The following is a 136,321-nucleotide window of genomic DNA, read 5'->3' on the forward strand; positions in this document are numbered from 1 at the left end:
GGGAATTTTTTGGTGTTCATTTTACAATTAAGTGCAGCAGAGAGTTTTATATAGTCACTCAAATGTCACAAAAGGGAAATGAGACCTGAGGTTTCCTTCTAATATATGTGGAACTTAGAGTTTTAAAGTCCCTGGAGAACCTCATCTTCTGTTTGAGATTTCATCTTTTTTTAATGTTTTAATGATTATGAGAGTTTTAAAGGTGGCCATGTGAGCATCCTTATTTTGATCCTAAATATGGCTGTGAATATGTGGGTAAAAGAGGCTGAGCTGAACATCATCCTTTTAATGACAACACTATTCAACAATAACACCCTTTCAATCTGTAGAATTAGTCGCTGCTCACGATATGGCCAACCTTTGACCCATAAATAGAGATGGGATGCAGAAATAACAAATGGTAATAAGGTCAAAGTTCTCCAAACCACAGTGAGTTTCAGACTATTGTCTCAAGATAGCATTTCATCTAAATGTTTATAGGGCATATAACTTACTCACTCCTCAGCCCTGCAAACTACCCTCTGCTCTCACCATGCCACTGAAACAACTCTCCCCAAAGTCCTCGTGACCTCAGTACTACTGCATACAATGGTCCCTCTTCAGCCCTCAACCCTCCTGACCTCTCAGCAGATTCATCGCCACTGACTGCTCCCTCCTCAAAACGCTCTCCTTGGTTCCTGCAGCGCTTCACCCTCCTGTTGTTCCTGCTCCCTCTCCATTTGCTTTTGGTTTTTTGTTACTGCAGATTCCCAATTCTCTGCCCAGTCCTTCAATGTTGATGTTCTAAAGACTCTATCCTGGACCTCATTGGTTTTCATTCTACAAACATTCCCTATGTGATATTATCCACTAGTAAACAGTTATAAGCATTTTGAGAACAAGGCCTATGCAAACCTTCCCTCAGTCCTAGATAAACCTGGGGAAAAACCTAAAAATATTTGACAGGTTGAATTGATTTTTTTCCATCTCTGATCAAATCCCATCTCTAGCTAATCCCCAGATCCACTCCATCAGCTCGTATATTTTCCCCCAAAGAGAGTAATGTTCACTACAATGTGCTTCCAAGAGAGAAACAGAGGTCATTTTTGCCCTTATCCTGCTGTCTCTGGTGTAAAATTTCTCAGTTAAGCCTTGGAGTAGAGTTTTCTAATTTGCAGTTAATGGCTTATTAAGGGATCATAAAATTAATTTACTAGGTCATAACCACCATTTTAATTAAGCTTAAGAGAATACAATAACAGAAAATATCAGTATGTTTTATACATAATAAGGAAAGAGATTTTCTTCTCAGATGTCTGCATGTGTGTGCATGTTGCCCACATGTATACTGAGAAAATGTGACATGTAGATCTTACAGTGGATTATGGTTAAAAAAAAATTAAAAAGTTTGAGAGACACTGCTTGGAAGTATCCATGTCCTATCCAGGTCAAATAAAAGACTGGCTTAGTTTGTTTCATAAAAACATAGGTTGATAATGGTCTCCTTAGCCCTAATGAGCATCTTGAATTCAAATCCATTTAAGAGTAAGTTTCAGAATAAATATTTTTTCATTTTAATGAAACTTCATAAAAAGATGGGTTACTCAAAATGGGGGACTCCTGTTGTAGCTCAAGTTTTTCTATTTTTATCAGGTCATCATCAAAATAAAAATTAAGTAGATCACCATACAGTTTGGCAGAATATATTTTCATGGCATCAAATAATCTATTTCAGGAAATGCATGGCTCTCTGTGGAATGGGTCACAGATACCAAACTATGAAATTCTAAGAACATGTCACCAGGGGGTCTACAGCAGGCTGCTCTACTCAGGCTCTGAACACACTCCGTGGTCTTTTCACTCCACCCCCCCAGAGTATGGTGAGAGGGACAGTCAGGCACCTGTTCCAGATCCTAGAATTAAGTGTATGCATGGTGGTATAATCTCCTTCCCAACGGTTGTGACTTTTTGAAACCATGGGACAACCTATCTGGCTGAGAGTTACTTGGGAGAGTATCACCTCGTACAGTTTGAGAACCGCACAGGGAAAGGCCATAATGACATCTCACAGTCTCTTTCAGTGGTTTGCCTCTTCAAGATGCTCATTTTCAGTGAAGAAAAGAAGGTTATAAAAAATGAATTGACCTAGCACAAAACATGCTGTGGTCTCCCAGTTTCCCCTTCTTCCTCACCCCACACTATACCTGTCTGGGCCACTATACCATGTCCAGAGGAATGGGGACAACCTCACTGGAGAGCTAAGATCATCAAGTTGTCACACAGTCCTCTGCCCTGAGAAGCATTTGATCTTCTCAGTTATCTCAGGATTTGGGGACTCCAAGCATGCAGTTGAACCAGGCTTCATTACTTGTCTTGGGTACATCTTCCCTCGTCCAGTTCAACCAGGTACTGCTTTTCTGAGAAATGCATCATTGGCAATTTCATTGTTGAGTGAATATCACAGCAAGTACTTACACAAATGTAGATGGTGTATGTCTATCACTCAACATGGTCGGGAATCATGAGGTGTGACAGCACAAGACAGCACATTGTTTTACAGTCAACTTTCTTCTAATAAGTAGGAGTACATTTTAAAGTAATAAAAAATATAGTAAATACATAAGCCAGTAAAATAGTTGTTTATTATCATTACCAAGTTTTATGTGCTGTATATAACTGTATCACTATACTTTTTTTTATATAGCAGGCAGTACAGTATGTTTGTTTACACTAGCATCACCACAGACACCTGAGCAATACAATGTTACACTATATAACATCACCAGGAAACAAGAATTTTTCAGTTCTTTTATAGTCATATGGGGCCATTATCATATATCCTGTCAGTCACTGAGCAAAACATTGTTATGCAGCACATGACCGTACTCAGAGGTACAATTATGTAGTTGCTCCATGTAAATTTTATAGTTGCTCTGTGTTAACCAGGAGAAAGGGGAAACTTCTTCTAAGGTAAAATAAGGAAGCTCTCCATAATAAGGCCAGGTTGACACCTATAATACTGCTCAATGCATCAATGCAAGCTGGCAGAAAAAAAGATTGGACAGCAGGAGAGTCAAAGGTGCGTCTTCTTTTTTGTTCTTCTATACTAGAATACCGGAGACTGGGTAATTTACAATGAACAGAAGTTTATTTGACTCAGTTCTGGAGGCTGGGAAGTTCAAGATTGGAGAGTCACATCTGGTGGGGCCCTCTTGTTCCATTAAAACATGGCAGAAGGCATCATATGGTGAGAGGCAGCAAGAGAGAGCCAAACTCACTTTTATAACAAACCCACCCTCACGATAAAGAACCCACAGTAATGGCCTTAGCTCATTTGGTGTAAGGCCCAAGGCATAGGTGTTGACAGGCAGGCATGAGGTGGGTAGGCAGAGCCCTTGTGACCCACCCACTTCTTCAAGGTCCTGCCTCTCAACTCTTTGTACTGGGGACTAAATTTCCAACACGTGAACTTTGGGAGATGCATTTAAGCTGTAGGAGTTGGCAAACAGGACCACCCTGCAGAGGAGAGTGATGCTGAATCAAAAGAGCTATGGATTTAAGGTTCAAGAATACAACCAAGTGAGGTCCAATCCTAGCTCCATCACTTACTAGTAGCTATGCAGCCTTGGGCAGTTTCCACATTGAAAACAGGGACAGAAACCAGGCTTGACCCTTAGAATTATTGTGAGAGCTGAAGGGCACAAACCACATGAAGTGCTTGACCAGGCCCAGCAGAGTCAACTGAGGATTGTTTTCTGCTAATGTTACTTCTGCTATTATAACCACTTAGCAAGCTCATCCTGGATAGGTGTTGACTTACTCACTTATTCATGCAATTACTATTTACAGTGAGCACCGGTATGTGACAGTTCAGTCTCAGACAGGACTGACATGGCCCCAATTTAGGCCAAGCTGGTGACATCATTCATCAAGTCGTTCCTCATGGATAGAGTTACTATCATTCATATATTTCTGATAGATTCTAAACTGATTCGGGAACCTTTGATTACAGTTTGCTTTCACTACCGATTATTCACCCATGGGAAGATAACCAGCCCAGCTCCATCTGTACAGACTAGTTTCTGCTCATAAATTAATGTAATGGGACAAATTTACACATCAGTCTCTGAGAGCTTGAGTAGTCTTCCAGAGCCAATCAACTGCAGAGCCCTGATACAGGTAGGTTTCTGCTGGGTTAAGGAATAAACTCAGGCTATAACGAACATCAGTTTCTCTTTCCTTGTGAAAACTCCAAGGCCTGCACAGCCTGCCCAGGGTGGCTCTTAGAAACAGGCAACTGAGGCACAGGGGCCAGAGCCCAACTCTACCACCTCTGATCACCTAATCCTGGACAGGACACTCAGAGTGCAGGGACCTCAGTCACCATGGTCATTGATAGAAGTCAGTAGTCTAATGCACTGGAAGGGTGCTGGCAGCAGTAGGCAGAAAGTAGGTACAGTCGTGTGCTGCTTTAGACAATGACAAACCACATATACAATGGTGGACCCATCAGATGACATCACTTAGAGATCCTGTTGCTCTCTTAGTTTGTTTAGGCGCAGAATGAGGGAATCGCCTTGAGACGCCTTTCTCCATGTGTTCCCCCACAGTTAAGCAACACGTGACTATATACGAAAACCACAGCCATGGCTTCCCTCTCACCTGTCTCCGTCACTCTGGCCTGTGGAGAACAGGGTATGGACTGTGCCTCCAACCTCAGAGGAGTCCAGCTGCTGTGGAGGGCAGGGCTGCAGGACCTGACTGAACCAGTATAGGTGCGGTTGTGAGCCACTGATAATGTCAACAAAGTTCCTTGACGCTTCCTTGGGCCAAAAGAACTCCACCAACTCCTGCGCATTGCCAGCGTTAGTCACCATCTGAGGGATTTCTTAAGCAAACTATGTTAAGGCAACAGATTAGCTTTGGAGTGCACGAGTAGGAAGAAGTTACACAATTTACAGTAAGAGCCCTTGGCTGGTTTCTCACGAGCTAATGATGCCACACACAGTTCTCAATGTGGCTTCCAAAGCCACTCTGCTGACCTTTCCCAGGGCTCTTGGTGCCATGATTCCTGTACTCAGGCCACATGGCCTTCCTCAGTTCCTGCATGGGCCCAGCCTTTCTCTTCCATGAAGACTTTGCCCACGTCACCTGCATCTGTCAGAGTTCTCCAGAGAAACAGAACCAATGGGATCTGTCTGGGCACGTATGTGTACAAGTTACATATATGTTACACACGTGGGTACATATGCATGGTACATACAAATGTGTGTATACATACTATATATATGCATACGTGTGTGTGTGTGTTACACACAGAGAAAGATTTATTTGCTTTCAATTGTGGAGGTGAGAAGTTCAAAAGCTGTGGGGCAGACCAGCAGGCTGGAAACTCAGGTACATTTCTGGGTTAACACCTTGAGGCAGAATAATTCCTTCTTCACAGGGAAACCTCGGGTTGTGCTCTTAAGCTTCACTCACATGTTCATGGGTAAATTTCCTCAAAGTCAGCTGATGGTCGATGTTCATCACGTCTCCAGAATATCTTCCCAGCAGCACCTACACTGCTGTTTAACCTACCAACAGGCGCCATAGCCTCACCAAGCAGACACACAAGCCTAACCACCACACGGCCCCTCTGCCTGGGATTAACCCTCACCTGGCCAGCAGCTCTCGCCCCTGAGATGTAAACGCCATGTCCTCTATCCCCCCAGCTCACGTAGGTGCCCACTCTTTCCTGTCTCGGAGCGCCTTTCATTTTCCCTCTGTGCCTCTGCTCATTTCCTGGTGGCGGCCCCTCCTGCTCCACCTCACTTCCATCAGAACAAGACCACATAAGTTCTGGTCACCACTTCAGGGCTGCTCTGGCCTAGAGAGCATCCTAGGGCACATTGGAGAAAGACTGCCAGGTGGATGAGCCCCTCCCAGATCAGGGCGGGTGAGTGGCAGGTGGTCTGACAGCTCCTGTGCAGGAGTCAGCCTGTACAACCCATCAGAAGGGCGCCAGACAGTGTGTGACATGACTCTTCATGCAGCACAGGATGTACTACCGGGTCCAGCCCTAGCAGGGGTTAGGGGTCCTCAGTGGATGGGAGGTGTCAGCACGGTAGAGAAACAGCACACGGAGACACCAAGTGTTCTGAGGCTGAATCTGTCTTTATTTTTTCTGCCAGCCTTTTTATAGATATTTTTCTTTAGTAATGATTATATCATTTTATGGTTAGTTTAAAATTTAAAAACCTTCAAAAGTACAATCTATGCTTCTTCTCAAAGTATACATTCTCTCTGAATGACAGCCTAGACCAAAACAACCTTATTTCCCAGTTAGATTAAAACAACCTCGTCTCAGCTAAACTGAAACAACCCTGTCTCCCAGCTAAACTGAGGGCACCATGATCTGCCAGTGTTCAACCTTCAGAACAAACACATCACTAGATTTTCTGAGAAGCCACCCCCCACCTTGAACTCCAGTGTTTATCAGTGAAAAGTTTTTACTATTATTAAAGGGCAAAGAAATCAACTTATAGTTAATATTTAGTCTATTCTGTCTCATATAATGGTGGACTACAATCTTATTTTGATTCTCAAAGAATTAGACTAAACATAGGAAAAACAAATTATATTTATGACTAACCTAAATATTTTTATTATGTAAAGTATCTCTAGAATCAACTATTAAAACTAGGAAACCAACAAAGGCTGAACGCCATATCCAAGCTCAGAGGAATGCCTCTTTATCCATCTATATTTAGAAATCATTATACTAAAGCAATCACAGCCTCCTTTTAAATCGAGCACAGCTACAATTGTTTATTTTCATATATTTTATCTATGTATTACTGCTAAATTTTTATTGTGTACTATTTTGTGTCCCAATACAGTAAAACCTTCCCAATGTTTTTCCAATAAGTTTCTAATGATATATTGATTATTAACATTAAAAAGCAACTGCACATGGAGACATGCCATGCCTATGGTCCCCAAGAGAGAGGATAATCCACAGAACAGTGTCAAGCGTTGAGTCCTCTACTCCAACAGAACCATGTCAAATGTCAAAGTGGCAGGAAATAGATGCGGCATTGTATGAGTGTTTCCTTGACAAAGTGGTGTAGGACTGGGGTGGTGGGAAACTTAGATTTTGCCCCAGAGGGCATCTAACCCAGAGACCCTCAATGGCAGGCACTGCCCACCAAGAGGCCATATCAGAATCTCCTAAAGGAACACATGTGTCTTTAAAAAGCTTTGATATATTATAGCACTCTCAGTTTATAACTTGGGAAAGTCTTATAAGACCCGTAATTTTTTTTAATTCAAAGTGGGAAAGATAAACTCTTGGCAAAGACCCAGTTAGGAGTGTCAGCCAAAAAGCAAGACATTTCTTTGTCCTCTTCATCCTTTAAAAGCTCCAGGTGGAGAGCTGGGGTTGTGGTTCAGTGGTAGAGCACTTTCCTAGCATGTGTGGGGCACTGGATTTGATTATTAGCACCATATATAAATAAATGAATAGAAAAAAGGTCCATCAACAACTATATTTTTTTAAAAAAGGAACTGTGGGTACTACCTGAAGCTGTGGCCAGCCTCCCCGGCTGCACCCATATGACTCCCTCAAGCATGAGCACACCAGGCCTCTGCCAGTCTCTCACCATTTGGCAAGCTTTGTCAGCTTTGGGGTAACCACCTGGTCTACCTGCCTCCAAAACAGAGTCCTTCAGGGACCAACTAGTTGCCTATACAAACCGAAACCAAGTTCTGTAGCAGAGCTCAGAGCTGTCCTGGAACTGTCCCTGAGCGACAGTTGGAAAGGCCATGATCTTGAAAAGAGAATGAGCCCAGGTAGGCACTGATTTGGAAGAGACAGGGACTGTCAGGCAGAGAGAAAACATGCTCAACAGTGGTCGGTTTTTCAACATCTGCCACCCCCTGCATGGCCCAGGCTGTGGGCAGACCCAAGGTCACAACTGTGAGCAGGTCAGAGATCCCACTCTGCTTCCGCAGTGACCCACAGCTGGATGCTGCAGGGATGGAAGAGGAGCAGACCCCTCTGGATGCTCTTCTAAATCAGTTCAGTCCATTGGTCAGTGTCCCCACCCACGCCCAACACCACGTAGGCCAGATGTCCTAGGCTGGGCTTACTAAAAATCCTCTTTTAATTTTGTCTCCTTCTCCCCCAGGGCCAAGGGGAGTCCATAATGTTCCTGGGGTCTTCGGTGTTCTTTGCCACAACTGACGCTGTGGCTTCAGCTGACAGGGAGACAGGCCTAACCCCAGTTTTGGCAATGAACAGCCCAGCCACACCAGAGTTGATTTGAATGGCCTATGTGGATCAGTTTACGGACATAGTATGGGACCCTCCACCTTGTCTGCAAATCTCTATGACCCATCAGTGCTTCTTGGTGCATGTAGAGGACAGATGTCAACTTGAAAGTAATTCACAGTCCCAATAAATATAATGTTTTCATTTGGGAAATGAAACTTACCTATTTTGAATTTGCAAATTAGAAGCTATAGGATTTTTATTATATCAAAGGGAATATGGATTTGAAGGGTTGAATATTGTTCCTTCCCATCTGGGGCCTGAAAGGGTTGTAGTAGACCAACTGCTGATCGTTGCCAATGCTAGCAACTTTCAGTCACAACCAACCTTCTCCACTACCCCAGGTGTGCTACACGATACTGTTATTTCCTGCATGTGACATGACCTGGAGAAGGTTGGGCAGCCCTGCCTGTGGCTCCACAAATGTGCTGTTCAGTACCATAGCCATGAGCCACATGTGGCACATGTGGAAATGAGTCTAATTCACATTGGGATGTGTCATAGTGCTAAATACACACTATACTTGGAAGATGCATTACCAAAGAGAAAGAATATAATATTCTTCCTTAATAATTTTACATTGATAAGATTGTGAAATATTTTGATATATTGAGTTGAGGTTAACACTTTATAAATTAATTTTACATGTGTATTAGTCAGTTTTCCATCACTATAATGATATACCTGAGACAGGCTAATTTTATAGAGAAAAGACATTTATTCAAATCACAGTTCTGGAGGCTAAACATTCAAGCAGCATAGTATCAGCTCAGGCTGGGGCCCTATGACAAATAGTAAGAGAGCTTGCAGAAGAAAAGATCACAGCTGGAAACAGGAAGCCAGAGAGAAGCCCTGGGTTCAGACTCAGGTTTTTCTAACATCTGGCTCTTATGAGAACTAACTCCAGGAAGCCAGTATTTCCTTCAGAAACTAGTGCCTCTAACGACCTAAGGAATCCCAACTAAGCCCCTCCTTTTAAATGTTCTACACAAGCTACCACGTTCACACTGGATGCCAAACTTCCAACACAAGAAACATTGGGGGACAAACCACATCAAACCATGGCAACATATTTTACTTTTTTAATGCAGCTACCAGAAAATTCTAAAACTTAGGTGTGACTTCCACCTGTGGCTCACATTGCAGTTCTATTAGATTACTGCTAACTGTGGACAATCCCTTCTGTATCTTGTCCTGAGGAAAAAAATGACTAGACTTAGAGGCATTGTCAGTTGGAAGTGATTTAGAGGCTATGGGGAGCCAGGGTAGGAGATCGATTCTCTCATTTCTTAAAAATAAACTTTCACAAGTTTGAGAATTAAAAAGTACACAAAGGGAGAGAAGAAGGAGAAAGAGAGAGGAGAGGAAAAGAGGAGAGATGAAGGAAGGGGAGGGAAAAGAAGAGAAAGTACTCCTGAACCTGATTCATCCCTCAAGTCACCCTGCCTCCCGGAACCCTTTTAATGACTGCAATCCAACTGAGAAGCCCACATCTGCCCTGCTATTGTTATATTTGTCTTCTGGACACCCCCTTCTATTCATCTGTTTGGGTTACTTTAAGTAAGTTCTGTGTACCTGGTATATGCAAGACATTATACTGGCTGAGGCAGAAAACATGTTCCTGCCCCAAGGAGTTCAGAGTCCAGTGGAGAGGCAGACAATGGAAACAGGTGGTTACTATACAAGCCATCCAGCACTGGGACCAGCACACTGAGGCAGCATGAAGAACTGAGAGCTGTTTACACATCCAAAGTGTTTCCCCAGCTGGGTGGCTAACTTCTTTAGACCAGGTAACCTGTTCTATTTCTGCTTCCATCTTTGAACTTGAACACTCACAAAATGCTGACCAATTAGAACACGTCAGAGTGATGTGCTGGCTTTGAAATCCAATGGTTAGATTTGAATCCCAGCACTGCCACTTAACTAGCTCTACGTGTGACCTTGGGCAAATTTTGACCTGTTATTTTAGATCTTTAAAATAGAGAAAATACCTGTCCAGTTGTGTCTTCAGGAGTGCTAAATAAGCTTAGCTCCAAAACTGTTTAACAGTGAGGGCACATGGGAACAGCAGAATAAATGCTAGTGTTCACTATTAACGAAACCAACACAAGTGGACAGTATTGCAGCGGACACAGCACAAATGCAGGCCTACAGAAGGTGAGGAAGAGAAGGATATCGACCTGATGGTTGAGATCTAGACAAGTGGACATGAGGGAGAAAGAATGTCAGGGAAAGGAAAAAGCTAATGCAAATGAGGGTGTCAAAGAAGGAAGCACTGGATATGTCTTGGAGCACAAATAATTTGGTTTGGTTACAAAGTAGATTTCAAACAGGGAAATCTGGAGATTAAACTGGAAAACTAGCCTGGACTAGAACACAAATAGACTCAAATATAAATTAAAGTCTTCAGGTTTTATTCTACAAACTGGGCAGTTCTTTGAAGGTAATTTGATCAAGGAAATGACATAATCAGGAAGCTTAATCAGGCAGTTGCATAACATGAATCCGCTTGGGAGAGAACAGTTGAGAAGCTTCTGTAATAGTCAAGAGGTAGCAAAGGCTTGAGCAAGACCATGCTAGTGACAATAAAGAGGAAAGACTGATTTAAGCCACACCACACCTGCTTTCTGATTTGGATGGGGTGGAGAAGATGAGATAAGGAGAAAGGTTGTGCTCAGGCAGAGTAGGAGGATCAGAGTAGGTTCAGGCCCTGAACCCCACCTCACCCCATCCCCTGCACACCTACTTAAATCCTGCACACCTACTTAAACTGGCCTGAAAATCACTCCACTGTCACCCTGATGGGCATGAAGGCACAGCAAACAAGAGGCCCCCGGTGCCATGGCCCCAAATTCAGCAGCACTCAGGGGCCTCCTGGAACCCAGAAAACCCCTCTCCCGGCTCCCGCCCCTTGCTGGCTTCCACACCTACGACAGTATGTCAAGGATAGGAGGTGGAGCCCTTCGCTAAACACGAAGAAAGGGAGGTCACAAGAAATGGGTGAGTGGGCAGCGGATACATCTTGGTGACCTTGAAGTAAAAATGTGCACAGATTCAAACTTTGCCTGCCTGAGGGGCCACTGAGCCCGAACCTGTAGAATAACAGCTCTGGTCTGAAGCAAATGGCCTTTTCCACCCAGGCACTCCCCTGCTCAGATGCGCCCCCAGCTCCAAACCTGCCGGAGCGTCGCACACCCAGCATCTCGCGGCCAACGCAGTACCGAGTTTGCCCTGAACTTTAGTTGAGGCTCCAGCAAGCCACGCGCCGCTCCCAGGCCAGGACTTGGAAATTTCGCTTTCTCAAAGTCAAGGCGTGGCCATCCCCTGCCCCCACCATTGGCCCCGAACCGAGCTTGGGGAAAACCGCGGGTAGGGAGGGATCCTGCTCCCGAGTAGGGGCTCTCGCAGAGGTCGGCTCAGCCTCAAGGGACTCGCGGGGATCCTACGGCTATTGAGCGCATCGCGGGTCCGCAAGCGCAGCCACCTCGCAACCCAGGGACGCAGGTGACAGTGACCGACAAAGTCCAGCAGAAGGATTTTTCAGTTCTCCCTGTATGGGAGACTTGCAAGACGAAAGTGATGGCGTTTATCTTTGTGCTCTGGAGATAAACAGAAGAATTTAAACAAAATATGTTCCGACCCCAGTAGCTCCAGTGTGGAAAGCACCCTAGTGGCAAAGAAAGATGGAAAGTTTTAAGGAATCTATTCTGTAAAGTGTCCTTTATATAAATGGCTTCAAATAACTTAATGGTTTTCACCTACCTGTCAAACTTTTTCAAAAAGCCTCAGTAAATCCAATTATACAATTCATCTGTCTTAACGTAATGTAAATACAAAGGGATGTATATGATGCTTTCAAGAAACGGATGCATCCTCCCCTAGTGTCTGCTCTATACAGGTGAAGAGTTTCACTGAAACTGACGCCTGGTTTCCCACATGTGGAACAATAGGATGTTTTCGCCCTTGAAATTGAAACAGAGACAAAAATGTGCCAGGGTTCATTTGAGGACTGGATCATCGGCAGCCTCCCTGAATCTTGGATGCAGTATTTCATGACTGCACAGGGTGTCCAGAGTTTTAAAGTGCTGGTTTGCTGTGCTCTAGCAGAACTAGGCAGTAGGGCTAGACCTAGGAAATCGGTAAAGAACTTAAAGAATATATGGCGTGAGGAGCCGAGCTGCTCAGGGTGGTGGTGAGTGTTTCTGTGAACTGAGTTAGTTTGACGCATTATTAAATGCTTTTTCTAGCTCAAGAAACTGAATGAGCCCTGTGACTCATCTGTCTGCTTGCTACCTAGAATAGTCCGTGTACAGTTTATAGGCATCTTCTTTTCCTAGCAGCCGAAAATGAATTTAGAAAACTAGAAATCAAATCCTCACTCTTGAAAAGTATCAAAATCAAGCAGTATTGAACTTGGACAGCAAAATTGTGATCTTTCTGTGTCTGCTGTAACTGCTTGTATGTATCACCAGAAAGGAAAACTGCCAATGATTCTCAGCCATAAAATACAGAAGACAGAGAATTTCATTACTGGAATTTTGCAAACTTGTTACACCTGCTTTAAATTAAATAACCCACCCAACCAAATCAATATGATTAATAATGCAAAAGGCCCTCTGAATGACTCTTCACCATGACTCTTCACATGTATAAGAAAAACATTTAAAGAAAAAAATGTCTTTTAAACCAATTATACTATGAACTTGTCATCTTGTGCTTTTTGGTTTGTCAGAACAGACACATACTGAAAAAATTTGGGAAATTCTATTTTATGCAATAAATATGAATTTACTTCTTAGATAAATTTTGACCCTCCTGAATATTAGTGAAATCAAATTATCCATCTTTAAATTTTCTCTAATTTAAAAGAAAGATTGTTTTTTTTATAAGATAAGAATATTTAATATATTTCCTTTTTTTTTTTATTGTAAACAAATGGGATACATGTTGTTTCTCTGTTTGTACATGGCGTAAAGGCATACCATTTGTGTAATCATCAATTTACATAGAGTAATGTTGTTTGATTCACTCCGTTATTTCTTCCCTTCCCCCCACCCCTCCCACCCCTCTTTACCCTCTATACAGCAGTTCCTTCCTCCATACTTGTCCCCCTCCCTAACCCTAACTCTAACCCTAACACTAACCCTTCCCTCCCCCCCATTATGTGTCATCCTCCACTTATTAGTGATATCATTCGTCCTTTGGCTTTTTGAGATTGGCTTATCTCACTTAGCATGATATTCTCCAATTTCATCCATTTGCCTGCAAATGCCATAATTTTATCATTCTTTATGGCTGAGTAATATTCCATTGTATATATATACCACAGCTTCTTTATCCACTCATCAATTGAAGGGCATCTAGGTTGGTTCCACAGTCTAGCTATTGTGAATTGAGCAGCTATGAACATTGATGTGGCTGTATCTCTGTAGTATGCAGATTTTAAGTCCTTTGGGTATAGGCCAAGGAGTGGGATAGCTGGGTCAAATGGAGGGTCCATTCCAAGTTTTCTAAGGAATCTCCACACTGCTTTCCAGAGTGGCTGAACTAATTTGCAGCCCCACCAGCAGTGTATGAGTGTACCTTTCTCCCCACATCCTCGCCAACACCTGTTGTTGCTTGTATTCTTGATAATCGCCATTCTAATTGGGGTGAGATGATATCTTAGGGTGGTTTTGATTTGCATTTCTCTTATTACTAGAGATGTTGAACATTTTTCCATATGTTTGTTGATTGCTTGTAGATCTTCTTCTGTGAAGTGTCTATTCATTTCCTTAGCCCATTTGTTGACTGGATTATTTGAATTCTTGGAGTAGAGTTTTTTGAGTTCTTTATAGATTCTGGAGATTAGTGCTCTATCTGAAGTATGATTGGCAAAGATATTCCCCCACTCTGTAGGCTCTTTCTTCGCATTACTGATAGTTTCCTTTGCTGAGAGAAAGCTTTTTAGTTTGAATCTATCCCAGTGGTTGATTCTAGCTTTTATTTCTTGTGCTATTGGAGTCCTGTTAAGGAAGTCTGGTCCTAGACCAACAAGGTGAAGATTTGGACCTACTTTCTCTTCTATAATCTGCAGGGTCTCTGGTCTGATTCCAAGGTCCTTAATCCATTTTGAGTTTAGTTTCGTGCATGGTGAGAGATATGGGTTTAGTTTCATTCTGTTGCATATGGATTTCCAATTCTCCCAGCACCATTTGTTGAAGAGGCTATCTTTTCTCCATTGCATATTTTTGGCCCCTTTGTCTAGTATGAGAAAATTGTATTTATTTGGGTTTGTGTCCGTGTCCTCTATTCTATACCATTGATCTACCTTTCTATTTTGGTACCAATACCATGCCGTTTTTTGTTACTATTGCTTTGTAGTAGAGTTGAAGATCTGGTATTGCAATACCCCCTGTTTCACTCTTCCTGCTAAGGATTGCTTTAGGTATTCTGGGTTTCTTATTCTTCCAGATGAATTTCATAATTGCTTGCTCTATTTCTGTAAGGTACGTCATTGGGATTTTAATTGGAATTGCATTGAATTTGTATAGCACTTTAGGTAGTATGGCCATTTTGACAATATTAATTCTTCCTATCCATGAACATGGAAGATCTTTCCATCTTCTAAGGTGTTCTTTAATTTCTTTCTTTAGTGTTGTATAGTTCTCATTGTAGAGGTCTTTCACCTCTTTTGTGAGATTGATTCCCAAGTATTTTATTTTTTTCGAGGCTATTGTGAATGGGGTAGTTTTCCTAATTTCTCTTTCTGAAGATTCATCACTTATGTATAAAAATGCGTTGGATTTATGGGCATTGATCTTGTAACCTGCTACTTTACTGAAATCACTTATGAGTTCTAAGAGTTTTCTGGTGGAATTTCCAGGTTCCTCTAAATATATAATCATGTCATCAGCGAACAGGGATAGTTTGAGTTCTTCTTTCCCAATTCGTATCCCTTTAATCTCTTTGGTTTGTCTAATTGCTCTGGCCAGAGTCTCAAGAACGATGTTGAATAGAAGTGGTGAAAGAGGGCATCCCTGCCTTGTTCCAGTTTTTAGGGGGAATGCTTTCAGTTTTTCACCATTTAGAATGATATTAGCCATGGGCTTAGCATAAATGGCCTTTACAATGTTAAGGAATGTTCCCACTATCCCTATTTTTTCTAGTGTTTTGAGCATGAAGGGGTGCTGTATTTTATCAAATGCTTTTTCTGCATCTATTGAAATAATCATGTGATTCTTGACTTTAAGTCTATTAATATGGTGAATTACGTTTATTGATTTCCTGATGTTGAACCAACCTTGCATCCCTGGGATGAAACCCACTTGATCATGGTGCACTATCTTTTTAATATGTTTTTGTATGCGATTTGCTAAAATTTTGTTGAGAATTTTTGCATCGATGTTCATTAAGGATATTGGTCTGAAATTTTCTTTCCTTGATGAGTCTCTGTCTGGTTTAGGTATCAGTGTGATATTGGCTTCATAGAATGAGTTTGGGAGGGTTCCCTCCTCTTCTATTTTATGGAATACTTTGAGAAGTATTGGAATGAGCTCTTCTTTAAAGGTTTTGTAGAACTCGGCTGAGAACCCATCTGGTCCCGGACTTTTCTTTGTTGGTAGGCTTTTGATGACTTCTTCTATTTCAGTACTTGAAATTGGTCTATTTAAATTGTTTATGTCCTCCTCGTTCAGTTTAGGCAATTCATATGTCTCTAGAAACCTGTTGATGTCTTCGAAATTTTCTATTTTGTTGGAGTATAGATTTTCAAAATAGCATCTAATTATGTTTTGTATTTCAATCCTGTCTGTTGTGATATTTCCTTGTTCATTCCGAATTTTAGTGATTTGGGTTTTCTCTCGTCTTCTCTTTGTTAGTGTGGCTAAAGGTTTATCAATTTTGTTTATTTTTTCGAAGAACCAACTATTTATTTTGTCAATTTTTTGTATTGTTTCTTTTGTTTCAATTTCATTGATTTCTGCTCTGAGTTTAACTATTTCCTGTCTTCTACTACTTTTGGTGCTGTTCTGTTCTTCTTTTTCTAGGGCTTTGAGCTGTAGTGTTAGGTTGTTTATTTGTTGAGTTTTACTTCTTTTATTAAATGCGCTCCATGAAATAAATTTCCCTCTAAGTACTGCTTTTATAGTGTCCCAGAGATTTTGATATGATGTTTCTTTGTTCTCATTTACCTCTAAGAATTTTTTAATTTCCTTCCTAATATCTTCTGTTATCCATTCATCATATAATAGCATATTGTTTAATCTCCAGATGTTGGAATAGTTTCTGTGTTTTACTCTTTCATTTATTTCTAACTTCAATCCATTATGATCTGATAGAATACATGCTAGTGTCTCTATCTTCTTGTATTTGCTAACATTAGCTTTGTGGCATAATATATGGTCTATTTTAGAGAAGGATCCATGTGCTGCTGAGAAGAAAAGAAAGATTGTTAAAAGAAAATTTTGATAGTCTAAACATAAATTCAATTTTACTTGGTGTGTTTAGTCTTTCTTTTCTTATTACATATTTAATCCTTTTCTAGTTCCATATGCCAGTGGGTGCTTATTTTCAAAGATTTATATACCTTTTGGTTCTTTGAAACTAAAAAAGATTCATTTTAAACTTAAGATGACTTTATGCTAATTTAATTTTATTTTAGTTTTCCTTAGCAGCAAAAACTTAATTTTGAACTTCAAAAAAAAAAAAAGCTCACATGGATTTTTATGAGTTATTTCTTTGTTTTGTTGTATATACCATTTTTTAAAAAACTGGCTTTACAAGTTTTCAAATAATTATTATGCATAAATATGATGCGTCTGAAGATTATTCTCTGTCCCTCATTATTTCTTTGTTCCAATTTTGATTAAAATTTACTTCCCACTTAAGCTCAAAACTTTTGCTTCTGAGCTGGTTGCAGTTTATGCATGCTAATAAGGCCACATAGAAAACATTACCAATGTTGGAAGATCTAAAATGGGAGATTAAACATCAAGAAAGATTTTCAAATCAGTATATTTTTCATGATTTGAACATATTGGTCCCCAATGTTTAGTGCTGTATTAAAAACAAACAAAACAAATCCTCTTGTTTCTTTTTGGCTAGACTGTTGTGTAAATTTAATCTGTTTTGGTTTGTCAAAGAATTAGAAATTCTTTTTTGTTTATCTAAAAATAATGAATTCCTGTTTAGAAAGAGAAATCATTTATACAAGTGAAATAATCCTTAAAGAATAAATAGATTAAATGTCTTTTTTAAAAAGAAACTATTTTGTTGCTAATTATGTGAGTAGTTTTAAGTATTTTTAAACCTTCTCTCATAATCTTTTTCTGAATTTTTCTTTTAGATTCTACAAACTGATTCTAAGCAAACCTTGATCCATCCCATTCCTTAATGTTTGGGGTTCAAGAACAGAAATTAATTTTCTTATGGATTTTAAAGGGTCAGGAAGTCCCAATAGGAACATCTTATCTAAAATAGATAGCAAATTAGAGGTAATTCTTGAACTCGCATATTTACAAAATGTGTTATAATTCCAGATTATACACGTTTGGTGATGCTTCTGGAGTATCAACAAAATATGGTATTTAATTCAATTAATCAATATAGCATTTTTCAATTTGTGTGCAGTACTTCTTTGCTGATTTTATCCATAAGATGAATACCTAAACCATAACGTTCCTATTCTGAGGAAACTGAGGAAACAGAAAGGATTTCATGGTTCTTTGCAGTTTGTGAAGCGACATATTTAAGGTGCTATGTATCTTCAGTTGCTATTGTTAGTTCAGTATGGAAAGATTTGCCACCAAAATGCCGATAAAGCAGTGTTTAGCCTCTTTCTTTTCATTGAATTTTTTTGACTGTATTCAAATGAGGATGGATTGTATTTAATGATCCAAATAAATCTGATCAGGTAAAAATGGCCAAGTACCTGCACTCAATGGTTAGGTTCAAAAGATATAAAAACTCAATATTTTCAGTGTTCAATGGGCTAAGGAAATTAGCAGACACTTCACAGAAGAAGATCTACAAGCAATCAACAGATATATGAAAAAATGTTCAACATCTCTAGTAATAAGAGAAATGCAAATCAAAACTACCCTAAGATTCCATCTCACCCCAATTAGAATGGCGATTATCAAGAACACAAGCAACAATAGGTGTTGGCGAGGATGTGGGGAAAAAGGTACACTCATACATTGCTGGTGGGGTTGCAAATTAATGCAGTCACTCTGGAAAGCAGTGTGGAGATTCCTCAGAAAACTTGGAATGGAACCACCATTTGACCCAGCTATCCCACTCCTTAGCCTATACCCAAAGGACTTAAAATCAGCATACTACAGAGATACAGCCACATCAATGTTCATAGCTGCTCAATTCACAATAGCTAGATTGTGGAACCAACCTAGATGCCCTTCAATAGATGAATGAATAAAGAAACTGTGGTGTGTGTGTATATATATATATATATATATATATATACACACACACACACACATATATATATATTCCATTGTATATATACAATGGAATATATTCCATTCCGCCATGAAGAATGATAAAATTATGGCATTTGCAGGCAAATGGATGAAATTGGAGACTATCATGCTAAGTGAGATAAGCCAATCTCAAAACACCAAAGGACGAATGATCTCGCTGATAAGTGGATGATGACACATAATGGGGGGTGGGAGGGAGGAAGAATGGAGGAAGGAGGGACTGTATAGAGGGAAAAGAGGGATGGGAGGGGTGGGGGGAAGGAAAAAATAACAGAAGGAATCAAACACCATTACCCTATGTAAATGTATGATTACACAAATGGTATGCCTCTACTTCATGTACAGAGAAACAAGATGTATCCCATTTGTTTGCAATAAAAATAAATTTAAAAAATATTTTCAGGGTTCAAAGCATATTTAAAGGTAATGTAATCTAGAGTATTCTAATGTAAGTGTTTAAATACTGAACAATTGCACAATAGCAGACTTCTTTTTGTCTAATTTTTTATGTATACAAACTTTTTTCTTTTTTCTTTTATTTGTATTCATGCATTATAACGATACATCATAGTGGTGTCCATTGCCATTGTTCATATATGCACATAACATAATTTTCCCTTTCCCTCCCCTCCTCCCTTCCCCTTGCCCTCTTCCTCTCCTCTTTTGGTCTCCCTTCTATTTATTTTATTTGTTTTATTTATTTTTTTTATTTGTTCTAATTAGTTGGACATGAAAGTAGAATGCATTTATACATTTTGATAGATCATACATAAATGGAGTGTAATCTCTCATTTTTCTGATTATACATCTTGTAGGATCACACCAGTCACACAGTCATACATGTACATGAGGTAATAATGTCTGTTTCACTCAACTGTCATTCCTTCCCCCGTACCCCTTCCCCTCCCTTCACTCCCCTCTTGTCAACAAGCTGATTTTGCACATGGCATCACAAGTTCACTCACTTCAATAAATCCTTTTGGATTCCCACTCATTCCCTCTGACCCTTCCCTTTTGGGTGTTCCTCCCTCTCCTACCTGACCTTTCCAGCGTAGGAGCAGCTTGTGTGACACATGAAGAGAACAAAGGTGGCAGGCTAAGCAGGAATAGGAAACTAGGGAGGCAATGTATACACCATCCAGATCCAGGCTTTCAGCACATTTTGTTGGAAACTATAGCAATGAAAATAACACACAATAATGGCCAATATCTGCATGTCACCTTCCAGTCTACATTTCCACATCCTCCACTCCCCTCGAGCCTCGCAGCGTCTCTGCAGCTTTGTGTCCGTGCATTTAATCTTGCTTTGTAACTTTTATTGAATCACCAAATGCACTTGTCAATTTCTTGAAGGCAGGAATTGTGTCTAATATTTCATGAACATATGCACATATATAAACCACACGGAAATTAACCTTCTTAAACTGACTGACAAATGGTTAAGAGCTTCCAGTAGAAGAATCCCTGGATTTGATGAAGGAAAAATATTAAGGCTGAAAGGAGACCAATGACACCATTGGAGAGGACTGGGAAAAAGGCCAAGGTGGATGGGTCAAAGGAAGATATCTGGATATGGAAATCAGGGAAAGAACACTGAAGGATCCCCCTAGGAAGGATGCCTCCTGGGTCAGAGTCCTCTGCGACACACTACATGGAAGTCATTACTTTTGGGGAAAACTTGCTTCCCATGGTACCTATATATAATATTCAATTATTTTTTCCATTAAAGTGCATTTGTCCCTATTACAAATTTGATAGTATGTGAAATGATTTTTATAGGCATAAAGTAGAACATTATGGTTATATCTCAGTTCTTATTCTAATTTTATTTGAATTTTACTTTTTTAGTCACATTTATTAGATATTTTTATTATTAGACAAAGAAATTTTTGATCTTGTTTTTCAATACTACTCTTTTCCCATTCTCTTAAATTTTTTTTCTACTTTTGCTTTGGTTTTGTATCTATTCTAATTTTTCTTGATTTGTTTTTCTTCTACCTTTTTCAGGCAGAAAGTTCAGTTCTTCTATTTTAAATTAATCTAGCTTAATGAAAACATTTAAGGGGATGCTGATCCATAGTGGGAGGTGGGTAGGGAAGAATGAAGGAACTTTGGATTATGCAGAGGGGAGTGAGAGGAGGGGAGGAATGGTGGGGATGGGAAAAATAAATAAATATCTTCAATTAAAAAAAAAGAATCCAGCAAATATAATTGACAATAGAAACAAACATTTAGAGCTATGAAATTTCACTCTGAATATAGTTTTAGTTGCATCTCATAGATTTTTTTCATATATATACGTAGTATTTCATTGTCTTTTATTTTTCTAAACTTTATATTTTCTCTTTTTATTCCTTCTTTGAGCCTAAAGAATTGGAAATCTTAATTTTAAAACTTACTCCATGGTGATATATCCTTTGTGTATCTTTTTATCATTAATTTCCAGTGCAAGTTTATTGTGATCACACATGTTTGTTTAAAGGGAAAAGCAAGGAGAAGATGATATAAGGAACAAACTGGAAATATATATATGCATGTGACATGACGTTAAATGGTAAAATAAAATAATGAAAACAAAGCACAAATTAAAAGAGGAAGTAAAAATACCCTGTGGCTGGACAGAGCGGAGGCTCACTGCCTGGCAGCAGGTTGGATTGTTGATAGGGCACCACGTGCCAGGCAGTGTCAGGAGACCAGAAAGATGCAGGGCAGGGAGAGAGGACGTAGTAGTAGCAGAAGAAATGAGCACCAGAGAGAATCCTCAGAGAAAATTCCGGCTACTCCTTGGTTGTGATGGCCTAATTTAATCTGCTCTGGTGGTGTAAGTATTGAACTTGAGACTGAATCATCTTTATTGATGTCATGCCTAGATCTTTTCAATTATTTTTTTATCTTCTGTTAAATTGAAAGAATGGATTTCAATGTAGAAATGTGTGAGGAGCCCAAACTGAGCTACCCATCATTGCTTTATTTTCTTCATTCAACATTTGTCTTTGAACTACTATCATGACCAGGACTGTGTCACATGATAAATACACAGTCATCAACTTCAAAACGTCTAACATTTCCAGCCTTGTGTGTCTGCCACTTCCCTCCTTGCCAAACAGAAAGCCACTGGTCCATCTGAGAAACCAAGTGTGGCCCAAGGTAGCTTCTACTTCATAGTCAAAGAAAATTCTATACACCCACCATTTAACTCCCTATAATACTGCACTCGGTATTGGAACAGGGGAAGAGATGGGTACTCAATAGTTTTGTCTTCCGGTGGAGGTTTTAATAAATGAAACTGCCCAGAAATTTCATGGCATTAACAAATCCACAGGGAGACACTGATATATAGTAGTTAACAGCCAGGATACTGGAGCCACACTACCAGAAGTTGAATCCTGGCTCCATCACTACAGTACAACCCTGGGCAAGTTACTAAATTCTCTAAGCCTCAGTTTTGATATATACAGGATCAATGAGGATTCTAATAGTACCTTTACCATTAATTTGCTTCAAAGATTAAATGAGTTAAGGCTTTGAGAATGCCCGGCGTAGTAAGAACTTGGTGAAAATTAACACTATAGTTATTGTAGAATGCAGGTGTACTCACCGGTGCACAGTCACAGAGCATGCTGGCTCTGCAGAGAAATGCAGCTACCTGAGAAAGCACAGGTACAGGATGCTCAGGTGAGATAGAGTTGTAACATGACACAGTCCCTTCATTAAAAAGTAAAATAGTCATGAGAAATTTGCAGAGCAAATTGGAGAGACACCGAAACTTCATTAGAAGTCAATGGAGAAGCAGCCTGGCTCCCTCCGGCAGGAGGCACCTTTCAAGGCTAGCTTCTCGGAGCAGACCATCCAGTGAGAGCCTTTCTACACAGAGCCAGCCACAAGTCCCTGAGCCAGTGGAGAGCTTGACCCGCAAGCAGCCTCAGGGACCAGGGCCGGGCAGCCTGAGACTTCTCCAGGCAGCCCTGCCCACTCCGGCTGCAGGCTCTTTCCACGGGGCGATCCAGGATGGCAGACTAGAGGGTGACTGCATCTCCAGTTGCTCCAGAACCCAGGATTCAAGAAGAGGAGGCATTGAGAGACTCAGACTAAAATAGAGCAACGGGGTGACTGTCCCCCACGGGTGAAGCTCGGCCTGGGCGGCAGGCCCGGATAGGGACGGCCTTATCAGAGTAGGCCAGGGCAGCTAGAAGTCTTCTCCAGGCAGCCCCGTGCACTCCAGAGGTGGGCTCCTCCCACACACGACCAGCTTCTCGGAGCAGGCCCCCCAGTGAGAGCCTTTCCACACAGAGCCAGCTCCAAGCCCTAGAACCGTAGTGGGCTAGGGGCAGCTTTCTTCAGAAGCACTGCATTATCAAGTTCCTCCAAGACTTCAGGTACTGAAGGTGGGAGGTGATACAGGAAATCTACAGGGACACTATAAGCCAATAGAGGAAATCTGAATATCTCAGAGTCCCACTGACATCTGACCAATATGAGAAACACAAGGGAAGAAAATGTCCCAAACAAACCTAGACACTGTATCAATAAAACCCAATGACACAGCAGAAGAAATGTCACAAGGGGTTCGAATGTACATAATTAAAACAATCAGGGAAGCAAACAAGGAGATGAAAGAGCAAATGCAGGCATTGAAGGAGGAGATGAAAGAACAAATGCAGGCATTAAATGATCACACCAATCAACAGTTAAAAGAGCAAATACAGGAAGCAAGAGATCATTTCAATAAAGAGTTAGAGATACTGAAAAAAAAAAACAAACAGATATCCTTGAAATGAAGGAAACAATAAACCAAGTTAAAAACTCCATAGAAAGCATAACCAATAGGATAGAACACCTGGAAGATAGAACCTCAGACACTGAAGACAAAATATTTAATCTTGAAAACAAAGTTGACCAAAAAGAGAAGATGGAAAGAAATCATGAACAGAATCTACAAGAATTATGGGATATCATGAAAAGGCCAAATTTAAGAATTATTGGGATTGAGGAAGGCTTAGAGAAACAAACCAAAGGAATGAACAATCTATTCAATGAAATAATATCAGAAAATTTCCCAAATCTGAAGAATGAAATGGAAAACCAAGTACAAGAGGCTTATAGGACTCCAAATATACAAAATTACAACAACCCACACCAAGGCACATTATTATGAAAATACCTAACATACAAAATAAACACAGAATTTTAAAGGCCGTGAGAGACAAGAATCAAATTACATTCAGGGGGAAACCAATAAGAATATCAGCAGATTTTTCAATCCAGACCCTAAAAGCTAGAAGGGCCTGGAACAACATTTTTCAAGCCCTGAAAGAAAACGGATGCCAACCAAGAATCTTATACCCAGCAAAACTTACTTTCAGATTTGACGACAAAATAAGATCCTTCCATGATAAACAAAAGCTAAAGGAATTTACAAAAGGAAAGCCAGCATTACAGAACATTCTCCCCAAAATATTCCATGAGGAAGAGATGAAAAACACTTCAATGTTGATGTTCTAAAGACTCTATCCTGGACCTCATTGGTTTTCATTCTACAAACATTCCCTATGTGATATTATCCACTAGTAAACAGTTATAAGCATTTTGAGAACAAGGCCTATGCAAACCTTCCCTCAGTCCTAGATAAACCTGGGGAAAAACCTAAAAATATTTGACAGGTTGAATTGATTTTTTTCCATCTCTGATCAAATCCCATCTCTAGCTAATCCCCAGATCCACTCCATCAGCTCGTATATTTTCCCCCAAAGAGAGTAATGTTCACTACAATGTGCTTCCAAGAGAGAAACAGAGGTCATTTTTGCCCTTATCCTGCTGTCTCTGGTGTAAAATTTCTCAGTTAAGCCTTGGAGTAGAGTTTTCTAATTTGCAGTTAATGGCTTATTAAGGGATCATAAAATTAATTTACTAGGTCATAACCACCATTTTAATTAAGCTTAAGAGAATACAATAACAGAAATATCAGTATGTTTTATACATAATAAGGAAAGAGATTTTCTTCTCAGATGTCTGCATGTGTGTGCATGTTGCCCACATGTATACTGAGAAAATGTGACATGTAGATCTTACAGTGGATTATGGTTAAAAAAAAATTAAAAAGTTTGAGAGACACTGCTTGGAAGTATCCATGTCCTATCCAGGTCAAATAAAAGACTGGCTTAGTTTGTTTCATAAAAACATAGGTTGATAATGGTCTCCTTAGCCCTAATGAGCATCTTGAATTCAAATCCATTTAAGAGTAAGTTTCAGAATAAATATTTTTTCATTTTAATGAAACTTCATAAAAAGATGGGTTACTCAAAATGGGGGACTCCTGTTGTAGCTCAAGTTTTTCTATTTTTATCAGGTCATCATCAAAATAAAAATTAAGTAGATCACCATACAGTTTGGCAGAATATATTTTCATGGCATCAAATAATCTATTTCAGGAAATGCATGGCTCTCTGTGGAATGGGTCACAGATACCAAACTATGAAATTCTAAGAACATGTCACCAGGGGGTCTACAGCAGGCTGCTCTACTCAGGCTCTGAACACACTCCGTGGTCTTTTCACTCCACCCCCCCAGAGTATGGTGAGAGGGACAGTCAGGCACCTGTTCCAGATCCTAGAATTAAGTGTATGCATGGTGGTATAATCTCCTTCCCAACGGTTGTGACTTTTTGAAACCATGGGACAACCTATCTGGCTGAGAGTTACTTGGGAGAGTATCACCTCGTACAGTTTGAGAACCGCACAGGGAAAGGCCATAATGACATCTCACAGTCTCTTTCAGTGGTTTGCCTCTTCAAGATGCTCATTTTCAGTGAAGAAAAGAAGGTTATAAAAAATGAATTGACCTAGCACAAAACATGCTGTGGTCTCCCAGTTTCCCCTTCTTCCTCACCCCACACTATACCTGTCTGGGCCACTATACCATGTCCAGAGGAATGGGGACAACCTCACTGGAGAGCTAAGATCATCAAGTTGTCACACAGTCCTCTGCCCTGAGAAGCATTTGATCTTCTCAGTTATCTCAGGATTTGGGGACTCCAAGCATGCAGTTGAACCAGGCTTCATTACTTGTCTTGGGTACATCTTCCCTCGTCCAGTTCAACCAGGTACTGCTTTTCTGAGAAATGCATCATTGGCAATTTCATTGTTGAGTGAATATCACAGCAAGTACTTACACAAATGTAGATGGTGTATGTCTATCACTCAACATGGTCGGGAATCATGAGGTGTGACAGCACAAGACAGCACATTGTTTTACAGTCAACTTTCTTCTAATAAGTAGGAGTACATTTTAAAGTAATAAAAAATATAGTAAATACATAAGCCAGTAAAATAGTTGTTTATTATCATTACCAAGTTTTATGTGCTGTATATAACTGTATCACTATACTTTTTTTTATATAGCAGGCAGTACAGTATGTTTGTTTACACTAGCATCACCACAGACACCTGAGCAATACAATGTTACACTATATAACATCACCAGGAAACAAGAATTTTTCAGTTCTTTTATAGTCATATGGGGCCATTATCATATATCCTGTCAGTCACTGAGCAAAACATTGTTATGCAGCACATGACCGTACTCAGAGGTACAATTATGTAGTTGCTCCATGTAAATTTTATAGTTGCTCTGTGTTAACCAGGAGAAAGGGGAAACTTCTTCTAAGGTAAAATAAGGAAGCTCTCCATAATAAGGCCAGGTTGACACCTATAATACTGCTCAATGCATCAATGCAAGCTGGCAGAAAAAAAGATTGGACAGCAGGAGAGTCAAAGGTGCGTCTTCTTTTTTGTTCTTCTATACTAGAATACCGGAGACTGGGTAATTTACAATGAACAGAAGTTTATTTGACTCAGTTCTGGAGGCTGGGAAGTTCAAGATTGGAGAGTCACATCTGGTGGGGCCCTCTTGTTCCATTAAAACATGGCAGAAGGCATCATATGGTGAGAGGCAGCAAGAGAGAGCCAAACTCACTTTTATAAAAACCCACCCTCACGATAAAGAACCCACAGTAATGGCCTTAGCTCATTTGGTGTAAGGCCCAAGGCATAGGTGTTGACAGGCAGGCATGAGGTGGGTAGGCAGAGCCCTTGTGACCCACCCACTTCTTCAAGGTCCTGCCTCTCAACTCTTTGTACTGGGGACTAAATTTCCAACACGTGAACTTTGGGAGATGCATTTAAGCTGTAGGAGTTGGCAAACAGGACCACCCTGCAGAGGAGAGTGATGCTGAATCAAAAGAGCTATGGATTTAAGGTTCAAGAATACAACCAAGTGAGGTCCAATCCTAGCTCCATCACTTACTAGTAGCTATGCAGCCTTGGGCAGTTTCCACATTGAAAACAGGGACAGAAACCAGGCTTGACCCTTAGAATTATTGTGAGAGCTGAAGGGCACAAACCACATGAAGTGCTTGACCAGGCCCAGCAGAGTCAACTGAGGATTGTTTTCTGCTAATGTTACTTCTGCTATTATAACCACTTAGCAAGCTCATCCTGGATAGGTGTTGACTTACTCACTTATTCATGCAATTACTATTTACAGTGAGCACCGGTATGTGACAGTTCAGTCTCAGACAGGACTGACATGGCCCCAATTTAGGCCAAGCTGGTGACATCATTCATCAAGTCGTTCCTCATGGATAGAGTTACTATCATTCATATATTTCTGATAGATTCTAAACTGATTCGGGAACCTTTGATTACAGTTTGCTTTCACTACCGATTATTCACCCATGGGAAGATAACCAGCCCAGCTCCATCTGTACAGACTAGTTTCTGCTCATAAATTAATGTAATGGGACAAATTTACACATCAGTCTCTGAGAGCTTGAGTAGTCTTCCAGAGCCAATCAACTGCAGAGCCCTGATACAGGTAGGTTTCTGCTGGGTTAAGGAATAAACTCAGGCTATAACGAACATCAGTTTCTCTTTCCTTGTGAAAACTCCAAGGCCTGCACAGCCTGCCCAGGGTGGCTCTTAGAAACAGGCAACTGAGGCACAGGGGCCAGAGCCCAACTCTACCACCTCTGATCACCTAATCCTGGACAGGACACTCAGAGTGCAGGGACCTCAGTCACCATGGTCATTGATAGAAGTCAGTAGTCTAATGCACTGGAAGGGTGCTGGCAGCAGTAGGCAGAAAGTAGGTACAGTCGTGTGCTGCTTTAGACAATGACAAACCACATATACAATGGTGGACCCATCAGATGACATCACTTAGAGATCCTGTTGCTCTCTTAGTTTGTTTAGGCGCAGAATGAGGGAATCGCCTTGAGACGCCTTTCTCCATGTGTTCCCCCACAGTTAAGCAACACGTGACTATATACGAAAACCACAGCCATGGCTTCCCTCTCACCTGTCTCCGTCACTCTGGCCTGTGGAGAACAGGGTATGGACTGTGCCTCCAACCTCAGAGGAGTCCAGCTGCTGTGGAGGGCAGGGCTGCAGGACCTGACTGAACCAGTATAGGTGCGGTTGTGAGCCACTGATAATGTCAACAAAGTTCCTTGACGCTTCCTTGGGCCAAAAGAACTCCACCAACTCCTGCGCATTGCCAGCGTTAGTCACCATCTGAGGGATTTCTTAAGCAAACTATGTTAAGGCAACAGATTAGCTTTGGAGTGCACGAGTAGGAAGAAGTTACACAATTTACAGTAAGAGCCCTTGGCTGGTTTCTCACGAGCTAATGATGCCACACACAGTTCTCAATGTGGCTTCCAAAGCCACTCTGCTGACCTTTCCCCAGGGCTCTTGGTGGCCATGATTCCTGTACTCAGGCCCATGGCCTTCCTCAGTTCCTGCATGGGCCCAGCCTTTCTCCTTCCATGAAGACTTTGCCCACGTCACCTGCATCGGTCAAGAGTTCCTCCAGAGAACAGAACCAATGGGATCTGTCTGAGGCACGTATGTGTAGCTAAGTTACATATATGTTACACACGTGGGTACATATGCATGGTACATACAAATGTGTGTATACATACTATATATATGCATACGTGTGTGTGTGTGTTACACACAGAGAAAGATTTATTTGCTTTCAATTGTGGAGGTGAGAAGTTCAAAAGCTGTGGGGCAGACCAGCAGGCTGGAAACTCAGGTACATTTCTGGGTTAACACCTTGAGGCAGAATAATTCCTTCTTCACAGGGAAACCTCGGGTTGTGCTCTTAAGCTTCACTCACATGTTCATGGGTAATTTCCTCAAAGTCAGCTGATGGTCGATGTTCATCACGTCTCCAGAATATCTTCCCAGCAGCACCTACACTGCTGTTTAACCTACCAACAGGCGCCATAGCCTCACCAAGCAGACACACAAGCCTAACCACCACACGGCCCCTCTGCCTGGGATTAACCCTCACCTGGCCAGCAGCTCTCGCCCCTGAGATGTAAACGCCATGTCCTCTATCCCCCCAGCTCACGTAGGTGCCCACTCTTTCCTGTCTCGGAGCGCCTTTCATTTTCCCTCTGTGCCTCTGCTCATTTCCTGGTGGCGGCCCCTCCTGCTCCACCTCACTTCCATCAGAACAAGACCACATAAGTTCTGGTCACCACTTCAGGGCTGCTCTGGCCTAGAGAGCATCCTAGGGCACATTGGAGAAAGACTGCCAGGTGGATGAGCCCCTCCCAGATCAGGGCGGGTGAGTGGCAGGTGGTCTGACAGCTCCTGTGCAGGAGTCAGCCTGTACAACCCATCAGAAGGGCGCCAGACAGTGTGTGACATGACTCTTCATGCAGCACAGGATGTACTACCGGGTCCAGCCCTAGCAGGGGTTAGGGGTCCTCAGTGGATGGGAGGTGTCAGCACGGTAGAGAAACAGCACACGGAGACACCAAGTGTTCTGAGGCTGAATCTGTCTTTATTTTTTCTGCCAGCCTTTTTATAGATATTTTTCTTTAGTAATGATTATATCATTTTATGGTTAGTTTAAAATTTAAAAACCTTCAAAAGTACAATCTATGCTTCTTCTCAAAGTATACATTCTCTCTGAATGACAGCCTAGACCAAAACAACCTTATTTCCCAGTTAGATTAAAACAACCTCGTCTCAGCTAAACTGAAACAACCCTGTCCCCAGCTAAACTGAGGGCACCATGATCTGCCAGTTCAACCTTCAGAACAAACACATCACTAGATTTTCTGAGAAGCCACCCCCACCTTGAACTCCAGTGTTTATCAGTGAAAAGTTTTTACTATTATTAAAGGGCAAAGAAATCAACTTATAGTTAATATTTAGTCTATTCTTCATATAATGGTGGACTACAATCTTATTTGATTCTCAAAGAATTAGACTAAACATAGGAAAAACAAATTATATTTATGACTAACCTAAATATTTTATTATGTAAAGTATCTCTAGAATCAACTATTAAAATTAGGAAAGCAACAAAGGCTAAACAATACACCCAAGCTCAGAGAAATGCCTCTTTATTCATCTATATTTAGAAACAATATTAAAGCAATAAGAGGCTCCTTTTAACTTGAGCATAGCTACAATTGTTTATTTCATATATTTTATCAATGTATTACTGCTAAATTTTTATTGTGTACTATTTTGTGTTCCAATACAGTAAAACCTTCCCAATGTTTTCCCAATAATGTTCTAATGATATATTGATTATTAACATTAAAAAGCAACTGCACATGGAGACATGCCATGCCTATGGTCCCCAAGAGAGAGGATAATCCACAGAACAGTGTCAAGCGTTGAGTCCTCTACTCCAACAGAACCATGTCAAATGTCAAAGTGGCAGGAAATAGATGCGGCATTGTATGAGTGTTTCCTTGACAAAGTGGTGTAGGACTGGGGTGGTGGGAAACTTAGATTTTGCCCCAGAGGGCATCTAACCCAGAGACCCTCAATGGCAGGCACTGCCCACCAAGAGGCCATATCAGAATCTCCTAAAGGAACACATGTGTCTTTAAAAAGCTTTGATATATTATAGCACTCTCAGTTTATAACTTGGGAAAGTCTTATAAGACCCGTAATTTTTTTAATTCAAAGTGGGAAAGATAAACTCTTGGCAAAGACCCAGTTAGGAGTGTCAGCCAAAAAGCAAGACATTTCTTTGTCCTCTTCATCCTTTAAAAGCTCCAGGTGGAGAGCTGGGGTTGTGGTTCAGTGGTAGAGCACTTTCCTAGCATGTGTGGGGCACTGGATTTGATTATTAGCACCATATATAAATAAATGAATAGAAAAAAGGTCCATCAACAACTATATTTTTTAAAAAAGGAACTGTGGGTACTACCTGAAGCTGTGGCCAGCCTCCCCGCTGCACCCATATGACTCCCTCAAGCATGAGCACACCAGGCCTCTGCCAGTCTCTCACCATTTGGCAAGCTTTGTCAGCTTTGGGGTAACCACCTGGTCTACCTGCCTCCAAAACAGAGTCCTTCAGGGACCAACTAGTTGCCTATACAAACCGAAACCAAGTTCTGTAGCAGAGCTCAGAGCTGTCCTGGAACTGTCCCTGAGCGACAGTTGGAAAGGCCATGATCTTGAAAAGAGAATGAGCCCAGGTAGGCACTGATTTGGAAGAGACAGGGACTGTCAGGCAGAGAGAAAACATGCTCAACAGTGGTCGGTTTTTCAACATCTGCCACCCCCTGCATGGCCCAGGCTGTGGGCAGACCCAAGGTCACAACTGTGAGCAGGTCAGAGATCCCACTCGCTTCCGCAGTGACCCACAGCTGGATGCTGCAGGGATGGAAGAGGAGCAGACCCCTCTGGATGCTCTTCTAAATCAGTTCAGTCCATTGGTCAGTGTCCCCACCCACGCCCAACACCACGTAGGCCAGATGTCCTAGGCTGGGCTTACTAAAAATCCTCTTTTAATTTTGTCTCCTTCTCCCCCAGGGCCAAGGGGAGTCCATAATGTTCCTGGGGTCTTCGGTGTTCTTTGCCACAACTGACGCTGTGGCTTCAGCTGACAGGGAGACAGGCCTAACCCCAGTTTTGGCAATGAACAGCCCAGCCACACCAGAGTTGATTTGAATGGCCTATGTGGATCAGTTTACGGACATAGTATGGGACCCTCCACCTTGTCTGCAAATCTCTATGACCCATCAGTGCTTCTTGGTGCATGTAGAGGACAGATGTCAACTTGAAAGTAATTCACAGTCCCAATAAAATAATGTTTTCATTTGGGAAATGAAACTTACCTATTTTGAATTTGCAAATTAGAAGCTATAGGATTTTTATTATATCAAAGGGAATATGGATTTGAAGGGTTGAATATTGTTCCTTCCCATCTGGGGCCTGAAAGGGTTGTAGTAGACCAACTGCTGATCGTTGCCAATGCTAGCAACTTTCAGTCACAACCAACCTTCTCCACTACCCCAGGTGTGCTACACGATACTGTTATTTCCTGCATGTGACATGACCTGGAGAAGGTTGGGCAGCCCTGCCTGTGGCTCCACAAATGTGCTGTTCAGTACCATAGCCATGAGCCACATGTGGCACATGTGGAAATGAGTCTAATTCACATTGGGATGTGTCATAGTGCTAAATACACACTATACTTGGAAGATGCATTACCAAAGAGAAAGAATATAATATTCTTCCTTAATAATTTTACATTGATAAGATTGTGAAATATTTTGATATATTGAGTTGAGGTTAACACTTTATAAATTAATTTTACATGTGTATTAGTCAGTTTTCCATCACTATAATGATATACCTGAGACAGGCTAATTTTATAGAGAAAAGACATTTATTCAAATCACAGTTCTGGAGGCTAAACATTCAAGCAGCATAGTATCAGCTCAGGCTGGGGCCCTATGACAAATAGTAAGAGAGCTTGCAGAAGAAAAGATCACAGCTGGAAACAGGAAGCCAGAGAGAAGCCCTGGGTTCAGACTCAGGTTTTTCTAACATCTGGCTCTTATGAGAACTAACTCCAGGAAGCCAGTATTTCCTTCAGAAACTAGTGCCTCTAACGACCTAAGGAATCCAACTAAGCCCCTCCTTTTAAATGTTCTACAACAAGCTAACCCACGTTCACACTGTGATGCCAAACTTCCAACACAAGAAACATTGGGGGACAAACCACATCAAACCATGGCAACATATTTTACGTTTTTAATGCAGCTACCAGAAAATTCTAAAACTTAGGTGTGACTTCCACCTGTGGCTCACATTGCAGTTCTATTAGATTACTGCTAACTGTGGACAATCCCTTCTGTATCTTGTCCTGAGGAAAAAAAATGACTAGACTTAGAGGCATTGTCAGTTGGAAGTGATTTAGAGGCTATGGGGAGCCAGGGTAGGAGATCGATTCTCTCATTTCTTAAAAATAAACTTTCCACAAGTTTGAGAATTAAAAAGTACACAAAGGGAGAGAAGAAGGAGAAAAGAGAGAGGAGAGGAAAAGAGGAGAGATAAGGAAGGGGAGGGAAAAGAAGAGAAAGTACTCCTGAACCTGATTCATTCCCTCAAGTCACCCTGCCTCCCGGAACCCTTTTAATGACTGCAATCCAACTGAGAAGCCCACATCTGCCCTGCTATTGTTATATTTGTCTTCTGGACACCCCCTTCTATTCATCTGTTTGGGTTACTTTAAGTAAGTTCTGTGTACCTGGTATATGCAAGACATTATACTGGCTGAGGCAGAAAACATGTTCCTGCCCCAAGGAGTTCAGAGTCCAGTGGAGAGGCAGACAATGGAAACAGGTGGTTACTATACAAGCCATCCAGCACTGGGACCAGCACACTGAGGCAGCATGAAGAACTGAGAGCTGTTTACACATCCAAAGTGTTTCCCCCAGCTGGGTGGCTAACTTCTTTAGACCAGGTAACCTGTTCTATTTCTGCTTCCATCTTTGAACTTGAACACTCACCAAAATGCTGACCAATTAGAACACGTCAGAGTGATGTGCTGGCTTTGAAATCCAATGGTTAGATTTGAATCCCAGCACTGCCACTTAACTAGCTCTACGTGTGACCTTGGGCAAATTTTGACCTGTTATTTTAGATCTTTAAAATAGAGAAATACCTGTCCAGTTGTGTCTTCAGGAGTGCTAAATAAGCTTAGCTCCAAAACTGTTTAACAGTGAGGGCACATGGAACAGCAGAATAAATGCTAGTGTTCACTATTAACGAAACCAACACAAGTGGACAGTATTTGCCAGCGGACACAGCACAAATGCAGGCCTACAGAAGGTGAGGAAGAGAGGATATCGACCTGATGGTTGAGATCTAGACAAGTGGACATGAGGGAGAAAGAATGTCAGGGAAAGGAAAAAGCTAATGCAAATGAGGGTGTCAAAGAAGGAAGCACTGGATATGTCTTGGAGCACAAATAATTGGTTTGGTTACAAAGTAGATTTCAAACAGGGAAATCTGGAGATTAAACTGGAAAACTAGCCTGGACTAGAACACAAATAGACTCAAATATAAATTAAAGTCTTCCAGGTTTTATTCTACAAACTGGGCAGTTCTTTGAAGGTAATTTGATCAAGGAATGACATAATCAGGAAGCTTAATCAGGCAGTTGCATAACATGAATCCGCTTGGGAGAGACAGTTGAGAAGCTCTGTAATAGTCAAGAGGTAGCAAAGGCTTGAGCAAGACCATGCTAGTGACAATAAAGAGGAAAGACTGATTTAAGCCACACCACACCTGCTTTCTGATTTGGATGGGGTGGAGAAGATGAGATAAGGAGAAAGGTTGTGCTCAGGCAGAGTAGGAGGAATCAGAGTAGGTTCAGGCCCTGAACCCCACCTCACCCCATCCCCTGCACACCTACTTAAAATCCTGCACACTCTACTTACAACTGGCCTGAAAATCACTCCACTGTCACCCTGATGGGCAGGAAGGCACAGCAAACAAGAGGCCCCCGTGCCATGGCCCCAAATTCAGCAGCACTCAGGGGCCTCCTGGAACCCAGAAAACCCCTCTCCCGGCTCCCGCCCCCCTTGCTGGCTTCCACACCTACACAGTATGTCAAGGATAGGAGGTGGACCCTTCGCTAAACAGCGAAGAAAGGGAGGTCACAAGAAATGGGTGAGTGGGGCAGCGGATACATCTTGGTGACCTTGAAGTAAAATGTTGCACAGATTCAACTTTGCCTGCCTGAGGGGCCACTGAGCCCCGAACCTGTAGAATAACAGCTCTGGTCTGAAGCAAATGGCCTTTTCCACCCAGGCACTCCCCTGCTCAGATGCGCCCCAGCTCCAAACCTGCCGGAGCGTCGCACACCCAGCATCTCGCGGCCAACGCAGTACCGGAGTTTGCCCTGAACTTAGTTGAGGCTCCAAGCAAGCCACGCGCCGCTCCAGGCCAGGACTTGGAAATTTCGCTTTCTCAAAGTCAGGCGTGGCCATCCCCTGCCCCCACCATTGGCCCCGAACCGAGCTTGGGGAAAACCGCGGGTAGGGAGGGATCCTGCTCCCGAGTAGGGGCTCTCGCAGAGGTCGGCTCAGCCTCAAGGGACTCGCGGGATCCTACGGCTATTGAGCGCAATCGCGGGTCCGCAAGCGCAGCCACCTCGCAACCCAGGGACGCAGGTGACAGTGACCGACAAAGTCCAGCAGAAGGATTTTTCAGTTCTCCCTGTATGGGAGACTTGCAAGACGAAAGTGATGGCGTTTATCTTTGTGCTCTGGAGATAAACAGAAGAATTTAAACAAAATATGTTCCGACCCCAGTAGCTCCAGTGTGGAAAGCACCCTAGTGGCAAAGAAAGATGGAAAGTTTTAAGGAATCTATTCTGTAAAGTGTCCTTTATATAAATGGCTTCAAATAACTTAATGGTTTTCACCCACCTGTTAAACTTTTTCAAAAAACCTCAGTAAATCCAATTATACAATTCATCTGTCTTAACGTAATGTAAATACAAAGGGATGTATATGATGCTTTCAAGAAACGGATGCATCCTCCCCTAGTGTCTGCTCTATACAGGTGAAGATTTCACTGAAACTCTGACGCCTGGTTTCCCACATGTGGAACAATAGGATGTTTTTCGCCCTTGAAATGAAACAGAGACAAAAATGTGCCAGGGTTCTTTGAGGACTGGATCATCGGCAGCCTCCCTGAATCTTGGATGCAGTATTTCAGGACTGCACAGGGTGTCCAAGTTTAAAGTGCTGGTTTGCTGTGCTCTAGCAGAACTAGGCAGTAGGCTAGACCTAGGAACTCGTTAAATGTAACTTAAAGAATATATGGCGTGAGGAGCCGAGCTGCTCAGGGTTGTGGTGAGTGTTTCATGTGAACTGAGTTAGTTGACGCATTTTAAATTGCTTTTTCTAGCTCAAAGAACTGAATGAGCCTGTGACTCATCTGTCGCTGCTTGCTACCTAGAATAGTCCGTGTACAGTTTATAGGCATCTTCTTTTCCTAGCAGCCGAAAATGAATTTAGAAAACTAGAAATCAAATCCTCACTCTTGAAAAGTATCAAAATCAGCAGTAATTGAACTTGGACGCAAAATTGTGATCTTTCTGTGTCTGCTGTAACTGCTTGTATGGTATCACCAGAAAGGAAAACTGCCAATGATTCTCTAGCCATAAATACAGAAGACAGAGAATTTCATTACTGGAATTTTGCAAACTTGTTACACCTGCTTTAAAATTAAATAACCCACCCAACCAAATCAATATGAGTAATAAGTCAAAAGGCCCCTCTGAATACTCTTCACCATGACTCTTCACATGTATAAGAAAAACATTTAAAGAAAAAAATGTCTTTAAAAACCAATTATACTATGACTTGTCATCTTGTGCTTTTTGGTTTGGTCAGAACAGACCATACTGAAAAAAATTTGGGAAATTCTATTTTATGCAATAAATATGAATGTTACTTCTTAGATAAATTTTGACGCCTACGCTGAATATTATTGAAATCAAATTAGCCATCTTTAATTTTCTCTAAATTTAAAAGAAAGATTGTTTTTTTTATAAGATAAGAATATTTAATATATTTCTTTTTTTTTATTGGAAAACAAATGGGATACATGTTGTTTCTCTTTTTGTACATGGCGTAAAGGCATACCATTGTGGTAATCATCAATTTACATAGAGTAATGTTGTTTGATTCACTCCGTTATTTCTTCCCTTCCCCCCACCCCTCCCCACCCCTCTTTAACCCTCTAGTACAGCAGTTCCTTCCTCCATACTTGTCCCCCTCCTAACCCTAACTCTAACCCTAACACTAACCCTTCCCTCCCCCCCATTATGTGTCATCCTCCACTTATTAGTGATATCATTCGTCCTTGGCTTTTTGAGATTGGCTATCTCACTTAGCATGATTTCCTCCAATTCATCCATTTGCCTGCAAATGCCATAATGTTATCATTCTTTAGGCTGAGTAATATTCCATTGTATATATATACCACACAGCTTCTTTATCCACTCATCAATTGAAGGGCATCTAGGTTGGTTCCACAGTCTAGCTATTGTGAATTGAGCAGCTATGAACATTGATGTGGCTGTATCTCTGTAGTATGCAGATTTTAAGGTCCTTTGGGGTATAGGGCCAAGGAGTGGGATAGCTGGGTCAAATGGAGGTCCATTCCAAGTTTTCTAAGGAATCTCCACAACTGCTTTCCAGAGTGGCTGAACTAATTTGCAGCCCCACCAGCAGTGTATGAGTGTACCTTTCTCCCCACATCCTCGCCAACACCTGTTGTTGCTTGTATTCTTGATAATCGCCATTCTAATTGGGGTGAGATGATATCTTAGGGTGGTTTTGATTTGCATTTCTCTTATTACTAGAGATGTTGAATATTTTCCATATGTTTGTTGATTGCTTGTAGATCTTCTTCTGTGAAGTGTCTATTCATTTCCTTAGCCCATTTGTTGACTGGATTATTTGAATTCTTGGAGTAGAGTTTTTGAGTTCTTTATAGATTCTGGAGATTAGTGCTCTATCTGAAGTATGATTGGCAAAGATATTCCCCCACTCTGTAGGCTCTTTCTTCGCATTACTGATAGTTTCCTTTGCTGAGAGAAGCTTTTTAGTTTGAATCTATCCCAGTGGTTGATTCTAGCTTTTATTTCTTGTGCTATTGGAGTCCTGTTAAGGAAGTCTGGTCCTAGACCAACAAGGTGAAGATTTGGACCTACTTTCTCTTCTATAATCTGCAGGGTCTCTGGTCTGATTCCAAGGTCCTTAATCCATTTTGAGTTTAGTTTCGTGCATGGTGAGAGATATGGGTTTAGTTTCATTCTGTTGCATATGGATTTCCAATTCTCCCAGCACCATTTGTTGAAGAGGCTATCTTTTCTCCATTGCATATTTTGGCCCCTTTGTCTAGTATGAGAAAATTGTATTTATTTGGGTTTGTGTCCGTGTCCTCTATTCTATACCATTGATCTACCTTTCTATTTTGGTACCAATACCATGCCGTTTTTGTTACTATTGCTTTGTAGTAGAGTTGAAGATCTGGTATTGCAATACCCCCTGTTTCACTCTTCCTGCTAAGGATTGCTTTAGGTATTCTGGGTTTCTTATTCTTCCAGATGAATTTCATAATTGCTTGCTCTATTTCTGTAAGGTACGTCATTGGGATTTTAATTGGAATTGCATTGAATTTGTATAGCACTTTAGGTAGTATGGCCATTTTGACAATATTAATTCTTCCTATCCATGAACATGGAAGATCTTTCCATCTTCTAAGGTGTTCTTCAATTTCTTTCTTTAGTGTTGTATAGTTCTCATTGTAGAGGTCTTTCACCTCTTTTGTGAGATTGATTCCCAAGTATTTTATTTTTTTCGAGGCTATTGTGAATGGGGTAGTTTTCCTAATTTCTCTTTCTGAAGATTCATCACTTATGTATAAAAATGCGTTGGATTTATGGGCATTGATCTTGTAACCTGCTACTTTACTGAAATCACTTATGAGTTCTAAGAGTTTTCTGGTGGAATTTCCAGGTTCCTCTAAATATATAATCATGTCATCAGCGAACAGGGATAGTTTGAGTTCTTCTTTCCCAATTCGTATCCCTTTAATCTCTTTGGTTTGTCTAATTGCTCTGGCCAGAGTCTCAAGAACGATGTTGAATAGAAGTGGTGAAAGAGGGCATCCCTGCCTTGTTCCAGTTTTTAGGGGGAATGCTTTCAGTTTTTCACCATTTAGAATGATATTAGCCATGGGCTTAGCATAAATGGCCTTTACAATGTTAAGGAATGTTCCCACTATCCCTATTTTTTCTAGTGTTTTGAGCATGAAGGGGTGCTGTATTTTATCAAATGCTTTTTCTGCATCTATTGAAATAATCATGTGATTCTTGACTTTAAGTCTATTAATATGGTGAATTACGTTTATTGATTTCCTGATGTTGAACCAACCTTGCATCCCTGGGATGAAACCCACTTGATCATGGTGCACTATCTTTTAATATGTTTTTGTATGCGATTTGCTAAAATTTTGTTGAGAATTTTTGCATCGATGTTCATTAAGGATATTGGTCTGAAATTTTCTTTCCTTGATGAGTCTCTGTCTGGTTTAGGTATCAGTGTGATATTGGCTTCATAGAATGAGTTTGGGAGGGTTCCCTCCTCTTCTATTTTATGGAATACTTTGAGAAGTATTGGAATGAGCTCTTCTTTAAAGGTTTTGTAGAACTCGGCTGAGAACCCATCTGGTCCCGGACTTTTCTTTGTTGGTAGGCTTTTGATGACTTCTTCTATTTCAGTACTTGAAATTGGTCTATTTAAATTGTTTATGTCCTCCTCGTTCAGTTTAGGCAATTCATATGTCTCTAGAAACCTGTTGATGTCTTCGAAATTTTCTATTTTGTTGGAGTATAGATTTTCAAAATAGCATCTAATTATGTTTTGTATTTCAATCCTGTCTGTTGTGATATTTCCTTGTTCATTCCGAATTTTAGTGATTTGGGTTTTCTCTCGTCTTCTCTTTGTTAGTGTGGCTAAAGGTTTATCAATTTTGTTTATTTTTTCGAAGAACCAACTATTTATTTTGTCAATTTTTTGTATTGTTTCTTTTGTTTCAATTTCATTGATTTCTGCTCTGAGTTTAACTATTTCCTGTCTTCTACTACTTTTGGTGCTGTTCTGTTCTTCTTTTTCTAGGGCTTTGAGCTGTAGTGTTAGGTTGTTTATTTGTTGAGTTTTACTTCTTTTATTAAATGCGCTCCATGAAATAAATTTCCCTCTAAGTACTGCTTTTATAGTGTCCCAGAGATTTTGATATGATGTTTCTTTGTTCTCATTTACCTCTAAGAATTTTTTAATTTCCTTCCTAATATCTTCTGTTATCCATTCATCATATAATAGCATATTGTTTAATCTCCAGATGTTGGAATAGTTTCTGTGTTTTACTCTTTCATTTATTTCTAACTTCAATCCATTATGATCTGATAGAATACATGCTAGTGTCTCTATCTTCTTGTATTTGCTAACATTAGCTTTGTGGCATAATATATGGTCTATTTTAGAGAAGGATCCATGTGCTGCTGAGAAGAAAAGAAAGATTGTTAAAAGAAAATTTTGATAGTCTAAACATAAATTCAATTTTACTTGGTGTGTTTAGTCTTTCTTTTCTTATTACATATTTAATCCTTTTCTAGTTCCATATGCCAGTGGGTGCTTATTTTCAAAGATTTATATACCTTTTGGTTCTTTGAAACTAAAAAAGATTCATTTTAAACTTAAGATGACTTTATGCTAATTTAATTTTATTTTAGTTTTCCTTAGCAGCAAAAACTTAATTTTGAACTTCAAAAAAAAAAAAAGCTCACATGGATTTTTATGAGTTATTTCTTTGTTTTGTTGTATATACCATTTTTTAAAAAACTGGCTTTACAAGTTTTCAAATAATTATTATGCATAAATATGATGCGTCTGAAGATTATTCTCTGTCCCTCATTATTTCTTTGTTCCAATTTTGATTAAAATTTACTTCCCACTTAAGCTCAAAACTTTTGCTTCTGAGCTGGTTGCAGTTTATGCATGCTAATAAGGCCACATAGAAAACATTACCAATGTTGGAAGATCTAAAATGGGAGATTAAACATCAAGAAAGATTTTCAAATCAGTATATTTTTCATGATTTGAACATATTGGTCCCCAATGTTTAGTGCTGTATTAAAAACAAAACAAAACAAATCCTCTTGTTTCTTTTTGGCTAGACTGTTGTGTAAATTTAATCTGTTTTGGTTTGTCAAAGAATTAGAAATTCTTTTTTGTTTATCTAAAAATTAATGAATTCCTGTTTAGAAAGAGAAATCATTTATACAAGTGAAATAATCCTTAAAGAATAAATAGATTAAATGTCTTTTTTAAAAAGAAACTATTTTGTTGCTAATTATGTGAGTAGTTTTAAGTATTTTTAACCTTCTCTCATAATCTTTTTCTGAATTTTTCTTTTAGATTCTACAAACTGATTCTAAGCAAACCTTGATCCATCCCATTCCTTAATGTTTGGGGTTCAAGAACAGAAATTAATTTTCTTATGGATTTAAAGGGTCAGGAAGTCCCAATAGGAACATCTTATCTAAAATAGATAGCAAATTAGAGGTAATTCTTGAACTCGCATATTTACAAAATGTGTTATAATTCCAGATTATACACGTTTGGTGATGCTTCTGGAGTATCAACAAAAATATGGTATTTAATTCAATTAATCAATATAGCATTTTTCAATTTGTGTGCAGTACTTCTTTGCTGATTTTATCCATAAGATGAATACCTAAACCATAACGTTCCTATTCTGAGGAAAACTGAGGAAACAGAAAGGATTTCATGGTTCTTTGCAGTTTGTGAAGCGACATATTTAAGGTGCTATGTATCTTCAGTTGCTATTGTTAGTTCAGTATGGAAAGATTTGCCACCAAAATGCCGATAAAGCAGTGTTTAGCCTCTTTCTTTTCATTGAATTTTTTTGACTGTATTCAAATGAGGATGGATTGTATTTAATGATCCAAATAAATCTGATCAGGTAAAAATGGCCAAGTACCTGCACTCAATGGTTAGGTTCAAAAGATATAAAAACTCAATATTTTCAGTGTTCAATGGGCTAAGGAAATTAGCAGACACTTCACAGAAGAAGATCTACAAGCAATCAACAGATATATGAAAAAATGTTCAACATCTCTAGTAATAAGAGAAATGCAAATCAAAACTACCCTAAGATTCCATCTCACCCCAATTAGAATGGCGATTATCAAGAACACAAGCAACAATAGGTGTTGGTGAGGATGTGGGGAAAAAGGTACACTCATACATTGCTGGTGGGGTTGCAAATTAATGCAGTCACTCTGGAAAGCAGTGTGGAGATTCCTCAGAAAACTTGGAATGGAACCACCATTTGACCCAGCTATCCCACTCCTTAGCCTATACCCAAAGGACTTAAAATCAGCATACTACAGAGATACAGCCACATCAATGTTCATAGCTGCTCAATTCACAATAGCTAGACTGTGGAACCAACCTAGATGCCCTTCAATAGATGAATGAATAAAGAAACTGTGGTGTGTGTGTATATATATATATATATATATATATACACACACACATATATATATATTCCATTGTATATATACAATGGAATATATTCCATTCCGCCATGAAGAATGATAAAATTATGGCATTTGCAGGCAAATGGATGAAATTGGAGACTATCATGCTAAGTGAGATAAGCCAATCTCAAAACACCAAAGGACGAATGATCTCGCTGATAAGTGGATGATGACACATAATGGGGGGTGGGAGGGAGGAAGAATGGAGGAAGGAGGGACTGTATAGAGGGAAAAGAGGGATGGGAGGGGTGGGGGGAAGGAAAAAATAACAGAAGGAATCAAACACCATTACCCTATGTAAATGTATGATTACACAAATGGTATGCCTCTACTTCATGTACAGAGAAACAAGATGTATCCCATTTGTTTGCAATAAAAATAAATTTAAAAAATATTTTCAGGGTTCAAAGCATATTTAAAGGTAATGTAATCTAGAGTATTCTAATGTAAGTGTTTAAATACTGAACAATTGCACAATAGCAGACTTCTTTTTGTCTAATTTTTATGTATACAAACTTTTTTCTTTTTTCTTTTATTTGTATTCATGCATTATAACGATACATCATAGTGGTGTCCATTGCCATTGTTCATATATGCACATAACATAATTTTCCCTTTCCCTCCCCTCCTCCCTTCCCCTTGCCCTCTTCCTCTCCTCTTTTGGTCTCCCTTCTATTTATTTTATTTGTTTTATTTATTTTTTTTATTTGTTCTAATTAGTTGGACATGAAAGTAGAATGCATTTATACATTTTGATAGATCATACATAAATGGAGTGTAATCTCTCATTTTTCTGATTATACATCTTGTAGGATCACACCAGTCACACAGTCATACATGTACATGAGGTAATAATGTCTGTTTCACTCAACTGTCATTCCTTCCCCCGTACCCCTTCCCCTCCCTTCACTCCCCTCTTGTCAACAAGCTGATTTTGCACATGGCATCACAAGTTCACTCACTTCAATAAATCCTTTTTGGATTCCCACTCATTCCCTCTGACCCTTCCCTTTTGGGTGTTCCTCCCTCTCCTACCTGACCTTTCCAGCGTAGGAGCAGCTTGTGTGACACATGAAGAGAACAAAAGGTGGCAGGCTAAGCAGGAATAGGAAACTAGGGAGGCAATGTATACACCATCCAGATCCAGGCTTTCAGCACATTTTGTTGGAACTATAGCAATGAAAATAACACACAATAATGGCCAATATCTGCATGTCACCTTCCAGTCTACATTTCCACATCCTCCACTCCCCTCGAGCCTCGCAGCGTCTCTGCAGCTTTGTGTCCGTGCATTTAATCTTGCTTTGTAACTTTTATTGAATCACCAAATGCACTTGTCAATTTCTTGAAGGCAGGAATTGTGTCTAATATTTCATGAACATATGCACATATATAAACCACACGGAAATTAACCTTCTTAAACTGACTGACAAATGGTTAAGAGCTTCCAGTAGAAGAATCCCTGGATTTGATGAAGGAAAAATATTAAGGCTGAAAGGAGACCAATGACACCATTGGAGAGGACTGGGAAAAAGGCCAAGGTGGATGGGTCAAAGGAAGATATCTGGATATGGAAATCAGGGAAAGAACACTGAAGGATCCCCCTAGGAAGGATGCCTCCTGGGTCAGAGTCCTCTGCGACACACTACATGGAAGTCATTACTTTTGGGGAAAACTTGCTTCCCATGGTACCTATATATAATATTCAATTATTTTTTCCATTAAAGTGCATTTGTCCTATTACAAATTTGATAGTATGTGAAATGATTTTTATAGGCATAAAGTAGAACATTATGGTTATATCTCAGTTCTTATTCTAATTTTATTTGAATTTTACTTTTTTAGTCACATTTATTAGATATTTTTATTATTAGACAAAGAAATTTTTTGATCTTGTTTTTCAATACTACTCTTTTCCCATTCTCTTAAATTTTTTTTCTACTTTTGCTTTGGTTTTGTATCTATTCTAATTTTTCTTGATTTGTTTTTCTTCTACCTTTTTCAGGCAGAAAGTTCAGTTCTTCTATTTTAAATTAATCTAGCTTAATGAAAACATTTAAGGGGATGCTGATCCATAGTGGGAGGTGGGTAGGGAAGAATGAAGGAACTTTGGATTATGCAGAGGGGAGTGAGAGGAGGGGAGGAATGGTGGGGATGGGAAAAATAAATAAATATCTTCAATTAAAAAAAAAGAATCCAGCAAATATAATTGACAATAAGAAACAAACATTTAGAGCTATGAAATTTCACTCTGAATATAGTTTTAGTTGCATCTCATAGATTTTTTTCATATATATACGTAGTATTTCATTGTCTTTTATTTTTCTAAACTTTATATTTTCTCTTTTTATTCCTTCTTTGAGCCTAAAGAATTGGAAATCTTAATTTTAAAACTTACTCATGGTGATATATCCTTTGTGTATCTTTTTATCATTAATTTCCAGTGCAAGTTTATTGTGATCACACATGTTTGTTTAAAGGGAAAAGCAAGGAGAAGATGATATAAGGAACAAACTGGAAATATATATATGCATGTGACATGACGTTAAATGGTAAAATAAAATAATGAAAACAAAGCACAAATTAAAAGAGGAAGTAAAAATACCCTGTGGCTGGACAGAGCGGAGGCTCACTGGCCTGGCAGCAGGTTGGATTGTTGATAGGGCACCACGTGCCAGGCAGTGTCAGGAGACCAGAAAGATGCAGGGCAGGGAGAGGGACGGAGTAGCAGAAGAAATGAGCACCAGAGAGAATCCTCAGAGAAAATCCGGCTACTCCTTGGTTGTGATGGCCTAATTTAATCTGCTCTGGTGGTGTAAGTATTGAACTTGAGACTGAATCATCTTTATCTGATGTCATGCCTAGATCTTTCAATTATTTTTTTATCTTCTGTTAAATTGAAAGAATGGATTTCAATGTAGAAAATGTGTGAGGAGCCCAAACTGAGCTACCCATCATTGCTTTATTTTCTTCATTCAACATTTGTCTTTGAACTACTATCATGACCAGGACTGTGTCACATGATAAATACACAGTCATCAACTTCAAAACGTCTAACATTTCCAGCCTTGTGTGTCTGCCACTTCCCTCCTTGCCAAACAGAAAGCCACTGGTCCCATCTGAGAAACCAAGTGTGGCAAAGGTAGCTTCTACTTCATAGTCAAAGAAAATTCTATACACCCACCATTTAACTCCCTATAATACTGCACTCGGTATTGGAACAGGGGAAGAGATGGGTACTCAATAGTTTTGTCTTCCGGTGGAGGTTTTAATAAATGAAACTGCCCAGAAATTTCATGGCATTAACAAATCCACAGGGAGACACTGATATATAGTAGTTAACAGCCAGGATACTGGAGCCACACTACCAGAAGTTGAATCCTGGCTCCATCACTACAGTACAACCCTGGGCAAGTTACTTAAATTCTCTAAGCCTCAGTTTTGATATATACAGGATCAATGAGGATTCTAATAGTACCTTTACCATTAATTTGCTTCAAAGATTAAATGAGTTAAGGCTTTGAGAATGCCCGGCGTAGTAAGAACTTGGTGAAAATTAACACTATAGTTATTGTAGAATGCAGGTGTACTCACCGGTGCACAGTCACAGAGCATGCTGGCTCTGCAGAGAAAATGCAGCTACCTGAGAAAGCACAGGTACAGGATGCTCAGGTGAGATAGAGTTGTAACATGACACAGTCCCTTCATTAAAAAGTAAAATAGTCATGAGAAATTTGCAGAGCAAATTGGAGAGACACCGAAACTTCATTAGAAGTCAATGGAGAAGCAGCCTGGCTCCCTCCGGCAGGAGGCACCTTTCAAGGCTAGCTTCTCGGAGCAGACCATCCAGTGAGAGCCTTTCTACACAGAGCCAGCCACAAGTCCCTGAGCCGGTGGAGAGCTCTGACCCGCAAGCAGCCTCAGGGACCAGGGCAGGGCAGCCTGAGACTTCTCCAGGCAGCCCTGCCCACTCCGGCTGCAGGCTCTTTCCACGGGGCGATCCAGGATGGCAGACTAGAGGGTGACTGCATCTCCAGTTGCTCCAGAACCCAGGATTCAAGAAGAGGAGGCATTGAGAGACTCAGACTAAAATAGAGCAACGGGGTGACTGTCCCCCACCGGGTGAAGCTCGGCCTGGGCGGCAGGCCCGGATAGGGACGGCTTATCAGAGTAGGCCAGGGCAGCTAGAGTCTTCTCCAGGCAGCCCCGTGCACTCCAGAGGTGGGCTCCTCCCACACGACCAGCTTCTCGGAGCAGGCCCCCCAGTGAGAGCCTTTCCACACAGAGCCAGCTCCAAGCCCTAGAACCAGTAGTGGGCTAGGGGCAGCTTTCTTCAGAAGCACTGCATTATCAAGTTCCTCCAAGACTTCAGGCTACTGAAGGCTGGGAGGTGATACACTGGAAATCTACAGGGACACTATAAGCCAATAGAGGAAATCTGCAATATCTCAGAGTCCCACTGACATCTGACCAATATGAGAAAACAAGGGAAGAAAATGTCCCAAACAAACCTAGATACTGTATCAATAAAACCCAATGACACCACAGCAGAAGAAATGTCACAAAGGGAGTTCAGAATGTACATAATTAAAACAATCAGGGAAGCAAACAAGGAGATGAAAGAGCAAATGCAGGCATTGAAGGAGGAGATGAAAGAACAAATGCAGGCATTAAATGATCACACCAATCAACAGTTAAAAGAGCAAATACAGGAAGCAAGAGATCATTTCAATAAAGAGTTAGAGATACTGAAAAAAAAAAACAAACAGATATCCTTGAAATGAAGGAAACGATAAACCAAGTTAAAAACTCCATAGAAAGCATAACCAATAGGATAGAACACCTGGAAGATAGAACCTCAGACACTGAAGACAAAATATTTAATCTTGAAAACAAAGTTGACCAAAAAGAGAAGATGGAAAGAAATCATGAACAGAATCTACAAGAATTATGGGATATCATGAAAAGGCCAAATTTAAGAATTATTGGGATTGAGGAAGGCTTAGAGAAACAAACCAAAGGAATGAACAATCTATTCAATGAAATAATATCAGAAAATTTCCCAAATCTGAAGAATGAAATGGAAAATCAAGTTCAAGAGGCTTATAGGACTCCAAATACACAAAATTACAACAGACCCACACCAAGACACATTATAATGAAAATACCTAACATACAAAATAAAGACAGAATTTTAAAGGCTGTGAGAGAAAAGAACCAAATTACATTCAGGGGGAAACCAATACGCATATCAGCAGATTTTTCAATCCAGACCCTAAAAGCTGGAAGGGCCTGGAACAACATTTTTCAAGCCCTGAAAGAAAATGGATGCCAACCAAGAATCTTATACCCAGCAAAACTTACCTTCAAATTTGACGATGAAATAAGATCCTTCCATGATAAACAAAAGCTAAAAGAATTTACAAAAAGAAAGCCAGCATTACAGAACATTCTCAACAAAATATTCCATGAGGAAGAGATGAAAAACAAAGAAGCAAATCAGCAAAGGGAGGAATTATCCTAAAGGAATTGTCAAATAAAGGAGGAAACAAGTTGTGTCAAACAAATAAATAAACAAAATTTTAAAAATGAACCAAATGACCGGGAAACCAAATCATATCTCTATAATAACCCTGAATGTTAATGGCCTGAATTCATCAATCAAAAGACATAGACTGGCAGACTGGATTAAAAAGAAAGATTCAACAATATGTTGCCTGCAAGAGACTCACCTCATAGAAAAAGATACCCATAGACTAAAGGTGAAAGGATGGGGAAAAACATACCATGCACATGGACTCAGCAAAAAAGCTGGAGTATCCATCCTCATTTCCGATAATGTGGACTTCAAGCCAAAGTTAGTCAGAAGGGATAAAGAAGGTCATTTCATACTGCTTCAGGGAACCATAAATCAGCAGGATATAACAATCATAAACATCTATGCCCCAAACAGTGGCTCATTTATGTATGTCAAACAAATCCTTCTCAATTTCAGAAACCAAATAGACCACAACACAATAATACTAGGTGATTTTAACACGCCTCTTTCACCACTGGACAGATCTTCCAGACAAAAATTGAACAAAGAAACCATAGATCTCAATAACACAATCAATAATTTAGACTTAACGGACATTTATAGAATATACCATCCAACCAAGAGCGAATACACTTTCTTCTCAGCAGCACATGGATCCTTCTCTAAAATAGACCATATATTATGCCACAAAGCTAATGTTAGCAAATACAAGAAGATAGAGACACTAGCATGTATTCTATCAGATCATAATGGATTGAAGTTAGAAATAAATGAAAGAGTAAAACACAGAAACTATTCCAACATCTGGAGACTAAACAATATGCTATTATATGATGAATGGATAACAGAAGATATTAGGAAGGAAATTAAAAAATTCTTAGAGGTAAATGAGAACAAAGAAACATCATATCAAAATCTCTGGGACACTATGAAAGCAGTACTTAGAGGGAAATTTATTTCATGGAGCGCATTTAATAAAAGAAGTAAAACTCAACAAATAAACAACCTAACACTACAGCTCAAAGCCCTAGAAAAAGAAGAACAGAACAGCACCAAAAGTAGTAGAAGACAGGAAATAGTTAAACTCAGAGCAGAAATCAATGAAATTGAAACAAAAGAAACAATACAAAAAATTGACAAAATAAATAGTTGGTTCTTCGAAAAAATAAACAAAATTGATAAACCTTTAGCCACACTAACAAAGAGAAGACGAGAGAAAACCCAAATCACTAAAATTCGGAATGAACAAGGAAATATCACAACAGACAGGATTGAAATACAAAACATAATTAGATGCTATTTTGAAAATCTATACTCCAACAAAATAGAAAATTTCAAAGACATCAACAGGTTTCTAGAGACATATGAATTGCCTAAACTGAACGAGGAGGACATACACAATTTAAATAGACCAATTTCAAGTACTGAAATAGAAGAAGTCATCAAAAGCCTACCAACAAAGAAAAGTCCGGGACCAGATGGGTTCTCAGCCGAGTTCTACAAAACCTTTAAAGAAGAGCTCATTCCAATACTTCTCAAAGTATTCCATAAAATAGAAGAGGAGGGAACCCTCCCAAACTCATTCTATGAAGCCAATATCACACTGATACCTAAACCAGACAGAGACTCATCAAGGAAAGAAAATTTCAGACCAAAATCCTTAATGAATATCGACGCAAAAATTCTCAACAAAATTTTAGCAAATCGCATACAAAAACATATTAAAAAGATAGTGCACCATGATCAAGTGGGTTTCATCCCAGGGATGCAAGGTTGGTTCAACATCAGGAAATCAATAAACGTAATTCACCATATTAATAGACTTAAAGTCAAGAATCACATGATTATTTCAATAGATGCAGAAAAAGCATTTGATAAAATACAGCACCCCTTCATGCTCAAAACACTAGAAAAAATAGGGATAGTGGGAACATTCCTTAACATTGTAAAGGCCATTTATGCTAAGCCCATGGCTAATATCATTCTAAATGGTGAAAAACTGAAAGCATTCCCCCTAAAAACTGGAACAAGGCAGGGATGCCCTCTTTCACCACTTCTATTCAACATCGTTCTTGAGACTCTGGCCAGAGCAATTAGACAAACCAAAGAGATTAAAGGGATACGAATTGGGAAAGAAGAACTCAAACTATCCCTGTTCGCTGATGACATGATTATATATTTAGAGGAACCTGGAAATTCCACCAGAAAACTCTTAGAACTCATAAGTGAATTCAGTAAAGTAGCAGGTTACAAGATCAATGCCCATAAATCCAACGCATTTTTATACATAAGTGATGAATCTTCAGAAAGAGAAATTAGGAAAACTACCCCATTCACAATAGCCTCGAAAAAAATAAAATACTTGGGAATCAATCTCACAAAAGAGGTGAAAGACCTCTACAATGAGAACTATACAACACTAAAGAAAGAAATTAAAGAACACCTTAGAAGATGGAAAGATCTTCCATGTTCTTGGATAGGAAGAATTAATATTGTCAAAATGGCCATACTACCTAAAGGGCTATACAAATTCAATGCAATTCCAATTAAAATCCCAATGACGTACCTTACAGAAATAGAGCAAGCAATTATGAAATTCATCTGGAAGAATAAGAAACCCAGAATAGCTAAAGCAATCCTTAGCAGGAAGAGTGAAACAGGGGGTATTGCAATACCAGATCTTCAACTCTACTACAAAGCAATAGTAACAAAAACGGCATGGTATTGGTACCAAAATAGAAAGGTAGATCAATGGTACAGAATAGAGGACACGGACACAAACCCGAATAAATACAATTTTCTCATACTAGACAAAGGTGCCAAAAATATGTAATGGAGAAAAGATAGCCTCTTCAACAAATGGTGCTGGGAGAATTGGAAATCCATATGCAACAGAATGAAACTAAACCCATATCTCTCACCATGCACGAAACTAAACTCAAAATGGATTAAGGACCTCGGAATCAGACCAGAGACCCTGCAGATTATAGAAGAAAAAGTAGGTCCAAATCTTCACCTTGTTGGTCTAGGACCAGACTTCCTTAATAGGACTCCCATAGCACAAGAAATAAAAGCTAGAATCAACCACTGGGATAGATTCAAACTAAAAAGCTTTCTCTCAGCAAAGGAAACTATCAGCAATGCGAAGAAAGAGCCTACAGAGTGGGAGAATATCTTTGCCAATCATACTTCAGATAGAGCGCTAATCTTCAGAATCTATAAAGAACTCAAAAAACTCTACTCCAAGAATTCAAATAATCCAGTCAACAAATGGGCTAAGGAAATGAATAGACACTTCACAGAAGAAGATCTACAAGCAATCAACAAACATATGGAAAAATGCTCAACATCTCTAGTAATAAGAGAAATGCAAATCAAAACCACCCTAAGATTCCATCTCACCCCAATTAGAATGGCGATTATCAAGAATACAAGCAACAACAGGTGTTGGCGAGGATGTGGGGAGAAAGGTACACTCATACATTGCTGGTGGGGCTGCAAATTAGTGCAGCCACTCTGGAAAGCAGTGTGGAGATTCCTTAGAAAACTTGGAATGGACCCTCCATTTGACCCAGCTATCCCACTCCTTGGCCTATACCCAAAGGACTTAAAATCAGCATACTACAGACATACAGCCACATCAATGTTCATAGCTGCTCAATTCACAATAGCCAGACTGTAGAACCAACCTAGATGCCCTTCAATTGATGAGTGGATAAAGAAGCTGTGGTATATATATACAATGGAATATTACTCAGCCATAAAGAATGATAAAATTATGGCATTTGCAGGCAAATGGATGAAATTGGAGAATATCATGCTAAGTGAGATAAGCCAATCTCAAAAAGCCAAAGGACGAATGATATCACTAATAAGTGGAGGATGACACATAATGGGGGGGAGGGAAGGGTTAGTGTTAGGGTTAGAGTTAGGGTTAGGGAGGGGGGCAACTATGGAGGAAGGAACTACTGTATAGAGGGTAAAGAGGGGTGGGAGGGGTGGGGGGAAGGGAAGAAATAACGGAGTGAATCAAACAACATTACTCTATGTAAATTGATGATTACACAAATGGTATGCCTTTACGCCATGTACAAACAGAGAAACAACATGTATCCCATTTGTTTACAATAAAAAAAAAAAAGAATGGATAAAGAAACTGTGGCATATATATACAATGGAATATTACTGTGCCATGAAGAATGATAAAATTATGGCATTTGCAGGCGAATGGATGAAATTGGAGAATATCATACTATGTGAGATAAGCCAATCTCAAAAACTAAAGGACAAATGATCTCGCTGATAAGCAGATGAAGACATACAATGGGGGTTAGGAGGGGTTAGCATTAGGGTTAGGGTTAGGGTTAGGGTTAGGGTTAGGGATAAGGAGGTTGGTAAGAATGGAGGAAGGAGGGACTGTATAGAGGGAAAAGAGGGGTGGAAGGGGTGGGGGGTAAGGGAAAAAAATAACAGAATGAATCAAACAACATTACCCTATGTAAAGTTATGATTACACAAATGGTATGCCTTGACTCCATGCACAAATAGAGAAACAACATGTATCCCATTTGTTTAAATAATAATAAAAAAAAGAAAAAGAAGAAGTCAATGTTGAGGAGGTCTGGGGTTGTGACCCAGTCGTAGAGCACTTGCCTAGCACATGTGAGGCAGTGAGTTTGATCCTCAGCAGCACATAAAAATAAATTAATTAATTAAATAAAGGTATTGTGTCCATTTATAACTAAAAATTTATATTTAAAAAAGAAATCTGTGGAGAGGGGTTTTGTACATAAAGACTCTCTCTTCAGAAAGTGCTTAAGTGAAAATCCAAAACTGTGAAGAGTGGGACTCATCGCAGAGAATCAGAGGAACATGGACCACCCAGAAGAGGGTCCAGAAAGAACATAGGTTGATCTCTCCACACTTGGGTTTATTATCAAAGGAACAGGAAATTGATAGCAAAACTCTTAGCAAAATATTCCTCATCCAAGTTCTCCTTACAGTATGGATTCAGTTGTTCTTAAAAGCCTTTTGTCTACAGTTTATTATGAAGTTGGAAGGAAAGTAGTTATTGTTTGTACCTTGAAGACACAGCGAATAAAGCAGATCCAGACCCTGACCCACAAGGAAGGACTGGCATTGCAGAAAAGTAGTCACATAAATGTCATTGCAGGCTTTGTTACCTGCTGAGAAGAAAAATGAAGGATCGGTGAGATAACATCAGGTGGCAATCAGGGACAACTTCTTACAGAAGTCAATAATGTTGTGCCCTGAGGGACAAGAGGGCATTAACTGGGGAAAGAACTGCAGCAGACAATGCCAGGGAACAGCATGCATAAGGCTGGCCGGTGGGCCATGGGGGTGAGCGAGGGAAGCTGGGAAGCCTGTGCTAGGAGCGTTTAAGTGGGGTGGAGAGCCTGCAGGGGCATGGGATCCAGACCCCTGGGCCAGGCGAGCCATGGTAGCATCTTTATCTTCTTCCAAGCCTAGGGCAAATCACAGAAGGAATTTTAAGCCCCCGAGTGACATGCCCGTATTTCAACTTGTGTTTTAAATGCACGACCTCAATCATCATGTGGGAAATCAGTTTTAAGGACAAACAAGGAAAGAGAAGCTCAAGGAGGCTTTCAACACAGCCATTAGAGTCAAGATCACAGGAGCACAATCCAAAAATGAAGACCCCAAAGAACCTAAAAGACTCACGTTCATCTGTGTGCCCCGCAGGCCACAAGGAACCCAAGCCCAAGACAAGGTCACTGAGGCGCGAGGCTCCTCAGATGGTGAAACCTAATGGAATCGAAAAGTGTCAAGAACGATGCTTAGCCACGTGGAAGTCTGTGAAAAGAATGAATGAGCTGGACACCAGGAAATATCTATCCGGAGGCTTGATGCTGAAACTGCAAAAATATCCGTGATGCTGAGGGGACACCCAGGTTCAACACAGCCAGGCAGGAGACAGAGGAACTGGGCAGAAGGGATCAAATCACCGTAGCAATTTTATTCAAAGTAAGGTTGAAGAATTTGACTTAGGCCTACGGGTAAGCCATGTTGCAAATATTTCACCACCAAACTCTGTTACCCCGATTTCAGTTGGTTTTGTGATTGAAACAGGCAATGGACCTAGCCAGAGGGAGGGCTGTGCTGTGACCTTCTTGGGCCTTCACACTTTTGGCTTTGTGGGCCCCATTAAAAAATCTATAATATTAAAAATTATATTTGATAGCTGCATTGGTTAAAAGCAAATATAATCCAGACTAGTTTCTAGTCATCATTTTCTTCTGATTTTAAAAGAAAGAGAAACATTTGGGGGACACCAAGCGTGGATGTGTCAGCCCTGCAGACAGGGCAGGCGGGAATCACAGGTGGGTGGGTCCCAGAGAGGAGAGGGGGAGGCTAGCTAAACGTGCCAGGGGGAACCCGCATCTCACTCTTCTCATGGGACCCTTCCCAGAGAACCACAACTGGGCCACCCTCCAACAAAGGACCCCCGAGCCCTAGTAAGTTTTCTGGCCCTGGGTTCAAGCACCAGCTGCTCCTTGTTCCCACTGATCTGGGAACCAAGAGAGACAGTCTGGAAACCATAAACAAGGCTGCTACATCTTCCAATCTCTGTGTTCTTGAAGAATGTTAACTGAAATCCAACTCCGACCTCAGTCTGGCTCTTCTGTCTTCCTGACCATCTCTGCCTTGCTGGGTTTCCTCTCCACTTTTCCTCCTTTCTTCTGCTTCAACACACCAAGTTCATTTCCTCCTTGGGGCTTGACCTGCTGCTTCCTTCCCACCTTCCTTGATGGGCTTGTCCTTTTGGGCTCAGCTCAGAGGTCATCCAAAACTAGTCTCTTAAGTCACACTGCATCACCTTACTCAGTTTATCACATTGCTAACCATTTCCTGAAGTGGCCTTGTTTCTCTGGTTGTTTGTTATTCTGCCACTTTAGGAATATATGACATTTCATCTAGTACTTCTCAGTTCTCACAGAATATACACACAATCATAAGCTCTAGGGAAACTGGAATCTTGTCAAGAAATAACAAATATTTTGAATGAATCAACTATTTTATGTGATTTTCATATTCCTCTTTTACATTCCCATACAATTCATGTGCAAGAATAAACTACTTGAAAATCTCGGAATCACAATATGCATCTTAAACCCTTCTGGTCTTCACACAAGTGGTTCCCTCTACTAAAAATGTCCTTTCTTTGTTTTTCTGCTGAACTCCTATTCATCCTTTAAAACTTCTGATGAGGCTGGGAACCAGTTGGCAAGGTCAGAACTTGGGGTTTCGAGGAAGACTGAATTGTAATCTCGGAGGTGAAATTCTTCTTTGGAAATCCTCCCAAAGACGGCAGCTTCAAATATTCAACAGCCACTCATTATTTCCATTTGCACGTCTTTTAGGCATCTCAAACTTAACATGTTCAAATAGAATTTAGGATATGAAACATAGTTGCTAACAAATATGGAGAATGAAAAATCCCCAAGATAATGTGGCCTGAGAAAAGGGAGTGAAAAAGAAGATCATGCACCGAAGACCCTCATCTCCCAAGACAAATGCTTTCCAGATGCGGGCTACAGACAGGGAGGAGGTTTTTATCACCCCTAAAGTAACCTTCTGTAGGAGGCGTTAATCTCCTCCAAAGTAAATCCTCTCCAGAACTGCCCACAGACCCCTGACTCAGAAAAGCTCAAATTCCTGAGAGCCCGAAGAAACTGATGTGCTCACTAGACCACCCCTCAAAATAACCTGTATAAATCCAGTCCCTTTCTTTGTTCAATGCCTCCTTTTCCACCAGGAAAGTGGGTCCATGGGCGCCATTTCATCCCCGCATCCCCTCTTCCAGTGTGAAACTGTTCCTGAATAAACAGCTGAGTTGACTCGTGAGGTTTGCATCCTGCCCTGTCTTTTTTGTGCTAACAACTGCATTCACCCAACTGCATTCACCCAACTGCTCGACTCTGCCTACCGCCACACCACGTCCAATCTGCCAGTACGTCTGGGCCCTTCCTACCACCTCCCACCCTCCCTCTAGTCCATGCCTCCTCATCTTTTGACCCTGCCACTGTCACAACTTCTTATCTGTCTCACCCTTGCCCCACCCTTCAGCTAAAGCGGTCTTCTTGAAACTTGAATCCCATCCTATCACCCTCAGCTCAACACCCTCCAAACACTTCCCAACCTATTTAGAAGCCTCTGCAAAATCCCCGCCATGCTTCCACAGTCTCCCAGCATAATGTGGTCACTAACTACTCCTGGCCTCATTTCCTGTCAAGTTTCCATCTGCAACACAGGAAGGAGGTTAAAGATACAGACTCCAGAGCAATCCTGCCACTCATGGGCTGTGTGGTATTAGGTAAGTTGCTTAAAGTCTCTGTGCCTTAGTTTCCTCATCTGTATAATGAAGATGATGACAATATTGACTGAGTCCTTGTAGGATGAAAGGAGCCCTAGAAGACCTCCCATCCATGGCCAGTCTACGTACGTGTCAGTGGTTCAAAATAACTTGATGTCTTGAACACTTAAATTTTAAAAAGTGAGCGCAAAAATGATTAAAGAGAGAAAATGTTCCTGTGGGTTGTTACAATCAAGTGTTAAAGCCTTATTTTTATGAGGTTTTTTTTTTTTTATTGTGCCCACAGTAGAATCTCTCTTGGCTCTTTCATTCCAGAAAAAAATAAACAAATAAAAAATAAAGTCTCATTAGTGTTGATAGTGCTATATTGATTGATAACTTGCTTCATTTTAAAATAAATAATACCCTGTTAAAAACTCACCTTTTATTCATCAGTCCCTGACCTCAAACCCATCTCACTGGGGAAAACAGTCTTAGATTTCAAAGTGGACACACAAAGGCACTGAGCTGATGCACTCCTGGGCACAAAGGGAACAGGGAGCAGCAAGTGCTGCTGAAGTGCCTGTGGGCAGGCAGGCAGGCAGGAGCCCTGGTTGGTGCATCTGGAGTGCCAGCAAGGCTATAAATCACCCTGCCTCAGTCTGCTGCCAGCCTGAGCTTCCCCAGGGCATGTGGTATCTGAGTTCCTGCTCTAACATATCTGCTTTTAAAAAAAGAAAAGAAAAGAAAGAAAGAAAAGAAAAGAAGAAAAGAAAAGAAACAGAAGAAAAAAAGAAAGTTCTCTATCCTGGTGGGGGCAAATTTTTATTTTTTGGCATAATGCCTTCCCTTTCCAATTCTGATGAGCTGATCTTTTTTGTGAATGGAAGAAAGGTAAGTTCTTGATATGAATAACATGAATTTTCCTAGAACAAGGTTAAAATCCAAGCCTTTCTCCCCACTGCGATGCCATTCATTTCCTGTTTCCTTAACCTCTGTCTTCTGTTTCACATCATATGGAGTGGTATAAACTTGAACGTGGGTCAGTAGTTTGAATGGTGCTAAATTTTTAAAACACGGGGCTTCTACTTGATTTTCATTTTTCCTCTGCTTTCCCTCACACCTTGGCACCTTTGTTTCACTGGGAGACAAGAGAACTAGAGGAGAAGTAGGGAATCAAAAGCCCTGGTTTTAGGAAGTCTTCTCTGCCTAACCATTTTTATGACTTTCTGTGTTCATGAGTTATCTGAGTCAATTTTGAAATCTGTGTATCCGTTCCCCTTCTGGGTGGGTCCTTTCCAGGTAAGTTGGGGTTGAATAATCATCACGTACCCTGGAAAATTCAGACATGTGAAAATGCGCTATATCTTCAAAATTCTAGTTCCAAGTAGTAAAGGATTTTTTTTGCCATGTTTCTCCTTTAAGGCCACCAACAACAAAAATGTGCCCTCAGAGCAATGGCTAGAATTGCCACAACATGTCAGCATTATCTTCCTAATCTCCCTCCTCCCATTTCACAATATAGGTAGTAGAGAAGCATGCTGATCCTGAAGTAAATCTGCTGTTTTACCTGAGGAAAGTTCGTATCCTTTTGTTTCACCGTAATCGATCTGAATTAAGATGTGAACATGGTAAGAATTATTGAGAAAGTCATCTGGATTTGTTCTGGATACATGATCTTGCTTTCCATTTGTACAGTCTAGTTGGAGTTCAGAGAACACATTTATCAATAGGACATATTTATAATTTTATAATTTTTCCTTTAAATCATGTCATCCACATTGCAAAAACTTTAGGACCTCATACTGACTTAGGCCCTTGCTCTGGAGTCATCCCCAAAGTAGAACACAGTCACACAAAGAGCAAAATTTGGAAGCATCTGCACCTCCCTTTCACTGTTCCACTCCCTCCCTGCCCAATGTCAGAGGATCCTTCAGAGACCCACAACTTCCCATTGAGTCACCACAACACTCCTGCTGCCCCACCCAGACCTGCCAGTGGATTCTGTGTCCCTTCTCCGTCAGCACCTTCCAGCCTGGTTTTAAGCAATCTGATCTGCAGAACCCGATGATGCGGCCCAGCTGAATGGCCCAAGGCTACTTGGGGCAAGAAGGGTGCAGCACATTAGAGTTGTTTAATCTCCATGAGGTCCTGGCTCTAGGACCAAACCGAGGACTTGGAGAGTCCTAGAAGCACACACAAACATTTGTCCTTCACCTGCCCTTCATCATAGCCCTGATATGGCTTATAGTTCTGAAAATGCTTCTTAATAATAAAATTAAACAAATTTTATCAAGCACTGGGTCTTCCAGAGTAAGCCAGATAGACGTGACCTCAGTCCGGTGAAGGAGATTGCTGTGAGCTGCACAGAGGAAGTGGGGTGGGCATCATGTCATGGCACATAGGGAAGGGCACTCACCCGGGCATGGGGAGGGAAGGAGAGGACCAGGGTCAAGCAGGAGGTTTCAGGGCAAATGGAACTTGGAGCCAAGGGCATTCTAGTCAGTGGCAAGAGAGTACAGTGCTTCTGAGGATGAGAAGGCAGTCTCTCCTGAGGGTTAGAAGACCTGAACGTGGGGATGGGAGGATGTGATGGCAAATGAAGAAGAAATAAGCAGTGAGGTGCTTGAAGCAAAGGTCTGAGGTCTGGCTGATGTCATAACCCCTATGCACACCAGCTGCCCACTTAGTGTCAGGGTAACTTTGGGATATACTGTCGAGCTGTGGGTCTCGGGGGCACTCCCTATAAAGCTCCATATAAAGTTCCTCCATATAAAAGACCAAACAACAAACTAAGTCCATAGACCTAAGTAAGGTTGCTGTGTTAGTCATATTAAAAACGCAGCACACCCGTTAAATTTGAATCTGAATGCATAGGAGATGCTCAATATTTCCATTGTTTATCTGAAAGTCCAACTTAGCTGAAGGTTCTGTGCTCCATCTGGCAATCCTGCCTGATGATGAGTGTTAGGATGACTCTACAGGCTGTGGAAGGAAGGTTAGAACCCCCAGAGAGGGTGGAGGGAGGAGCCGTCAAAGCAGCTACTGTGGCATCCAAAGGACAAAACTGCTGGTGGAATCAGTTTTCCATTTTCCATTCAGGGCTACTTTAAAAAGTGCCTGTCACAGATTGTTTTAAGTTCTGAGGAAGTGAAAAGTGACCTTCATCACTGAGCCAGACAGCACTTGATTCTTTATTTGGAAATGTTGGGACACCAAAAGCAGTAGGAGAGGGTTTCCCTGCCTTTCGTGCCCTATTCAATGGAACACTTCAACTAAGGTGGAGCCGTGTCCCTTTCAACCCTCTGCCTGGAGGGAAAGTCAGGCTTGCCAGCCCTGAGATGGCTTAGGGGCTCAGATGGGAACTAAAGAACAAAGCAGGGAGTGTACAGCCTATCTGGGCTGCTGCAAAGAACTTCCCCTTACTCCACCACCAGGATTATCCTGACCCAGCATTACCTCTCCCAGACCATTTCCAAGATGAAAATGAGTGTTAGCCTCCACCCAAGCCAATTATAAGCTCCACCCTTGAAATCCTTTTTAAACTTCACCCAGAAAAGTTTCCATGCAAATTTCAATAGATTTTTGGATGCAATTCCAGTAGAACTAAAGTAGGGGATTTGCATATATTATTTGTGAAAATATGCAGATGTCTTATAGGAAGAAGATTCCCAGTGATTGCTGATATTACTGATTCAAATAAGAAAGTAAAAGCATTACATTGCTGTAATGCAATGTTAAAGTTAAAGTTAAAGCTCATGGGAGGATTTTTCTAAGTTCTGCACACAAACTCCTTCCATCACTCCACAGTAATAACACTACATGGGTTCTAAATCCATTGTCCAGAACTCTAAGTTCTGGACGGTGGACTTTTTTCACAACTCATTTGGATGCAAACCCTGACCCAACAGATGTGAGGCTCAAGCAGTCTCTGTGTATCCTATGAGTGTAAAAAATCCATATGGATCACTGCAGAAGTATCCATGTTTGATCACAAGGGACTGCTCTAGACCCTTTGGGAACACTGGGTTATTACTACCTTTCCAAAAATCTGAAAATGATTATCTTTGGAAATACATCTGGACCCGAGGTTTCAGATAAGGCAATGTGGGTCTCAGGATTTTTTCTCACCTTTTGTTCATGAACTCATTCATAAGCAAAAAGTTTATAAGCAGGAAACCGGTCAACTTGATACAAGACTCACAGAAACATGTTGCTTGTTATCAGTCTCCAAAGGAGAGAAATGTAAAAACCAAAGCAACCAGGGGCTCCCTTCTCCTTAACTCCCTTCCCCACAGTCCGTCTCACAGGCACAAAATATGGCTGTGGAGGAGGAGGCTGTGGCGCCTGCACAGTGATGGTGTCCAGATACAACCCCAAGACCAAGAAGATCCAGTATCCTTTGTGCTGGCCTGTCTTGGCTGTGGCCTCTGTAAGGGTGTGGAGCCTCACTTTCACTGTGAGCCATGCACCCCTACCACCTCCCTCCAGGTGTCTCATGCTGCCTCCAGATCTTTCCCACAGATGTTCTTTCTGGCAGAATGTATTTTCCCATGCGCCAGTCTCTCAGGACTCTGCTCTCTATTGCTGCAGAAATATTTACTTTGCTTTCGAATAGGAGATTTCAGAGTATGTCAGGCAAGAATGGTTTAACATAAAGAAGTGATAGTCTTGCTGGAAGATGTCGGTCTTCAACTCACTGAGAGGAGTTGTTTACTCAGAAGTGCTGAATGACTCCTCAAAATCAAGCTAGGTCATCATCTTGATCTAGAAATGTAAATCTGTGCTCTAATTGAATGCGGAGATGAAGGGGGAGTTGTCTAGCATGATTGCCAAGCTTTTGCCTTAGGAAACTTGGAGGGGGGGCTTCACAAATTGGAGAACTTGGAAAAGGATAAGTTTAGCTAGAGACACATTGCATATGGGGTAACACCTCAGAGGGACCATCCAACAGAACTCTAGATAGTTCAGTTACTTAGAGTTCTCATCTAGAGCTTATAACTTAGTGTTATGTCATCAATACTAACAATGACAATGCTAATGAAAATAACTAACATTTATTAAATGCTTATTATCACCAGGCACTGTCCAGAGTAGCTTACATATATGATCATATTTAGTTCCCCAAACAACATTGAGATGGACATTACTTTCACTCACATTTTTTGAAAACAGGAAACCAAGGCAAATAACTTTCTCAGGCTTCCTGGGCCAGTGAGTGGCAAAGGCAGGTTTTCATCCCAGGTCATCTGAAAGGTATTGGGAACTACAGGAGAGGGTAGAAGTATGGGGCACTGTAGGACAACAGAAAGGAAAGTTGGCAAAGAAAGAAGAACCCCACATGGTGAACCAAAAGAGAGTCTCCAGAGTTGAAGGAAGACTATCAAAAGGAGAAGGTTCCAAGAAGATAGCCGTGGTCACTAGTGCGGAACAACAGGGAATGACCCAGGAACACTAGACTGCTGCCAGGGCAAGGTTGGCAGAAAGACAGAGCTGGAAGGTGAGGTCCAGTTGCCACAGGCATAACTGGAAGACAAGGAAATGGTGAAGAGATTTTGAAGAAACTTGAATAAGAAAGGGGAAAAAAAGATGGGTCAATGCTAGGGAGAGACATGAGTTTGGGTCTCTGTTTTTTGTTTCATTACAGCAAACACTTGCCTCTGTTTCTAAATGCAAGAATTTAGGGAAATGAGACCCTGGAAAGGAAATGGATAATACAACAACGGAGAACAAGGAAAGTCCTTGAGAGGTCAAGAGTAAACGGGATCCAGAGCGCAGGGGGGAGGAGGATGAATTCCTCACCTACCAGTCCTTGAATGGAGGTGAGACTGATGTGGATACAGATGAGCAGTCTCGGCTGGCAGGTGAAGAGAGGTCATGCCCCCATTCCCTAGATAAGGCATGAGGATAAGACAGGACAGCAAGGAGCATGGGAGTGTCATGGAGAGAAACAGAAGAGGAAGAAAAGAACAAGAGGAAGAAAATCTCAGGAGTGAGGGAACTGGAGGACATAAAAATCAAAAATGGATCTGTGGCCCACTGTGCTGGGGTTCGCCCTAGCTCTGTACACCAAGCTCTCTTCCAGGGTCTCACCAGTCAGCAAAGTGACTTCCAAACAGCTTTGATGATTTGCAGGGTTGATGGAATCAAAAGAGGCACCAGGTTTTTGTTCAGAAGAGTGGTAGTCATACCCTCGGCCTGGATAGGAAAATCATTCCCTGAGAAGGGGCACTGCCCATACCTGATCTGAGTTCTATCTCAATTTAGCTAATGAAGTCTGAACCCCATTCCCAACCAATGAGATGCGATGCCAGTGCTCACCAGATCTGCCATGCCATTAAAACAGACACTAGTGTGGGGGCCAAGACAAGGGCAGGAAACAGTGCCTTTCAAACTCAGCCACACATTGAAATCATCTGAGGAGCTTTAAATGTCACTAGTTGATCCCAGTCCACAGATTCTGAATTCATTGAACACACCAAGAGTATCTGTATGTTGTAAAACTTCTCATGGTTGAGAATCACTGGACTAAACTTCTCTGTGATGGTTCACAGAAGTCAACATATCACCTTCCGGCTTCCTTTCCCTACAATGAGAAAAAATGAAACAGGAAGGGAGAATGGAAGTCTCTTAGAAGTCCTTGAAAGTCTTCATTTTCTTTTCTTTCCTCTCTACCATTCTGCACCAGCTATATGTAAGTCCTTTCTTGAGCACATCCAGAATTGCATGGCTCTATAGCTAATCTGCTTTGAATCCCCAGGGAAATACAGTCTTGTGACTCTCCTGAACTGAAATCATACCCCAAATGTCACTCACTCCTGTGATTCCAGAATGTTCTCTTTACATAATTCAATTGTAGCCATTATCCCGTGACGGCATGCCTGGTGCCCATCTGCTCTCTGCATGGGTCTGCTGTCACCACCGTGGAAGGTGTCGGGAGTATCAAAACCAGGATTCACCCTGTGCAGGTAAGAACGCAATGATTGGGACCAGCTGATGGTATGGGAATCCACCCCAGGCTAGTGGCCTTGCATTTGGTCACCAACTTTGACATCCTTTTAGCTTTTAAACTCTTATTTTTTAACATTCGGTGTTTCATTGCTAGGGTTCTTTTCCGGGGTTTTTTTTTTTTTTTTTTTTAAAGATTCTTTCATTGATTTTAATAGATCTTAACCCGAGAAACTTTCTCAGCCCCATCTTTGCCCTAAAGTAAAAAATCCAATCTGACAAGAGAAAAAAATGAGACCTTTCTGGAGATATTTAAAAGATACTAGTTTGCCCCTTACATTTCAGAATCATTGAACTCTGATAGGGAGGCCAACCAGGTGTAAGAATACCACAAATGCTTCCAAACATCTGAGAAGTAACAATACACCATGACACAATAAAACACAACTAAAATAACGAGGTGTTGACTAAAATTTGGAGAACTATTTAAAGAAATGGCAAAGTTATTTTAATATACTAGAAGAGGAACTTCTGCCAGGGGTGAGTTTTAAAATCAGTATGTAGGAAAAGGAGATTATATGGAGTCTATTGCCCTGAGATTCATTCTCTTGGAAGGCTGTGCTTGAAACACACAGGCTCCGCTGACAACTCATTACCTTTGATGGACACTTGCTAATAGTGCATGTTTTTCAGCCATAAACTTAATGGCTTTGTGTTCTGTTTAAGATCTTGTACCATGCTTGGCTTATCACCTTAATTATGCAAACACTTCCTGCTACACAGGTCAGATTTCTTGCTCTCAAGTTCTTGATTGTACATAGGTGGGATTTGTTCAGCAATGGCCCGGAGCAGGATTGTACAGGCTTGTGAGTGCGAATTGTTAGCATGCAGGAATTTCACAAGCCAGTCTTAAAATACATCCATTATTAAATCAAACTATATAAACTTGCAATTACCTAATTTAATAAAGTAATATAGGTCATGGAAGTAGAAGTAGTTATACTATGAAAATTGGCAGAAGATATAAATCAGGGCTTGTTTTCCCCCAGAGAGCCAGTTGTTAAACTTTTACTGGCACGTTTATAGCCAGTTTTATGTGCCACATCTGAAGCAACTGCCTTGTAGCAGTAAATCAAACAGCCGTATTGTCTTCTTGCATCAGAGCAATGTCCTTTGAGTTGAGCCACCAATGAGGTGTTCGCCTTTTATTTCAAGAGCCGTGCTCTTTGAAAAATATTTATTTGAAAACATTTACATCACACTCGAGCCGGCCCATTGAGCAGCCCGTGAGAGGTGCACAGGACAGATGCACGGTCACATCTCCCAACCACGTCATATGGCATATGTCTTTGAAAGGAGCAGAGCAAATTGTCATCTCTCTTTTTTCATTGTTTGGTTGTATTTGAGTGTAGAACGTTGAATTGTATAAAGTAAAGTACATGAATAGCATAACACTACTAAACAACACTTTACAGTTTACATTCATATAGATAATGTCCTTTGATCCATCAAAAATTCGGTAGTTTTAATGGAGAAGGAGATGCAAATGGTTTGCCGGAGATTGTGTTAGATGATTTGCACATATTCATTCATTTATAGTTATTCTGTAGATACCATTATCTTTACTTTAAAGATGAAGAAGACTAGTAAATCACCCAAATTCACACAATTAAGGAGCTTCCAGAAGGACCAAAACTCACATGAGAATGAGTCCAAAGCACATGAGCTATTCTTCCAAGCCACACTTCCTATTTCACAGGATCCAGACAGCAAAGTGTCTAAATTAATACTTTTGCTACTCTGCTTTTCTTGAGGGTAAAAATAATACATATCTGATTTTAAGATATAAAGTGTTTTCCTTCCAGGGTTATCTTTTTTAAAATTTGTTCTATTTAGTTATACGTGACTGCAGAATGCATTTTGACTCATGGTACACATATGGAGTACAACTTTTCATTTCTCTGCTTGTACACGAAGTAGAGTCACCCCATCCGTGTAATCATGCATGTACGTAGGGTAATGATGTATGTCTCATCCTTCCGCCCTTCCCACCTCTGGCCCCCTCCCCTCCCCTCATTCCTCTCTACACAATCCAAAGTTCCTCCATTCTTCACTTACCCCCTCCCTTTATGTGTCAGCATCCACTTATCAGAGAAAATATTTGGTCTTTGGTTTTTCAGGATTGGCTTATCATGCTTAGCATGATATTGTCCAGCCCCATCCATTTACCTGCAAATGCCATAATTTTGTTCTCCTTTAAGGCTGAGTAATGTTCTATTGTGTATATATACCACAGTTTCTTTATCCATTCATCAACTGAAGGGCATCTAATTGGTTCCACAATTTAGCTACTGTGAATTGAGTTGCTATAAACAATGATGTGACTGTGTGACTATAGTATGCTGATTTTAAATCCTTTGGGTGTAGGCCAAGGAGTGGTATAGCTGGGTCAAATGGTGGTTCCATTCCAAGTTTTCTAAGGAATCTCCATACTACTTTCCAGAGTGGTTGCACCAATTTGCAATCCCAACAGCAATGTATGAATGTACCTTTTTCTCCAGGGGTTATCTTTTACCTGCAGTTATTTCTGGGAAGCTGAATCTACAATTTCTACTGCTGATTAGGGTACAAAGGAGGGAAATGAGAGGTCTAAAGCATAAATAGTGGGTGTACCATTGCCTCCCAGGAAAGACTCGCCAAATGTCACGGCACGCAGTGTGGATTCTGCAGCCCAGGAATGGTGATGTCCATCTACACGCTACTCAGGAACCACCCAGAGCCAACACCTGAGCAGATAATGGAGGCTCTTGGAGGTGAGTAATCTTGGCCCTGTGCAGGCAGGAGCCAGGGTAAAAAGTGCTCAGGGAGCTAGGCATGGAGACCTTGTCTCATGGGAGGAAGTAGAGTCACAGTTTTGTGGTTCCAGGCTCCTGGCTTCCTTAGTACCTGTCTTGACCAAAGTATTTCTAGAAAGGGGAGCATTATTGCTTCATTTGGCAGCAGTGATGCCAGGAATTGAGTGCTCCTGGATTCCTAATACTCTTCCTTTGTTGGAGCCAATCATCACTCTTCAAAGGCAACAAAAAGACTCTAACACTATTAATACGATCTTTTCTAAATGTTTAAATTTGGGTAAGCTGGAAGAAGAAAATTTTGCTGTTTTTCTGGTTAATTAATCTGTCTGAATCATTCATTAACATCACTTACTAAAATTAATTTTCCAAAAAGAAAAGCCTTTTTGGATACTTTATATCTTTATGCCATGGTTGGTTCATTATAATAAGATCAATGAGATCATAAAAACCATTATTTATCAAACAAACTTAGCAATTCAATCTCGTACAGCAAAATAGTTATCGAATTTAAATGAACAAATACAATTATCTACCTGAGAAAGCTATGTTGACAAATGCAGTTTTCTATAACAACACTAACTAGTTTTCAAGGTGACTGGTCACTAATTCTTAGAAGAAAACTGTCAATGTAAACTTCTGGGTATTATAGAAAAGTTCTTTGTCCTTTTCAACAAACAGACCTGGATAGAAACTGAGTTTTATGGATGAAATGATGCAGAATAAAACTAAATGGAAATTCAATTTAAATGTTATTGGAAATGGCATATAAGTATCCTCTAATATTTTCCCTTATCACTTAATAACTAATTTTTTTGGTTTTTGGTTAAATATTATTAAAACATGGGTCAATGATTTCAAGTATAATTTTAACCAAACCTGAATGAATTGAGCAATTGATAATCTTTGCTCAGTGAAATAATTAGCAACTAATGAGGTATCAAGAACTTTGAAAAGCATAGATCTTGTGATTTCTCCTTTTTGTTGGTTTATCTGACTATGGGACAATCTTACAGAGATCGAGTATACCTTCCCTAATTCTGTGCCTGTGATTCACATAATAACCACCAAGAAAGAGATGATGCTGTCCAGTTTTGGCTAAATGGCTGAATTGGACGATTTTGTTCTAGGTGTAGATAACATATTTTTGTTCATAATCCATTTATTGTCTCTTTCTAGAATTAAAAAGATTAGCCACACAGATAACCTTCATGTTCATATTCTAAGAAAAATAATAATGTAAAATAAAGTTCAAAGAAATGTAATTAACGCAGGCTCATAACTTCTAAAATGAGCAACCAACATAAATCACTGCTTGATTTACTCTAGTCTTTTCCATTCAAGACTAAGGGAATAAAATTTTTGAATCCCATATTTTTTTCCTTATTAACATTAGAAAAAAGTAAATAATGGGCAATTATCTTTTCCTCAGCAAGCCTTTAATGCAGTCTATAGAGCTAACACTGATTATGTAGCCAAAAACAAAAACAAACAAAAAGCCCTGATACTGGTTCACCCCAGCCTTTACTGCTTACTTACAGTTTATCAGAGAGATGTCCATGACCTTTTCAATACTTCTATTTCTTTTTTTTTTTTTCCTAATTTGGCTTTTAATTTTTTACAGACTGCATTTTGATTCATTGTACACAAATGGGATACATAATTTCGTTTCTATGGTTGTACACAATGCAGATTCATACCATTCATGTAATCATACACGTAGATAGGGCAATGATGTTTGTCTCATTCCACCATTTTTCATACCCCCTCCCTCTCATTTTCTTCTACATATTCTAAAGTTCCCCAATTATTATCTCATTCGCCACCCCCAGCCCCATTATATATCATCCTCCACTTATCAGGGAAAACATTCAGCCTTTGGTTTTTTTGGGCTTGGCTTATTTCACTTAGCATGATATTCTTCAATTCCAGCCATTTATTTGCAAATGCCATAATATTATTCTTCTTTATGGCTGAATAGCATTCCATTGTGTATATATACCAGAGTTTCTTTATCCATTCATCTGTTGAAGGACATCTAGGTTGGTTCCACAATCTAGTTATTGTGAACAGAGCTGCTATAAACATTGATGTGGCTGTGTTACTATAGTTTGCTGATTTTAGGTCCTTTGGGTATAAACCGAGGAGTGGGATAACTGGGTCAAAATGTGGGTCCAATCCAAGTTTTCTGAGAAATCTCCATACTGCTTTCCAGAGTGGCTGCACCGATTTGCAACTACAACAGCAATGTAAAAGTGTGCCTTTTTCCCCACATCCATGCCAACATCTATTATTGTTTGAGTTCTTGATAACAGCCATTCTAATTGGAGTAAGATAAAATCTTAGAGTTGTTTTAATTTGCATTTCTCTAATTACTAGAGAAGTTGAACACTTTTTCATATATTTATTCATTGCCTGTGTGTCTTCTTCTGTAAAGTGTCTGTCCAGGCCCTTGGCCCATTTATTGATTGGGTTCTTTGTATTTTTGTTGTAAAGTTTTGTAAGTTCTTTATAAATTTTGGAGATAATAGAGGTGAAAGATCTATACAATGAAAACTACAGAACATTAAAGAAAGGAATTGAAGAAAACCTTAGAAGATGGAAAGACCTCCCATGTTCTTGAATAGGCAGAATTAACATTGTCAAAATGGCCATTCTACCAAAGGCACTATACAGATTCAATGCAATTCCAATTAAAATCCCAATGACATTCCTCATAGAAATAGAGAAAGCAATCATGAACTTCATCTGGAAGAACAAGAGACCTAGACTAACCAAAACAATCCTGAATAGAAAAAGTGAAACAGGGGTTATCACAATACCAGACATTAAACTATATACAGAGCAATTGTAACAAAAACAGCATGGTATTGGCACCAAAATAGACAGGCAGACCAATGGTACAGAATAGAAGACAAAGAGACAAAACCACATAAATACAGTCACCTCATACTAGACAAAGGAGCCAAAAATATACAATGGAGAAAAGATAGTCTGTTCAACAAATGGTGCTGGCAAAACTGGAAATCCATATGCAGTAAAATGAAATTAACCTCTACCTCTCACCCTGCACAAAACTCAACTCAAAATGGATCAAAGAAATAGGCATTAGACCAGAGACCCTGCATCTAATAGAAGACAAAGTAGGCCTGAATCTTCATCATGTTGGTTTGGGATCAAACTTCCTCAATAAGACTCCCAAAGCACAAGAAATCAAAGCAAGAATCAATAAATGGGACGGACTCAAACTAAAAAGCTTTTTCTCAGCAAAGGACACAATCAAGAATGTGAAGAGAGAGCTTACGGAGTGGGAGAAAATCTTTTCCACGTGCACTTCAGATAGAGCACTTATCTCCAAAATATTTCTATTTCATACCATGTAGTTATATTCTAGAAATTTCAGCTCCTTCCCTCTACTCAAAAGAGGAATTCTAAATTCACATCCTTCTATGTTTTTTCTTCTTTAGCAAAAAGAGAGACTATGGAGTCTGCAGCCATTCTTATGTATACAGCTTCTTCTTGAATTAGTCTTTCTCTAGAAAAGAGGACCTGGGGAACCCATAGCCCAACTTTCCTCATGACTCACTGGAAGTAGCACTTTTCTTGTAGGAATTTAAACCTCCCCTATCCACACATACACACTCCCTCTGAATTTGTTAAACCACAATTGGACATAATAATTTGAAACATACTTTTTAGTTTAAAAATAATACTTTCTATTGTGAAAGTGTCCCCAAAATTAAAAGACTTAGAAAAACCCATTCATAATTCTGCCACCAACAGGCAACCACTGTCAAATACTTCTGTATTTCTTCTGTCATTTTTACACATAAGTTTTGTTTATTTTAAATACTTACAACTATTATATGTACAATTTTATATTTTAACAGTATAGCATAAGAAGTGCTACCATGTTATTAAGACCTCTTCATAAGTATTATGCAAAAGTTATTATGCAAAAGTTGAACATACTTTTTAAAAAGATAATGGTTTCCCTTTCCACCATACTTTGGAAATGTTGACTGATCAAAACAATGCTGTGCCTATTGAAAACTGACTGTACTATTCTGGGTGGTTCGAGAATGTTCAAGTCAACCCTTCCCTTTTCCAGGAACCTAAGACCCAATAAGGGAAATAAGGCACATACATAAGTAATCCCAGCATAGTTGATAATAGACTTGCAGCAGGATTCAGGCGGTAAGGGTGCAACTCTGGCTGGACCCCAGAAAACAGGGACTGGGATCTGGAAGAACAATGCCTCTCTTAGTCAGCTTTCCCATTACTGTAATACCTGAGGTAATTAGCTTATCCAGAGAAAAGGTTTATTTTGGCTCACAGTTTGGGAGATTCTCTTTCATGATCAATTGGCCCCACTGCTTTGGGCCTGTGGTAAAGGGGTATACCATGGCAGGAGCACATGGCAGAGAAAACTGCTCATCTCATGGCTATGTAAGCAAAGAGGGAGAGGAAAAGCCTAGTGTCCCACAATTCCTTTCAGTGACAAACCTTCAATGACCTAAGAACCTCCCACTAGACCCCACTTCCTAATGGCCCTACCACCTACCAAGAGCGCCACCCTGGGGACCAAGATGTTAATACATGGATCTTTGGGGGACACTTATCCAGACTATAGCAGTTCCAGGTGGTCTTCCCCTAGGAGACTGCCAGAGAAAGGTGTGACGAAGGGACACACAGATGATATGGGGATGGCAGACACACAACTGAAGATAGGGGCAGGAAATAAAGCAGAAAGGATTGAGGAAAACTATGGTGATTTCTGTGGTTATTTCAGGAAGAAAATGTAATCACAGATCTATTTTTTCTAAAAAATCTTGCTATTTTTAGGGAGCAAAAATAAGAATCTCAATACTAATATAATATTCCTCTGAAAACTTGAAGTACAGATATGCAATATATTTCTTTATTAGTCTCTAAAACTTTACCCTTATTTATCAGGTAATTTGTGCCGATGCACTGGATACCGACCAATTATAGAAAGTGGGAAAACTTTCTGTGTGGTAAGTATTTAAAAAAAAAAGACTATCCTGTGGACTTAATACATTAATGATCTTTTGCATAAAATAATGTATGGTATTCAGTAATCTCTAAAATAACCCTATGTTACCTTTTCTAATCACTGAAAGTTGTTAAATACCCACTGCTTGTATTTTTTTAAATAAAGAGTTAGCATCTGTCTTGTTTTTATCCTTAAATTGGTCACTTTCCTGAGGCAGACAGAATTTAGTCCATGACTTCAAGAAATGTGTGCTCTATTAGAGAAAGAAAAGCATAGAAATAATAAAAGCATAACTGAAAAGCAAGATATTTAAAGCTCAGTATATCCAATATATGCATATAAATTTTGAAGGAACATTAACTTAAGAAAATTAATAAATGGGAAGAGAAGATACAGAGGGAGAAGGAGAGTTTTGAGCTAGGTCCTAAAGGAAATGCTAGAAACGAAGGATAGAGAGAGGTCTAGGAAAATTCCAAGTAAGAAAATGGATGGAAGTAGGAAAAAGAAAGATGTCCAAAATTTAGGTAAGAAATTGATGAGACTAAATATTAAGGATTTAAAAGATTCTGTTTGGGGCTAAAGAATGTAGATGTAAAGTTGCTAATCAATGTGCAGTCATTGTTCTCCAGTCAGGAGTAACACACTGAGAAGAAGAAAAAATTTGGCACTTGCTTATAGATAGGATAAGACTGAGGCATGCTGGGAGTGAAGGCGTGGACTAGTGCGATATCCCACATAGGAGGGAATGACCACCCACACCAGTGTGGCAAATGTGGGGACAAGGCCACTTTCAAGAGGATTGCCAGAATCATAGCCACCAGATGGTGAAGAGTGCAGTGAGCAAGGAACCCAGATCACTTTCCAGGCCAAGAAACAGGAACCACAGGAAGCTGAAAAAAAAAAAAAAATGAATTAGTGTATGCGGGAGCAGGTAGTTTTGAAATATCTTTTTTTCAGAAACTTAAATGTCAAGAGAAGATATATTTTGAAAAGTTTTCAGTAGGGGTTTTTTCCAGGACCCATTTTTTATGGCAAAAATTAATTTTATGTAATTTTAATTTTTTTTGCTAAAAACTATTCAAGGTACATCAGTTCCTTTCAAATAATATAAAATCTTTAAAAGATGTATTTTTATGCCAGTACTGAACAATTTCAAGTTCTACAAACTACTTGTTATTTCATTTTAATTCCTGGGTTGGATACTATTTATGTTAAACTGTATGAGTGGCTGACATACTATCCTTTTTGACCTACAAAAACAGCAATTGTTTGTCTGATTCAACCTATTACTATGTGATTATTTTCCTGGTGACAAATAAAAAAAAAATCTGTACAAAGATAGAGACAAATATAGATATTTAGACTCTCTCTCACTCTGGGTCCCACATTCAGCCACTTAGAGTTAGTTCCTTACTGTGTACAGTTTGCCATAAAATCCAAATCCCTTTTAAATTCTGTAGAAATGATCTTTCAAGTAAGAATACTAGCTGCCAGTTTGGCAGTATTTCTTACATGTCAGGCACTGTATGCAACTTCTCTAATACTTAAATCTAAAAAGCCTTTTGGAGATGGGTTTTATAATCCTAATTTAACCCCACTAGTATTTGTTAAAGCAGGAACTAGACCCAGTTCTCCTTGACTTATGTATGAAGAACAGCATCTCTAAATTGCCACTAACCCTTCAGCAGTGTTTGCCCAGTGAAAAGGGAAAACAGGAATGATACATCCAATTGTTGCAGTAACTGACACATGAATTCAGGCCCCAAACTCTACATTTCTGCATGAAGTATTCTCAAAATTAATGTTAAATGCTTTGGGTATTTGAGTCATTCAAATAATTCAAAAAGACCCCAACAAAATACACATAAACTCAGACTTTATTTATATTAATGTGTAGAAAGATGTAAAGGCAGTTTGTCTTCCCAGGACTTCATTAAAGATACAAGATATATCGCCATTAAGACGACAAAAAGCAATCGGTTGGGTTGGTTACCACCTTATAACTATGCTTCATGTATCTCAGTTCCAGAAGAAGCCTCCACTGGCTGACTCCACGGGCCTCTCACACCTTGCCCTCTCCAGAGATTGAAATGGCACTGTTTACAGGACTCCGTCCCGAGTAGGGTTGCTCACACCTATTATTTTCTCTAATTGTTCAGTGAAGGGATAGCAGTTTTACCTAACCTGCCAGATGCTAAGATGGGTGTCTAAAGAATCAACTAATGAATTTGACTTAAACTGCATTACCTCCTAAGGAATCAAGCGTTTGTCAGCTGAAAGGATCCGGTAAATGTTGCATGGATCAAGACGAAAGGGCTTTTGTGACCAGACCAGAAAAAGTAAGTGTCTGGCTTTTCCGCCACAATGGGGATTGGCTGAAAAACACCCACATAAGCCAAAGGTATTCAAGTTCTCTGTTCGTGTGAGTAAAGTGCAAAATAAGTGCATTCAGGTCATCAAAAGCCTTAAAGAGCTTCAGAAAATGAGAGGGATCGTGACTCCCACAAGGCTGGTCACACAGGCATCAGGACTTCCTGTGCTTAGTCTGAGTTTAGCAACTAAGCCCTATTCCTCTCACTAAGAGGGACTAAGCAGTGGTGCACCCTCATGTTCCTGCCAGAAAAATACCTGCAAACAATTCCTGGGACCAAATCTAAAACCCAATTTCTGACACCAAAGGAAGAAAATCAGAGTCTAGTAAACATGCAGGGACATCACCCCATGGTCCTGTGAGGGTGGGAAGAACTCCACCGAGGATGCCCTGTGGCTCTGGCACCTCATTCTATGTCAGGGAGTGTCAGAGAAGAGGTCCTGACTCTGAAGTGTCACACTTAAACCTCCTGGTACCTCTCTCAGTAACTCTGAAGTTCCATTTGTATTTTGTTTTGTTGTTTTGTTTTGTTGAGATATGTACCAAACTATACAATGAAGACGAATTCCAGACGTTGGACCCATCCCAGGAACCTATATTCCCTCCTGAACTGATAGTAAGATACTTTACTTCTGTCGTTTCATAATATGTTGTGGTATCCGCCTTTCTGTATTACACTATGAAATTACTGAGCTTTAACATTAAACGTTGGAAGTGTGTCCACCATGATAATGGAGCAAAAAAACATTTTTAGGGGCTCATTCAGCTCTGCTATAGATAAGCGAAGCAGACAGCTTAGAAGAGTCGTACATTTGGGTCTCAGAGGCGTTGGTTGAATCCCATCCACTGAAGATCCTTAGGTCACAGTCCAGTGACTCACCCAAGGTCGCCGGTACAGTGTGAGATATCTTAAAGGTCATTTACCAGTGGAGTATGAATCAAATGACACTTAGAATAACAGGATGATACTATTCTTCCATTTATTTTCTGTGATTTCAACTCAGTGGGGGAAAGAGAAAGGGAAAATAGCGTACATAGTGCAGCGTGTCTGCCACTCTCTTCCAGGCCTGTGCCCTGGAGAGAGCACGAGAGAGTCGATTCCACTGGTTTCAGAAGGTCTCAATCCCCTCACCCCTCAGAGTGGGAGAACTTGGGCACCCTGAGGACAAATCTAATAATAAAAATTATATGCTTAAGTGTAGCTATCTGTGCATACATATCTAAATATAGACATAGAGACAGTTGTTCAGAAAATCCATTTATGCCATTCCCATTGAGTGATTTAAGGGATGCTTTTCAGGATAATTTTGCCTATGAACAATTCTTGTCCAGCAGAAAATCTCATCAAAGGTGGGTCTCCTTTGAGTCATAGTTGGGCAGAACTAGAGCAGGAAGCCTGGCACCTTAGTTCCAGGTCAAGAACCATTCCTTCCCTACACTGTGCTGTTTCCTCTTCACACTCACTTCACAAATACGAATGAAGTTTAGGCCACTCTCTGTCCAGTCGTTGGTGGACACCTGTCATGATGTTTCTTCAGCAGTGCCTACCTGGATCTTACCAATCTGATGGCTTCAAACAGAACACTCACTGGTGGTCCCTAGAAGCTGGGTCTCCTCAGAAAGCTAAAATGCAGCCTCCTGGACACCCAGAGCAGTGGATACTGTTGTTCATGTGGCCTGTTGTTCAAGTGGCCTGCTTGAAAGTGTGTTGCCTTTGCTTCTCTACAGAGAATGGCAGAAGATCCAAATAAGAGGAGGCTGACATTCCAAGGGGAGAGGACTACCTGGATCACTCCTGTGACCCTGGACGACCTTCTGGAGCTGAAAGTCAATTTCCCGAAAGCCCCACTCATCATGGGGAACACTACAGTGGGTGAGTGTTTGCTCCCCTGTTCTTTTGAGGGGGTAACCTAAATTCTGGGCTCTTCTGAAACTCCTCCTAAGTGCAATTTTGTTTTTTGTTAAGGATACTCATGGTCCTGTGGAATGCTTTGTTGTTTTCTTTTGCAAATAAGTTATGTGGGTCACGATTTTCATTCTGGCTTATCAGTAACAGACATGTATTAGCATTCATTTTCTTCTTTTTCTGATTACTTGAAATGCTGTTCCTCTTAAGGACCCAGCATTAAGTTCAAAGATGAATTCCATCCTGTCTTTATATCTCCACTTGGGCTTCCAGAACTACACTTTGTAACCACCACAGATGATGGTAAGTACCTTCTTTTATGAATAAGATATAACTGTTGACTATCGGGCTGTTAGGAAGCAATCACAGGCACTGAGGAATCGTGAGCATTTCACAGAACTCACTTCATCTATTCTTTCAAAGCTATTGACTGAGCATCTACCTTGTGTCTTCTATGAGCATTTTCAAATGGATTGACTCAGCTGCACCACTGAGTACTACATTGTCATAGGAACCATAATAGCAGGAAGATGCTACATAGCTCACCAGGTATGCAGAGATTGACCAAACAAGAAACTGGAGACATTTGCTGTCCAGTAGGAAAGGTTCTTGTCACACATTACTCTCTGATTCACACATTTTCTCAAGGTTCATCCCATATCCACACACACACATCTTCACCACAAGATCTGAAGTGTAACTGTGAATGACAAACCTATTTTTACACTCTTTCACAATTTACAAAGTGCTTTCCCATGACCTTTCTCTGGACCCATGACAACTCTGAGAGGTAGATAGACGTAGCAGGCAGCCATGGCATCTCTATTACCCTACAGAAGATATAGAATCAAAGGGCTAAGTAACTCCTCAACATCACACAGCCAGCATATACAGGTCAAGGCTCCATCCCAGGTCTTTTTGCTTCACCTAATGCACTAAAGAAGGCTCTCTGAAAAACACATCCCACCATCCACTACTCAAACTAAACACTTGGATGACAATGGCTATCAGAGCTAAAAATCCTATGAAACAAGGTTCTCCCCAGAAACAGAAATCAAATAGACAATTTCTTGCTAGGCCCTTTGACCTGCCACTCTGAAGTCAGTCTGCCTATTCATTTTTTATCTGTTGGAAAGTCTATATCAATGGACTCACAGGAAGAGATGGAGCAAGGGAGGCCAGTCAGGTAGAAGAGAAGGTTGGAGGAAGGTGTGGGAGGTATCTGGTTAGGGTGTGGTGGGGGTGGGGAGGAGGTAAAGCTTGCAGACCCAAATTGGTGTTTCTCAACCTTTTCTTCACTGTTGTCCCTCCAAGGAACAATAAGCACTGTTTCCCTAACCATCCTTCCATGAAATTTTAATACCACACATAAAATGTGTGTATTTTTATGTGCTGTATGTGTATTGGTGCTTTATAAACAAAAAGAAGAGTTTTGCACACCCTTAGGGGCAATATTGCCCCCACTGGGATGCATTGACTAGATGATACCACTACTTAAATTATATCCTGTAAGCATACCTGCAAATAAAAGTGACTCAAGATATGGGCAGGAATCTATTCCTGTTATCTTTTTGATTTGAGGACAGTAGGAAGAGTTGACTGCAGAAGGACAAATGGGCAATTGACATTTTCAGGTCAATTTCCACTTAGGCTTCATGAGCTTTAAAAAAAAAAACCTCATAAGACCTTGACTGAAATTTCTTTATTTGATCAATTTATTTAGGAAAAGTAAATGAAGTACTGAGTTTCAGTTATTTGTGCTTGATACATGCTAAAGTCTATGGCATACATGACTGTACATGACTGAGAAAAGGAATTTGTTGCTTAGTATTTGAGGGTAAAGCAGATTTCTAGAAACATCTTTAATTATTGTATTTGTTGGGAGTCATTCTAAGAAACTAGAAAGGTAAGAAAGGACACATTGAAAAGACTGTTTCTTTGCAGTCCTGTCTTGTTAAAGTTCACTTAAGCTTATATTCCACTATCTTATTTTCAGGGGTGACCATAGGTGCTGGATACAGCCTGACCCAGTTGACTGATTCCTTACATTTTATTGTTTCGGAACAACCAAAGGAGAAGACTAAGACATTTCATGCCCTCCTGAAGCATCTGAGGACTCTGGCAGGAGCCCAGATTAGGAATATGGCTGTAGGTTCTCTATTAGATAAAATAAGTCAAAGTTCTGGACCATCATACAGTTCTCTCATTTTAACCAATGTTATGCTGAAGAGGAATCCTAAGTCAATGTTGAATATGTCTCTTCAATATGAGTGTGGGTGTGGGTGGGTGTGTTCAAATGAGGAATGTATATAACAAGATTATGATACTAGTTCCCAAATTCTTGTCCCAGTTACCTATGCATGGTAAGATCCTGGAAAAGCCATTTGATCTCTTTAAACCACTGTCTCTTGATTTGGGAAATTAAGGTCCAACCAAATGGACTCTCTCTCTAAGGTACTGTCCAGCTCTCACCATATATGAAATATGCCTCTAAATTGCTCGTTGATGGCTGGTTCTCCTCTTAGGCCTTTGCACCAAGGTCAGTTTCTAAATATGTATTTCCCACATGTGCATTCTTGGACTCTCCAAGTTGTCTAGATTACTGGGGTTTCCTTGTTATTTAAGACTTACAAAAAAAAAAAAAAATCAAAGGGAGATCAGTAGAGGAAAGGGATTGGGGTAGTAAGGAGGAGAGGAAAAGGGGAAATTCTGGGGAAAGATACTGGCCAAATTATATAGTATTGTGTGCATGTACCAATATATAACAAATCTCACTGTTATGTACAACTATAATGCACCAATAAAAAATATAGGGGGAAAACGTAAGAGAAATTGGTTCAGACCACTTCCCATTCCACATACAGCAGGTAGATCAGCAGGATTTGTTGAGGTCAGGGGTCAATGCATTTCTCCTATTTGTCTCTGGCCCTTCTGCTGATCCTCAAAATCCGCTCTGTGTTTTCACCTTCTGCATCTTATGTCCCTTTTCTGAATGGCATTGCTCCTCTCAGTATCGACCTGTCCCCAAAGTCCTCAGAGAGCACCCGTTCAAGTCTACGTGGAACAACCTTTACTGAAGTTCAAGGTGACAGAGAAGTAGTCTACTTCACAGCAGCAAGACAGGCATTCTAATGTGAATGCTCCATATCCCAGTTTTTCAGTTTACTTGGGCTGCAGTCTCTCCACCCTTTTCATGTTTTCTGATGCTTTTTCTCCCCATTGGCCAAACCCTCCCTTTACCCTAACCAGCTGGCACCAGCCCCCAAATTCCCATTCCTTTCCCTTTGTAGCTCTCTTCATAGGTAAACACGCCTATGAAGGAATGTCTCCAAAAACAAATGCATATTCAAGTCAGTCCTCAAGGAAATTATTCCTCCTTTTAGCACACAGAAGAGGAATATTTTCTCAGAATGGGGTCAAGAATGGGAATCTTGCATATGTTGTCTGAATCTATTTAGCTGCCTCCAAATTTTGGCAGATCTTTCTGTGAAGCAAAGAACAGAATTAAAATTTACACAAGGCCTCTGTATACATAATTCCTTATTTGTCAAACAACTAAGTGCATCTTTTTAAACACCATCCTTTTTATTTAGACTTTAGGAGGACATGTGGTGAGCCGGCCTAATTTCTCTGACCTAAATCCCATTTTAGCAGCAGGAAATGCTACCATCAATCTGGTATCTAAAGGTAAGAGGCCAAACTTCAGGTACTCAACTTTACACTTAACCACTGCCTGTTATGCAACTTTGGCTATAAATTCTTAGCTGGGGACCCAAGGATATTTAACTTAGCTTCATAAGGTTATGTGTACATTGCCTCAAACCTAAGGATGAGACTGTGATCAGCTGATCTGCTCTCCAGAGGTTCTATATCTTATAAATTGGATACTTCATTGTACCTGACAATTTTTTTAAAAAATATTTGACCAAGGTATGAGCGGTTGAAATTATAGTATCAAAGTAGTTGAAGAAAAATATTAATGGGCGATCTCTCCATAGTTTTAAAAGCTTAGGGCATATTTCATTCCAGAGTTTCATAAAGATGGCAATTTTTCTTATAAGAATTTCATTTTAAACTAAATGAAATTTGTGGAATGTTTTGCTGATTACTTCTCCCCTTATTCAGACACTTTGAACTTTTAGGAAAGAAAAGGATTTAGATTTTAGGAAATAAAAACAAATTATTCATAGGGCTACTGGTGTATAAGAGTTTTCTTTGATTAAAATTAATGTTTTTTTAAAATGTGACTCAAGAGAATATGATAAATTTAAGGAAAAAGTTTGTGTGTGTGTGTGTTTGTGTGTGTGTGTGTGTACCCATATATGTAAACAATGAAAGAGAAGGTTGATATATCAGGAATTCTGCCTCTGCCAGAAGTCCTACCTCTAGTACTTTGGAAAGGTCATTTAACCTCTCTGGACCCTAATTTTACCATTTGTGAAATATATACATTGTGGTAGATCATTTCCAAATAACTTTAAAGTTTCTTAAAGACAAAATTTGTGAGTGGTGTAGAAATGTGCTATAAGAACCAGAAAAGATTCCTCAGCTTATCAGGTCCATCCCTGTCCTTATGCAGACTAGGGCCCCAAAACTTCTGTGACTTGCCTCAGTGAGCCAGGTTGGGAGCTGGAACTAGACCCCTCTGTTCTGGCTCCCAGCCTACACGCTGTCTTTCCAACAGGTCCATCACATCTGCCACTTGCTGTGTATTCTCCAGTGAAAAAGTCCATCCTAATCAAGACCATTTTCCTTAACAGAAGGAGAAAGGCAGATTCCATTAAACGGCCCTTTCCTTGAGAGAGCACCAGAGGCCAACCTGAAATCAGGAGAGATCGTGTTGTCCATTTCCATCCCCTATTCTACACAGGTGAGGGCTCCTGGAACCACTGCCCAGCCCCACTGAAGCCCTGCTGGCCCTGGGCAGAGGGACTGAGCTGCGAACAGGCTTTCAGGGGGAATGGTCCCCCTGTTCAGAACCAGCTGCTTCAGGGAGACTTTGGGCCTCTCACAGGGATGGGAGGGGGGCAAATTCCCAAATGGCCATTTGATTTTCTTTCATATTATGACTTTCATGGATCCTGGGCATTTTTTTCTTAATGGCTCCCTTCCTCCATAAATATATACATATGATTGTGTTTGTGTAAAGGTGAATATAATCCTGGCTGCATTCAGTACTCTATACACATTATTATTATTATTATATTAATTTCTTTCTTTTGATTTAAAAGAAATTAAGAATAAAACATTTCTGTGGGCTCCTGAGAGTATCCTGGGCCCTATTTCTGGGTCTAAGGGGTACATCTGCCCTGAAAAAGCAGAGTCTTTCATTTGAATAGAATTTTTGGTTTCAGATGAATGTGCCTCTCAGCCAAGATTGAGTACCTAGTCAACATCAGCTAGGGAAACTTCTAACAAGCTGAAAGTTTATTATCACAAAGGTATTTCAAAGTCAATCGGCATTTATTAACCAAATTGTTTAAATAAAATTGTTTTAAGCATCTACCACTCCGTCTCACAGCAAGGTGTTCAATCTGGAAGATACTACAAGAGTTAAAAGTCATGGGGTCCTGTCCTCAGAGTCTCTAATCTAACAGGAGGGGCTTGAAAGGTAGGGTGGGGAGGGGGAGACCAATTGCTTGGGACAGGAAATGACAAACAACTGGAGTAGTTCTTGTAGAGGGAGAGCTGGTGACAGAGAGACTTGTCCTGGAGTTGTGCAAAGGGAGGGAAGGCAGTCGGGGTCAGCATAAAAGATGATAGACCTGAATCCATGGGACAGCCAATCCGGAGAGGAGAAACACATGGAGCTGGGCAGCAGGGAGCAGGGCAGCTGGAGCAGCCTGCAAGCCGAGGCAGGGAACGAGGCTGGGCTCCATCACCAAGCACTTCAATTGCTACAAGGACTTACCTGTTTTAGCAGGTGGCCACTTTTGAAGGCTTAAAGCAAAGTAAAATTTAGATAAAAGAGATATTTTAAGAATATTGATCCAGTAGAAAGAATGAGCATAAATTGGTTGGGGGAAGACCGAGGGTTGAATGAGCATGGAGGAGGCCAAGGCAGTAATTCTGGTGGGAAATGGTAATGAGCAGGGTGACAGCAGGAATGGAAAGTCCCCGCCAAATAGCACAGTAGAGTAAATACAACCCTTGTGTCTCAAACTCTTCTCTACCGCCAGGGCTTTCTGTACCTATCCTGCAGAGTCCCAGGTGGCAGGACTTAATCTCTCCCCCACCCCCACAAAGATGCTGGCCACAAGAGGCTGCCCCACCTCAGCCACTAGAAATGAGATTTGACCTAGAATGGCAGCTGTAGACCTAGAAAGAACTTTGGAGACCATGTGTTCCTGTGGTTTTCAGCTTTTTTTTTTTTTAATAGTAGGAACTCTTTTTATTTAAATGAAATTTGGAGAGAACACAAAGCAAAAACAGATACAACTGAAATGTGGTCGTGGGTCTGAGAGGCACCTCCTCTCCCCTCATCCCAACAGCAGCCCCCAGTCACCATCCGACCCAACCCAATTTCTCATCTTAAAGAAAATTAGGATGCAAACAGTGTAAGTCACTTGCCCAAGCCACAGGTGGCAATTCAGAGTTGAAAGAAATAGAGCCCAGAGGATAAGCAGAGATTCTGGAGCCAGACAGCTCGGGAACCCCAGCTCTGCCCTATGGAGTCACCTTGTGCAAGTGACTTACACCCTGCCTCCTCACCAGTATATTGAAAATATTACAATATTACTACACATAGAGTACATGGGACAGTACTCACGTAGTCAAATTGCCATCGTCACTAACAGTGCCTATGAGAGAGCGCAGATCATTTGCAGGATGGTTTTCATTATGCATCACCACCCACGCTGTCACTGTGCAGCAGAACAGTGGCGATAAGCACTAAGTTTTTGGAGCATTTCTCTATCTCCAGTGGCACTTCGTGTCGGGACTGCGGCTGGCCCAACGTCAAGAGAATGCCTTTGCCATTGTCAATGCCGGGATGAGCGTGAAATTTGAAGACAACACAAACATGATCCAGGACCTCCAGATGTTCTTTGGAAGCATAGGCCCCACTGTGGTGTCTGCAAGCCAAACCTGCAGACAGCTTGTTGGGAGGTAAGTCATTGCACGTCTGGAACGAGGAACTTGGGCCATTCTGTTTTTAATGTTTTAATAAAAATTGTACTCGGGAATTTTTTTCCTCATTTTAAGCATGTGTACATCCTCCAAAAAAATTAAGCACCGCAGAAATGGATACAGAAAATACAAGCCACCCAAAAGCAAGCCTTGAGATGAAACTATTCTTTTATTGCAAGTTGCTCTAGTAAAGTTTATGCACAAATCACATGGTTTGAGAAGGCAATACCTCTTTAGTAACTAACCTGTAAAATAAGTAAATATCTCCAATACTGGGACTTACGACATCTGAAAATATTCTTACTTCACTTAAAGAAGATGAAATTTTTTTTAAATGTCAAATTATCTTTTTTCTGTCACTCTCATGACTTCTAGCATTTGGAAAGTAAGTTCTTCCAACTTGCACTTTTACAACAAATGTAACCCATCACACTCCTTGTCAAAAACTAAAATTTAATGCCAGATTTTTCAGATATGAAAATAAATCCATGCTTCCAAAACAATTCTGTACAAACTTTCATTTGTGAAATTTTTCCAACTATCTTCAATAATTTGGTCATTTACCATGTTTATTTGGCGTTCTGTGCCGGACCCTGGTCTAGTACAGACAGAGCAGAGGAAAAGACAGACAGGGCTCCAGGTCTCAGGACTTTGATTTAGTAGTGCTTTTGTTGTTTTGTTTACCTTTTGTTTTTCACTTGAGCTATTTAAGCCAAATCAATATTCCTAATCATTTAGTTAAAAACAATAATGAAGGAGAATTCAGTAAGGAAAATTTGGGAGTGCCTGCATCAGGTGCTTAAAAAAGCTAATGAATTATTTTGAGAATATTTTGTTCAGACTTCAAAGATGACTACAGGTACCTGGCGTTATAGCTCCATAGTGGAGCACTTGCCTAGTACACATGAGCTCAGATTCAATCCCCAGTACCTACACACACACACACACACACACACACACACACACTCACAAATGGTTACTCCATCTTTCCTTGTCCTATCAGTTTAGTATCTATCTGTCTTAGTATACTTTCTATTGCTATAACAAAATACCTGAAACTGGATAATTTATTAAGGAAAGGTAATTTATAAAGGAAGGGGTTTATAAAGGACAGGTGGTTTATGGTTCTGGAAGCTGGAAGTCCAACAGCATCTCACCCACAAAGGCTTCTTTCCACTCCAACTTACAGCAGAAAGTTGAAGAGCAAGCAAGCAGGTGTTTGCAGAAGAGAGGACACAGGGGCAAACTTTCCTTTTATCAACCTACTGTCACAGTAACTAATCCAGTCCCTCGACTGCATTAATTCCTCTTAAAGATTTAATCAGCTCTTAAAGGAGAATGGAGGAATGTTGGATTGTGTAGAGGGATATGACGGGTGGGGAGGGGGCTGGGGGAAGGAAGATAATGGAATGAGACAATCATTATCCTATGTACATGTATGAGCACACAGTGTGACTACTCTGTGTACAACCAGAGAAATGAAAGTTGTATCCCATTTGTGTACAATAAAAAAAGTAAAGTTTCTTGTAAGACAAAAAAAAAAGAAAGAAAGAAAGAAAGAAAGAAAGAAAGAAAGAAAGAAAGAAAGAAAGAAAGAAAGAAAGAAAGAAAGAAAGAAAGAAAGAAAGAGAAAGAAAGAAAGAAAGAAAATTCATCTTCCTACACCACCACAATGGCAACCAAATCTCACCATGAGTTCCAGAGATGATAAATCAGAGCACCGTCTTTCCCCTTCTGTGAAATGTTTGCGTTCTTGCTGGTAGACAGTGGGAGGACGAGATGCTGAGTGACGCATGCCGCTGGGTCCTGGACGAGATCCACATTCCCCCAGAAGCTGAGGGTGGCATGGTGGAATACCGGCGCACCCTCCTCATCAGTTTACTCTTCAAATTCTACCTCAAAGTGCGGCAAGGGCTGAACAAAATGGTAAGTGATTCCTCTGGGTCGCTGGGTCCCTTGTCATCCTGAGCGTGGGTCTTCACCGGAAGACCTTCTCCTGCCCGGTTTTAATAATAGACTGAGCGCACCTGGCGTGGCGCCCTCCGTGTGGTGCTTCCCAGCCTCCAGCCCCGCCTCTGGGCCCTGTTGGTTCCTCCCACCTCGCCCCTCCTGCACCCCCAACACCTGAAGGAGTCAGCCTTGTTATACTCCATTTGCCCTATGATGTGAGTGACCAGTGCTAAAATGTGATAAGAAGTTGACCAACAATGGTAAAAAGCCTTCAGTGGGTAAATTATACCTTTTCCTTATTTAAAAAAAAATTGTATGAAATAATACTTAAATACTTAGAAAATGTGAGTTAATGTAATCTTAGCTACTTGGGAAGCTAAGACAGGAGGATCACAAGTTCAAGGCCAGTCTGGGCAACTTGGCAAGACCCACTTACAAAATTAAAATAAAAAAAGGTCTGAGAATGTAGCTCACTGGTAAATCACCAGTGGATTTAATCCCCAGTGCTGCAAAGGAAGGAAGGAAAGAAGGAGGGAAGGAAGGAAGAAGGGAGAGAAGGAAGGAAGGAAGGAAGGGAGGGAGGGAGGGAGGGAGGGAGGAAGGAAGGAAGGAAGGAAGGAAGGAAGGAAGGAAATCTAAAAGGAGGAAAAAATGATTCATGACCCCCATCACCCTTATTTGACTGCTATTAATATTTTAGTGCACGTCCTTCTAAACCCTTCTTTATGTGTATATGTGTGTGTGTGTATTAACAACTATTCAATAGAGTTTGCTTGCTTATTTTACTTAGTAATGTGAACATCTTTCAATGTCATTAAACATTTTTCAATGGTGTTATGGCAGAATGATTCATGATATGTTTGTGGATGGCAATGCCATTATTTGATCCATTCCTTATTTTAGACTTTTAAGTTGCTTCAAATTTTCTGTTAACTATTTTTTTCTTACCCAGTCTAGTTTAAAATGATCTCCATAGCAGTGTTTCCTATGCTAAATATTATTGATATATCTTGTTATTATATATATTATATACAATTATATATTCTATTATGTATTATATAGTATATTCAGTATACAAATATATACTATAATTTATTAAATGTTTTATTTTTATCTATTATTCATTATTACATATTCTCATATATTGCACATTATTATATATTCTAGCACTATAGAAGAATTCAAAATATAGAGAAGGAAAATTTTTAAAAATCTACTGTAATCCAAATAATCTATTACCACTGTTAACATTTTGGAATATACACTTTGATCTTTTCAATTTTTTTTTTTACTAAATTGGAAGCATACATAAATTTTTGTAGCCCTTCTTTTCGCTTAACTATATATTCCCTGATGCATATTTCTTCAGTGTCAATAAAAACACTTCTACAAAACCATTTTTCATGATTGCAGAATATTGCATCTGAATGTGCCATGATTTGTTGAGTCACTTCCCTATTGTTAGATATTTAGTTTAACTCCATTCTCTTCACTATCATGAATAATCTAAAATTAAACATCCTTCTATATTAAGCATTGCTCATTCCTCAGTTGCTTCTTGGAGATTCACGGCTGAGAACATTGGCCTGGATTTGAAAGCATAGCCTTCATTTAGAAGTGCACATATTTGCACTCATTCAATTTGTCCAGCCTGACAGTTGGCACACGCCTGTAAAACCAGCAACTCGGGAGCTGAGGCAGGAGGATTGCAAGTTCAAGGCCAGCCTCAGCAATCTAGTGATACCTTGTCTCAATAGTTAAAAAAATAATAATTAAACTAAAATTAGGAAAAGAGAGAGAGAGAGAGAGAGAGAGAGAGAGAGAGAGAGAGAGAGAGAGATTGACCTTCTCAAGAAGGAAAGTCTTGGCTCCTGGAAACATCCTTACTTTTCTGTGAGCACAAGTGAATGCAGTAGTCATTCTTCAAACAAAGGCCACAAGCTTAGAGAACTCTGTTTCTCCTAACAGAGTTGCAATCTAAGATCTTGGAGAATACATTGGATAACCCCATTTTTACATGTTTTTCCATGTTAGTTGCTCAGATTGCAAAATTAAATGTGAAATAATCTTTTCAGGATCCCCAGAAGTTTCCTGATATCCCCGAAAAGTTCCTGAGTGCTCTAGAAGATTTCCCCATAGAAACACCACAAGGAATCCAGATGTTCCAGGTTGGTGGGTAGGGTTTTTATTTTTTCATCTGTCTATGTATGTGTTAGGTACACATCTGCCCTTTATATATTTATTGCTGGTAAAGACAGAGTCTACAAAAGCCAGCTGATGTCACCCACACAAAACTTGCTTGGCTTAGCTACTCTGCTTTCATTCAAGACTACTCAAAGAACTCTGTTCTGAATCTCTCTTCTCCATGATTTTCAGTTTTGTTGCCTAAAATTTTCCCCTTTACTTGGTCAATGTCAGTCCATCCTTTAAAACCTGACTCAACATTTACTGCCTCTAGAAACCTTCTTGCTTCATGACAATGACTGAATCTCCCAGGAACTTAGATATTTTCATTACACCCTATCAATTGTGTGAATTATTCTTTATTGTCACATGAAGTAGTCCACCATATTTTAATGTCTGTTTATATGTATGTTTTGATGCCTCAATGACATTGCAGAATCCTTGAAGACAGGAATGATGTCTTCTTTTTTGGGGGGCATAGGGGGGTTTCTAACCAGCTATATCCCTTACCATAGTACTCATGTATCCTAATTAACCTGATCCACAGATCTGGATATTTAATTATCTATAGTTTTTGTTTGTTTCTTTGTTCACTTGTGAGTAACCCAGATAAATCAAACCAAATTTTCAGGGCATGAGAGTATATAGAGTGTAAAATAACTTGCTCTGTTCATTAACAGTGTGTGGATCCCTACCAATCCCCACAAGATCCAGTTGGTCACCCAGTCATGCACCAATCGGCCATTAAACATGCCACAGGGGAAGCTGTATTTTGTGATGACATGCCCTCCCTTGACCAGGAACTCTTCCTTGCTGTAGTCACCAGCACCAGAGCTCATGCGAAGATCATGTAAGGAAACAAAAGATGTTCCCATGTTTCTAAGATGCATTCACAGTTTCACATTCAAATTGAGAGCCTATTGCATATTTAAGTCAATTTGGAATATTCATTTTCTTCTTCTGGAAAGGAATCTCATTTTTAAGCAATTATAAAGGAAACTATGACCAAGAGTTAGAACACCTGCTAAATACTAATATTTTTCAACATAGAAAATTGGTCCATGATTTAATTATGATGTTCATTATATATTTTTTCCACTTGAGAAATCATTTATATTGTGAATTTACCCCTGCTTAATATCTACCTTCATGTTTTCCCTCCTAGATCAATTGATACTTCAGAAGCCCTGTCACTTCCAGGTGTGGCTGATGTGATCACAGCAGAGGATGTTCCAGGGGATAATAACCATCATGGAGAGATTTTATATGCACAGAATGAGGTGTGTGATTTGTGTGTGGTTTATTATTCAAACCCTTTGCTGGAAAGACCAAAATGATTATCAGTTGTAGCTGTAACATCTACAGATTTACATTCACACCACAAAGACTGGAAACGAATGACCCCTCCAGTTCCCTGATTCTCCAGCTTCTCTCTTCAATCAGGGGTCCCTTTGAGATTCTGATCAGAAGTTGTAAATCTTATCAAGGAAAGTCTCTGAATAGCCGTGAATAGCAGAGAAGCAACACAGAGCAGAGACATTGAAAGCAAGCAGACCTTCAGGTTGCATGGATCAGAGGACCCAGTGCTGCAGGAGTGATGAAGAATAGGGTGGGGACAGCAGAAGGCAGATCCTAAAAGTCAGATAGTTAAGCTCTGCATCCAATTTTTGTGTCCCCTAAGTCCCAGTCAAGCCACTGGTTTAAATTTTATTCTCATAGGTAGAAAATGGTCTTCCTTTTTGACCTGAAAACCCAGCAGGTAACTGTAAGAAAGTGTGAATGGTGATTCCTTTCTGATGAGGCTCTTAGCTAATCAACAGCATGTGACTTTCCCACAGGTCATTTGCGTGGGTCAGATCATCTGCACCGTGGCTGCCGATACCTATGCTCATGCCAAAGAGGCAGCTAAAAAAGTGAAGATCACTTTCGAAGACACAGAACCAAGGATTATCACAATAGAGGTAGTCTGACCCCTTTGCATTTCTAGCAAGATCAGGGCGGTGTATTTTGGGCAGAATTCAGTCATGGAGTCATAAAATAGTATAAGCTGGGCCCCATCTATACTTTGTTCAGTGCCATCTGTGGTCCTAGAGAAAAGTTTCTGTAATCAGCACCTCAAGACCGAATCCCGAGCACTTTCCCATCTAAACCCTTCTCTCCACAAGTGCTTCTGCAGGCGCTAAGGCAATAAAACGTCCTGTGCCCACTTCTCCTGAGGCCTCTCACCAAAGCCTGCCTGAGCATACAGATCAGCAACACCAGAGCAATGCCCTCATGACCCCACAAACAAAGCTAGTCCATGGGAAAACCTAGAGCACCCAGGAACTCATAAACATCTTAACATTTCCGGTATTAGGACTGCTGGGTCCTCTGTCTCCCCGACCACTTGTTGCTTAAGCACAAACTCTGCTTAACAAACTACTTGGATTCATAATCATACTCTGCCATTTAATAGCCTCTCAATAGCAATGAAATGAAAACTTGGCAAGTGATTTAAAACTCCTTAGACCTTGGTTTCCTCATCTGTAAAATGGGAACCTTTGTGAGGTTTAAATGAGAGAATCCAAGTAAAATACTTAGAAGAACCCCTGGAGATACCATCAATAAATGTTAGTTATCATTTTGTTTTTGTTGTTATTAAAGAGGGCAAGGATGTGCTGTGTTGTTTTATACCTCCAGTGCCTACAGGTGTTAAACCCATAGCTGGTGCTCAATACATGTGCGTTGGGTGATGTGGGATGGAGGGATAGATGGACAGGTAGATGCCTAAGCAGGATGCAGTTTGAACATCCTCTTTGATCCTCCCATTCTTCCCAACAGTTGTCAAGTCCAAATGTTTCCAATTATCCTGTAACTACCACTTACTTCTGCTCCTTTCTTTTCATTCCCACTTCCTCTCTGTCCTACAGCCCCATCCTCACCACCTTATTGTCTGAATAACCACTGAAAGGGGCTCTTGTCTTCCATTTCAGCCCCTCTTCTGCCCTATTAACTTATCAGAGCCCCCAAGTTCAGCAGGTCACCTTCCTATTCAGCAGGGTCCCTTACATAAGGTCTAACTCCCACACCATCCTCAATTACCTTTCCAAATTCATCTCCCACTGTTTCCTCGTAGAAAACCTACACCCCAACCAGTCTGTCCTTGTCCTCATTTTGTTCCCTTACTTGATTTCAACCTTAAACTGCTATTTCATAATGAGTCTTTGACTTCAAATGATTCTGGACCCAATTCAGGTAGCCAATACAAGGCCAATCCTGAGCATTCTGCCACCCCAGCCTCCCCCTCCTTGACCTCTCTTTACTGTGAGTCTCCCTAATCCCAGAGTTGGCACCTTAAGCTGACTCAGATAATCACTCCACAGTCTAGAGGTGGGACCATGTTAATAGAGTTTTATGTCCACAGTTCTTCTCCAGATCCTTAAAAAAAATTAGTGAGTCACCAGTGAATGCCTGTAATTCACTTGAATCCAATTTCTGCTGACTCTGCACTCTGTTTTGGCTCCAATTGTCTCGGTGTGTAAAGATCTATCTGATAGAGTAGAAGCTTGGGATTCTGATGGAGGACAAGTCGTTTATTAGGATACAAAAAAAAAATCGTTTTGGTTTTTTTGTTTCTCCAATGCAGCAAGCCCTAGAGCACAATTCTTTTCTGTCTGCTGAGAAAAAAATTGAGCAAGGAAATGTAGAGCATGCCTTTAAATATGTTGACCAAATCATTGAAGGTAAGTACAGTTGTCTTGAGCCAGTAAACAGACACTTCTAACATCAAAGACTAATTTCAGTCATCTGGTTTGAGAGAAGCTGAAATTCCAAGGCAGGGGCTTTTCTATCCTAGTGTAGTTGTTGAATGACAATTTAAAATGTATGGTGAATTTAAAGTTTGATGAATTTTTACATACGTATAAACCTATGTAAATTTCACCCCCATCAAGATACAGAACATTTCCCACACCCCAGAATTCTTCCTTATGTCCTGTCTTAGTAACCCTTCAACATATTATTCTAGCTTTTATCATTGTAGATTCATTTTATCTGTTTTGAACGTCACATAAATGGAACCTTTTAATATTATCTTTTGTGTGCCTATTTCTTTTACTTAACATTTTATGTGGAAGAGTCCACCATGTCGCTGTATGGATCTGTAGTTCTTTTTCATTTTTCAGTATCATAACATTGGACAAATATTCCACAATTTATTTATCCATTCTGCTGTTAACAGATGTTTGAGTTTCCTTTTTTTCAGTTTGGGATCATTATGAATAGTTTCTATAAATACTATTATACTTATCTTTTAGTGTACCTAAGCACTTATTTCTAATGAAATATACCAGGACTGAAATGCTGAATAATAACATATTTACATGTTTAGTTTTAGTAGTTAATGCCAAATATTTTTTAAATGACAATGAAAGTCATACCAATTTTATTCCTACTAGCAATTAAGAGAATCCCATTGTTATTGCAGCCTTTGTAGTTTCATCTAATCAGATAGATGAGTACTGGTATTTTCTTGTAGTTTTAATTGAATTTCTTTAATTGACTAATGATGTTGAACCCTTTTTATATGTATGTGGGCTATTTTTATATTCTTTTTGTTGAAATATCTGTTCTAGTCTTTTGCCTGTTTTTTCTTAATTTTTTAAATTCAAAAGTTTAAATTATAATTTTTATATCATATTCCTATAATTATATAGTTGCTTATTATTATAATTGATAATATAATAAATAATCTATTTACTTACTGATTGATATATTTTATATGTTTTTGATACAACTTCATTGTTGATTATGGGTACCACAATTATCTTCTTTCAGCCTGTGAATTATCATTTCACTTTCCGTATGGTACTTTTTATGAGCAAACTTTCCTGATTTTTTTCCTCTCTTTCATTTATTTATTTGTTTTTTATTTTTTTATTTAAAAAAATTTTTTTCATACATGTATATAGGGTAATAATATCTGTCTCAGTCTACCATTCTTCCCATCCCCATCCACTCTACCCCTCCATTCACTTCCCTCTGTACAATCCAAAGTTCCTTCATTCTTCTTCCCTACCCAACCCTCACTATGGATCAGCATCCACTTATCAGAGAAAACATTCAACTTTTGGTTATTTGGGATTGGCTTATTTCATTTAGGATGATCTTCTCGGTTTCCATCCATTTACCTGTAAATTTCATTCTTCTGAAAGAATGAGTAATATTCCATTGTGTATATGTACCACATTTTCTTTATCCAGTCATCTGTTGAAGGGCAGTTAAGTTGGTTTCACAATCTAGCTATTGTGAATTGAGCTGCTATAAACATTGATGTGGCTGCATCACTGTAGTATGCTGATTTTAAGTCCTTTGGGTATAAACCAGGGAGTGGGATAGCTGGGTCAAGTGGTGGTTCCATTTCAAGTTTTCTTAGGAAACTCCATACTGCTTTCCAAAGTGGTTGTGGCAATCTGCAGTCCCACCAACAATGTATGGTGTAACTTTTTCCCAACATCCTCACCAATACTTATTATTGATTGTATTTTTGTTAATTACCATTCTGACTGGAGTGAGATGAAATCTTAGAGCAGTTTTGATTTGCATTTCTCTAATTGCAAGAGATGATGAACATTTTTTCATATGTTTACTGATTGATTATATTTCTTCTTCTGTGAAGTATCTGTTCAGTTCCTTAGCCCATTTATTGATTGGGTTATTTGGTTTTTTTTTTTTTTTTTTTTTTTTTCCTAGTGTTAAGATTTTTGAGTTCTTTATATATCTGTGAGGCTCTATCTGAGGTACATGTGGTAAAGGTTTTTTCCTATTCTGTATGCTCTCTCTTCAAATTGTGGATTGTTTCCTTTGCTGAGAAGAAGCCTAGTTTAAATCCATTCCATTTATTGATCCTTAATTTTACTTCTTGTGCTTTAGGAGTCTTGCTAAGGAAGTCAAGTCCTAAGCCAACATGATGAAGATTTGGACCTACTTTTTCTTCTGTTAGGCACAGGGTCTCTGGTCTAGTGCCTAATTATTTGATCCATTTTGAGTTGATTTTTGAGCAGGGTAAGAGACAGAGGTTTGATTTTATTTTGTTACATGTGGATTATCAGTTTTCCCAGCACCATTTATTGAATAGGCTATCTTTTCTCCAATATATATTTTTGGCACCTTTGTCTAGTATGAGAAAACTGTATTTATATGGGTTTATCTCTGTGCCTTGTAGTTTGTACTATTGGTCTACATGTCAATTTTGGTGCCAATACCATGCCATTTTTGTTACTATTGCTCTGTAATATAATTTAAGTTCTGGTAGTATGATGCCTCCTGCTTCACTCTTCTTGCTAAGGATTGCCTTGGCTATTATGGGTCTCTTATTTTTCCAAATGAATTTCATGATTGCTTTTTCTGTTTCTATGAAGAATGTCATTGGGATTTTAATAGGAATTGCATTGAATCTGTAACACTTTTGGTAGTATGGCCATTTTGACAATAATAATTCTGCCTATCCAAGAACATGGGAGATTTTTGCATCCTCTAAGTTCTTCTTTAATTTCTTTCTTTAGTGTTCTGTAGTTTTCATTGTAGAGGTCTTTCACCTCTTTTGTTAGATTGAATCCCAAGTATTTTATTTTTGTTGAGGCTACTGTGAATGGGGTAGTTTTTCTAATTTCTCTTTAAGTTGACTTACCACAATTTATAGAAACACAATGATTCGTGGGTGTTAATTTTATATCCTGCTTCTCTGCTGAATTCATTTATGGGTTTTAGAAGTTTTCTGGTGGAATATTTTGGATCTTCTAAATATGGAATCATGATGTCAGCAAATAGTGATAGTTTGAGTTCTTTTCCTATTCATATCCCTTCAATTTCTTTCATCTGTCTTATTGCTCTGGTTAGGGTTTCAGGGACAATGTTGAATAGAAGTGGAGAAAGAGGGTATCCCTGTCTTGTTCCAGTGTTTAGGGGGAATACTTTCAATTTTTCTCCATTTAGGATGATGTTGACCTTGGGTTTAGCATAGACAGCTTTTACAATGTTTTTCTAGCGTTTTGAACATGAAGAGATACTGTATTTTGTCAAATGCTTTCTCTGCATCTATGGAGATAATCATATGATTCTTGTCTTTAAATCTGTTGATGTGATGTATTATGTTTATTGACTTCCATATGTTGAACCAACCTTGCATTCCAGAGATGAACCCCATTTGATCATGGTGCACTATCTTTTTAATATATTTTTGTTTGTGATTTGCCGGAATTTTATTGAGAATTTTTGTGTCTATGTTTATGACAGTTTTCTTTCCTTGATGTGTCTTTGTCTGGTTTTGGTATAAGGTTAGAATGAGTTTGGAAGGGTTCATGGAATGAGTTTTGAAGGGTTCCCTCCTTTTTTATTTGATGGAATAATTTGAGGAGTATTGGTGTTAATTCTTCTTTGAAGGTCTTGTAGAACTTGATTGAGAATCTGTCTGGTCCTGGTTGGTAGACTTTTGATGGCATCTTCTATTTCTTTGCTTGAAATTGATCTGTTTAAATTGTGCATGTCCTCCTGCATCAGTTTGGGTAGATCATATGTCTCTAGAAATTTGTCAATTTACTCAATATTTTCTATTTTATTTGAGTATAAATTTTCAAAATAATTTCCAATAATCTTCTGAATTTCAGTAGTATCTGTAGTGATAGTTTCTTTTTCATCACGAATTTTAGTAACTGAATTTTCTCACTCTTTCTCTTTGTTAGTGTGGCTAACGGTTTATCAATTTTATTTATTTTTTCAAAGAACCAACCTTTTGTTTTGTCAATTTTTTTCAGTTGTTTCTTTTGTTTCAGTTTCATTGATTTCAGCTCTGATTTTAATTATTTCCTGTCTTCTGCTGCTTTTGGTGTTGATTTGTTCTTCTTTTTCTAGGGCTTTGAGATGTAATGTTAGGTCACTTATTTGTTGACTTTTTATTCTTTTAATGTATGAACTCAATGCAGTGAACTTTTCTCCTAGCACTGCCTTCATAGCATCCCAGAAATTTTGAAATGTTGCATTGGTGTTCTCATTTACCTCTAAGTATTTTTGTATTTCCTCCTTGATGTCTTCTTTTATCCATTCATTTTTCGATAGCATGCTATTTAGTCTCCAGGTGTTGGAGTAGCTTCTATCTTTTATTTTTTATTTTACCATTGATTTCTAGTTTCATTCCGTTATGATCTAATAGAATGCAGGGTAGGATTTCTATTTTTTTGTATTTGCTGAGAGTTGCTTTGTGGCATAACATATGGTCTACTTTAGAGAAGGATCCATGTGCTGCTGAGAAGAAAGTATATTCGCTGGATGATGAATGAAATACTCTATATATGTCCATTAAGTCTAAATCATTGATTGTATCATTTAATTCTATAGTTTCTTTGTTTAGTTTTTGTTTGGAAGATCTATCCAGTGGTGAGAGAGGTGTGTTAAAGTCACCCATTATTATTGTGTTGTGATCTATTTGATTCTTGAAATTGAGAAGGGTTTGCTTGATATATATAGATGCTCCATTGTTTGGGGCATAAGTATTTACGATTCTGTCATGTTGATGTAGGATTCCCTTAAGCAGTATGAAACATGGTTCTTTTTCCCTTCTGACTAACTTTGGTTTGAAGTCCACTTTGTCTGATATGAGCATAGAAACTCCTACTCGTTTACATAGTCCATGTGAGTGATATGTTTTTCCCAACCTTTCACCTTCAGTTCATGGATATCTTTTCCTGGGAGGAGAGTCTCTTTGAGAGAGCACATTGTTGAGTCTTTTTTTTTTTTTTAATCCAGTTTGCCAATCTATCTTTTGATTGATAAGTTTAGGCCATTAATATTCAAGGTTATTATCGAGATGATTTGTACTCCCATTTTGGTTTATTTTTGGTTTTTAACTTGACTTAGTTTCTCCTTTGATTGACCTTTAGTGTAGTGTAGTTCCTCCCTTTGCTGGTTTTCCTTGTTTTTTTTTTTTTTTTTTTAATTTCTTCTCATGGAATATTTTGCTGAGAATGTTCCATAGTGCAGGCTTTCTAATTGTGAATTCTTTTAACTTTTGTTTATCATGGAAGGTTTTTATTTCATCTTCAAATCTGAAGCCTAATTTTACTGGATATAAAATTCTCAATTGGCATTCATTTTCTTTCAGAGCTTGATATATGTTATTCCAGGATCTCCTGGCATTGAGGGTCTGGGTTGAGAAATCAACTGAGATCTGAATTGGCTTCCTACTATATGTAATTTGATTTTTTTTCCTCTCACAGTCTTTAAAATTCTGTCCTTATTCTGTATGTTTGTCATTCTCATTATAATGTGCCTTGGTGTGGGTCTGCTATAATTTTGTACATTTGGAGTTCTGTAAGCCTCTGGTACTTGATATACCATTTCATTCTTTAGGTTTGGGAAGTTTTCTGATATGTCATTGAAAAGACTGTGCATTCCTTTGGTTTGTATCTCCCTGCCTTTGTCTATTCCAATAAATCTTTAATTTGGTCTTTTCATGTTATACCATATTTCTTGGAAGTTCTGTTCATGGTTTCTTACCATATTTTCTGTGTGGTCAACTTTGTTTCCAAGAGTATATATTTTGTCTTCATTGTCTGATGTTCTGTCTTCCAAGTGGTCTAGTTCATTGGTGATACTTTCCATTGAATTTTTAATTTGGTTTATTGTTTCCTTCATTTTGAAGATTTCTGCTTCATTCCTTTTTATAATCTCTGCCTCCTAATTGAAGTGATCTTTCACTTCCTGTATTTTCTCTCCAATTCCATCCTTTATTTTGAAGATCCATCTAACTATGTATTTTCTAAACTCCTTCTCTGACATTTCTTCTACTGTGTTGTCTATGGATTCTATTGTTGGGACACCTTGGTTTGTTTGAGGCATTTTTTTTCCCCGTTTCTTCATGTTGTTTGTGTGTCTCTCCATCTAGTGGTACGGAGCTGAGGCAGTACAGTTCTACCCTGTGGTCTTTTAGTGTCCCTGAAGGTTTTCAGTACCTCATCTTTAAGGGGTAGACCAGTATTAACAGCACCCAATGCAAATGATATACCACCTTACACCAAATGGCTCCTCTTAAGGCATTCACGGTTTTGTCACAATAGACAGAAATGAAGTGTTAAATTATTGTCTACAATATAAACAGTAAGTTTGCTAAAAGGGTTTACCATTTTAAATGATGGACAGTGAGGGAACAGGAGTAGTGTAAGATGTGATGTTTATGAGGGAGAGGGAGAGAAGATAGAGGTAAAAATTTATAGTAAGAGTAAGGGATGAATTAATAGAGGTTGGCTGTTAGTCTGAGAGAAGTGAGAAAGAGAATCTAGAGAAACAGGGAGGTGAGAGAAAAAAAGTACAGATTTAAAAAAAAACACACAAAACTGTCATATACTATTCAGACATTCCATTCCTCAATAAATTGATGTATGAAAAATATTTGGATTCAAAGATGGTAGAGGTGTGACACAATGGGCAAAAAAGGGAAAAAAAAGGCAGAAAGTTTCAATGGAAAATAGAATGACTGCTTTCATTGACTTTTAAAAATGTTCTCAGCTTGCCCTCCACTGATAAATGGGGTTGTCTGAAGTTTAATGTTAGCTCCAGTCCACTGGGTGCTGGACTGGTTGGGTGGGTGAGCTAATAGCAAGATGCCCTCAAACCTTCTTCCAGTCTTCCCACCCATTTTAGCTGGCCCCTTCCATTCTATCCCTGCACACTTCAAGACTCACTGAACTGGAGTCAGACCAATTTTATCTAGTTTCTTCAGCCTGTGCTCCCCTTGGGGAACTCCCTCAGTCTCTGGCTTTCTACAGGCTTGCCAGACCCAGACTGGCCCACACAAACCCAACTGCAATCTGATGGACCTGGGCTTTAGTTTCCCCAGACCCTGTCTTGCTGCTACCCAAGATCTCAATTCCCTTTCCACCTGCACACAGACCACCAGGCATGCGCTCACACAAAGAGGCTGCAAAGAGGCAGCCAGATGGTAGCTAGTACCACACCAAACAGAAAGACCTTGGGTGCAATCAGACCTGAAGGTACCCCAATGTATCTCCAGGCACTGGCCTGAGTCCCCAGACCAGGGTGGCCATGCCCTGAGATGGCAGCAGCTACAGTGGCAAACCTGCAGGCGCTGGCTATTGCCCCAAAATGGTGGTAGCCACATGTAACCAAACTTTTGGATTCTGTGACAATGGACTTCCAAGCAATAGCAGACAGCAGGTGATCCACTGGCAGTCTGAGGGCGGTCTGTAGGCCATCAGTGGACGATCAGCTGGTGGACATTGGGCAGTGGGTAATGGGCAGGTGAAAGGCAAGAAATGGGCAGGCAACAGGCAGGCAAACAGGCAAATGGTGGATGATAGGCAGTAGTCAGTGAGTGATCTGCACTCAAAAAATAGGCAATATGCTGGAGATGACAGGTGATCATGGTGGACGAATGGGATAAATAGCAGGGGATCAGTGAGCAGTGAGGACTGCCTCAGAGAGAAACAGTATTTCCTCTGCTTGAATCCCGAGTTATACAGCAACAAGAAATGCAGTCTTCCTCTAGGCCGCCGTCTTGGATCCCCCTGATTTTAATGAAATCCAGTCTTTAATACATGATGCCAGATCAACTGCATGTCCACATGAAACAAATGAAATCTCAACCCCTGTCTTATACCGTATAGAGAACTTAATTTGAGAAAGATCATAGACCTATTTGTAAAAGTTGGAACAATCAAGTTTCTAGGAAAAACATAAGAGAACATCTTCATGACCTTGGGACAGGCAAAAATTTCTCAGTGAACACAAAAACAAGCAATAACTGCAAATAAAAAACACATAAATTGAATTTCATCCATAAAGATTTTGCTGGAATTTTGTCTGAGATTTCTTTATAACAGTATATTAATATATTAATTGATAGAATTGAAATACTGTCCTCTGACCCATGAACATAGTAGACCTTGCCTTTTATTTAGTTTTTCTTTAATTTCAGTAATTTTTGTAGTTTTCAGTACAGAGATCTTGCATGTCCTTCTTAATATTTATTCCCAGTATTTAGTGTTTGTGATGCTATGATGTGATATTTTGTTTAATTTTCTACTTGTATCTAGAATGTGAAAATAATAAATTTTTTGTATTGATTGGATATCTAGCAATTTTGTTAAATTCATTTGCTAGTTTAATAGTTTTGGAGAATCTCTTGAATTTTCTATGTATTTAATCTTATAACTTTTATCTATCTTTTTCAATATTGATTCTATTGTTTGTTTTGACTTATTGCACTAAGACCTCATTGGTATGATTTTTTTTTAATATGAATACCTGAATCATGCCCAGACCAATGACGACAGAATCGTGGAGAATAGAGTCAGAGCATCGATATATATTTAAAACTCACCCTGAGATTCTAATGTATGGCCAAGGCTGATATTCACAACTGTCATTTTAAAGAGAATTGCTATGTGTCTTTGGTGAGAGAAAACGGTACAGGGTCTCTGACCCGATTCTAAATAACTGGAATGGCAAGTGCTATAAATTTTTATCTTTCATTAAAGCCTGGCAGAGACTAGAAATCTTGTTTCCTAACATCGTTCTGGTTAAGAAGAAACTGCAAACTACCTTCCAACTATACAAACAATTCTCTACTTCAGAATAGCACTTAGGAACATTGGGTAAGTTGGTGAGAGATGCTCAGGGGTTTGAAAGTATCCACCAACCATGCCAAAGATCTGTTATTCCTCACCAATTCTGTTTTTAAAACATTAAATGAGATTTTCACAAAGGCTATGAGTTTTGGGGGAAAGCTATTCACTCCAATAATGACATCAGCTAATATACCTCAGGTACTTACTGTGCTGGATACCATGCTAAGCCCTTTATATGTACAACATTATTTAATCCTGATAAATCTAAGAAATCAGTATTTTTATTAAACCTGTCTTAAGTAACTAAGCATTTACTGTTTACTATTTAACATGGGAGGAAAATGATTTGAGAAGGAACATATCAGTAGATTCATCTTAAAGGTCAGGAAACTGAGGCTTATAAAAGTTAAACCATTGGCTCAGGTCTTCTATCCAGTTAACTGCAGGACCAGGAATGGAGCCTGGTTCAGGCTGGCCCCAAGTCCTTTGCTTTTGGGCACCATGGTATATTGTCTTTTCATTTTTATTCTCACTCAAAGGGCAAGTGATTGACAAGGTACCATTTGGGATTTGGGCAATTGTGGGATTTCAAAATGTTGGCACAAAGTGGGAAATTTGAAATGTGAAGGGAATTTTGGCAGAAATGATTTAGGGTCACAGAGCATGCCAACATGAAGACATGTTAGTGGCTAAGAGTGTGCACCCTGGAGTCCAGGGGACCAGGTGTGAACCCCAGCTCTTGTGACTTTGGATGGCTTCCTTTACCTTTCCATATCCCAGCTCCTCCATTTGCAAGATGGAGAAAATAATACCTGGCTCATAGGATTGATTTGAGGATCAAATGAATTGATCATCTGTGAAGTGCTAAGCCTTAGAAAAATACCTGCATACTACAAACACTATGTCATTGTTAAATATATAAATTTGGGTTTAAAATAATGCCGCACTAGCATTAGGATTATTTTGAGCTGAGGGCAATTGAGAAATAGCAGGAATGGGGGAAAAAAGTCACTTTGCTGCTATTTATCCGGAAGAAAGGCATGTGTTTCCTTCGTGAAGGTGTTTCCCTCCTCCCTCACACCAGGAAGGGCAGACCCAACGAGGGACAGCTCTAGATTCGGTCAGTCTAGAGAGGGATGTGGCCACTCAACCACACTGAAATAGACTTTATCTCCATTTTTACCTTTGATTAAAACCTAGAAGGACCATTAGCTTTCCCCCTATGTTTATCTTCCCACTTTTTATCACCCCTAAAGGCTCATTGATCTTGTCACTTCTCAAAGATTGTATTCCCCCCTCGTTAAAATGGAGCATGAGTTCTCAGTCTGACCACCTCTTTGGGGTTTTTGTTTCATTACTGCAGGCAAAGTTTCTCCATGTGCATATGCAATAAAACTTTTTCTTCTGTTAAAAAATTTAAAGTAATAAAATAACTCAGTATATATATTCTGTTAGCGGGTTTTTCTTGTTTTCGTGTTTTTGTTCTGGTAGGGAGGGGCCTTTGCCTGACTCACATTCTGTTGTCCCAAGAAATACTTTTAATAATCCTTTGATTTATGGTAAAGCAATTCACTTATTTTAACAGCACAGGGATCTTTTAGGTAATTATAAAGTAAAAATACTGTCTTCCAGTATTTAAGCTAGAGTCAAATGACTCCCTTAATACAGTCTACAAACTGATAAGGATGTACTGAACAAGATAAAAAGGCCACAAAAACTGGTAATATCAGGTTGCTTTCGGGGTTGAGAACAACCTCAGCTCTGCCGTTTTAAACCTTTACATCCATAATCAAGTAACTTATCCCCTCTGTTTCTCATTAACTGTCAGCGTCACCAGTTAAGGGTATATATTATTATTTTCCCCCATTTCACAGCTGAGGACATAACTTAGCCAAATTCACTGAGCAAGAAGATGGCCAGACCTGGATATGTAGCAGATTAGTCTGTGCTCCCAAGTTCAGCAAATCGCAGATCAAACCACCTTGCTACACAAATGGCCCAGAGAGACAAAGTGAATTACCCAAGGTCACTCAGCTGGTCGGACATAAGCAGTAGTCTAACAGTAGTCTAACAGTGGCTATATGCTTTGAATATAGCCCTTGCTGCTCTGCTACTGAAACTTATTTTTTAAATGAACATATTTCTTTCTCTTCCTCTCTCCCTACTCCCCCCTAATCTCGTCCCCTTTCTAATCTCAGGGGAAACAAGATTGCCTTTCTTTCCCATTTTAGGCAGATTTACCTGTCCTTGAGTACACACCCACCATAGGAACAAAGTAATCCGTACTTTGGGGATGGCACCAGAAGATCTCAGAAAAGACTGTGTCTCAAATTAACAAATGAATTACCACTCCAACAGACAATATGTGGAATGTAACCTTTGAATCACCTCTATAAAAGCCCCCTGTTCCTGCTGATGAGTAGAATCACAGCCTCTGGGACAGGAGTCCCCTGAGTTTCCTCTTTGCTAGCAAAGCAACAAAACCTCTTTTTCCTTTTTCTCAAAACTGTGTCCTACTTACTGGTTGGTATCAGGGGCAAGGACTGAACTTTCCATAACAGTATCACAAAAAGTGTTTTAACCAAATGATGTAGAGTCCAGTTCTCCATAAGATAAAACAACTTGGCCTTTATAAACAAAATGCCACCCAGAGTGCCCAAGTTGGGACCTGTGACTTAACATTGTCCTGCATTCATGCTTACAGGTGAGGTCCACGTGGAAGGACAGGAACATTTTTACATGGAAACACAAACAATCCTGGCTATACCAAAAGCAGAAGATAAAGAGATGGTGTTACACCTTGGAACACAGTTCCCAACACATGTGCAGGTAACAGGTTATTGTTGGAAGTGAGACTCTAAATGATCATGTGATGTGATTCCTCTCACTCTTGTGCCTTGAACTATGTGCACCCCTGACACTGGCTAAAATCCAGTATGAATGAAATAGAATAAATACCTTTCAATGTGATCTGGAAATTTAGCTACCTTCCAACAGACAGCAAAAAGGTTTGTCTTTCCCTCACAAGAATTGATAGTGCAAAACTTAATCTCAGGGAGGTCAAAGCCTTAGTACTGTACTTTAATTTCCCTTTGTGTGTCATTGGTATTGCTATTCTATATAAGCATTCTCATATATTGGTGGTGCATGGATAGAGCAATTGCAATTCCAAGGCATTTTCAGCCTGACTCAGTAAGTAGCAAGTAAATCCCAGCCCTGTGCTGCTGCTTGAGATACAAAGTATTGCTGCACTCAGAGAAGAGAAAAAAAAAAAATCCTGATAGTCCCAGTTTTCAAATATGGAGTTGCCCTACAACAGTGTCAGGTGCAAGAGGGTACTTTAAAAATCACAGCGACAAGCGTCACTAAGGGGGGATGCTGGAGGTCCTGAAGGGGTGGCTTCAGGGAGGAAGACATTACCAGCTGCTATTCAGGCAAAATGAGATGTTGAGGTCACTGGCTCTGAGCAGGAGATGTGGCTGTGACCTCCACAGTTGCAAGTTTTAAAGCGGATGGAGGAGGAGTGAGGAGATATTAGCTTTACCACTGTGTGATCTCTTGAAAGTTGCCAGGCATTAAAATCCTTTTCTGTAAATTGAGGGAGATAATAAAGATCCCTGAGGTCCCTTTTAGCTAGAGGTCTTTGGCACTGGGCTTCAAGGGATAAGGTACATGTGTCTAGATCGCCTTTGCCACCCACCACCAACACCTCCTAGATTACCATCTGTCAGTTCCACACAGCAGGTATCTCAAGGGATTACTAGGGAACTGAGTGTCCACAGCCTACTATAGCTCAGAACCTAGGAGGTCAGCATCAAAAGCAGTTCCACCAAAGGATCTGACTGAACATTTCTGCAAAGAAGAAATATGAATGACTAATAATGACATGATAAAGATGCTCTGCATCAGTCATCAGAGAAAAGTAAATCAGAGCCACAATGAGATACCACTCCACACCCACTTGCATGGCTATAATCTAAAAGACAGATAATAACATGTGTTAGCAAAGATGTAGAGAAACTGGAACCTCTAAAAATTGCTAGTGGGCATGAAAAATGGCACAGCCACTTTGGGAAACACTTTGGCAGTTTCTCAGGATGTTACAGATGAAGTGATCACATAAGCCAGCAATTCCATAACTATCTACCCAAGAGAAGTGAAAACAAGTCCACACAACAGCTTAAACACGAATGTTCACAGCAACATTACTCATAAGAGCCCAAAGTAGAAATAATCCAGTATTCATCAAGTAATAACTAGACAAAATCTGATGTATCCACACAATGGAATATTATTTATCCATAAAAAGCAATGAAAAACTCACAAATGCTACAACATGGATGACTCTTGAAACATTATGCTAAGTGATAGAAGCCAGTCACAAAAGACCACACATTGTTGAATTCTATTGATATGAAATGTCCAAAACAGGCAAATCTATAGAGATGGAAACTAGACTTGTGGTTGCCTAGGCTTGGAGGTTGGCAAGAGATGAAGAGTGACTCCTTAGTGAATACAAGTTTCCTCTGGAGATACTGAAAATGTTCTGAAGTTAGACTATGATGATGGTCACACACTGTATAAATATAACTATTTGCTGAATTACTCAACTTTTTTAATGGGCAGAGAGGAAATACATGGATAAGAAAGTAAACTATTAAATTGCATTTATGTGACCCTGGAGACTTACCTCTTGCAGGAATATGTGGCTGCAGCACTCAACGTCCCAAGGAGTAGAATCGCCTGCCACATGAAAAGAGCTGGAGGAGCATTTGGAGGGAAAGTGACCAAGCCGGCTCTTCTGGGAGCTGTCAGTGCTGTAGCTGCCAATAAGTAAGTCACAGTGACCACGGTGTAATGTCAGCTTTCTGAGTGGCATGGATGACCTGTGATTCCTTCCAACCTTTCAGCTCAGCTTTCAACGCTATTGAAGCTGGCTGAGTGAAAAGAAGGTCAAAACCTCAGTCCTACAAAACATACAGCTTGTCATGCTAAACAAGGGGCTCTGCTCTGCCTGGGAACGTTCACTCAGCCTTTGCCTCATTCTGTCGGAATTACCAATTCCTGGAGTAGCCGTGACTTGTGAACTTTGTAACTACCAAAGTTCACTAAGATCCACTCAGGACAAACTTGTCTTATCACTACAAAAAGAAAAAGTCCTCGGAACTTTGCAAAAATAGAAAAGGCTGTCCTCTAAGTAGCAGGTTTATAGGGGTTGTAAACATTCCATCAGGAACCAGAGTTCTTGATAGACATTTTATGAAGGGGAGGTCTGCAAGGGAGGCTAAGCTTGACAAACCACTGGATCTCAAACTTTCTCACCTATGGCAATATGTTAATGCCCCTCTTATTATCTCAAGTGAAATTCTTCATAATAAAACTTATTTAAATACATAATTTCAAAATGATCACACGACTCTTTAATGTAAACATTAAAAAGAAAGAAAGGGAAAATCATTAATAATTGCTGAGCATGGATCATTGCAGCATGTAAATATTCAGACATTACTAAACCAGAAGGCGTGTTACTACTCCCACTGGAAACCATTAAGCTGCCAGGCATCATGGCACACGTCTGTAATCCCAGTTACTTGGAAGATTAAGATAGGAGGATCACAAGTGTGAGGCTACCCTGAGCAACTTAGACCCTGTCTTAAAAGAAAACTTAAAAAGGGATGGGTGTGTACTTCAATGATATAGCACTTGCTGAGCATGTGCATGCTCCTGAGTTCAATCTCCAAAACAGGAAGAAAAATAAAACCCCACTAAGCTAAATTACTTCAAGTTCCCTTCCCCATCTCTATGTTTCTACAACTTTATGTAGTGCCCAGCATATTAACAGAGTCATTTCCCATAGGACTGGCCGCCCAATCAGATTCATCCTAGAGCGCGGTAATGACATGCTGATAACTGCTGGTCGCCACCCACTCCTTGGAAAATACAAAGTAAGTGAGAGCTGTCAAGTTTAACAAGCTGCTAAGACATTGTCCTGTGTTAACCAATCAATAGTAAAGACAGTTATTACATTCCTACCACTGGAAAGGAATATTTGGATGCTGCCTAAAGCTAATCAGAACCTTCTGTCTGGATCACGTTCAACTTGGGCTCCCCCTTAGTGTTCCTCTGGTGTCTGTCATATCTAACCACATGTATAAGCTAGGTAAGGGTGGATGACTATGATCAGAGGTGTTTGTGTACAGCATAGTTTGGTTGCAAAGAAGCACGGTTGAGAAAATTGTCTTGCTATCACTTTGCAGATCGGATTCATGAACAATGGTGTGATCAAAGCTGCTGACGTTGAATATTACGTCAATGGTGGATGCACTCCTGATGAGTCTGAGTTAGTAAGTGAGACATGCTTTTCCATAGCTTTCCAGTGGGGCTATACATGCCATGCTTTATTTGTGTGAATATTTGTCTTACGCATCAGATAAATTCTTAAGGGGTTTATGTTAAAAATAAAATTTAGAGAAAAGGTTTTGAATATTGGACAGAAGTAAAGTTTTGTTTTATTTTGTTTTGCTTTAATCTAGGTGCTGGAGTTCATTGTGCTGAAATCTGAAAATGCATATTATATTCCTAATTTCCGGTGCCGGGGTAGAGTTTGCAAAACAAATTTACCATCCAACACTGCCTTTCGAGGATTTGGCTTCCCTCAGGCCACAGTGGTTGTAGAAGCTTACATAAATGCCGTAGCATCTCAATGTAACTTACTCCCAGAAGAGGTAAACAGTCAGAACTCCCTAATAAAACTCTGGCTCCATTGGGTCAAATAGGTCTTGAACACCAGCACATAGCATTATGTCAGCCTCTGTGTGGTTTCTAAGAAATGAACTATATCAACCATGTATCAGTTAGCTTTTGTTCTTGTAGTAAGTCAACCACAAAACCAAGTGGTTTTAAACAGTATTAGCATTTCTCATGATTCCATGGGTCAACTGGACAGCTCTTCTGGTCTAGGCCAGCTCAACTGGAACTTTATTGGTCTCTGCTGGCTTTACTAACTTGTCTGATGGTTTTCTGGTGGGTTTATCTGGGAATGTCTCACCTAGGAAGGTTGGAAAGTCTGCTCCATAGTCTCTCATCCTCTAGTAGTCCAGATTCATTCTCCTGGTAGTGTTCACAGAGTTCCCAAGAGCAGCAAGAACGTGGCATGCCCCAACATGCAAGTATTTTTCAAGTCTCAGTGTGCCTTATTATGTATTATCCCATTGACCAAGGCAAATCACAAAACCAATCCCAGCCTCAGTGTAAAACTACCCCAGGGCAGAAATAGAGTAGAATGATTAGAGTCATTTGTGCAAACACTTAACCACAGCCAAGACTTTGAGGAGCTAATTTGAAAATAAGTAGGACATAAGGCAATGTTGTGTAGGAGTAAAAGGACTTGGAATCAGAATTCTGACTTACCACTAACAAACTTGTGACAGGGCTAATAATAGTGCCTACTGTTTCTCAGGGTTATCATGAAGTTAATTGAAATAAACACACTTAGACAAACACTCCCATGCCTGGAGCATATGAAGTGTTCAATAGTAGTTTCTGTTTTGTTTTGTTTTGTCAATTTTATACCCATACATTTGCATTTGCATATTTATATCCACATAAATAATTTTCTTTTTTAAATGCACTCTACTTTCATGTATATCTAAAAAGAACAAATAAAAAAAATTGAAGGAAGACCAGAAAGGGACCAGGGGAGGGAAGAGGAAAGGAAAAGGGGGAATACTGGTCATATTGTACTGCTATATTGTGTGCATGTACGAATATATAACAATGAATCCCATCATTGTGCACAACTATAATGAACCAATAAAAAATGGGGGGGAAAGAAAAAACTTTTCTAAAAAGAAATATTTTCTCTGAAACAGACATATAACAAAAATGCATACTTCACATATGGAACAAGCATCTATCCTTATAATCCATTTTATTTTATCATCTTTCAGGTTAAAGAAATAAACATGTATAAGAGAACTAGCAAAACGGCGTACAAGCAGACATTTAATCCTGAACCCTTGCGAAGATGCTGGAAAGAGTGTCTGGAGAAATCTTCATTCTATGCTAGGAAACAGGCTGCAGAAGAATTTAACAAAAAAAATTACTGGAAGAAGAGAGGGCTTGCCGCTGTCCCCATGAAGTATACCATTGGGGTCCCAATAGCCTACTACAATCAGGTGAGGTGAGGAGAGATGTTCTCCTGAAAGCCCTGTTCCAAATGACTGGCCTCTGGAAAAGGCAATCATATACAAGAAGGGGTCTTTCCTGCTGGAGACAGAGAATAAACTGGGGCAATTTCCTTTAACGGGAGACAGAATAGGCTTAAACAAGGATGGGGATTATGGGTATCAGGGCAGACCTCGCAGGACATGGTAATAGGGACCTCAGAAAACAATCACCGTACAGTCTAGCTCAGGAGTGCCTGGTTTTAGAAGCAGGGGCCCAAACATAGGTATTGGGAAGGGAGTCAAATTCAAGTCTGTGAGAGAAAGAAATCTTCCTAGTTTCTTAGAGAGCAGTAGGGTCATTTGAAGGCAGATCTTTCAAAAGCAAGAGCACAAACAGCTCCCCAGCTCATGCAGAAACTTGAAGTTTTCTATCTTGAGGTTCAGTGACTACTGGACTTTCTTTTTTCTTAATATTTTTTTAGTTGTCAATGGACCTATGTTTTATTTATTTATTTTTATGTGGTGCTGAGAATCAAACCCAGTGCCTCACACATGCTAGGCAAGTGCTCTACCTCTGAGCCATAACCCCAGCCCCTAGACTATCCTTTTAAGTTTAACCATAATCAATTTTTCATGGGGTTCAATTCCTGATTCTGTCTTTTATTTTTGTATCTATTCCCATTAATCTCTGAAATGCCCCATAACCAGACTCTTGCAAAGAAAAGCAGACAGCCCCCCTTCATGGTGTGAGTGAAGTATACTCATGCTGTCTCTTATAAAAATTATCTCCTGCATGCACACTTCTTCAGAGTCCTCTTACAAGGTAGGAAACAAAATGGAAAGAATCCAGAGGAAGGCCAGGAGCACTGTCTGCCCCAGAATAGGTGTTCAACATCCCCCAGGTAGAATTTCTCAAACAAGAATAACACAGGCTGCCTTTAAGGAGAAAACCTTGTGGACTCTCCATGCTTAAATTGTTTGTTTTGTTGTTAACTGTGTATTACCACAAAACAAAGAATAAGCTTCTTATAGTTTCCATTTACGAAACACATATTTCTGAAGTAAGTAAAAATAATACTATAAACACCAGTGGTATTCAAAATAATAGTATTAATTTAATGTGGTGGATGATGTTGCTTTTCTAAAACTAAATCCTCACCTGTGAAATAATACTTCTGGATATGACTGTACAAATTATGTTGAAGTCTTATCCTAAATGTCTGCAGATGATGTGATGACTCACCATCCCACCTCTGGTCTGTAATATGCCCCATCAATTAAAGTCATCCTACGTGATGCTTACACAATCATCAACACTAAATATAACACACTTGTGGAGGCACATGGCAATACTCACACAGGGTCATCCATCACTCTTGTTACAGCATCAGGGAGATAAAAACACAGTTTAACATTCCTGTAGAGAACTTAATGATTCCAAGAAGACTGGATCATATCCAAGAGATGGAAGAGATGAGTTAGTTGATATTTTAATGCTCTGTGGCAGGGGCGGAGGCACTGATACAGAGATAGGGTCCCAATGAGGTAAGTGGAGGATCCTGGGCTGTGCATCAGAGTGCAATGGGGATTGATCTCAAGAAAAATTCTGTGACCTGCAGAACTGTTCTACATGCCTCCTCCCTTCTATGATCTGGTCCCTGGAGAAACATGCAAATTCTGTGAATTCTTCAGTTGGAATAACCAGCATTTTATGTCCTTGGCTAAACTTACTGTGACGTGTCAATATCAGTTTCCAAACAGTGTTACAATTATCTTCACCAGGCAGCCGCTTTGGTCCACATCTATCTAGATGGCTCTGTCTTGCTGACTCATGGTGGCTGTGAACTGGGACAAGGTCTGCACACCAAAATGATCCAGGTGAGACGTGTCCATGGTCTGTCTTGTAGGAGAGCATAGCACCCTACAGACTCAAGTCAAGCACTAGATGCACAAGTCAATTTTAGCACTTATCCTAACCTCAGGAACATAAAAATGCAGTGGAGTGAGGGAGGTAGAGGTTGAAATTGAGAAAATATATTACTCCTCCTGCATATGAAAGAATCATACATTTTCTGAAAAATGTAGCTCCAGTTTCAAAGATAAATACTGTAAATCTTCATGGCAAATGCTTAGAACGACAATGTGTGTCCCAGAGTGACCACACTGCCATATGACTTCCACAAAACTTGTATAAAAAGCAGCACAGCAAGACTGGTGGGTTGGTCACATGTCTCCAAACAGGACAGTATCACTGGTGGTGCCATTTAAGACCCAGCTTAACTGTTGTCATCATGGCAGGACAGCCGACCAGGGTTAACACTCAGTTCTGAAAAGAATGCAAAGGTTTCTCACTTAGAAGTGGGTGTGAAGTCAATGAAATCATTTCTCTCTTGCCTCTGACAGGTGGCTAGTCGAGAGCTGAACATCCCCCCATCATACATACACCTGTCTGAAACCAGTACCATCACAGTGCCCAATGCCGTCTTCACAGCTGGGTCCATGGGGACAGACATAAATGGAAAGGCTGTACAGGTGACTCTTTTTTCATCTCTCGGTCACCCAAGGTCTGCACTGGGGGACCTTGTCCTTCTTTATGGAAGATGAAACTAAGGCCAAAAGAGGTTAAGTTCTTGGTCACTGGGCTAATTGCTGGTGGAGCAGAGACTCCCAAACAAATTTGGTGCTTCTGCTGCTCTGGGCTGTCTTTTATAATTCACACTCTACCCCTTCAGCAGCCTCCCTCTGTCTCAGATAAAACAGTCTCTCCCTTCTCTCATCCCAGACCACTAGAGCAATGTAGTGCAGTCCTACCTTGGTTTCTTGGAGAGTTTGGGTCTGGCAATTAACCTCCCTAAGAATCCATTTCTTTTTCTGCATAACTGAGATTCAGATACCACCCATCTCATAGAAGTGGGTGGATTACAGAAATCTTACGAAAGCTACTATACTACCTACCTATAGCCACCCTCTAACCTCTAGAAAACTATTGATTGGTCAGTAGTCACCCACAGAGACCATCTCCCCAATATGACAAACATGTGGTTGAAAAGGGAAGCTTTCTGCTTAACAAATGTGCCCCTATATCATGTGTACAAGGACTTCTCAAAGTTGTCTCCTTGAATAGTGGTCCCATGAAATGCTCAGTAAAAAATTAAAAGTTCTACAGGTACAGAGTTTGAGAGATGTTGCACTCCACGTCCCACCCCACATAAATATTGTCAGACCACCTTTGAGACAAAATTAAGTTCTTCCTCTGAAGTTCAAAAATGTAGAAAAAGTATATGGAGCAGAAGTCCCACCACACACAGGCCTCTACCATCTGACTTGGGCAGCAACGTGTCCAGCACATTCAGGCGGTGCTTCTTAGTGGGAGGGAGTGGCAATTTCCATTTGCTTGCCCTTCAGACCTTCTGCAGTTCTTCCTTGGACTTCCATGGTGGGCTGACTGTGTAGACCTTTGAAGGCCCATGAAGATCCACTGCTTTCAATGGTTCTAGATTCTTCACCAACCAATAACCACACGAGACTTTCAAAGGAAATATAATGAAAGCTGAGGTTCTGCTGGCTGTAAAGACATTGATGGCTCCACACTTTATGTACAGAGACTGTCACTTGGCTGGGTAGGACTGAAGAAGATGAAGTCATTCATTTCAGAACCCCAAAACTCTTTTAAAATCCAAAGTCTTTTATATGGTAGTCTAGGAAATAGCCATAAAATAATGCTTATAGAAAATCCTAAATAATTTTAACTTAAAAGCAATAGTAGACAGATTAGGTAAGTGAATAAGCATTTGTATACTTATGTTCACAGAAATAGAGAATGACTAAATATTAAACACCGCAAAGCAAAGGATGCAATAAGTGGAGAAAATTAATTTTATTTTAAATTTTCATTAATTTCTAAATCTTTTTCTTAAAATGGAGTGGTTAAATACAGAGAATGCATTAATTAGAAAAAAAAAATCTAGCCCAGTACCCATCCCTGCTGCACTGGCCTCTCACCAGAAGACTTTTCTTCAGAAATAAACTAGTCTTCAGGGTCCCAAGTTCCAGGGATCTTTATCAGATCCTCTGAGTGACCTTGAAGCTCCTCATGCTAGGCTTGAGGTGATTTAGGGCAGAAATTACCTTGAGGTTATATTCAATAGAGGAAGAAACATCAGAGCTTCTTAGCAAAGACCTTAAGGATAACAAGCAGGCATATGAAGTATATCAGACGTCGTTCATCAGGATTTTGACTTTCCTGACTCAACTCTGGATTCAAAACCGACCAACATCCCACAGGATATTTGGGGAGTGTGGTGGATCTCATGGATTCGACTTATCAGTATACAAAATATTCTGCTGACATTGAATCTAACCAGGAAATTATTCCCTGTGACCTTTGGCATGTCATCATTTGAAGTGATGCTGATGACATTACAGACAGGATGCCCCTGATGGGCGTTATTGACCAAGATTTTGTGTCACAAGATCTAAACTCCTTTGGGTGGGAAAAACAGTGCTGCTGGGTCCTCTCTTAAATGGGGAACCAACATCCATTCACTTGAGCTTGCCATCTCTAAAAGAAGGGTGGTAGGATGCAGCCTGAGAACACCCTGAGGTGCCCACACACACACTTTTCGGCAATCATTAGCCCAAGTGGAAAGAGTCCATCAAGGCTGCATTGGCTTGTGTGTGAAAAGAGCACATTCCAGGCAGCTGGGACTGCATGCACAAGTGTTGTCCAAGGCCTCAGTGATGTTCACATCTTTTCAGAAGAAGACATATTCAAGTGGGACTCTTGTGCTGCTCATGCCATCCTGAGGGTCATGGGCAGGGGAAGAGTTGACATGAAAGAATGGCTAGAAAGACATCCAGATTCAGGGCCAAATTTGCCATAGCTGCTGTACCCTACAGAAAATGAAGGCACCACTGGGCTGGATCACTGGCCAACAAGGGAGGACCGATTGCATACAGATCCAGGGGGCCACTGGAGATGTTCCTGGGCCTCCTCATCCATGGGAGCCCATTCCTCATTTGAGTTTTACTGGCAGGTAGATTGGTGTGCACTGCAGAGACCCAGACATAGATGGACACTGATCTCATGTACATATAAGCAGAACTGTGAAACTATTTCCTGTATCCCTATCCTTTGAAAATAGTTTTGTCCTAATGATGGGTAACAGTTCATCTTTTAGGGAGCATTTTTTCCTTATGTGTTCATAACAATGTTAATTTCAATAAATTAATAATGTTCATGAAATAATTTTTTAAAAAGAAGTTCAGAGTCACTAAAGAATGGCAAAGTTTCACTGCAATATCTCACTACATCAAGGGTGAGCTTATCATAGGAGACCCACGAATTGTTTACTCTAAAGTCATGCAGAGGAGTTTGGTGGGCAGGGTGTTGCCAAGGAGACTGGCTGAGCTGGGGCCACCATGTGGCTCTATAGCGGCAGGGAGGATTTCAAGAAAGTTGTAACAGGTAGAAGTTCACTAGAGAGAGTGATATAAGGTCACACCATATAGGCATTGAACAAGTCACCTGCAGAGAACAGCATAGCTCTTACAGAGTCTGAGTTTTTAAAGCTTTCGGGTCCATTTTTTTCTTGATTCAATTTCCCATACACCCCTAGGTGGTTTATTAACCCTTTGCATAACTCTCACCCTCAGCAATTTTTCTTTGTAAGGGTAGTGATGACCTGGACACAGGAGAGGATTATGAAGACCTGGTCACAAGAGATAAAGTCTTGAAACAATAGTTTCCTTAAGAGGTTATAATTAACTTGTCTGAAGAGTTGTGACGAACCAGTACCCATTTTCTTGATGCTTGTCTGCTTTAACAAAGTTTTCTGTTATTCCCAGACCTGTGACTTACGGACTTGATGACTATGTCTGATGTCCTTCCTGTAAGTTACTGCCCTTCATTGCCTTCCCAGTACCCACCTGTTCATGGCTAAACTATCCACCTAACAAGAGCAAGATAATGGGAAGAAGATCTGATATTTGTACAGATATGGGGAATCTAGGAGTTAGGTTGCCTTGTATAAGTCATTCTCTTGGAAGGCATCCATTTGTAATGAGGTCAATGATTGAAAGCTGAATGGACCAACAAAGATCTATGAAAGCAGTAATCTCCCCAATGCATGAGAAACCATAGACCATTTTCCAAAGAGAAGATGATAGAAAAGAAGGAACAGAAGCCAAGAGGAGGCATGTATGGTGTTCTAAGACTGAGATGAGTAAGAAAGAGCAGAGATACAAATGGACTCACATTTGAATTAAAGGTGGAAGCCAAGCTGGAATCCACCAACTCCCAGGGATCAGGTGTAAAAGTTCAAGAAACTACCTCAATAGTTTTTATTTTCATTTCAATAGAAATCTTTCAAAAATTAAAATAAACATATTTCAAGTAAAAGTGGAATAATATCATGATTATATTTGTCCACATTTGGAACCAAAACTGCCTTGAGTCAAGGCAACAACCAAAAAAAAAAAAAAAACCAGCAGAGATAGACTTCACATATGAATGACATTTTCCTGCCCAATGAAAGTAGATGATGACAGGACATAAAGTACAAGTGAAAATCTCATGGCCATTTAAATAAGAAGAGTGGAGAGAAAACTGATCCTTCACACTGGCAGAGAGTAGGCATGTTGGACTCAAAAGCACCTGCACCTTAGCAGTCAATACTTCCACACTCCAAATGGCAATTTAATTTCCAACACATCATCTCTCACTTAAATTCATGTTGTTATTTTGAATTTTATTAGTATATAGATTGGAGTGCATGATCTGTCATTTTGGTTTTGCTTTATGGTTACAAAAGAGCTATAACTCCAAGGAGACTCTGCTTAGCTTTATGTTAACATATATTTAAGCATTATAATAAACATAAGTCAACACTGTAGAATTCACAAGAAGATCTTTTTCCTTTGAAAAGATTCCACATATTGCTCAAATTTAAGAAATCCTCCTTCAGGAGTAAGGAAGCAAGTTCAAAAACATGGCAGGCTCCATCAAAAGTGACTTAAATAACCAACATATTGCTATTCCCTCTGTCTTTTATTTCTGATGTCATTTCAAACATTTATTTCTAGAATGCCTGCCAGATTCTCATGGCCCGTCTTCAGCCCATCATCAGGAAAAACCCTGAAGGAAAATGGGAAGAATGGGTAAGTGTTCCTTTTATTATCCTAGTCAGAAAAAGGCAAGGACATCCACATGGGTATGAGTCATGGATGTGTGGGCTGACAGGTAGGAACCATTCAAGAATACTTAGGTGTTAGCGTTTACTTCTCTACCTTACAAGGCAGGTGAAAGAGACACCTAGGTTCACTGCGGTCTGGTTCTGTTTTAGAGCCTAATATCTTATAGAGCACAATAGCAGCATGAGCTCTGAAGTAAAACTCCAGGGGCTGTTGCCCCTGTGCTGTCTCTATGGCAGCAGGACAAGGGTCTCAGGCTTTGGTGTTCTCACCTGTGCAATGGAGAAAACAGCAGTGCTAAGATCCAAGGATTGCTCTACTTTTCATAGTTGTTATTTCAATTATCATTATTAATATTATTGTTCTTACCCAGCTGCAGGGAAGATGACATAGTCTTATAGTGAGACTGTATATCAAGTCAGTGCAGGGTGAAATTACATACATGCATACCTATATATCCTATGTACATACCTAAATACCTAACCACATAAATATGTAACCTACTCCTCTCCCTAATTAAAAAAAAGTAAAATATAGTAAAATTTTTACACATCCCAGTTTGAATAGTACCAGAGCACAGCTCTCTGCTACTTTAAGCACCTCCCTAGTAAATTGTGACCCATACCTCACACTCAGTCTTGAGTCTCACTCCAGGTAAATATGGGCACAGAGCCCCATATAAACAAGAGACAAGCCCAGAATGGATGGCATTTTTTAATTACTTTCCCTAAATTTATATTTTCTTTTTAACTAATCATGTCTTTCAGATTGCAAAAGCTTTTGAAGAATCCATCAGTCTCTCAGCTACTGGATATTTCAAGTAAAGGATGTTATTACTTTGGCTAATATACTTGGGCAGGGGTGATGTGTGGTGGGTGTTAATTCTGTAGTCAAGGGATCTTTGGGGGTGGGGAAAGAGATGACTGGGGGCAGCAGAACAATCCAGAGCCTCCTTGGGAAGTCCATCTCCTCCTGAGTCTGCAGCAATTCTCTTATAGCTCTGACCACAGTCCCCTTACAACAGAAGGGGGAGCAGGACTCCAGCCTGCAGGAATGGCCTGCAGCCTTCTGCCTTGTGGTCCCCAGGACCCCACACAGCCAGGTGACCAGATTGATAGTCGGGAAAGTACTTTTTTTTCCCCCTGACTTCTGATTTCTCTTCTCAGAGGCTACCAGACAAATATGGACTGGGAGAAGGAGGAAGGTGATGCATATCCATATTTTGTTTATGGAGCATCCTGTTCTGAGGTTGAAATTGACTGTCTGACTGGGGGTCATAAGGTAAAAAGTGACATTTATATGTACCATCTTTATAGGGTCAACACAAACAGTGATATGTTTCCTATGCTGTAAATAATAACCAACTTGATCCTCTAGGTGGAAGAACCAGGGACAGATATACAACTTCAGTAAAAACCTATTTTAAATAAATTATATTGTCCATTATATCTTTTCTCTTGGTGCAGCTCCTTAGAACTGACATCTTCATGGATGCTGCTTTCAGCATAAACCCAGCCCTGGATATTGGACAGGTGTGTATCATCCCCACGGGGACTTTTAGTCAATCCTGTTTAGCAGCAATTCATTCAGTATACAATTCTCCAGTATCATCCAAACCCTGTTCATGCAACATATTTTATGTATTACACATATATATGCACATTTGCATACACCCACAGATAGATAAAATACTGTAAGACAATTCAAGAAAAAGTTAACAATGAATGTCTATTTGACAAGAATATATATTATTTATTTTGCTTTGTAAGTCTCTGTACTTCCTAATTTTTCTTCAATGAACATTATGTTCATAATTAAAACTTTATACAGATCCATAGTAATCAAGTTACATTAGTGCTTATATCAATATTGAATTTCAACATTGCACAATTTGGGGAAATAAAATAGAAAAAATGCTTAAACACAATTTTGCCCCTTTTTTAAATTTAATTCTAATTCATATCTCACAAATAAAATTAACTCACTCGAGTCTTTTTAAACTTAGAGTTAAAACCTTTCCCAGTTGTTGGGGCAGCTCTGCTTTTTCCTAGCAGACCAGAGCATCAACCCACCACAGACCTGCTCACCAGCTCCCAGGTGAGGCCAAGGTGACTGGTCCCTAGTGTGACTTCAATAGCAATTTGGAGACTGAGTATCTTGGCATCCAACCCTGAGAGATATGTGGTGCTTTCATCTGCCAATCACATCCCACCATTCTAAATCCTAATGGACCAATTTACCTAGCTTGACCAATAGACTTTATAAGGAATAATTTTGTTGGCCCATTGGTGTTTCTCAAACTGCAGTCCTCAGTCTCTCTGTAGCCAAAGCAACTAGTGTTTCTAGGAAATTTGGGCTCCTGGCCCACTTGAGGCTCAGTCTTGCACCATCATAACTTTCTAGCCTGAGAACTGAAATTTGTACCCAAAGTGGATCTTAAATCCATAAATTTTGAGAACCGTAGCTAGCCCCAGGCCCTGATCCAACTCTCCTTTTCTTTCCCCCTTCTCCCAGCTTATTCCTGCCTCTTTATTACCTTCGCAAAGGAAAAGGGGAGATGCTCTGATAGGAAAAATCCTACATTTGCCCCATCAGAAAAGGAAAGGAAAACACAAGTGTTAGACCGAATCCTGGGCTCTCATCTTTTCCTAATGTAGCATTTAAATGTGCTTACCTTTTTCCAAAATTTGAAGTTTCAGTAAACTCAAGCTGTAACTCTCCTTCAATTTTTATAACTTCCAGACAGACACTCCCTTTGAAAGGAACCTTTTTTCTCAAAGCATAATAATTTATAAGTAAAACAACATGACTTTTAATGAATGTAGTTATTTCTTCCAACCCACCTTGTTTAATACTGATCTACTCACTGCAGTAATTTATAAAGGAAAGCAAAGAATCCAGATAGTAAAATCAACTACCATGTCTGGCTCCATCATTCTAGTTCATGCTCCTTTAATGGTAGCTTCTTTTCTCTCTAATTCACAGACATTTATTGAGAAATCTATGTATGAGACACTGTGCTGAGAACAGAACAGAAGCAGACCAGGCCTCAGTATGCTTAAAAGTGAGGGAGATGGGGATAAGGATGTGTTCAAAATGCAGTGAGCCTAGAAGAAGCAGTTGCTAAAGCCAACTAGGAGAACATTCAAAAGGCTCCAGGGAATGGTTATTCTTCACCTAGAACTTAATGGGTGAGGAGGAGTAAATAGGAGTTTGCTAGGAAGAGAATTTGAGGTGGGCAGGGGTGAAGAGAATCGGGAGAAACTGCATTTACAAAGACTTGGAAGTGGGAAAGAACTGGGTGGGTTTGAGAAACTACCTGGAACTTGGGCAAGCATCAGGTACATGGGGTACCTGAGGATAAGACCAGGCAAGGCGGAAGCATCTGCTCCTGAAGAACCCTTTGTAAAGTCCATTGCAGTGTGTGCAAGAATGGTTCACTGTAGTACAGAGCTTGATTTTCTTTCATACTGGGATAATTTTTCAACCAATATCATCCAAATCTCACCTATGAAATTTCTGACTATAGGTTGAGGGAGCATTTATCCAGGGCATGGGATTCTATACCATAGAGGAGCTGAAATACTCTCCAGAAGGTGTGCTTCATTCTCGGGGTCCAGATGACTACAAAATTCCCACTGTCACTGAGATACCAGAAGAATTTTATGTCACTTTGGTGCGTTCCCGAAACCCCATTGCCATCTACTCATCCAAGGTAAGAACTTGAGACCTCTGTATTTAGTTGCCAGGTCCACCATAACCAAATACTGGGTGGCTTAAACAACAGATTGACTTCTGGAATCTGGAGTTCAAGATTGAGATGTTGGCAGAGTTGGTTTCTTCTGAGTCCTCTCTACTCAGCTTGTAGATGACTGCCTTCTCCTCCCTATTTCTTCACATTGCCTTCCCTCTGTTCCCATCTGGGTCCTTAGTTTTCCTGTCCAATAGGGACACCATTGGACTAGAGCCCACCCAAGTGACCTCATTTTTTTAATTTAATCATCTCTTTAAAGACCCTATCTGCAAAAACGCATTCTGAGCAATGGAGATGAGAACTTGAACATATGAATTTGAGGAAAGACAAATTAAACCTCCTAAAAACTCCCTCTTTCAATAAGTCTTGAAATGTTCCCCAGAACTGTTTTGAATTTGTTTGTTCCTTTGAATTGCAAATCCCAAAAAAACGAAAACAAGCTCTCTCCGAGTGAATGTTGCTCATCATCTCCAGAAGCCTGAGTCCTCTTCACTCTTGAGACATAAAAGAAATCTAAATCAAATAAGAAAGGTCAAGGAGGAGCTGAACATCTTGGCTCATTAGGTTAAGTGCCACCAGAAGATAAACTGACCTTGCAGGCAAATGACATCAGCCCAGAGCTTGATTTTCTGTACCCCTCCCACCTGTCCCACAGCCTCAATTCCATCATTCCCCAGTCCCTCTCAAAATCCAAATGGGCTTTCAGCCAAGTTGCTCCCTGACTCTGCTCTCAAGTATTAATAGTCACTGATTCGGAGGTGTTGGCTCCCTGCCTCCTAGAGGACATGGCTTTTAACTGGCCAATAACACCTGTGGCCACTAGGGTTCTTGAACATAAGTGTGTAAAAACTACAATTTCTGCAACTTGAGTTCTGTTCTGAGCCCACATCTGGCCAGACAGGTGGCAACTTTAACTTCAGGTTTTGGGGATTTCCCTTTATTTCCTAGGAATAGGTCAGGGCTGGGAGAAAGACGAGATTTCCTGCCTAAAAGGCCTCTGTCTCCCTTCTCCACCAGACTTTGGCCAAAGGCACCTCTAAAAGCCAGCCTGACACGGAGCATGACCCTGCTCAAGGTCTCAGCACCTCGCTACTAGACCTCCTCCTCACCTCAGAGGACCCTCCCCCACCAGCCCCTCTGTCTCCTTCCATATTTCCTCAGAGTAAACTGGTTTTTGATAACCAAAGTCTGGAAACACCTTTGTCTGCTTCCCTCTACCAAGGCCCCAGACAAGAAGCACAGACCAGACTACCCTGAGGAAAGAAAGAAGAAATATCAGAACAAAACAGCATTGGTGAATCATTCAAAATATGTTAATTCACGCCCATCTAACTACACACCAAAAAAGTCCACAAAAAAGCAACCATGTCACTGTCCCCAAGCCCATCTTACAAAGATTGTGGTCATTTTGTTTTGGCTTTGAGTTAAAGCACGATGGCCCGAAGCCAGGATTGGAGTATCTGAGAGGGCAGCAGGGACTGAGAGGGCACCTGGGAGGGAAAATAGGAGGTTTTAACTGCCAGATATTCTGGTGTCCTGGGACATTCTCATCAGCTACTCTCAGGAGCCCCCCACACACAAAGAATCGCTATGGGGGAGTTCAACCCAGCAATCCAGAGGCATTCCACTCTGGGACTGATAAAGCCAGAAGAGGTGAGCATGTGTGTATGTACGCATAAATTACTCCTTAAAGAACCATGCATTTCTAACTGCCATTTGTACCTCTCGCAGGGATTAGGTGAGGCCGGAATGTTCTTGGGGTCCTCCGTATTGTTTGCCATATATGACGCAGTGACTGCTGCCCGCAGAGAGAGGGGGTTGAGCAAGACCTTTGCCATAAGTAGCCCAGCAACTCCTGAATTGATTCGAATGACTTGTGTGGATCAATTTACTGACATGGTAATGGAGGTTCCTGCCATAATTGCCCCTTACAAGGGTTTTCAGGTTCTTGGTTTGGATTTGATAAGCACAACGAAATTAAGTTTTAAAATTTTCAGTTTTTAACCCAGGCATGGTGGCATACACCTGCAATCCCAGTGGCTCGGGAGGCTGAGGCAGGAGGATCACAAGTTCAAAGCTAGCCTCAGCAAAAGCAAGGCACTAATCAACTCAGTGAGATTCCGTCTCTAAATAAAATACAAGATAGGACTGGAGAAGTGGTTCAGTGGTCAAGTGCCCTGAGTTCAATTCCCAGTTCCTCCCCACAAAAAAAAAAAAAAAAAAAAAATTCAGTTTTTAAATTGAAAAGTCTCATTTGGCCTCCACTTACCACTTCCAATATGCTTCAAAGCAATTGCAAAGTGTGCAAATCCCTTCAAATTATGATTTAATTGTTTCATAAAAGAAAAGCATATTGAGCCAGTGGTAATAGAAGATGGATGGGTAGGTTGCTTCTTTAAACATTTTATCAAAATGCATTTGATATGGCATTTTGATTATTTCAATAACCAAATTATATTTACTAGCTATCAGATCTGGTCATTATGCAGAATGTCTTTATTAGGTAAACTAAGAAAAATAATTTAAATGAAAAATATCAGGGACCTGGACACAACTTGATTTGCCTTACAATCACACACTAATAAAATACAGTTTAATTTGCCATCTGCTAAAAATATATTTCAAACTATCATCAGAAGGTATTCCTCTACTGAACTGCTTACTACAGCATGAGTCTGTCATATAAAATTAGATTGCACATTATGTTTTGGAAATTACAGGGCTTTTGAGTAAGATTCATCTTGTCCCAAACATAAGTCTAGGAGGATAAGAAGGTTTATGATTCAAGAATTGAAACAAACGTGAAAATTACATAATTTTAATAAGGATAAAACAGACTTTGATTTCTCCCTTTTTAAAAATACATTATTTATCTTTAAATTATTATATTTTCCATGTAATAAAACTTTATTAACAACTATCTTCCTTTTTTTGATCTTTTTTAGATTCCCAGAGATGACCCTTCAACATTTACACCTTGGTCCATCCGGGTGTCTTAATCTTGTGTTTTCAAGAAAATGAAATAATATGTGATTGATTTTTTAAAAAACAAATCTCAAATCACATCAAAATATAAGTTGACTCCTGATTTTCAAAGATAATTTTATCATTTTCAAATTATTATCTATGGTTTAGGTGCCTGCATGATTACATTTTAGGATTTCACCAAAAGTATAATGAAACAGAATTATAATGAAAGTATAATTCTAATTTTAGTTTTTATCATCCTGAATATCTATATCATCATGATTTTAAAACATGGTAGGGTTTTCATTAACCTGGAACAACTCAAGAGAAACTACTCATGCTTTATTCTTCAGAAATCTGCTCAAAGCTTGGTAAAATCATCCACACCAAAAACTTTCAGGACTGGGTTCCCCCAAAGCCAATGCCTCCTGAAAATAACCAGCTCACTTGGGGAAAACCCTGATTTACAGGGCTTGCCAATTCCCATGGTATAAATATTCCCACAATGGCAAATTCCAAGCCACCACTTTAGGAATCTAAATGTGGAACTGGAAGAAATGCTCATAATCAGCTCTTGTGAGTGGTCAAGTGTTGTCCCCAGCACTGCAAGTCCACCACAGTCCTGAGTCCTGTCACTCCTATATGACCTAAGGGGCTTTAGGAAGAAGCAGCTGCCCTGGTTTGGATGTGGTTTGTCATCAAATGGTTCATGTGCTGGAAGCTTGGTCCCCAGTGTGGTGGTGGTGAGGTGGTAGAACCTTTAAAAGGAAGGGCCTAGTGGCAGGTTATTGGGTCATTAGTGTGAAGGGACTAATTCTGACCTCAAGGAATGGATTGGGTCTCATAGGAGTAGACAAGTTTCCACAAGAGCAAATCCTAAGAAATAGTGAGCTTTGCCCCTCCTCACTTCTTGCTTCCTCTCTATCCATGTGATCCTTTGCACAAACTCGTAGTATGTGATGCTGTCTGCCATGTTGTGACACAGCAGAGATCCTCACAAGATGCAATCATCAAGAACTGTGAGTCAAAATAAACCTCTTTTCTTTATAAAGAATCCAGCCTCAGGTATTTTGTTATTGCAGCACAATACTAAGACTAAGGCACCATTCAAAGCCTCCAACTGGTTCTTACCCACCATGAGCCAAGTATGTAGTACTACATCTTCCTACCTGAAAGGTCACACTGAGTAAAAGAAAATGATATCAAATCACTCTTGAGTCCCTGTTTTAGATTAATGTCTGAAAGATGAAATCAGAACCACTTTCCTTTTGTCATCAAAGGGGCACAAAATCTTCAAGGGTCTTTTTTGGTTATTTCCTAGCTATTTTACATTGCATTTTCCTTCAGAAATGCAGTCTTATGCCAGATAAGGTTTTAGTCCCCTGTGAGGTTTGAAAACACAAATACAAGAACTAAATCATTTGTCAGAGATCATTGTGATAGATATTAAAGATCTGTACTTATTCAAACTCTGTATACTTTAATTTATTAATGTAATTTTGTTGTGGAAGAGTAAATGTGTAGCAATTGCTTATACATGTGAGAGACCAAATCAGAAGAAAGGACTGGCAGTAGAAAAAATTTGTTTCCAAAGAAAATGACCACAGACCAGTGTCTCTTATTCCAATAGAAGCATGTGTATGTGTATGTACATGTGCACATGTGTACACACTTAAGTGTATACTTGATTCATGCAATAATCTACATTGCCTGGAACCTAACACAAAAAACACAAGATAGGACAATAAAAAAAATAAGGCCACTGTTATGTTTTTCTGGCAATGAAATAGGAAGACACATTTGTCATGAACAAACTAATTACAAAACTATTATATTTTATAGACTAAAGGGTTGAGGTCTCTGGTAACACAGAAATTGCATTTTTATAAAATAAGTCTGATAATTAAAATGGTATTTAATTAACTGGAAGAATTGAGATGGGAAGTATTTTTAAAGAATAGCAAGTTTCAAACACAGGATTAATATTCTTATGCCTTTAAAATGAAATTACTAATTTATAGTATCAATTATGTTACACATTTAATCCATATTATTGATTGAGATAAGCATACCTCATTGTCTCTCTAATTCTGAAGTTATTGCAGAGATGTAATTTTTTAACCAGTGGACTCAGCAAATGATCAAGAACTCTCAAAGATAAAAGCATGTGATCCTTAACTCTGGGCAAAACTGTTAGTGCTTATTACTAGTAGAAACTATCATTCCTGCTGCTTTATTTTGGAGTTAGTAAGATTTTGTCAAAAAAGAAATTCTACATGGCACGTGCTACATATGCAGCGCTTTTCCTTCATATCTATGGGCTTGAGGATGTCTTATTTCTCCTGGAACAATTCACAATGGGACAGTTTTCTATCACCTTACAGACACCAGGAAAACAGAGTTGAGTGAATAGCAGTAAGGATGGATTTGATTTCAGTTTAGCACCTCGAGCCTGCAGATGCTCAGATTTTGGGAATGGTCAAAAAGAGGACTGGAGCAGGGCAGCATGGAGATCCATGTCTCTTCTTTAAGGAAAAAAATCTTTAAATCCTCTGCACTTGATATGTTCAGTGATGTAAATTGGCCATATTCTTTACACTACTAGAACATATAGTATTGCAGGTCAAGTTCTCCAGACCCCGAGACAGAGTTTGGGAAGCAGAACATTTCTTAGAAATTGACACCCAGTAAAGAAAAGTTGAAGAAGCAGAATCAGTCAGAAGAAGAGGCTGAACTGCAATGCAGTCCCTCAAAACATCATGCATGCTGTAGGAAGCCCTGGAACAACGTAGTGCTCCACAGAGCTGCAGAGTGCAACGTACCACCGCATTACTCAATGACAGAGTTGCCCCAGGAAGGGCACAACCTTAAGGAAGGGGGCTCCCCACTCGGGCAGCAGGAAGCCCATACTGATCCCACTCCCCAGCTGGGCCTGAGTCCTTCCTCCAGGGATCTGGGTAGCTCACCACATCTCCCACCCAGACCTATCAGAGTTATTTTTCCTGATTTGCCAATTTATCACATACGTAGATATAAGGAGCAAATCACATTTACGCATTGGATGAATTACTTTTATAAATAAGATTAGTTTTGCACTCAAAGAAATACATAATATACCTAATATGCAACATTTGCCATTTTAAGTTGATACTTGCCTCAGAAATTCCATGTCATAGATTTACTATATTCTTTCCTTACTCATTCAAAAATATTTTATTAAATTCAATTACAGCACACTGTGTGGAGGTGCTGTTATTTTTATTTATTTATTTTTTTATTTTTTTTTTTTTTTGGTAGCAGGGTTTAAACCCAGAGGAACTCAACCCCTGAGCCACATCCCCAGCCCTTTTTTGTACCTCATTTAGAGACAGGGTCTCGTTGAGTTGCTTACGGTCTTCCTAAATTGCTGAAACTGGCTTTCAACTAGAGATCCTCCTATCTCACCCTCCTCAGCCACTGGGATTACAGGCGTGCACCACTGCACCTGGCCAGTGCTGTTATTAATTACAAATAAAACTGCAGAGAAAATTCTTTTACCTGAATTTCATTATCTGAAATTGACACTAGTCAAAAAATTGACTCTGTCCACATAAAAAGTGACCATGTGGAAATGTTAAAGAGCCTATCTGCAGAGCTTTACAGACCCACGCCCTGAGTCCACAAAGATGACCTGGAATCAGCATTGTAAGAAAGCATAAACTCATCCCAAAAGACCACAGGAATACCCAATTGCTACTTCTTTTTTTTTTTTTTAAATCAAAGTCTCTTTATTGGTCATAAACATTGTAACAGAAAAATAATATTTTTGCTCCATCGAGGAAGAAGAAGACTTGTCTAACTGGAACTTTTCTCTGGATGGCAGGAAGAAAAAACCTCCCTTAAGAATTTAAGAATTCCCACCCCCAAAAAGATACACTCATACATTTCTGGTGGGACTGAAAATTGGTGCAACCATTATGGAAAGCAGTACAGAGATTCCTCAGAAAAATTGGAATAGAATCACCATTTAACTCAGTTACACCACTCCTCAGTTTATACCCAAAGGACTGAAAAGTAGCATACTACAGTAACACAGCCACATCAATAGCTAAATTATGGAACCAACCTAGGTGACCTTCAACAGATGAATGGGTAAAGAAAATGTGGTATATATACACAGTGGAATATTACTCAGCCTTAAAGAAGAAAGAAATTATGGTATTTGCTGGCAAATGGATGGAACTGGAGAATATCATTCTAAGCGAAATAAGTCAATCCTAAAGAACCAAAGGTTGAATGTTTTCTCTGATATGCAAATACTAATTCACAATAATGTGGGGACTAGGGAATAACAGAGGTACTTTGGATTAGGCAGAGGAGATTGAAGGGAGGGGAGGGGATATTGGAGTAAGAAGAATAGTAGAATGAATCAGACATTAATACCCTGAGTGCATATATGACTACACAACTGGTATGATCCTTTGTCATGTATGACCAAAAAAATGTGAAGTTATACTCCATTTATGTATGATGTGTCTAAAAGCATTCTACTGACACATGTAACTAATTAGAACAAATTCAAAACATAAAGATGTAAAGCAATTTTATCATCCCAGAAAATTTTATTATGTCTCTTTGTTTTTGGTTTTTTTTTCTTTTTTTTTTATTGTAAACAAATGGGATACATGTTGTTTCTCTGTGTGTACATGGTGTAAAGGCATACCATTTGTGTAATCATAAATTTACATAGGGTAATGTTGTTTGATTCATTCTGTTATTTTTTCCCTTCCCCCCACCCCTCTTTTCCCTCTATACAGTCCTTCCTTCCTCCATTCTTGCCCCCCTCCCTAACCCTAACTCTAACCCTAACACTAACCCCACCCACCCCCCATTATGTGTCATCATCCACTTATTAGCGATATCATTCGTCCTTTGGCTTTTTGAGATTGGCTTATCTCACTTAGCATGATATTCTCCAATTTCATCCATTTGCCTGCAAATGCCATAATTTTATCATTCTTTATGGCTGAGCAATATTCCACTGTACAGATATACCACAGTTTCTTTATCCATTCATCAACTGAAGGACATCTGGGTTGGTTCCACAATCTGGCTATTGTGAATTGAGCAGCTATGAACATTGATGGGCTGTATCTCTGTAGTATGCTGATTTTAAGTCCTTTGGGTATAGGCCAAGGAGTGGGATAGCTGGGTCAAATGGTGGTTCCATTCCAAGTTTTCTAAGGAATCCCCACACTGCTTTCCAGAGTGGCTGCACTAATTTGCAGCCCCACCAGCAATGTATGAGTGTACCTTTTTCTCCACATCCTCTCCAACACCTATTGTTGTATGTATTCTTGATAATCGCCATTCTAATTGGGGTGAGATGGAATCTTAGTGTAGTTTTGATTTGCATTTCTCTTATTACTAAAGATGTTAAACATTTTTCCATATGTTTGTTGATTGCTTGTAGATCTTCTTCTGTGAAGTGTCTATTCAGTTCCTTAGCCCATTTGTCGATTTGATTATTTGCATTCGTGGTGTAGAGTTTTTTGAGTTCTTTATAGATTCTGGAGATTAGTGCTCTATCTGAAGTATGATTGGCAAAGACTTTCTCCCACTCTGTAGGCTCTTTCTTCGTATTGCTGATAGTTTCCTTTGCTGAGAGAAAGCTTTTTAGTTTGAATCTATCCCACTTGTTGATTCTTGCTTTTATTTCTTGTGCTATGGGAGTCCTGTTAAGGAAGTCTGGTCCTAAGCCAACATGTTGAAGATCTGGACCTACTTTTTCTTCTATAATCTGCAGGGTCTCTGGTCTGATTCCAAGGTCCTTAATCCATTTTGAGTTTAGTTTTCTGCATGGTGAGAGATATGGTTTAGTTTCATTCTGTTGCATATGGATTTCCAGTTTTCCCAGCACCATTTGTTGAAGAGGCTATCTTTTCTCCATTGCATATTTTTGGCACCTTTGTCTAGTATGAGAAAATTGTATTTATTTGGGTTTGTGTCCATGACCTCTATTCTGTACCATTGATCTATCTTTCTATTTTGGTACCAATACCATGCCGTTTTTGTTATTATTGCTTTGTAGTAGAGTTGAAGATCTGGTATTGCAATACCCCCTGCTTCACTCTTTCTACTAAGGATTGCTTTAGCTATTCTGGGTGTCTTATTCTTCCAGATGAATTTCATAATTGCTTGCTCTATTTCTGTAAGGTACATCATTGGGATTTTAATTGGAATTGCATTGAATCGGTATAGCACTTTTGGTAGTATGGCCATTTTGACAATATTAATTCTGCCTATCCAAGAACATGGGAGATCTTTCCGTCTTCTAAGGTTTTCTTTAATTTCTTTCTTTAGTGTTCTGTAGTTCTCATTGTAGAGGTCTTTCACCTCTTTTGTGAGATTGATTCCCAAGTATTTTATTTTTTTCGAGGCTATTGTGAATGGGGTAGTTTTCCTAATTTCTCTTTCTGAAGATTCATCACTTATGTATAAAAATGCATTGGATTTATGAGCATTGATCTTGTAACCCGCTACTTTACTGAATTCACTTATGAGTCTAAGAGTTTTCTGGTGGAATTTCAGGGTTCCTCTAAATATATAATCATGTCATCAGTGAACAGGGATAGTTTGAGTTCTTCTTTTTCTATGCGTATCCCTTTAATTTCTTTGGTTTGTCTAATTGCTCTGGCTAGAGTCTCAAGAACAATGTTGAATAGAAGTGGTGAAAGAGGGCATCCTGCCTTGTTCCAGTTTTTAGGGGGAATGCTTTCAGTTTTTCACCATTTAGAATGATATCAGCCATGGGCTTAGCATAGATGGCCTTTAAAATGTTAAGGAATGTTCCCACTATCCCTATTTTTTCTAGTGTTTTGAGCATGAAGGGATGCTGTATTTTATCAAATGCTTTTTCTGCATCTATTGAAATAATCATGTGATTCTTGACTTTAAGTCTATTGATATGGTGAATTACATTTATTGATTTCTGGATGTTGAACCAACCTTGCATCCCTGGGATGAAACCCACTTGATCATGGTGCACTATCTTTTTAATATGTTTTTGTATGCGATTTGCTAAAATTTTGTTGAGAATTTTTACATCGATGTTCATTAAGGATATTGGTCTGAAATTTTCTTTCCTTGATGAGTCTCTGTCTGGTTTAGGTATCAGTGTGATATTGGCTTCATAGAATGAGTTTGGGAGGGTTCCCTCCTCTTCTATTTTATGGAATACTTTGAGAAGTATTGGAATGAGCTCTTCTTTAAAGGTTTTGTAGAATTTGGCTGAGAACCCATCTGGTCCCAGACTTTTCTTTGTTGGTAGGCTTTTGATGACTTCTTCTATTTCATTACTTGAAATTGGTCTATTTCAAGTGTGTATGTCCTCCTCGTTCAGTTTAGGCAATTCATATGTCTCTAGAAACCTGTTGATGTCTTCGAAATTTTCTACTTTGTTGGAGTATAGATTTTCAAAATAGCTTCTAATTATGTTTGTATTTCAATCATGTCTGTTGTGATATTTCCATGTTCATTCCAAATTTTAGTGATTTGGGTTTTCTCTCGTCTTCTCTTTGTTAGTGGGGCTAAAGGTTTATCAATTTTGTTTATTTTTTCGAAGAACCAACTATTTATTTTGTCAATTTTTTGTATTGTTTCTTTTGTTTCAATTTCATTGATTTCAGCTCTGAGTTTAACTATTTCCTGTCTTCTACTACTTTTAGTGCTGGTCTGTTCTTTTTCTAGGGCTTTGAGCTGTAGTGTTAGGTCGTTTATTAGTTGAGTTTTACTTCTTTTATTAAATGCGCTCCATGAAATAAATTTCCCTCTAAGTACTGCTTTAATAGTGTCCCAGAGATTTTGATATGATGTTTCTTTGTTCTCATTTACCTCTAAGAATTTTTTAATTTCCTTCCTAATATCTTCTGTTATCCATTCATCATATAATAGCATATTGTTTAATCTCCAGTTGTTGGAGTAGTTTCTGTTTTTCACTCTTTCATTTATTTCTAACTCCAATCCATTATGATCTGATAGAATACAAGGTAGTGTCTCTATCTTCTCATATTTGCTAACGAGCTTTGTGGCATAATATATGGTCTATTTTAGAGAAGGATCCATGTGCTGCTGAGAAGAAAGTGTATTTGCTCTTGGTTGGATGGTATATTCTATAAATGTCTGTTAAGTCTAAATTATTGATTGTGTTATTGAGATCTATGGTTTCTTTGTTCAATTTTTGTGTGGAAGATCTGTCCAGTGGTGAGAGAGGCGTGTTAAAATCACCTAGTATTATTGTGTTATGGTCTATTTGGTTTCTGAAATTGAGAAGAATTTGTTTGACATACATGGATGAGCCACTGTTTGGGGCATAGATGTTTATGATTGTTATATCTTGCTGATTTATGCTTCCCTGAAGCAGTATGAAATGTCCTTCTTTATCCCTTCTGACTAACTTTGGCTTGAAGTCCACATTATCGGAAATGAGGATGGATACTCCAGCTTTTTTGCTGAGTCCATGTGCATGGTATGTTTTTTCCCATCCTTTCACCTTTAGCCTATGAGTATCTTTTTCTATGAGATGAGTCTCTTGCAGGCAACATATTGTTGGATCTTTCTTTTTAATCCAATCTGCCAGTCTATGTCTTTTGATTGATGAATTCAGGCCATTAACATTCAGGGTTATTATTGAGATATGATTTGTATTCACGGTCATTTGGTTCATTTATTTTATTTTATTTATTTATTTATTTATTTTTTTGACATGACTTGGTTCCTCCTTTATTTGACAATTCCTTTAGGATAATTCCTCCCTTTGCTGATTTGCTTCTTTGTTTTTCATCTCTTCCTCATGGAATATTTTGCTGAGACTGTTCTGTAATGATGGCTTTCTTTTTGTAAATTCTTTTAGCTTTTGTTTATCCTGGAAGGATTTTATTTCATCGTCAAATTTTGAAGGTAAGTTTTGCTGGTTATAAGATTCTTGGATGGCATCCATTTTCTTTCAGGGCTTGAAAAATGTTGTTCCAGGCCCTTCTAGCTTTTAGGGTCTGGATTGAAAAATCTGCTGATATCCGTATTGGTTTCCCCCTGAATGTAATTTGGTTCCTTTCTCTCACAGCCTTTAAAATTCTGTCTTTAATTTGTATGTTAGGTATTTTCATTATAATGTGCCTTAGTGTGGGTCTGTTGTAATTTTGTGTATTTGGAGTCCTATAAGCCTCTTGAACTTGATTTTCCATTTCATTCTTCAGATTTGGGAAATTTTCTGATATTGTTTCATTGAATAGATTGTTTATTCTTTTGGTTTGTTTCTCTAAGCCTTCCTCAATCCCAATTATTCTTAAATTTGGCCTTTTCATGATATCCCATAGTTCTTGTAGATTCTGTTCATGATTTCTTACCATCTTCTCTGTTTGTTCAACTTTGTTTTCAAGATTAAATATTTTGTCTTCAATATCTGAGGTGCTCTATCCTATTGGTTATGCTTTCTATGGAGTTCTTAATTTGGTTTATTGTTGCCTTCATTTCAAAGACTTTCATTTGTTTTTTTTTTTCAATATCTCTAACTCTTTATTGAAATGATCTTTTGCTTCCTGTATTTGCTCTTTTAACTGTCAATTGGTGTGATCATTCAATGCCTTCATTTGCTCTTTCATCTCATCATTTGCTTCCCTGATCATTTCAATTATGTACATTCTGAACTTCCTTTCTGTCATTTCTTCTGCCATGCTGTCATTGGATTTTATTGCTGTAACATCTAGATTTGTTTGGGGCATTTTCTTCCCGTGTTTTCTCATATTGTTCAGGTATCAGTGGACCGCTGAGATATTGCAGATTTCCTCTATTGACTTACAATGTCCTTGAAGATTTCTAGTATATCCCCTCTTAGCCTTCAGTAGGCTGAAGTGTTGGAGGAAGTTGATAATGCGGTGCTCCACAAGGAAGCTGCCTCTCTAGGGGTGGTGGCCTTCAAGTGGGGTATATTCCCTGCTGGTGGGCAGAGGTGCCTCCACTTATTGACCAATGGTCATCCAAAGGGGAACTAGGCTGCAGGCTGAGGCAAGGCCTGTTTGCGCCTGTGTCTCTGGTTTTACCATCCTTGTGGGAAAACCACACCCGGCAGGGAAGACTCACCCAGTGGGGAGGTCTCGCTGGTCAGTTCCCCTCCTAGAGGTTCCCCTCAATCTACAACTACCGCCTGGGCTGGGCTGCCTTCCTCTGCAATGTTCCCAGGGGCCCGGACTACCTCCTGGGCCTGGGAGCCTCACCCTTCGCAGACGAGTCTCCTTAAGCTGCCTCTCCTCAGAGAATCTGCCCGCAATCCTGGAACCTTCGCTCCGCCCCTAAGTGTGTCTCTGTGCGGCTCTTCCACCAAGAAACCTCCTAGGTCCTGGGACCCTGCTCTGTACCTAATCACCTAGCTATGCGGCCCCTCCTCTGAGCAGCCACCTGGAGCCCTATACAATCGCTCCGAGTCCCAGCAACCCACCACACGCCTCTTCCTCTGGACAGCCGCCCGGTGTTCCGGTGTGGTCACTAGGAATCCAAGCAACTCACTGCGCACCTCCTCCTCCCGCCAACCGCCCATAGCCCTGAGCAGTCACTCCGAGTCCAAGTGACCCACCCCATTCCTCCTCCTCCTCCAGGTAGCACCCCGGGTGTTCAGGAGTGGACGCTCTGAGTCTAAGCGACCCGCTGCACACCTCCTCTGGGCAGCCGCCCAGGGCTCTGGTGCAGCCTCTCCGAGATCAAGCGACCCACCGTGCTCTTTCTCTGGGCAGCCCCCCAGTGTTCAGGAGCAGTCGCTTTGAGTCCAAACAACTCACCACTCGCCTCCTCCTCTGAGCAGCCACCCAGAGCTCTGATGCAGTCACTCCGAGTCCAAGCAACCAGCCGTGCTCCTCCTCCTCCTCCAGGCAGGCCCCGGCGTTCAGGAGTGGTCGCTCTGAGTCCAAACAGCTGCCGCGCAGCTCCTCCTCTAGGCAGCTGCCTGGAACCCCAGTGGTTGCTCCGAGTCCAAACGCTGTGCTGAGTGGCCTCCTCTATGATGCTCCCAGTTGTCCGAGTTCACTGCTCCAGCGGGGGGAGGGACGTCTCGTTGGGCAACTCTACTTCACAACGTTCCCTGCGTTCCAGGACTACCGCCCCATCCGGGATGCCTCCCCAACAGGAGAGACTCACCCAGCTGCTTTGAGTTGGTCTCAAGTCTCTCAATATCTCCTCTTTTGAATCCTGAGTCCTGGAGCAACATGAAATGCAGCCACCCTCTAGTCTGCCATCTTGAAAACCTCTACCCAATTGCTACTTCTAATGTTAGTAGCTATTTAATATCTAGTATTTCTCAAAAATTTCAGTCCAAAAACTTCAGTCATCAGTCCAATCATTTCATTCACTTGCTAAGGAATATTCTATAAGATACTTCCTACTTGTCATTTATTAAATTCATATGCACTCTAGGTGATATTAGTTGGTCTAGTTATCTATCCTTACACCAATACTATATTAATGAATGCCATAGCAAGTGCTCCCATGATCTTCTTGTTTTTCAAATTTGTCTTAGCTACTTGGTCTCATACCAAAAAAAAAATCATTTTATCCAATCACCTCTAAAAACTTAAGTAGTAATCGAATTAGAATCGTATTAAATTTAAATATTACCTTTAAGAGAATTGCCTTTTTATATTAACTTTGCATTAAAGAAAATTATATGTCTTCCAATTTGTGTAGATTTTGTCTCATGAGTAGAGTCTATACTTTTTTGGAAGAGGAGATTTGTTTTTACATGGTCTATGTTTCGGAGCTTTAAATTTTCCAATATTTATGTTATAGCCAATCACTAGATTGTTTCCTTCTCCACCAATGTTTATATGAATTTATATGTTATTTCACTTTTTCATTATTTCATTACATTTATTACAACATCTGAGAATATGTTACAGAATAAGAAAGGGCACTTTATGATTCTCATCTGACTTTCTAAAATTTTTATTGTACCTTCCCAATTTACCTGCTCTTAACCATTTAGATGTCTTCTCCTCTTCATGTTTCCTATCTAATCTCAAATTTTAATTGAAAGCAAAAGTTTGTTTTTTCCCTTTGCTTTAAGGATAGTATTAGCTATTGGTTTTTCTAAGTAATCTGATTTCATAGTTTTTTCCCATTCTCTGTGATTTGGAGTTTTTCTTGAGAATGTCTACTGATTCCTATCAAGTAATTTAATAGAATCTACTGATCTGACCACAATTCTCCTTCTTTGTTTTTAAAGGTAATATTCCAAGTCAGATTTAATAATTCTGATATTTAATTTAATAGTTCCGATATTGAACCACTCTTGTGTCCCAGAAATTCTCTCTTGATATATTGTCTCTTGATACATTGCTGGACCTGATTTACTAGTATTTTACTTAAAATTTTTGTATCTATATTCATAAGTGGTATTCTTCTACAATGTTTTCTACTATCTTGAATGATATTGAAATTATTACATTTATAAGAGTTATTTGACAGAACTTCCCTTTATATATTCCAGGGAGAGTTTAAATACCATTGTCATTCTCTTAATGATTATACAAAATTCATCTATAAATCCATTTGTACCTGATTCTTTGTTCAACAATAGAGTCTAAATCTTTTCCATTCTCTTCCATATTAAACTGTCTCACAATTTACATTACATTATCTGACCTGGTGTTGATGGCTTATCCTTTATCTGCCCCTAACTCTGCAACTCAAGCATGAGGTGGACTGCATTTGGTGCCAAGTCTTTCATCCTGCCTTTCATGATTTCTTCTTCTGATATCTTGCTCTGTGCAGAGACATATTTCCTGTACTTTGTTTTCTAGGTCGTTAATTTGGGTTTCAACCATGATCATCCTCATCTACCGAACTGTTCTTTAGCTGGTCTATTTTACTCCAGAAAGTGTTTCAGGGGCTGCAGTTAATGTCCTTTTTTAAATTAAGATTGACAATTTTCTCCTCCAACGGTTCTCTGGGGCTAGGTGTATGTCCTCTCTGTTTTGCTTGATCCTGCCTCTGGCTCTGGGACCTATGTTTCCCAGGCCTGCCCAAGCAACCTGCATAACTTAAAACCACAGAAATTTATTCCTAGAAAGCTGGAATCAAAGTATCAAGCTTCTTATGAAGGTTCAAGGGAAGAACCTTTGCGAATCTTCCTGGCTTGTGGTAGTTGCCAGCAATCCCTGCCACATTGTGACCTGTAGACACATCACTCCAATCTTTGCCTCCATTGCACAAGATCATCTTCCCTCCTTGTGCATCCGTCTGTCTCCAAATCTCCATTTCTCTCATATGATACCAGTCATTGGATTCAGGGCCCCCAATCCAGTATAAATTCATCTTAACTCGATTACATCTCTAAAGATCCAGTTCCCAAATAAGACCACTTTGGGTACACAAGGCTCTCTAAAAGGCCCATTAAATTTGTTCTGCATCTGTCAGCGCGCTGGGCTTCAGCTTAGATACTGGAGTACCCTAAGAGCCACAACCACAGGCTGTAGGAAAAAAAAATGGTCCTAACCCATTCCCACCCCAGGCAGGGTAGAAGTAGGAAGGCTGCCAAGGCCCTGTGAGGCATGGGGAGGAAGCCCACCAGCCTTGGGACTCTCCCTGCTTCTCACACTCACCCAGACTCGGGGGCAGGAAGGGCTCAGCACCGCCTTTGGCACCACTGACCTAATCACACCAATGTCAAGCTTTCTCTCCATGTTTCACCCCCACCCAAGGACCAAGCTCTTCTCCAGGTTCACTCTTCTCAGGCTGCTGATCTCCAGGCACTCCCTCAGCCTATGGGAAAGAATCTCTCTCTCCCAGAGAGCCCAGGGCCTCACTGGTGTCCAGCTTTCCACACGTAAAAAGTTTCCAGGAAGGGAAGAGAAAGGACCTCATTGTCAGAAGAGTAGAGAGGGAAAGGTCTGAAACATGAATACTTAATGATCCACCCAAACCCTCACGGTCCTAAAAAGTGCTCACTGTCTGTCTGCTTGCCTTTGCTCCATCTTGGGGTTTCAAAGAACTCAACACAGGAAGCAGCACCCCAGTGACCCCAAAGCCCACTGCCAGTACTTTTCCATTGACATCAGTGAGCAGAATGTGTTACTTTTTTCTTTTTCCAGAAGGAAGTTTTGTTTGAATTGTTGGGGAGGGAAGTTGACACCAATATTAATTCTTCCATCAGCTAATAGGGATCTTTAATATAAATCCCAAGTCCTTTTTCATAACAAACATCCAAGCACCTGTTAACATATAAGGAGTTTCTCTGGTCCACTGGAATAATCCATTTAAAAGTGAAGAAATTTGGTCTTCCTTTTTCATTAAAGAAAAAAGCAAAAGAAAGAAAACAAAAGTGACTGCTTTTGACCATTGTCTTGAGTAAGATCTGAGAGTCCCAGGACTTGGCATAAACCACCTCTCACGTCCTGCCTTGCTTCCACAATCTTTTGTTCCCTCTGAAGTGGATGGTTTCCAAGATAAGCTCCCCAGAGCCCTGGGCGTTTCTTAAAGGAAAGAAAGCCAGAGGCCTTCAGACCTTGCTCCCAATCCCCTCAGCTAGAGCAGCAACCTTTTTGTTTCATCTGTTTACACTTCACAAGATTTCACTCAAAGGTTTCCTGGCCCAAATAAATTTGAAAAACACCTTTCAAAAGCAACTCAGGATCAGCTTTCAGTTTCCCAGCAATTAATGCATTTGGTTTCCTAATCCAAAGTACTTTTATATAATTCAAATCTAATACCATTATCCAACTTTAGTACTCCAGAACTGTTTTTCTACACTAAATGTTTGTGCTTTATGTAGCTGCTGAGAGATATTTTCCAATAGATGTTTTGGGAGCACCATGGTTTATGCATTCCAGTCTCTGGCGGCTCCCAGCTCCTGCCAGCAGTAACTATGGACCCTTTGTGTGCACAAGTTACCCCCCTTTAAAGGGAAGCGTGAGGTGGTGAACAGATTGTGGACCCTTAAAAGCAGCCCGGTGTCATCTTCCCTTAAATGGAAGTGACCTCAGAAAAGGCCTGTGTCTCCACATGCTCCTTTCTCCCCACACCCACCTCCATCTGCCTCTGCCTTCTTCCCCTCTGGACTCAACCCTCAACTCCTGTTCATCTTTCAGGCCTAAATCTGTCTTTCTCAGATGACTTGCCTGATCCT

At 39.9% G+C, this 136,321-nt stretch overlaps 1 protein-coding gene across 1 annotated transcript; it reads left to right on the forward strand.

Moving 5' to 3' along the window:
• The first annotated feature begins 56,914 nt into the window (after positions 1-56,914).
• LOC306657281 (aldehyde oxidase 4) lies at positions 56,915-121,358 on the forward strand. The gene is made up of 35 exons (XM_079133122.1): positions 56,915-57,014; positions 57,646-57,703; positions 60,419-60,515; positions 62,980-63,088; positions 65,755-65,881; positions 70,877-70,938; positions 73,193-73,276; positions 73,844-73,924; positions 75,037-75,181; positions 75,425-75,517; positions 77,211-77,362; positions 78,808-78,901; positions 79,975-80,084; positions 82,137-82,321; positions 84,106-84,268; positions 86,368-86,460; positions 87,157-87,326; positions 87,642-87,756; positions 88,315-88,437; positions 90,102-90,198; positions 101,798-101,922; positions 103,793-103,926; positions 104,951-105,038; positions 105,351-105,437; positions 105,627-105,818; positions 107,043-107,270; positions 109,044-109,139; positions 109,665-109,793; positions 114,345-114,419; positions 115,220-115,272; positions 115,619-115,733; positions 115,919-115,984; positions 117,982-118,167; positions 119,938-120,105; positions 121,152-121,358. Exons 1-35 carry the CDS (start codon positions 56,961-56,963, stop codon positions 121,203-121,205), a joined length of 4,008 nt encoding a protein of 1,335 aa, XP_078989248.1. The 5' UTR covers positions 56,915-56,960; the 3' UTR covers positions 121,206-121,358.
• The last annotated feature ends 14,963 nt before the right edge of the window (positions 121,359-136,321 follow it).

This window comes from Sciurus vulgaris (genome assembly GCF_902686455.1).
Source record: "Sciurus vulgaris genome assembly, chromosome: 3".
NCBI lineage: Eukaryota > Metazoa > Chordata > Mammalia > Rodentia > Sciuridae > Sciurus > Sciurus vulgaris.

Excerpts from the sequence above, each read along its gene's own strand:
- LOC306657281 (XM_079133122.1), top strand. The coding sequence starts at position 56,961 with ATGCCTTCCCTTTCCAATTCTGATGAGCTGATCTTTTTTGTGAATGGA. Across the intron at positions 73,277-73,843 it reads TTGTGACCAGACCAGAAAAA|ATATGTACCAAACTATACAA; the intron begins GTAAGTGTCTGG and ends TGTTTTGTTGAG. Across the intron at positions 87,327-87,641 it reads AGAGCTCATGCGAAGATCAT|ATCAATTGATACTTCAGAAG; the intron begins GTAAGGAAACAA and ends TTTCCCTCCTAG.